Below are 126469 nucleotides of genomic sequence, written 5' to 3' on the forward strand. Positions count from 1 at the left end.
CACCATACCCGGCCTATTTTTAGCTATCTTTATGTAACTGGTTTTTCCATTTATGGAAGGCTTCCCCTAAAAATACACTCATTAAATTTATGGAAGTTTTCCTTTAGAAATATATTTACATTAAAATATGAAGTCAATATAAATAATAGTATTTAAAACATTCAGTATATAATAATGTATGTGGCTGACCTGAAGTTTGGGAAAGTCCCAGTGTCCTATTCAGCACTTTTCAAAACCAGTAATACCATCTAGATTAATAATAAAGTAAAACTTAATAGACCATTCGTTTCCCAACGCCAAGTAAATCCTTAGATGTGTTCTTTTTTTGAGACACAGCTTCACTCTGTCGCCCAGGCTGAAGTGCAGTGGTGCGATTTTGGCTCACTGCAACCTCTGCCTCCTGGTTTCAAGCAATTCTTGTGCCTCAGCCTCCCAAGTAGCTGGGACTACAGATGTGTGCCACCATGCCCAGCTAATTTTTGTTCTTTTAGTAGAGAGGGGGTTTCACTGTGTTGGCCAGGCTGGTCTCGAACTCCTAACTACAAGTGATCTGCTGGCCTCAGCCTCCCAAACTGCTGAGATTATAGGCATAAGTCACTGCACCCAGCCCTTAGATGTGTTCTTTAAAGTATAATCCTTTTTTAAAAACTACTTCCAAGGGAATTTTCAGGGGTTAGATGAGTCCTCATCATAGGTTTGATTCCTTGTCATCAAAAGCCGTCATCCCCACCGGCTCTCCTCACAGCCAAGTATCCTAAACTGGGCAAGCTGAAGTATCTTGGAGTAACTGAGGAAAAACATTGACACTGACACATCTTTTGTATAAATTACTAGTTCCAGGTAGTTCCGTTTCAATATGATATGGCACTACCTTCCCTTTGATGGCATCCTATCTTTGTGAAGCTGGGCTTGGAGCCACTGCTGTGACAAAAAGCACCATGCAAAAATCAATGCAGAAGAAATAAGGACAATGGGGTCCAATCTGATTCCAATTTTGAGAAATTGTACGGAGCCCAAAAGGCACACACATTCCATTAGTAACTGTGATGATTTAAGGATGAGATAAAAATTATCACATCAGGCTGGGCACAGCGGCTCACACCTGTAATCGCAGCACTTTGGGAGGCCAAGGCAGATCACCTGAGGCCAGGAGCTCATTACAGCCAGGGCAACATAGCCAGAGCCCCATCTCTACAAAAAAATTAGGTGGGTGTGGTGGCACATGCCTGAAGGCCCAGCTATGCAGGAGGCAGAGGTGGGAGGCTTGCTTGAGCCCAGGAGTTTGAGGTCACAGTGAGCTACGGCCCTCCAACCTGAGCAACAGAGCCAAGACCCTGTCTCTATTTTTTTAAAAATCATCACATCACTTTTGCTCGTGTATAATTTTTTTTCAAATGGCTACTAAAGTTGATAGAACATAAGTTAATAAACGTAACTGTTAGGTATTTCTTTTGGCCAAGGGACGACCTGAAAAAAATTACTGAGATTCTAACGATGTCAGAAATCAAAAGTCTGAGAATCTCTGGGTCATCTACTTCTAAATATATATATTTTATATATATGTTATGTATATATGTAATATACATATATAAGTATATACATAATAAAAATATATAATATATATACATAAATATATACATAATATTTATTTTTTTTCTTGAGATGGAGTTTCACGCTTGTTGCCCAGGCTGGAGTGCAATGGCGCGATCTCAGCTCACCACAACCTCCACCTCCCAGGTTCAAGCGAATTCTCCTGCCTCAGCCTCCCGAGTTAGCTAAGATTACAGTAAGGCATGCACCACCATGCCCAGCTAATTTTGTAATTTTAGTAGAGACGGGGTTTTTCCATGTTGGTCAGGCTGGTCTTGAACTCTCGACCTCAGGTGATCCACCTGCCTCAGGCTCCCAAAGTGCTGGGATTACAGGCATGAGGCACTGCACCCAGCCTTCCTCGTACAAGTATATACACCCCAAACTTGCCATCATTCTTCAGTGCTTGTGCAAGAGTTCTCTGATTTAAGCAGTATGTAAAAGGATCAGTCACTCACATTAGAGGCCTACCTGTTGATAGGAAATGCCTGTTTTAAGTACCTGCCGTAAGGTAACAAATCAAATAGAAGCAGAGTAGAAACCGGACTATCTTCCTAGTCTGATGAGGAGTTGTATAGTGAGTGGATACACTCCCCCTCTCAGCAACCCAGGATTACTTCATAAACTATGAACATGACAATGAGGCACCAGAACTACTCAACACACATCTGTAGTCTCTGGCCCCTATCTGGGCCAGAGAATTCAACACCATCTACTATCCCCAACCAGGACTTCTGCGGGCAAATCATGCCACTTCTGAGCTCTCCTCAAATTTTCTACCCTAAAAAGGAGCTTCCAATAAATAACTCAGACCCCAGCTAGCAGTTACTGTCCTAAATTATATAGTAGTATAAGGCGGCCACATAAATTCAAGGCATTACACTGTGATCGTTACTGTGTTAAATACGTATTTTTTTGAAGCTGTTCTTTTTAATTATATTTTAAGTTCTGGGGTACATGTGCAGGATGTGCAAAATATGTACTTCTTTAAGATGTTTCCATAGGTACAACAGCAGAACTACATTTAGAATTCACAAATAAAAGACTTTACATTTGTAATCCTTTAATCCCATTCATAGCAATTTGGAAAAGGAATGAAAACAAAGTATTTAGGGTTTCTACTCTTGAAAATGAGACACAAATTAGCCGGGCATGGTGGTGTGTGCCTGTAATCCCAGCTACTTGGGAAGCCAAGGCAAGAGAATCGCTTGAACCTGAGAGGCAGAGGTTGCAGTGATCCGAGATTGCACTATTGCACTCCAGCTTGAGCGACAGAGCAGGACTCTCTCTTAAAAAGAAGATACAAACTAATCAGAATAAATTTAAAAATGTTTAAACCAAATTCATATACACCGTATATATAAATGTATGGCATACTTAACATATATTTAAAAAAGAAAAAAGAACAAGAGGGGATTTGTCCATAATCAAAACTTTATTGAAAAACGGACACCAAAATAGGAGATTACTGTTGTATACCTTACAAAACCAAATGTAATTACATTATCTTGGTAAATTAATTAGAACTATGGAATTTATGATAAGGCTTTCTGTGAGATAACACAAAATTCAGGAAGCTGTTTGAATCATTAGTGTTGCTTTCTTCTAAATGAACACCCTGCAAAAGAATCATGAGAGTATATTAAACAAGTGCATTCTACCTTTGCTATAATTTTAATGACAAAAAGTACTTTTAAAATACTGAAGTTTTAAGAATATTGGATTAATACTCATATACAGATTATTTATCCTCTTATACCAGAAATTTGCTATAATACATCTATCATATCTAAGTTTACTCTGGCATGACTAAGTGTCACTCCTGTTTCTCAAATGCTATGAAGTGTACTTAAGACCATGAGCCTGAATTCAACAGTGAACACTGTTTCAAGTAAGCTGTCAGAAGATACACTCTTAATTTTTAGGAACTATTCTGAATACTTTTTTCAAGAAAATAATTTTGATTAGAGGTATTTTCAGACCTACTAGGAAAACTCTAGAACAGATACAGCCATTAAACCATCTCTCAGCATATGGGCACTAAATTCCAAAATCATGACATGAAATAAAGGTTTCAAAAATCTCACACGTATACCTAGTAATATTACTGTGAAAATATCATGTGCTGACTTCATATTTAGATTTCACCAGGTCACACCAAATAGATGTCCGATTTGCTGCCAATCCACTTGAACTCTTCCAGTGAGAACATGGAACTTACAGCTTCCCAAAATATCACAAGCAAATTTCTAACATCATTATGGAATTGTAAATTTACAAGTATTACTATGGAAACTATATATACAATTTTTTTCTTATTGCACTAAAGTGAAAGAGGAATTAAAATTAGGTTTTTATATTAATCATTGCAGTTGCTCATAAAAATAAAAACTCTGGTATTTTAACTTACACATTAGCTATCTGTTGCTTAGCTGGCAATGATTAAAAAAAAAAAACTATTATATGTACTAAATACAAAATTTTGTAAAAGAAATTTTAAAATTCTATATGGTTTTAAAAATCCGTATGTCCTGGCCGGGGAGGTGGCTCATGCCTGTAATCCCAGCACTTTGGGAGGCCGAGGCGGGCGGACCATGAGGTCAGGAGATCAAGATCATCCTGGCTAACACAGTGAAACCCTGTCTCTACTAAAAATATAAAAAATTAGCCAGGCACGGTGGCGGGCACCTGTAGTCCCAGCTACTCGGGAGGCTGAGGCAGGAGAATCGCTTGAACTCGGGAGGCGGAAGTTGCAGTGAGCCGAGATGGCGCCACTGCACTCCAGCCTGGGTGACAGAGCGAGACTCCTAATCAAAAAAACGAAACAAAACAAAAAAACCGTATGTCCTATAACATGTAGTTGTTCTTTTGCTTCTATTCTGATTTCTTTAATTTATTCCAAGTTAAGCAAACTAAGTGAATAAATATAAAAGAACTGGTGTTCTAAACTAAGAAAAATAAGTCAATGGAGTTCCCTGCAAGGTCAAGAGTATATATATATCCATTTGAACAGGACATTCTTTACTGAAAGCACACAACCAAAGATAAGTTATTTTGGTAATCATTAAGATTTCTTTAAACTTTTCAGTGAAGATGGAGACATTTATACTCGTAAATCTCATCACTGGGTTGGAGAATGCCAAATGATGTACCTTCTGTGAGTCTGGCCTTTCCCCCTGTAGGCTGGCACAACACTGTTGAACAACCTACACAAAGAACCACTGTCTGAGCATGGCTGAAAACCGTGGTGATCTTGTAGCAACCTAAAAAAAAAAAGGCATGTTAAAGTGAAAAGCAGAGGAAAACAGCACCTGTTCATTTCCGGTAATATGTAAAAAAAATTAGGAACTTTAGTGCTATGAAACAGCAAGCCATATGTGTAACATAAACTTTTTTAGCAGCGACACAAAATTTTTAAAAACAGGTAAAATCAATAATATATTTTATTAAACTTAATATTTCCAAAATATCAACAGACTTTTCCTTGTATCATGAAATAGAAAACTCATCATCTGAAGAGCTTAAAGACTAACTCAAATGGCATATCTCCTTTGAATGCCCGTTTTCACTTACCCCGAAATGTTTCTACAATGGTTTCAGTACATTGATTATGAAAATGTCCCTGACATTTCCAATTCTGTAATCCCACGTCTACTCAACAGAGGGTTCTAATGTATCTTACCTATACACATCACACTAGCAATCCCTACAGAAATTTTCCTTAGTAAAGGAATTAAGATTTCAAATTTTACCTGGGCATTTTACATCCATAAAGTAAGAATTTGGACTTTGTACCAGGCGTTTCTTTTTATGTTTTTTCTTTTCCTCTTCCAAGGATGGATGTAGTAAATCTCTAGCCAACTGAACAAAGAAGCATATTATTACTATTAGTTTTAAACCACAATGCTGGCACATTTAACCATACGTAATATATACATGCAAAAACCGGAATAAAGGTCATCCTCGGCAGAAGCAACCCTTCAGATAGTAAAGTTATTTTTCGAAACCTGTTAATAACTTTCATCAATACTTTCCGTAATACTTGTGTTCTCCAAGTCCCTGTGAAAGTGCTTTCGGGCGATCAGGAAACATATGGTAAGGCAAACTCTGTCCTTTACTCAACTGCGTAATGAACTGTCTTCAGGGAAAACTGCGCGAAGTCGTGGTGCTAACAAAAGAAAGTGACCCCGACTGTGGACTCGCTTAGAGTAGAAACTGCTGAAGTAGACCAGATAACGCCAGCGCCCGGGTGATTTTTGCTCCTGGGGCTCAACAGCTGATCTGACAGGAATTCTGGCTGAGCGACCGTCCTTGACGGAATTCATATATAAAGCAACAACGACGACAGCTTTTTTAAAAGGAAAACAAGTAGGAAATCGCTTTCGAAAGAAGGCAGGGGGGAGAGAAACACCAAGCACTAGGAAAGCAAAAAGACCCAAAGATCACAGCCTCAGGGACACCCATCAAAAACCAAGACGGCTCATAAGCTACCCAGAGAGCTGTTCCCCTCCCAGCCACCGCCTCTGAATTGCAGCCCACGCCCCTGCAGGGCCAGCCGCGCCGCGCTGACCGGGCAAGTCACTACATGCCCGCCACGCGCGAAGACGCTGCGCAACCGGAGCCGCCTCGCCACTCTCGGACACTACAGGCCCGGGAAACAGCCGGACTCATCCGTCCCATAGGACCCTCGGTAAAGAAGCCCAAAACAAACCCGGAGCCCGACGTAAACAACTTACAGGCATGTTGATCCTCTCGCAAGCCCAGCCCTCACAGACTTCTCAGCGTACACCGCTGGCAAGCTGCACGCGATCTGCGCTCGGCATCAACTTCCGGGATAGAGGCGGCTGGGAGGAGCAGCGGGGCGGGCCTGTCCGCTCTAGGCCCTCCTCTCGGTGGTAGGCGGGGACCCTCAAGGCGGGTCCACCGGTCCAGGGCGCAGGGAAGACCCGGGGATGGCGCGCGTTCGAGGGTGCCAAGTCCCGTGGGTCCAACGGGTTCGTCGGCGAGGGCCGCGGGCTCTGCGATGCCTGAGGCCAGAATCTGGCGGGGGAGCGGCCTCGGGCTTAGGCCATGGCGAGGGAGCGCTGGTGGCCACCCTGGCCGGCGCCACTCCGGAACCCGGCTGACCCTCAGCGCCGGCCCCGGCCCCCTGGCCCGGCCGCTCTCGCTTGGCTCTGGGGGTGGGCACACGCGGCGATGCCACTATTCTCTTCTTTTGTATATTAAAAAATACAGTATTATTAACCATTAATACGTGCCAGAGAAATTATGAAAGAGGCTCGTATCCTTTTGGCTTCCCTTTCCAAGGCGGAGATTTCGAAGTTTTCTGCGGGGTGTGGCGGTGCCTTAGGTTTGCGGCTGTGCCTTAGGTTTGCTTTGTTCTGAAAATAAGTTTGTATAACAGCACGGATTCGCTGCTGTGCCTCGGTCACTAAGAGACCCACCCCTTTCTGTCTTCTGAGGATTACACGTACTTTGCAGAGTGGACAACTCGGGGGCCTGAGAAAGGCGAATGTCACCGATGACCGAACAGGAGTCTTTATCATTATCATTATTTGAGACAAGGTCTCGGTCTGTTGCCCAGGCTGGAATGCAATGATGCCATCACAGCTCGCTGCAGCCTCGACCTCCTGGGCTCAAGCGATTCTCCCGCCTCAGCCTCCCGAGTAGCTGGGACCACAGGAAGACGCCACTTTGCTTTTTTTTTTTTTTCTTAGAGACAGGGTCCTGCTATATTGCCCAGGCTGGTCTCCAACTCCTAGGCTCAAACAGTCCTCCCACCTCAGCCTCCCAAGTAGCTGGGACCACAGGCGCGTGACAGCATGCTCTATTTTTGAGGAGGAAACTCTATGCTTGAAAGATGGGTGTCATGGGCGACCAAAAGGCAAGAAACCAGAAAGACACTTGACCAGAAAATTGGCCTAACTGGATTTTTTTTTTTTTTTTTTTTTTTTTTTTGGCAGAGTCTTGTTCTGTCGCCCAGGCTGGAGTGCAGTGGCACAATCTTGGCTCACTGCAACCTCCGCCTCCCGGGTTCACGCAGTCCTCCTGCCTCAGCCTCCCAAGTAGTTGAGATTACAGGCGTCTGCCACCATGTCCGGCTACATTTTGTGTTTTTAGTAGAGACGGGGGGGGGGGGGGGGAGGTGGTTTCACTATGTTGGCCAGGCTGGTCTCGAACTCCTGACCTCAAGTGATCCGCCTGCCTTGGCCTCCCAAAGTGTTGGGATTACAGGCGTGAGCCACTGCATCCGGCCCTAACTGGATGTTCTTAATCACCTTATTTGTCTTTGCAAAAAGGATACATGTATAATATACATTTTGGGAAATGCAGAAAAATAGAAGAAAATTTACCATCTGGAGATAAACATTTTTAACTTTTGACCTATATCCTTCCTAATATTTTTTACTCACTTGGATATAGGTTTATTTTGGGTTTTGACTTAACCTAATTGGGATCATCTTGTTCATAATCTTTTGTAGACTTGAGTTTTCCTCCCACGTACTATAAAATGAGCATCACTCCATGTCACTACATTTTTTTTTTTTTAAACAAGATCTCACTGTGTTGCCCAGGCTGGAGTGCAGTGGCATGATCTTGGCTCACTGCAGCCTCGACCTGCCAGGCTCAAGCAATCCTCCCACCTCAGCCTGCTGAGTAGTTGGGACTGCAGGTGCAAGCCATCACGCCTAGCTAATTTTTGTATTTTTCGTAGAGATGGGGTTTTGCCATGTTGCCCAGGCTGGAATATTCTACATTATGCTTCTTAATGGGCATGTGGCATTTGTCCTGTGACTATATATATATTCATTTCAGCCATACACGAAATTGGGCATTAGATTTGGGTTTTTAAATATTTGATACTTAAATATTAATAAAATATTGGTAAATATTAAATATTTCTTGCGGATAAGTATATAGAACAATAGAATTGTATACACAGAATAATGGCCCCCAAAGACATCAGTGTCCTAATCCTCAGAACCTTTAGTTACATGGCAAGTGGAATAAAGTGCTGATTAGCTGATTTAATCCAGAAACATTATCTTGGATTATCTGTGTAGGCCCAGTGGAATCACAAGGGTTCTTGAAAGTGGAAGAGGAAGACAGAAGAGCGAGAAAGAGATGTGGTAATGGAAGAATGTCTGAGAGGTGCTATGTTGATGGCTTGTAGATGGAAGAGGGCCATGAGCCAAGGAATGTGGGCAGCCTCTAGAAGCTGGAGAAGGCAAGGAAATTGACTCCCTCCTGGATCCCCCAAAGAGGGACACAGCCCTGCCAACATCTCAACTTTAGCCCAGTAAGACCTGGCTCAGACTGCTATCCAGAACTGTAAGATAATAAATTTGTCTTGTTGTCTGTAATTTCAGCACTTTGGAAGACCAAGGCGGGCAGATCACCTGAGGTCAGGAGTTCGAGATCAGCCTGGCCAACATGGTGAAACCCCATCTCTACTAAAAATACAAAAATTAGACGTCATGGCACACACCTGTAGCCACCAGCTACTCGGGAGACTGAGGCAGGGGAATTGCTTGAACCTGGGAGGCAGAGGTTGCAGTGAGCGGAGATGGCGCCAATGCACTCCAGCCTGGGCAATAGAGCGAGACTCCGTCTCATTAAATAAATAAATAAATAAATAAATAAATAAATAAATTTGTGTTGTTTTAAGCCATTACATTTATGGTAATTGGTTACAGCAACAATAGAAAACTAATGCAATAATGAAGATGCGTGTACCCACTACCTAGCTCTGTCAAAGCTTAATATTCAATACTCTCCCCCAGCAACTTTTCATTATTAACACTACAATAACATTCTTGGAGATACGTTTTTGTGTTTGTCCTCATTCCCTTAGGATCAATTCCTGGAGGAGGAATTGCTGAGTCATACGTTATGCACATTCTAAGGTTTGTAATATAAACTGCCAAATTACCCTCCAAAAAAGCGAAACCAATTTATATTCCAGATATAAATGTATGTGAATGTCCCTTTCTTTGCACCCTTGACAATACTGGATATTATGTTTTTCCCTATCTCAATCCAGAAGAACTATTGTTTTGAACTAATATTTTGTCATATTTCATTATTGTTGTAATTAATATTTTCCATATGCTTATTGTCCATTAGCATTTTTCTGGGTTTTTTTCTTGTGTTTTTGAAAACAGGGTCTTGCTCTATTGCCCAGGCTGGAGTGCAGGGGTGCAATCATGGCTCCCAGCCTCAAGCAATCCTCCTGCCTCTGCCTCTGCCTCTCAGAATGCTGGGATTACACTGTGACCCACTGTGCCCTGCCTAATTTTATTTTTTGATGATTTGTTTTAATCATGCAGAAGTTTTTAATGTTATATATTCACACACACACACATATTTCAAATCTATTGCTTTTTTCCTTTTTGCTATTGTTTTTAGAGAGGCATTGGTCACTGTAGGATTAACTGAATATTTGCCCTTGCTTTCTTCTAATTCTCTTGTTATGATATTTATTCTTTAACTTTTTAATTAAGTTGGAATTTATTTTGGCACTTCATGTATCATAGGTCTCAGAACAATTTCTGATTATTAGGCCTAGTTATGGCTTCAGTTCTTGTTAACTAATGCCCATTACAGTGTCAAAACCCTCCAGCCTCTGAGACAGTCAGAGGCAGCCTGAGAAATAAAATGTTCAAGGTCCAGAAGACCTGGACTGTAATTACAACTCTGCCTTCTCCTCCTCCAAAGCTCAATTTCTCCTAAAATGTTTTCAGGCCCCTGCACTGATGGCAGATGCAGGGCCCTGGAGTCCCTTTGCCTTGGCAGCCTGCTCTCAGGGATCGTGCACCTGGCTTTCCAAAGAACTGTAAAGCACCAGTCAAAATCCTGTTTACTGTCCTGGGAACTTTCCAGCTATTCTAGCTAGCCAGGTCTAAGTAGGTGCCACTGAAACCTCCCATTTGGCACTGGCTCCCTTCACCTCAGAAGGGTGTGGCCATCTCTACTCCCATCTCCCTTTACCAAATTCTTTTTTTTTTTTTTTTTTTTTTTTTCAGATGGAATTCCAGGCTGTAGTGCAGTGGTCCAATCTCAGCTCACTGCAACATCCACCTCCTGGGTTCAAGTGATTCTCGTGTCTCAGCCTCCCGGGTAGCTGGGACTACAGGTGCATGCCACCATGCCCGGCTAATTTTTGTATTTTCAGTAGAGATGGGGTTTCACCATGTTGGCCAGGCTGGTCTCGAACTCCTGACCTCAGGTGATCCGCCTGCTTTGGCATCCCAAAGGGCTGGGATTACAGGCGTGAGCCACCGTGCCCAGCCTCCCTTCACCAACTTCTAGTGCTGGGAAAACACACAGGTGTTCCGGCAGGCTAAGCCGGTAACCCAATGAGTGCTAAATTTCAGGCCCCAAGTGCTGCTCTAAATAAATCAGATCCCCAGCTTTCTCCTGGACTGAAGTTTTTCATGCCTATGCCCTTTTTCCAGAAAGATGATCAAGGGGTTAGTTTAGTTTTGCTTTTAAGAAATTCAGGCCAGGCGCAGTGGCTCACGCCTATAATCCCAGCACTCTGGAAGGCCAAGGTGGGTGGATGATTTGAGGTCAGGAGTTCAAGACCAGCTTGGCCAATATGGTGAGACCCCGTCTTTACTAAAAATGCAAAAATTAGCCAGACATCAAGGTGTGTGCCTGTAATCCCAGCTACTCAGGAGGCTGAGGTAGAAGAATCATTTGAACCCGGGAGGCAGAGGTTGCAATGAGCTGAGATGGCGCCACTGTACTCCAGTCTGGGCAACAGAATGAGACTCCATCTCAAAAAAAAAGAAAAAAAAAATGAGAGTTTGAGGGAGAGGTCCTAAAGATAACTTTTCTTTTTTTGAGTCAAGGTCTCACTCTGTTGCTCACACTGGAGTGCAGTGGTGTGAAACAGCTCACTGTCGCCTTGACTTCCTGGGCTCAAGCGATTCTACCTCAGCCTTCAGAGTAGCTGGGACCATAGGTGTGTACCACCACACCTGACTAATTTTTTAAAAATTTTGTAGAGACAGGGTTTTGCCATGTTGCCCAGACTGAAGATAACTTTTCTTTTCTTTTTTTTCTTTTTTTTTTTTTAGATGGAGTCTTACTCCGTCATCCAGGCTGGAGTGCAGTGACATGATCTCAGCTCACTGCAACCTCCACCTCTCAGGTTCAAGCAATTCTTCTGCCTCAGCCTTCCCAGTAGCTGGGACTATGGGCATGCGCCACCGCGCCCAAGCTAATTTTTATATTTTTAGTAGAGACGGGGTTTCACCATGTTGGCCTGGCTGGTCTCGAACTCCTGACCTCAGGTGATCCACCTGCCTTGGTCTCCCAAAGTGCTGGGATTACAGGTGTGAGCAACCATGCCCAGCCTAAAGATAACTTTTCATACCCTTTCTAAGTATTTTTGTCAGATACTGCAAGAAACCTGTGTCATCAGGAAACTAAAACAAGACTGCATTCTTTTTTCTCTTCCTTCTATTGTCCACCTGTTGGCAGTTATTCAAGTGCTTGTGGCTCATTCTCAACACACTCCTGAAATCAGCAGCAGCTTCTGCAAGTGTGCATCTTTTCTGCATACCAGTTCTCCAACAGGACCACACCCATGGCCCCCAAAGTGCCAACTGCAGAGTTGCAATCTATCTGTTATTCATGAGGATGCTTCATGAAACTCTCTTCAGTCATCCCTTTTGAGTGGCCATCTGTGATCTGCCAGGACCCTGACACAAGGATCCCCTGTCAGGATGTGGTCCTCTTTTAGCCTAGAAGGCTTTGCAGTTGAGGTCCATCTGCTTCTCGTCATCAATCAAACCAAATCACCGCAGAAACATCCTTTGTCCCTGACTGTGGGACCATTCAGTTTTAACGGGCTGTGGCTCCTCCTGTTCTGTGCTTGAAATGGATATGGGAATCTTAAAGGAGACAGCCTATAGTCCTAGCCATGTAGATCCTTGCCACTTTGTGGACCAGCCACCTACAAACTTTTTGGAAATAGAGACTCTCAGGCTCCGCCCCTGACCTACTGAGTCAGAATCTGCATTTTAACAATGGTGATCCTTGTGCACATCCCTGTGTGAGAAGCACTGGCCTAGATATATCACACTGCCATTCTCTCTGGAGTCTTCCTGCCTCCCTGCTGGGGCTGTCAGGAAGCCAGACCCAGATTTCTGCTACTCCAGGGTAACAAACCAAGGATTTTTCTCTATATTGGAACAGGAAAGCACTCTTCTACTGCTTCTCCAAGATACTCTATTCATTCCAGCAAATCTCACTCTCTCTTACCATATTTAGGAAACTTTTAAGTCAGTGATACCCAAAGTTGGTTGCTTTTTGGAATCACCAAAGGCAGGTGAGGTCAATTAAATTAGAGTATTTAGGGGTGGAACCCAGGCGGCAGTATTTTTAAAACTCCCCAGGTGATTCCATGAACAACCAGGGTTGAACTTCCTGCTATAAGTTGTCTGGAGGGCTTATAATTTGTAGAAGCAAAGCCCAGAAAGTACTATACACTTCTAATGCTTAAAAGGAGAATGAGGGAAACATGCAGGAGAAAAAAATCATTAATATTTCAAAATAGCCATTCAAAATAGCCAAGCTTGGCAGCCAGGTGAGATCTCCCAGCACCTGTCCTGCTTGCCTTGATGATCAGGTCTCTTCATTTCCCCTACCATTGCTTCCTGCAAACCTTCTCACTATCCGCCCGAGGCTCCAGGGAAGAGAGTGACTGAGACGCACGGTGTTCTCTCAAACTTCATTGTAACCCACGGTTCACAGTGTCAAGTTTATGAAGGTGCTGAGGCCAGCATAAATTTATGCAAATAAAATCTTTCCCTTTTCTGAACTCTTATTGCCTACCTTTACCACTTGTCAATAACTACTGCTGTCTTGTATGAACTTCTAAAAAAATGCTCTTATACTGCTATTTCACTTTCCGTGTGTCATGCCTTCTCTTCCCCAAAAGTCCTTTGGCTTTTTTTTTTTTTTTTTTTTCTGAGATGGAGTCTCGCTCTTGTCACCCAGGCCGGAGTACAGTCACACGATCTCAGCTCACTGCAATCTCCACCTCCTGGGTTCAAGCAATTCTCCTGCCTCAGCCTCCTGAGTAGCTGGGATTACAGGCATGCACCACCATGCCCAGCTAATTTTTGTATTTTTAGTAGAGAGGGGGTTTCACCATGTTGGCCAGGCTGGTCTCAAACTCCTGACCTCAGGTGATCTGCCAACCTTGGCCTCCCAAAATGCTGGGATTACAGGCGTGAGCCACTGTGCCTGGCCCATGGGGTTCTTGAAGATCAGGATTTGGTCTCATCTCCCCAAAAGCCTAGCACAGTGCATAATGGGCACTCCAGGAATATGCTGAGTACCATACTCAATAGAGCTGACTTGATAGCCATTCTTTAACAACCCAATTCCAGTTATCTAGAATCCCTTTCTTCTCGTCTTAGTTTTAGTCGATCCTTCTTGATGCACGCCTTTGATCATTCCTCTATCTCACCTTCGTGTTATGAAAAGACCAAAAGACGACTGAATTCTGGCGAAGCCTCAGTTAACTTGTTTCTAAAATTAGGAAAGGCCAGGTGCGCTGGCTTACAACCGTAATCCCTGCACTTTGGGAGACCAAGGTGAAAGGTTTGCTTGAGGCCAGAAGTTCAAGACCAGCCTGGGTAACATAGCCAGATCTCATTTCTACAAAAAAAAGAACATTAGCGTGGTGGCATGTGCCTGTGGTCCCAGCTACTCAGGAGGCTGAGGGGGGAGGATTGCTTGAGCCCAAGAGGGTGAGGCTGCAAAGAGCCATGATTGCACCACTGTACTCCAGCCGGGGCAACATTGAGATCCTGTCTCCAAAAACAAACAAACAAACAAATAAATAAGATAAAATGAGAAGAGTGATTCAAAGTCACTGCAGAATTAATGCGACACTGTAGTAACCTCTGCTTCTTCCCTTGGGAAGTGAGTACAAGCAAAATAAGTGAAAAGCATTCTGGTTTTCCACTAAATAAAAGCTGACTAAAAGGCTAATGAGTTAAAGAGCTCAAAGTATAAAGAAGAATGGTGTTCTATTTATTCACACTGAAAAACGTATTCAACTATTTATGGAATGTCTGGTATATACAAAGCAGTAAGCAATTTGGAAACCCTACTTCCTGGGAGCACAGAAACTTCAATAGCCGCTTAACCTCTCTAAGTTGTGTCTCTATCTCTAAAATGAAAATATTTATACCTATTTCATAAGATTATATGAAGAAAAAATGAGATGAGGCATAGTATACTGCAAGTGTTCAATAAATGCCAACTGTAATTCCTAGTGGTTGTCAGGAAGCCAGAACCCAGATTCCTACTACTCCAGGGTAAGAAATCAAGGATTTTTATCCACAATGGAGCAGGAAAGCACCTCTCTTCCCCTCTTCATTTAGAATGAACAAAAATACTTTGTTCATTCCAGCAACTCTCATTCTTTCTTACCACTTCTAGGAACTCTTTAAGTCAATAAAATCCAAATTTGTTGTACATTAGAATCACCAAAGGAGAAGCTGAAGTCAATTAAATTAGAGTACTTGGGGTAGAACCCAGGTGGCAGTATTTTTTTAAACTCCCAGGAAATTCCATAGCAGCTAGGGTTGAGAACCACTGCTGTATAAGTTCTCCGGGGTGCTTAGAATTTGCAAAAGAAATCAGTTGGCTCTGGGAATCTTGGACTGATGGCATTTCCCTCATAACAACTTGTAAAATGCAATGTCATTACAACAGTTCTGCCTTAAGGAAGATTATGAGAATATGTTCTATCTGCAAAAAATACTTACTGGAATCTCTGAATCAAAAGCTGAGAGATTGTTATTTCAAGATCCAATATTTGGCACAAGGAGCCACTTACACAGGATAAGCGCTGGCCAGCAGAGAACTTTAACTTCCTGTTTCCAGGGGGCCTTCACCTTGGAGATGTCTTCCCAGTCATGTTACATAGTCATTCCATAAGTAGCTATGCATAATAGGCCCCTTCAATATACAGACCATAGTTATTTTGGGTTTTCCTAAAGACAGCAAATATGGCCTACAGGGCAGGTGAGACTAGGAAATCTAGTCTTCCCTACGTATTTCCCCCAATATTTCACTCATCCGAAACTCATTAAGTAAATGAAACCACTTAAATTCCAATTGCCCTCAAACAAACGTGAAATAGCAGCCAGTGATATACTGATACACTTATGATAATCTGAACAGGACAAGTACTAGTTCCCTGTTATTCTCAGCTGGCAGTGTGTTCAGTCATTGGGCCTATTTTAAGAGAGAAATGGGCAAATTGGAGCATGACTAGAGAAATGTGATAAGAGTGATGGGAAACTGTTTATAGGAGCCAATGATACTCATCCTGGAGAAATAAAGCCTTAGAGGAGATGAAATATCATCCTTAATTAGCTCTACAGTTTATTTTTATTTTTATTTTTTTAGAGACAGAATCTCACTCTGTCGCCTAGGCTGGAGTGCAGTGGTGAGATCGTAGCTCACTCATAATCCCAAACTCCTGGGTTCAAGTGATCCTCCCTCCTCACTCTCCTGAGTAGCTGGTACTATAGGCATGTGCCACCATGCCCAGCTAATTTTCTTTTTTTGGTAGAGATAGGGTCTCCCTATGTTGCTCGGGCTGGTCTTGAACTCCTGGCCTCAGGTGATCCTCCCTCCCACCTTGACCTCCCAAAGTGCTGGGATGGTAAGTGTGAGTCACTGTGCCCAGCCTAGACTTGTTTGTAAAATGAATGATATGTATTTCTATGTTCCCTCCCTAGACAGAACTTCGATAGGTGAATTCAAATTAAAAAGCAAGCAGATTTTGATACAATATAAGGAACAATTAGAGCTGTCTAAAATTGGAGTGGATTGTCCCTAATGTGAAGTGATTTTTTTTTCTTTTTTTTTCAGTAGAGATGGTTTCTCACTATGTTGCCCAGCCTGGTCTCGAACTTCTGAGCTCAAGTGATCCTCCTGCCTCGGCCTCCCAAACTGCTAGGATTACAGGCGTGAGCCACCACACCTGGCCTCTAATCTGAAATTCTATCTTTAATATATAACCATACTATTTACAAGTCAGAAAGCCATGTCCCATAGAGCCCTTACTCTGTGCAATGTATTATACCCAGGCAGGTAAAATTATTAAGAAGGTCAACTCTTCTTTATTCAAGGCCAATGTTCCAGTCTGTGGATTAATCTAACAGATCATTCTTTCTTTCTTTTTTCATTTCTGCTCCCTGCTTTCTGATCAGAGGATAGAGAAAAAGAATCCCAAAATGATCAATACAGATATTTTATTAGCAGTTCTGATGATAATGGAAATACTCCAAAAAGACTTAGGCATTACCGATCAGAAGGTTGTGCTCGTCTCTTCCCAACTGTCTGTAAATTGACTTCACCTTAGTAGATTGAAAGTGGTCATAGTGGGAATATTTTCACCATGGAAATTAGCAAACACTACTGATCAGCACACCTACCCCTTCCTCCCCACCTCCAAGCTCATTGACCAGGGCCCTCCTGCTTGAGAGTCTATGCTACCCAATGACTACTGGCCTGGCACTACTAAATGACAATAGCCCTTCTAGTAGATTGTTCAATTATGTGTCTCTGTAAAAATATATTTAAAGCCAATGCTATTTCACTTTTTTTTTTTTGAGATGGAGTTTCACTCTGTCACCCAGGCAGGAGTACAGTGGCGCTATCTCAGCTCACTGCAACCTCCTCCTCCCGGGTTCAAGTGATTCTCCTGCCTCAGCCTCACAAGTAGCTAGGATTACAGGTACCCGCCACCATGCCCAGCTAATTTTTGTATTTTTAGTAGAGACAGGAGATGGGGGGAGGTCTCACCATATTGGTTAGGCTGGTCTCGATCTCTTGACCTCGTGATCTGACTGCCTCGGCCTCCCAAAGTGCTGGCATTACAGGCATGAGCCACCGTGCCCTGCCCTAAAAACCAATGAATTGTATGCTTTAATTGGTGAACTCTATGGTATGTAAATTATATCTCAATAAACCTGTTAAAAAAACTAAGTGCAGGAAAGAAAGACAGTTTTATTTTATTAAATACCTGCTAAATTTTGCCAGGCACATTATCTCATGTGATCTTTTCAGCAATCCCTTTGGATTCTAAAGAAATTAAGAAACTTGTCTTGCTGGACGCGGTGGCTCATGCCTGTAATCCCAGCACTTCTGGGAGGCTGAGGCGGGCGGATCACGAGATCAGGAGTTCCAGACCAGCCTGACCAACATGGCAAAACCCCATCTCTACGAAAAATACAAAAATTAGCCGGGCGTGGTGGCACACGTAGGAGGCTGAGGCAGGAGAATTGCTTGAATCCAGGAGGCCGAGGTTGCAGTGAGCCAAAATCATGCCACTACACTCCAGCCTGGGTGACAAAGCGAGACTGTCTCAAAAAAAAAAAAAAAAAAAAAGCAGGACAAGTCACAGAGTAAACTGTGTCTCCTGAACCACTGAGACAGGGCTTCTTAAAGCCCTCCATCTAGACAGAGGATTTGCATGTGAACCGGGGGCAGGGCCAAAGCTACAGATGAGTATCAAATGTCCCAGCAATGGGACTGACCGATTGTCAGGGGAATTGGCAAGACCAGTGCCAATCCTGTTTCATTCTGGGTATGCCATCTATAATGCCATCTATCCACTTTCCTACGACACAAGAAGGTATATCAGGAAGTGACTAGGAGAAAACATTATTTTAGGGATAAGTGTGAATCTGTTGCATTTAATATTATCATCAGTAAAAATGATCTGTGCATGTCTGATTTAGACGGGCAAGTTGAGTGTGATGGGACTAGCAGGGTAGGTGTGAACAGGCAGACCCTTTCTGTGCAACCAAAATCTCTGGCTAAGCCTCTCTCCCTGCCAGCCATGGACTTAGCCAAGGCTCCTTGGGTTTCCAGTAACAGAGATACCTCACACTTGCCTGAGCTAAAATGCAGAGTGTGCTGGGCATGGGCCAGGGCAGGAAGGGCAGCTGGGCCTCATGGGGTGGGAACAAAGCCCTGAGAGGCCACTGCGAATGGAGACAGCCATACTCTTGCCACCTCCTTTTTTCTCTTGGGGTGACCTGGTTTCTCATCTCTCTTTCTCCCTGACACTGTGTCAGTCTCCTTTCTGCACAGCCCAGTTTTCCTTCCATAGTACATAGTGAAAATGGCCAGGCCAGCCCCCCCATTATAAGCTGTCCTAGTTCCAGGGCCAACTGAGACTGACCAGAGGCCTGTGTCCTAATTCCAGGTGCCCTGGAGAGAGAATCTGGTTGTCTCAGCTTGGGTCAGGAGAGTCTACCCTGGTCATCTGTGGTAGAGCTGCAGGGCCACTTGAGGAGATGGTGACTGCTGGGGCCACGCCTGTGGAAGGAGGCTGGCGGCAACTTTGAGGAAAGGAGGCACAGACCGAACAGAAGACCCTAAAGATGCCCACTCCCTCCACGCGTCTCTGCTGCCTTTGGCACCGCAGCTGGTGGCTCTGCGCCCTCCCCTCCAGGCTGCCTGCCTTCTCCCTCAAACCCCCAGCATTAATGGGACATCGTTTGTTAACTGAAAACATTTTCTCCACAAACTTCAGCAAACTGGTGGTGAATGTCTACAACAAAAACATTTTTTCTTTTCTCTCTCTTTTTTTTTTTTTTTTTTTTTTTGAGACAGAGTTTCGCTCTTGTTGCCCAGGCTGGAGTGCGATGGCGCGATCTCAGCTCACTGCAACCTCCGCCTCCCAGGTTCAAGCGATTCTCCTCCCTCAGCCTCCTGAGTAGCCACCACACGCGGCTAATTTTGTATTTTTAGTAGAGATGGGGTTTCTCCACATTGGTCAGGCTGGTTTCGAACTCCTGACCTCAGGTTGATCTGCCTGCCTCAGCCTCCCAAAGTGCTGGGATTAAAGGCATGAGCCACCGCACCCGGCCAACAAAAACATTTTTCCATATGGAATAATCAAATCTGGGGACCACATGTTGAGGGGAGAAACCATTTAAACTAAAGACATGCCAAGTACATTGGAAGTGAGTCAGTTTACAAGGATCTACGTGTGTCTAACAGTATATTTTACGACCAACAAAATTACTATGCATAATATACAAGTAATTCATTTGCAAAATGCCTTTTTAAACAGCCCTCACATTATGTCTAAATGAGAACTATCTTATTCACACTTCTTCAAGTGGCCAAAGAAGAAAATCTGAAATTAGGGGCAAGAAGCAGAAAATCTAGAGGTTCTTACCTCAGTGGGTTCCTGCTTCTGATTTATCAGGTGCCATTAAGGGAACTATGGGGCACATTGTTAAATCCAAAAGCTATACTGTGAGCCTGGAAGAGCAGCTAAGACTCCTTCCCCCACAATCTCTGATAGTGATTGTGGTGGTGATGATGGCGATGATATCACCTGAGCACCGATTTTGTGCCAGGCACCATGCTAGGCACTCTTCACATGGATTATCTAATTTGATCTTTCCAACATCCCTATGAGGTAGATAGTACTATTATCCCCATTTTACACATGAGGAAACTGAGGCACAGAGCTAGTTAAGTACCACTCCTAAGTTCTCAGAACCAAGCTATAAACCTAAGTCTGGCTGAAGCTGAAGACCTTTAATCCTTATGAATATAATATATCTAGATCTTCCAACAAGATTTTTTTTTTTTTTAATTTTGAAAACAAAGCTCCCTCATGGACATTAGGCTTTCCTATCATTTTCATCACTCATTACGTCTTTTTATTTCCAGTGCATTTGAACAAGTGTCTTTTATGTTTCCTATAAAGAAGTACTGAGGTCAAGGGCAATATAAAAATGCTTAAGACCCTCTTGGGGTTTTCGAGGAGTTCAAGGTCATCTAATATGAGGAAGAGCCTGTATAAGCATAATTATACCACAACACTGAATATGATCTGCCATCCTAGAAACACAGGGCTCTAGGAGATTAAGGGAAGGAGTGGTCATGTCCACTAAGCATATACAAGTTAGGATCTGCTGCAGGTGAATGTTGCTAGATGAATCGTGTGAAAGAGACAGAAATCCCATGTTAGCCACAGTAACCAACAGTTCCCAGGTGTGATCCTCAGTGGGACCACTATGACTTCTGCTAAGTTAGGTAGCCATGTATATCAGTCTGTTCTCACATTGGTATAAAGAACTACCTGAGACTGGGTAATTTATTGAAAAAAAGAGGTTTGACTCACAGTTCCACAGGCTGTACAGGAGGCATGGCTGCGGAGGCCTCAGGCAACTTACAATCATGGTGGAAGGCGAAGGGAAAGCAGGCACGTCGTTTTTGTTTGTTTGTTTGTTTGTTTTTGTTTTTGAGACGGAGGCTCGCACTGTTGCCCAGGCTGGAGTACAGTGGCACGATCTCGGCTCACTGCAACCTCCGCCTCCTAGGTTCAAGCAATTCTCCTGCCTCAGCCTCCCGAGTAGCTGGGACTACAGGCACACGCCACCACGCCCGGCTAATTTTTTGTAGTTTTAGTAGAGATAGGGTTTCACTGTGTTAGCCAGGATGGCCTCAATCTCCTGACATCGTGATCTGCCCGCCTCGGCCTCCCAAAGTGCTAGGATTACAGGCATGAGCCACTGCGCCCGGCCTAGCACGTGTTACATGGCCGGAGCAGGAGGAAGAGAGCGAAGGGGGAGGTGTTACAGACTTTTAAACAACCACATGTCATAGAACTCACTATCATGAGAAGAGCAAGGGGGAAGACTGCCCCCACGATCCAATCACCTCCCATCAGGCCTCTCCTCCAACACTGGGGATTACAATTCACACATGAGATTTCAGCAGGGACACAAATCCAAACCATATCACCATCTCTTTAAGTGAAGTAGGAAAGACACAAGACTTTAAAGGAAGGAATGGATTCTAGACAGGCCTGAGCCTTGTAGCGTGTTCTCGGTAAGCACTGTCCCTGAAGAGGAGACTCCTATCATGAGCTGTCAGCCAGCAAACCCTGGCAGGGATGATAGGAAGACCTGCAGAGGAGATCTTCGGAAAGAGCTCTTCCCTCTGTGTGACACTTTAGATCTCAAGGATCTCTCCAGAACAGTCCCAGGAATAAACGGATATACCTTGTTCTTTGCACTTTGATTGCAAAAACCAGCCCATCATCTGCCACCAGCTGGACCTAGTGAATTTTGGTGCTGCCTGCCATGCAGACATCTGAGACGTGCGTTGATTACATGCTCTGCCCCCCACTGCCATTGCTAAGCCCTGCTTTCTGTTCAGGCAATGTGAGCCGGCTGTGCCTTCCTGCTCCTCTGTTGTCTGCAGCAGTCTGTGATCAGAACGTAGAGGCTTAACCATAGCCATGGAAAGCAGGATGCACTCCAAACTTAGCTGACTTTGGATAAAATGGCTCTAAAGCTCTTTTTCATTTATATACAACTTTACATTACAAAGCCCGTCACAATCAGCATTAATTAAACCTGCCACTCATTGCCCTCTGAGGTAGAGCTGAATTAGTCTGCTCATTTTACAGCTGACAAAACAGACAGAAAGGCTTAAGGATTTGCTGAAGTGAAGTGGGGTTCAATCAAGGAAGCCTGGCATGATTCCCTTTCTAGTTCATTCTTCTTCTCCTGGAGGAGGCCTTCAAAATGCCTCGCTCCTAACTCCGAGCGGCTAAAGGAAGCCAAGTGGGAAGAGGAGCTTGGCAGAGCAGCCGTGGCGATCTAGAACAGAACATCAGTGTGAGGTTTGGACAATGTGAGCACAGCCATGTCATGTTTTCCTGATTTTCAGTAGATATTATACACATGCGCATGCACGCGCGCGCGCACACACACACAGTTTCTCTTGTTGGATCAGGGAGCAGAAGGATGTTGGAACATAGTTGGAATGCTGGTTGACAGCAATGCTCTGATTGACCTGGTGGCAAAGTGGCCCACCCATTACCCACACTCCAACCACTTACTAGAACCTTTATATTAGAATTTTAAACAAACTCAAAATCAAACACATTCCAAGGACAGGCCCGGTTTCCCATTTTGTGGGGCCTGGAGCAAGAATGAAAACGAAAACCAACATATCATATGTCTAAATATTTAAAAATTCTAGCCAAAGCTAACAAACTTGGGTTTCCTACCTTGACAGATACACCTTTATAATGATGCAGATAATTGGTTTGAATTTAGAATATTTCAGCTCCTTAGAGCTCCATACCAAAACGTGGTGGCTCAGGAGAGCAGCCCTGGCCCAGAACACTGCCCTTCCTTCACCCTTCAAATTGGGCCCACATCATGAAGGGCCTCACACACACATGATGTGGATTCCAGCCCATATGTCCAAGTGCTGGCCATATCATCACCCCCTTTTGGTTACCACTCGGGCCTATGGCCCAATTGTACAGTCCACCCTCAGTATAGATCAGGGCCGGGTGCAGTGGCTCACACCTGTAATCCCAGTACTTTGGGAGGTTCACTTGAGGTCAGGAGTTCGAGACCCGCCTGGCCAACATGGTGAAACCCTGTCTTTACTAAAAATACAAAAATTAGCTGAGCATGGTAGTAGACGCCTATAATCCCAACCACTCGAGAGGCTGAGGCAGGAGAATCGCTTGAACCCTGGAGGCAGAGCTTCCAGTGAGCTGAGACTGCACCACTGCACTCCAGCTTAAGCAACAGAGCAAGATTCTGTTTCAAAAAAAAGAGAAAGGGCCAAGCACAGTGGCTCATGCCTGTAATCCTAGCACTTTGGGAGGCCGAGGCGAGTGGATTACCTCAGCTCAGGAATTTGAGACCAGCCTGGGCAACACAGTGAAACCCTGTCTCAACTAAAATACAAAAAATTAGCTGGGCGTGGCCGTGTGTGTCTGTAATCTGTAATCCAAGCTACTTGGGAGGCTGAGGCAGGAGAATTGCTTGAACCCGGGAGGCAGAGGTTGCAGTGAGCCGAGATTACACCACTGCACTCCAGCCTGGGTGACAGAGCGAGACTCCATCTCCAAAAAAAATAAAAAAGAAAGAAAGGAAGGAAGGAGGGAGGGAAGGAAGGAAGGAAAGAAGGAAGGAAGGAAGGAAGGAAGGAAGGAAGGAAGGAAGGAAGGAAGGAAGGAAGGAAGGAAGGATAGATAAGGAGAAGAGGTCCATACCAATCCTGGAAGCAGGGCCATTGGCAGGGAATCCTGAGTTCTGGGTACCTGGAATGTAGCCTAAAAAGATGGCATGGCTCTGGGTGAGTAAATCCACTTTGTCTGTAAACTCCTTGCCCAGTGGAGAGGACTGGCCAGAAGAGAACAAGGGTATCATAGGGCTCTCTACACAGTGGGCCCCAGGGGAGAGGCCCCTCTTGCCAAGACCTAAGAGCAAATCGTATCTGTACAAATGATAAATAAGCCAAAGGTGTGAGTTAATAGAGTCTGCACGAATCTGGGTACCATTATTTCTACCTCAACTATACAGCACAGAGGCATGAGCTGTTTCAATATTTTATCTGCTACCTCCAATAAATAACTTACTTATACTGTGCAGTAGGCATTATCTCCAGTAGGTATGAGAGCCAGAGAATGAATGAATGAGCTCCATAAGTAAATATTTTACTGCTACGGTTGCACTCCCATGTAAAACCAGACATCAAAACTCTAGAGGGTGATCCAAAGGTCAGTGCCACTGCTGCTGCCTCCCCAGAATGGACCAAGGGGGAGGAAGAAGAGAAGCTTGACTCCCTGGACCGCTGGGCATTGCTTTTTGTGGGGGTTGCTTGGGTCAGTCAAGGTTGTGAGGAGCTGTCAGACAACACAGCTTCTGTCCACATCATTTCCTTCAGAATCAGCGTCATGATCACAGTCCTGGCTTTAAGATGCAAAGAAGCCAAAATTATGAGTTTCCTTATTGTTCACCCATATCTCAGTTTTGCATAATAATTTACAATATTTAATATTAAGGGAAAAATGTCCACATGTAAAAAGTATTTTCATCACCAAATTCTCAAGGCAAAAGATGTAAGGAAATGTGTACAATGTTTATTTTGATGCAAATTTGTTGTTGTGTGTTTAAATGCTAACAGCATTGAATTCTGGATTCTCGGTTCAGGCAAGGGTTCCTCCAACTTTCTCCAATAATATTGTTCCTAAAGGAGGTGACTCAATGCTGGTCAGCAAGACTTTGCTGGGATGGTTCACCCAAGAGCATCTCTCTTAGGTGATGCTGATGATTGCTAGTAAAACTCGATGTCACTGATACTGAGTGTTGTAACCTTCCATTTATCAACAATAGTTAGGGAATTAGGTGTTCTAATACACTGGGTAATCCACTTAATTATAGACTAACAGTATCTAAAGAAATATAAACTAGTTTTGAAATAACTATAAGGCTGGGCACAGTGGTTCACGCCTGTAATCCCAGCACTTTGGGAGGCCGAGGTGGGTGGATCACTTGAAGTCAGGAGTTCAAGACCAGCCTGGTCAACATGGTGAAACCTCATCTTCACAAAAAAATTTAAAAATTAGCCAGGCATGGTGGTGTGTGCCTGTAATCCCAGCTACTTGGGAGGTTGAGGCAGAAAAATCGCTTGAACCCAGGAGGCAGAAGTTGGAGTGAGCGGAGGTTGCACCACTGCACTCCAGCCTGGGTGACAGAGTGAGACTCTGTCTCCAAAAAAAAAAAAAAAAAAAAAAAAAAAAAGAACTATAAACTAGCACAACAGTACATTACCAGCATACCATAATTCTACCTAGTATTTTAACTATTTAAGTGTGGGTCCCACCTCCTGTGAAGGCCATAGGTTTCTTATTGAGTGGTCTGTGTCAGTTTCATCTTTATTCCTCTTATGGTATCTAGCAAGTTGATTTATATATTATAGGTGCTGAAAGAGTTTTTGTTGAATGAATGAAACTATAGAACACAAACTGTCATTTACTAACATGACTTAATCCTTCTTTGATGACTCAGAGGGCCCTCCAGGATCACACATTTCTTCAAGGTTGTTATTATGTGCATTATCTATGGGGATGTTTAAGCATAGACCAAGTGGTTGAACAGGGAATTCTTCAGTGACTGGAAGATAGGACTTGATAACTACCAGCTCATTCCAATTCTGTGTGTATGTGTTGAAAAGTCAAATATAGAAATGATCTCACTTATTATCACCTGAAAGAACATGTTTATGAAACCAGGAGATTACAAGTGAAAACTGTTAAATAGCCTCTGTTAATAAGCCTTAACCAGAATTCATGGTCCTTGACCATGATAAGCCAATTAATCTGAAAAGGTAGGATACCATTAGTGCTGTGAGCGTATTATTACCATTATTTAATTTTATTAAAACCTGCTTAGTAGATTATAATTTACTAATTAATGCAAACATATTTGTCACTATGTGGCTAATATATGCCAAGCCTGTGTTAGTCAGTCATTAGGGATACAATGTGAATATAATTCATGCCCTCAAGAAATTTAAATAATTTTTCTGTAAAAACATTTCATTGTGCAGATCATTTTTACAGCACTTTAAATGTCAACGTGGGAAATTAGCCTGGGTGTGATTTGACCTTCTAACCTAGCCTATAATTCGTTCAAAATACAGAACAAGACAAAGCAAAAAATGCCAATGTTAGCTTAATTACTTGACATTAGTCTTTTTCTCAAAAACGCAATATTCAGAATGTTCATTCAGAATTTCGGGTAAATATGCTTCTGCACAGAAGGTGATTTTCATTCCAGGTTAGTACCACATCTGCCAGTGCCCCAGAGCTTGAGGGTGAAGCGGCCTCCCCAGGTGTGGAGGACAGAGAGACGTCACAGCGCCCCACCCTCTTCTCTGATCTTTCTGTGGATCTGATAGTGACAGAGGCGGCAGCAGGGAGCCCTCCCCTGGGACTCAGGAGAAACCTGGGAGGCAGGGACGGGTGTTCTCAGGCCAGTCTGTCAGGAATTCAGGAGATGGATGCTGCCGTCTTTCCTCATAGCTTCCTGTAAACATGCTGATTTTCAACTTGATAGTAGGACTTTGCTATTCAGTGTTTTCATATCTAAAACTAGGGGGGTTATGTTGCGGGAGGTGGCTCAGTCTCTAATCTCAGCACTTTGCGAGCCCGAGTCGGGCAGATCACTTCAGGCAAGGAGTCTGAGACCAGCCTAGGCAACATGGTGAAACCCCATCTCTACCAAAAAATAAAAATAAAAATTAGCTGGGCGTGGTGGTGAGGGCCTGTGGTCCCAGCTGAGGTGGAAGGATACCTTGAGCTGAAGCGGGAGGATGCCTTGAGCTGAGGTGGGAGGATACCTTGAGCCTGGGAGGTAGAGGTTGCAGTGAGCCAAGATCGTGCCACTACACTCCATGCTGGGTGACAGAGAGAGACCCTGTCTCAAAAATAAATAAATAAATAAATAAATAAAAAATAAAAATAAGGGCCGAGTGCGGTGGCTCACGTCTGTAATCCCAGCACTTTAGGAGGCCGAGGCGGGTGGATCACCTGAAGTCAGGAGTTCGAGACCAGCCTGGCCAATATGGTGAAATCTCGTCTCTACTAAAAATACAAAAAATTAGCCAGGCGTGGTGGCGGGCGCCTGTAGTCCCAGCTACTCCGGAGGCTGAGGCAGGAGAATCTCTGGAACCCGTGAGGCTTAGGCTGCAGTGAGCCGAGATCTCACCACTGCACTCCAGCCTGGGCGACAGAGTAAGACTCCGTCTCAAAAAAAAAAAAAAAAAAAAAAAAAGGTTTAGATTAAATCAGTTTCCTACCATACAGTCTGCAGGACATAAGCCCCATAAGATGCACCATCAGACTGGAGTGTGGGGAAAGCCGTGTGCCACACCTTGCCGTGGAGACTCACAGCTGCGCCTCTGCACACTGATGTCAGAGAAGCTGCACCGTCTAAACAACTGATAGCAGCATTTCTCAAAATGCTTAGCCCTGAAATCTTTTCTTCTTGTGTCACCTACTAGCACCTGCTGACTCACTCAGTGTTCTGAGGTACACATTTTGAGAAACCCTGGAATACATCTGTATAGTCATTGGTTTTTTGTTTTGTTTTTTCTCAAGATGGAGTTTCGCCCTGTCACCAGGCTGGAGTGCAGTGGCGCAGTCTCGGCTCATTGCAACCTCCGTCTCTGGGTTCAAGCAATTCTCCTGCCTCAGCCTCCCGAGTAGCTGGGATTACACCACGCCCAGCTAATTTTTGTATTTTTAGTAGAGACGGAGTTTCACCATGTTGGTCAGGATAGTCTCAATCTCCTGAACTCGTGATCCGCCTGCCTTGGCCTCCCAAAGTGCTGGGATTACAGGCGTGAGTCACTGCGCCCGGCAGGTTTTTATGGCCTCTTAAAGCAAGAAGTAATCGTAGAAGTCAGAGGTCCATTGAGGTTAGATAACCTATCAAGGATCTCAGTTAGTCAGCGGGCAGACTAGGTCCCTTTCATCTGTCAATTTCTTACATTCTGTATTCTCATAACCTTGATGAATAAAATTTTACTGTGAGGAAAGCTAGAAAAAGCATCAGCAATTGAAATCCACAGACAATTCCTAAGCCCCAGAGTTTCTACTTTTCGGTGAGCCCTGTTGGTTGAAGTGACTCCTGATTAAGCAAAAGCGATTAGAAATACTATATTTTCTAATGATGACTCTCTACAAGCTAGTGAAGGTGTTATTGAATAGAGACTTATGCACAGTTCGAGAAGCCAGTGAGAAGAGGGAAAGGAGAAACAAACAGTATGGAGTCCAGAGCGCAGGTAATTAGCTCCTGGTGATGAAAAGTAAATTACTTTTTTTGATACTGAGCTCAAGGAGATCCTTTGATTTTTTATTTTTTTTAAAGTACTAAGTATGAGTCAGATTCAGTTGGTGTCAGTCTTGAAAAAGAGAACTGATACTCTACTGACCTTAAAGCCGTGTCTCCTAGATAGGGTCACCTTTTTGCCAGCTCGAAAAAAATCTCACACATCTCTTCACTTGGTCTTTGCCTTGAGTTAAAAGAACGAAAATAATTTTAGGCTTTAATCTCTTTTTATGCAGTTTGCTTGTAAAGAATTATTTAAGTTGGTGGCTGAGTAAACAACGGTATTCTCCCAGCAGTTAATTCCACTGGCTATTCCGCAGTCCCAACTATAGTATAGCCTAGCCCCAAAGTAATTAAAGAAGCAAGCAATTTGCATTCTTTTTCTATAAAACTACTCTTGAGTAGCAGATGGCAAACACAAATGTTTTGCTCTAGAGACATATGGAAACCTCTCTGTTTCATAAAAGCCTCAATAAATATTAAACCCCGAATGATGCCTTTCATTGCAGAAATAAAATGTGATAATCCCCCAAACAGCCTAATTAGACCATATAGCTACTTGAGTTTCAGAAAGCGGTAGGTGGGAAATTACAACGTGATTGGGATTTCATTCTCAGTTTCTCTTAATCTGAATATTCAACCTGGCCCAAAGGAATCACCTATTCAGCCTTATTTATTCAGCATTCTATCAGGTTATCATCATCATTTATCCTTGTAATTTTAAAAGTGAATAATCAAAGAGTCTTGCTTGATTTCATATTAACTCTTCAGTTCTGTCTAAACCAGTGAGAGCAAGGAATTTCACAAAGGGACAGGGTGTTTTATCACAGGTTCTGGAGCAATTCAACGTGTTCTGTGATTAACTCTGTTTATAAGCCCTTGCTATTGTTAAACTAGAAAAAAAAAAAAAAAGTCAGAGCCAGGCACAGTAGTGTGCACCTGTAGTCCTAGCTATTCGGGAGGCCGAGGCAGGAGGATCACTTGAGCTCAGGAGTTTGAGGTTACAGTGAGCTATGATTGTGCCCATGAATAGCCACTGCACTCCAGCCTATGGAACATTGTGAGACCCTGCCTCTAAATATATATATATATAAATAAATAAATATATATATATGTCTATGTTTAAGGTTATTCGGGAAATGATTATGATTATTCATATTAAGTAGCAATTGCAGGCAGAAATCTGATTGGAGTTGGCTCAAAGTACAAAGCAGAATTTCATTTTTCTCTTAACCCAGTAGTTTGGCAACCCAATAAATCACTGTTGCTATCTCAGGACTGAAACTTTGTGCTCCTTGGAAAGAGAGAAGCACTGATAACTGAGTCATAAGGGTGAATCGAATGTTGTTTAGAACAAGGAACTAGGTGTCTTGGGCTCCTTTCCTAGCTGTATACCCTACATGGCCTCAATGGGACTCACAAGGCCTCTGACGTTGCTGATAAATCCCCCGATTCACCAGGGTGTTTGGGTGGCTCAGGAGACTATTGTGTGAAAGACCAGAACTTCCAGGTCTCAGGATATCTGTTATGGAGGCCTGGATTCAAGAGTTCAAAGGATTTTACAGATGGGAATGGATGATTTCAGCTCCTCCCATTTTACAGTTAAGGAAACTGAGGCACAGAAAGGCTGTGCTTGTTTAAGGTCACAGAACTAGTTAGTGGCAGACGGGAAACAGAACTCAGGTCATCTGATGCTGAGTTCAGTCCTTTTTACAATTACAAAGTTCCAGGACAGATTAGTCAGAGCCTGATAGAAAAATCAGAAAGTTGGCTTCAGGAGCCATTTAAGGGTATAAAGCCCATTTTAAACTCTTTGCTGCCAAAATGGGCTTTATACCCTTAGCTGATTCCTGAAGTAGGGCAGAAAAGAGACCAGGTGTCGAAGTGCTTTGGTTAATTCTGGCTTTGGGCTACCCATTCCCTCCTCAAGGAGGCCATATTTCCTTCTTCCCAGTTAAGCATCAACCTATCTGTTTAGAGAATGACAAATTACACTTTTTCTGGATTCATTTCTGTGATTTCTCCAATGTAATCCATCACTTGGTAGTACTTGACACAAATATCCACGTGATGGGCAGGCATGGTGGCTCACACCTGTAACCCCAGCACTTTGGGTGGCCAAGGTGGGCAGATCACCAGAGGTCAGGAGTTTGAGATCAGCTTGACGAATATGGTGAAACTCTGTCTCTACTGAAAGTAAAAAAAATTAGCCAGGTGTGGTGGCGTGTGCCTGAAATTCCAGCTGCTCAGGAGGCTGAGGCACGAGAATTGCTTGAACCCGGGAGACAGAGGTTACAGAGAGCCGAGATCGCGCCACTGCACTCCAGCCTGGGTAATACAATGAGACTCAGTCTCAAAAACAAGCAAACAAATATCCATGTGCATCTGACACACAAACACAGATGGTGCTCATTTGTTGGTTTCCTAGCCTTATCTTCTCCAGTCTTCACTAAGAGAACCCTGTGTTTAGGGTGAGGCTGACTCTACACCCAGTCCCAGTGGCTTAGATCAGTTGACTGAGGCCACTCTCTTGGGACCTGGATAGGTTCAGGGAAGGGCAGTCAAGGCCCATGGAACTCAATTCCTGGGTATTTATTTGAACTCTTGGGGAAAAGGATTCTCTACATTCTGCTCTGTGTGAATATGGAAGCAAGGAGCCCCACCAGTTTCAGGAAGACATTTTGCAACCACCTGGGGCTAGCCTATTGAAATAAGTGCTATTTCGAAGACGTGTTGCTAAGATGCTGACAGAGAGAAACCAGGAACTGGGCATATAATTTGAGCTACTGGATTAAGCCTCACCTGTCACTAGGCCTATATCTGATAATTTTAGTTTAGGGTTAAATATTTTTATGGTTTACTTAAGTATTTTTATTTAGGTCATTTAGTATTCTGTTATTTACTACCATAAGCATCCCAATACCTGTTCTGATGCTGATTGTGAGTTTCAGCATGTCTTGACTTTGCCATTGGATAAGAGTCCATTTTAAAGTTGGCCCCAAGAGACTTAAAAAAAAAAAAAAAACAAAACCAAAAAACTCAAGTTTACAAGAAGCTCTACCCAAAATGCATAGTCCTTATTGCACATCTTACTTTACACAAAATCCCACAAAATAACAATGCCTAGCTTAATGAAATGAATGAATTTTACTAATATTTTATTGTCAGCAACTTTATTATCAGAGAAAGAAATAATATAAGAGGCATTAGAATGAATTCCTTCCAAACCACCTTTGGGTGCAGGAGTCCTCAACTCCTGAGTGGGCCGGTTCCAGTCAGTGGCCTGTTAGGAACTGGGCTACACAGCAGGAGGTGATCAGCAGGTGAGCAAGCATTACCACCTGTGCTCCGCCTCCTGTTTGAACAGAGGTGGCACTACATTCTCAGAGGAGCATGAACCCCATTGTGAACTGTGTGTGCAAGGGATCTAGGCTGCACACTCCTTATGAGAATCGATGCCTAGGCCAGACGCAGTGGCTCACAACTGTAATCCCAGCACTTTGGGAGCCCAAGACAGGCGGATCACCTGAGGTCAGCAGTTTGGGACCAGCTTGGCCAACACGGTGAAACCCCATCTCTACTAAAAACACAAAAATTAGCCAGGTGTGGTGGTGTGTGTCTGTAATCCCAGCTACTCAGGAGGCTGAGGCAGGAGAATCGCTTGAACCTGGGGAGTGGAGGTTCCAGGGAGCCTAGATCATGCCACTGCACTCCAGCCTGGGTGACAGAGTGAGACTCTGTCCCAAAAAGAAAAAAAAAAAAAATCTAATGCTTGATGGTCTGTCATTGTCTCGTATCACCCCTAGACGGGACCATCTAGTTGCAGGAAAACAAGCTCAGGGCTCCCACTGATTCTACATTATGTAGAATGTATATAATGTAGGGGTCTTATCATCTCTCACTTTTATCTAACTTCTGCATTCAGTGGTGGTATGCATAGTATGTAACAATCAGTTTGGCAGGAACACTTGACCGAGCAGATTGGAAGCCTGGCCCATCAGAATGGATGCTCAAATAATCAAAATCAACACCCAACCAATTAGAATGCATGCCCCACTAATCCGAATGAAAAGCCAACCAATCAGAATGGACAACTTATCTTGACCTATCAAGATAAATGCAGTGTGTACAAGCCTCACATTTACCATTGAATTTTTCACTTGTGGTCTCTCCCCTCAATTAGCTGGGAGCAAACTGAGGGCAAGGACCACACGAGACATCTTTTTGCATCCTCCAGGTGGCCTTGCTTAGCTAGTTTCAAACTGTGAACTTAACGAACGTTTGCGTGGACATTTTTCACCCAGTGATTGCTCAGGAAGTATCAGTGAGTGGAAAGGGTACAGTTTGTCCCTCTGATTAGGATAATTGTAGAATTATACACTGGAGTATCACTAAATAGCATTTTCTTTATGACACACAGGTGATATGAAAAATTGGTGTTTTTAAGGGCTTATCATTCAGTGTGATCTTGACAAACCAGAAAAATAATATATAATTATGCTGATTTCTTAAACACAACAATGAATAGTGTACTTACCGAATGAATAACATATAAATACAAGGTAGAGTACAAATAGAAAGGTATTAGTGAGGTCCCAAACACCTATTATAGCAAATCATAAACTAAAGGTGTCCAGATGTTTTAAAATTAGCTAGACTGCTGAGATGCCAGTCAGATCTTTATTCATTTATTCATTGAACACCTTGAGTACCTACTATGTATAAAGCATGCTGGGGATGCAGCAATACCTTAGCAGTCTCTTTCCTCAAAGAGCTCAACTTTTAAGGGAGCAGACAAAGAAGCACACAAACCATTCAATAACAGAGAGAGAACTTATTCAACAGCTGAGTCATCAGTCAGTGAAGATAATCACCATAAAGGACATCTTTGTAGCCCACCGGGACAGCTGTGCTTAACAGATGGCAGAGGGCCAGAACCTAAGAGTGGCTGGGCAGAAGTGTCAACCGAGATGGGTACACACTGATTCCCAGAGGCTGCTTTGCCTTTAATTTTTCAGGACCATGTAAGCTCCTGGATTCTTATAAGATACAATTAAGGAGAGGAAAAGTCCCAATAATAACTGATATTGGGCCGGGCGTGGTGGCTCCTGCCTGTAATCCCAGCACTTTGGGAGGCCAAGGTGGGTGGATCACCTGAGGTCAGGAGTTCGAGATCAACCTGGCCAACATGGTGAAACCCTATCTCTACTAAAAATATAAAAATTAGCGGGGCATGGTGATGGGCATCTGTAATCCCAGCTACTTGGGAGGCTGAGGCAGAGGAATTGCTTGAACCCAGGAGGCAGAGGTTGCAGTGAGTTGAGATTGTGCCATTGCACTCCAGCCTGGGCAACAAGAGTGAAACTCTTTCTCAAAAACAATAAAAACCTGATATTGGTTTTGCCAGCCTTTGATAAGTAGGAGTCTCAGTCAAATTTAATTTCATTAAAGCAATTAAGAAAGGTGACATTTCTTGCTCTCAAGTGTCACGGAGCAACTTAAACCAGTTTAATAATTCTTAAATTATTTTGAAAATTTGCTTAGAGAACACACAGACCCTCAAGACTATGTTTGTAGAATCTTGGGGGTGGACCCCCAAGATGAATACATTACTGTGGAGAGTGAATAATGCCTTTGGCATTGTGCAACATGGCAGTCTTTCTTGCTACCATGAGGAAAGTTAGCCTGAGGACAAAGTAAACGCAGAGGAGAGCAGGAACAAGAGAATACAGGAAAATGAACTAAAACTTTGATCAAAACCAGCCAAAAGCTCACACAGACCTCATACCAGACAGACCTTTCAGCAATAACCCATTTCCTTAAAAATTCACAGGGAAGAACTCGGATTGACGCAGCCTGGGTCATATGCCTACCTCTGTGGCATATGCAGTGAAGTGACATGATTCACAGTCACCATTAGAAAGAGGAGTGGCTTTCCAAAAGCAGAAAGAGTGTTGGTCTGACAAAATTCACAGCAGGTAGACTCCTTGGACATCTAGATTACTGTAGTCAAGCTGTCATGTACAATGTTAACCCTATAGAAGGCTTCAATAAACATTCGCTAAATCAAATTGAATGTGCTGGTCTGCCTAGTGCTCTGCAGTCATGTAGTATTTATAGGGTGGGCTTGGGAAACTGACAGAAAGTATTGATATGGTTCACTCAGAGCATAGTAACTTGGAGTTTAAAACAGGGTCCACTGATAGCTCTGAGAGAAAGAAGGAACAGTGGCAACCAGCAACCTGCTACCTTAGGTAACTGTAGTGCTACAGATATACTTAATGTTCAGTCCTTTGAGCAAAATGCCTTCATTCAAGAGTACTCAGTTACTGTTACCAGACTCTGATATCTAAATAACATTGTTGCACAAAATATGAAAATGAATAATGTGTAAGAGAAAAAAGACTAATTCTTTTTGAAGTAGTATCAATATGTCAAAATGCTTGAATGGTTCAACAGTGGTGTGCAAACTTACCAGCTAGAAAGTCCCAGTATTATATATACTTGGTAGCAGAGAAAAACTGGGGAAGTGAAAATAAGACAACATTATTATTTTTTAAAATTCCCACCAATTAACAAAATTCCCCTAAGAAAATTTAGGGACTTTAAAATTCCTAATGCTAGTTTCTCTTTTGAACTTAAGTTCTTTACCGTATCATTTTTATTCTACATTTTTATTTCTACATTTTGATTCATATAGAAAGAGAATGATAATAGTTGCATACAGACAGTGGGACTAAACATGATTTTAATAAATATACTTTTTTTCTTTTTTTTTGAGAGGGAGTCTCGCTGTGTCGCCCTGTGGCGCGATCTCGGCTCCGCCTCCCGGGTTCACGCCATTCTCCTGCCTCAGCCTCCTGAGTAGCTGGGACTACAGACGCCCGCCACCACACCCGGCTTTTTGTGTTTTTAGTATAGACGGGTTTCACCGTGTTAGCCAGGATGGTCTCGATATCCTGACCTCGTGATCCGCCCACCTCGGCCTCTCAAAGTGCTGGGATTATAGGCATGAGCCACCGTGCCCGGCCATAAATATATATTTTTAAAAAGAAAGAAATTTCACTCGTCTTTGCGGAATTTTTCCCCCTTCTTTTCCAGGAATGAGGAGGAAGGTATAGAACAATCCACACTGTTCAGACCATGGCTGAAGTCACGTTCAGAGGCTTGCTCAAGGACTGGCTTGGGCAAGGAGACTCAGCCTGTGCCAGAGAGCAGAATCCTTCTTCATTAGGGGCAGACACTGTGACTTTGACCTCATTAGAGCTTTGTTCCTATCTAGTGGACTCTAGGAATGAGACATTCCGTAAGCAGCAGCAGCAGCAGCAGCAGCAGCAGCAGCAGCAGCAGCAGCAGCAGCCGCCGCCCTCTGGCTACTGTATGATCAATAAGTTAATGATGATGCATTTCATCTTTTACCCACATAGAAAATGAAGGCCAATTCCAGGGCCAACTAAGTCTTCTGCCATAATGCGACCGAGAATGGATTATCAGTGGTACTGTTCGTAAAGTCACAAGGCACACAGTATGTGTCTGAAAAAGCCTACTGGCTTGTTCAACTAACTGTCCACGTTTTTTTTCTTTTCTTTTCTTATTCCACTAATGGTGGAGTCCACTGGTTCCCTTAATAACCTCTAGCCTTCCAGAAGGTGTTTATATAGCTAAGATAAATGGTAAACGTCTGGACCAGAGGTTCTTAAACATTTTGGTTTCAAGACCCCTTTATCCTCTTAAAAATTATTGAAGACTCCAAGAAGCTTTTGTTTATGTGGGTTTTATCTGTCCGTATTTGACATATTAGAAATTAAAACTTTCAAGGGAGAACAACAGATGAGAGACAGAGAGCCCTGGCAGGGTAGACTCCTGGTCCCACACCTCCTTAGCCTTTTGCTTCCACATTACCTGAACCAGTCAACTCCCTTTTCACAACAGCTAATCCGGTTGGGTTTCTGCCACTAGCAAATGAAAGGGGACTGAACAATACACCCACAAAACAAAGAATTAGCCTAAGACAATAAATAATAAAGGATTAACTTGAGTATAACAGAATACTGTTTCCCCCTATATTCGTCATCAGTTAAGTGAGAGCCTACTGAAGACTAATGAATATTACCATCAATGCTAACAGTGCCTTATGGGTTTCAAAGAACTTCCACATTTAGTATTTAAGTTTCACTAGAACCCTATGAAGTATCTTGTTTCATATCCATTTTACAGATGAGAAAACTGAAAAGTACAGTGTTTGCGTGACTTGTCACAGCGGTTATGCAGCAAACCCAAGACTAAATTGAAATCTTACTCTCTAAATTCCCGTGGCCCGGTTCCCGCCTCACAGGACGCTTGCAGTTTTATGGGGCACAGACCTGTAGCACAAGGTTTCCCAGATTTAAAAATCCATCCTCCTGCGAGGAGAGAGGAGCGATCAGCGTAAAAGATTCTTTGAATACTCATCGTATTTGGCTCTGGTCTGTGTGGCTTGAAGAAGGGGGCACGAGTGAGGTTCGAGTTAGCATGGTAACCATTCTTTCTCAGCTCTGTGACTGAGGGGCTGCCGGAGGGGGGTTATAGTGGTTCTGGGCATGGCCTGGGGGAGAAGCTGGATAATGCACTCTGCAGATAACCCGTAGGCTGCGCCACAGCAGCGCCAAGGAAAGAAAGCATCTCTGCTCCAGGTCTCGGCGGAAGAGATGCGGGAACTACGGGGCTCTGATTCTGAGGTCCTGGATTTGGAAGGCGCCCGCACACAAAGAAATTACAAAGTTAAGTTCCGGTGGCCCTACCAGCAGAGTTCGAAACGGGGCGTCCCTTCCCAGCTCGGGTGGAAACGCCTCCACCCTGTCACCCCGCCCATAGCAGGTCTTTTATCCGCTGGAGCCGCCTGGACAGTCCGCGCGGGGCACGCCCGAGGCTCCCGGGAGGAACTACAAGTCCCATGAAGCCCCGGGGCGCGGGCGGTGATGACGAAGCCCTCGCGGATTGGCCTCACGGGGAGGGGCGCGCAGGCCTTCTCTGAGAGGAGGGGCGGGGCGCGGGGCGGAGCGAGCAGCGGCGGATTGGCGGGCACGCCCCCTCGCCCGCGGCCCCCTCCTCGCTTCTCTCCACTGCCTCCTCTGGCTCCCCGGTCAGAGGGCCGGAGCGAGAAGATGGCGAAGACGTACGATTATCTCTTCAAGCTGCTGCTGATCGGCGACTCGGGGGTGGGCAAGACCTGCCTCCTGTTCCGCTTCTCAGAGGACGCCTTCAACACCACCTTCATCTCCACCATCGGTGAGGGAGGGGCCGCGGCCCGGGACCGGGGAGAGAATTGGGGGGCGGGTACGAGGGGACGGGGAGAGGGCGGAGGGCGCTTGGGAGCCCGGGAGAGGAGATCCCAGGGACTGCAAGGTGGCGGGGGCACTGAGAGGGGCGAGGGTGTTTGAGGGAGAGGGGCGAGCGGGAACGTGAGGCTAGGGCGAAGGGGTAACTTGGGGGCAAAGGAAGGGGAAGGGGAACAGAGGAACAAGGACTAGGGGTATTGGGGGAACGAGAGGGTTTGCAGACTGACAGGGAGGGGTCTTTGAGGGACAAAATGTGTTGGGGGAAGACGCAGGAAATCTCGTGTAGAGAGAGAAGGGGATAGTGGACGTGCAAATGGATTAAAAGACAGGAGAGGAAGGAAATGTGAAGGGTTAAATGAGGGATGGGGCAATGAGAGGGATGTGAAGTAAAGGGACAGAGGACACAAGGGACAGAGAGGTGAGAACCAGGCAACTGGAAGGGAATTCAGGGGAATGAGCGGTCAGGAGGTGAGGAAGAAGGGGACGGCTGGCCACAGGAGGTCTGGACCGAGATGTCGTAGGAGGGGGCAGAAGAAAATTGTAGGTGGAAGAAGAGTTCAAGGGATCAGAGGGCGGAATGAGGATACTTGGTGGAGAAAGTAAAGGAGATCTGGGTGTGAGACAGAAAGGAAAAGAGGAAGCAACATCATAGTAAAGGGAGGTTGAGCAGAGAAGACAGAGGAGATGGAAAAGAGAGGAAATGGAAAGTAGTGGGGCGCAGGACTTGCTCCAGTAACTGATTACCATGTTCTCTTTACTTCCTTTGGATCAAGTGCAGGAGAAAGCAAAATGTGACTAATGATGGAATAATGTCTGTAGAGCGTTAATTTGTTCTGTGAGTGTTAATGGATGTTAAGGGAATTGGTGACTTTTGGAAATGATGTGGTCAGGAAAATATGGTTCACCTCTTTACTATGATCTCCTGAGAAGCAAGACTTCTCAGTATTTTAAATCCTTGGGTTTGAATGTTTAACAACTTCTCAGCCAAGGAATTGATCTTATGTTCTACCTGCCTCCCTGTATATTTTGCTTTGGTTCTAATTATTGTTAAATGAATCACAACATGTGATACACCTCTAAGTTACTTCCAATTGATTCAAGAGTCTTTCTGATCTTGGCTGGGAGCTGTCCTTTCTACTTTTGTACTGGAAGACCCTGTGTTCAGGTAACAAAATCTCTTAACTTACCATAAACTGAAGACCAAGTCAAAGCTGGTTTTAAGCTGTCTTAGAAGTGACCACCTTAACATCATTTCTCCTGTTAAATAGCTGCAGGTTAATTAAGTACCTTAAGAATATCTCAGCTTTTGGTTGTCTTGGTGATGTTTCTGGCCTCTAATAGTGGCTTATTTAGGCATCTTTCATATGGTTCTTAGAGCATATTTCCCCATGAATTTCTGGGTTGGGAAATAATAGAGAGCTAGTGCTTTGGTAATAGGTGTGTTTAAATATTTGTGTATTTTTAAAAATAATTTATCTTTTTTTAAAAAAAGAGTATTTGGTGTAGAACACTCTTTAAGTATTAGAAAAGGCTATGGTTTGTTTGCTCATTCTGGCTTCTTTCATATAGCTTGAATGGTCTAAAATCTCCTGGGTGTTATGATGTCTGGGCTTAAGGAAGTTTGAATTGCAAGTTCTTGGCAGTCAGTCTTGAGTGGGACTTTTTCTTTTCTGAAAAAGCAGATTTTAAATGTCATCTCTAAAGTATATTCCTAAGATTTGGTGGTAGCTGCTGGTACAGCAACTAAAGGGCGTTAATTTTTGACACTGGTATTAATTTCAAAGCCTCAAATAATGACTTTTCATTGTTGAATGCATACTGCAGTACAGATGGTAAAGGATAATTTCTAACAAGTTGAGTGGGTGTCCTTTTGTCCATTCTGTATTTGAGCCTCCCAGAAGTATCTCCTGCCTTGGAAGTAAGTGAATCTCACTGATGCTGTTTTTATTAAGCTTCTTGGATAACTTGCTTGTTTGTGATAGCTTTATTCATTTTCTGTTTTTTCCTTAATTTTTGTCCCATGTTTCCTTTAAGGGTGTCTGCTTCCTTTTAAAATAGTACCTTTTAAAAATTACTTTTCATTTTGAAGGGTTCAAGTCTATCAGTGGATTTCAAAAAATGATGGAAATGAGGTTCTTTGGAGGGTGACAGCTATGAAGGCATGAAAACCAGTGCTCTGAAACAGATTAGAATAGGAAGTGAACATGAAAAGGAGGTGAATCTCATGTGAGATCTTGGTCTTTATATTTTCTGTGAGGTGGATGTGGTAAAAAGAGGCTGTGAGCTGTGTCTTCAGTTGACGTGGAGGAGGGGAAATCCCGTACCTCTTATTTAGCCCCAGAGCTCCAACAGGAAGTGGTAGCACACTGCCTTCAAACAGCAGAATTTATATACCTGAAACCTAATGCTCTGCAGTCAAAATTAAGCTGGGAAAATAAGGTGAATGTTAGCATCATTCTGGTTCCACAGACTCTTCACTGATTACAAGTATAGATTTTGGGTGTTGACATCTCTAGCAGCCACTCCCTGCATGCCCCTCACCTCATTCCCAGGTGATCTGAAGTTATTGAGGTGACAGCCCATCTCCTCCCTAGTCATGAAGTACCTAAGTGTGTAAGTTCCTGTGCTTTTCTGACTGGGTTTTGATGAGGTCTGCCACAGCATTGCTGACAACACTTGATAAGCTCTGTGTCATATGGGAAAGATGCATTTCTTAACGCCTGGGGTTTGTGTGTATGTGTTTTGGTAGATATGTATAGGTGTCTGTTTCTTCCCATGAAGATACATTTGAAGTCTTAGTTTTGCTTTGTCAAAGTTTTAGTAGTTTTAAAAACGGGAATCTGCCATCTTTCGACACTGTTTTGCTAGGGGTTCTGTCATCAAGAAGGGAAGGAGACAATTAGTCATTTTGATTCCAGATACAGTTGTCTCACAGATACTTTCTTCTTCTCACTTCTCTAAGGTCTTGCTATTGCTGGGGTCACACTTGTAACCCCAGCACTTTGGGAGACTGAGGTGGGAGGATCACTTGAAGCCCCAGGTTCAAGACCAACCTAGGAAACATAGCGAGACTCTGTCTCTACAAAAATACAAAAATTCACCAAACGTGGTGGTGTGTGCTTGTAGTCGTAGCTACTTGGGAGGCTGAAGCAGATCACTCGAGGCCAGGAGTTTGACACCAGTCTGGGCAACACAGCAAGACCCCATCTCTACAAAAAGTAAATTAAAAAATTAGCCAGGTGGAGTGGTGCACATCTTTAATACTAGCTACTCAGGAGGCTGAGGCAGGAGGGTAACTTGAGCCCAGGAGTTCAAGGTTATTATAGTAAGCTATGATTGCACCACTGCACTCCAGCCTGGGAGACAGCGAGATTCTGTCTCTAAAAAATAAATAGATAAGTAAATAAAATAAGGTTTTGCTATCTTCTCCGATATCGCAGGTCCCCTCAATTTTCTTTTTGCTCTTTGAGGGGTGGTGGAAGGTAGATTTTATTTTATCTTACTTATTGAAGATCTTCTAGGATATCTGTCAATAATTTAGTTAACTATGAAGAAGGGATGTTTTATCCATTTGAAATTATTGGTCCAGTGCCTAGGACCAACCCGCCTTTCAGTTCAAATGTTTGAAAATTGAATTTTTTTTTATTGGCTCTAAAAAACCCTATGTAATCATAATTAACATTTAATTGGCTAGAGTGGCTCATGCCTGTAATCCTAGCACTTTGGGAAGCCAAGGCAGGCGGATCCCAAGGTCAGGAGATTGATACCATCCTGGCTAACACAGTGAAACACCGTCTCTGCTAAAAAAAATACAAAGAATTAGCCGGACATAGTGGCAGGCACCTATAGTTCCAGCTACTTGGGAGGCTGAGGCAGGAGAATGGTGTGAACCCGGGAGGCAGAGCTTGCAGTGAGCCGAGATCGCGCCACTGCACTCCAGCCTGGGTGACAGAGCAAGACTCTGTCTCAAAAAAACAAAAAACAAACAAACAAACAAAAACACATTTAATTAAATGCCTGTAAAATGTAACATAAAGACAACTAGGAATGATAATACAGTCAGCTATAGATTATATTTCCTATGGGAAATGGATGCATTTTAATATTGATATGAGGGCATACCGACATCTTGAAATGGCTCTACACAGAAAAAGGTGCTGGCTGAACAAAAAGAGATAACCCAGTCCTGTCCTCTTGACAGGACAATCAGAGCTTCTTCCCTTTGCCATCTCTCTCCTGCCCTGCCCCCTTCTTCCTGTTAGGTATTTCCTGAGTGGTTTCACTATTTAGTATAGTCATAGCTTAATAGCAGGAAGAGTCTTAGATATTATCTACTTTATTCCTGTCCCAATTTTATAAATTAAAAAAATGAAGGTTTGACACCCTGAAAATTACACAGCTGATTATAGCAGATCCTGTAGCGAAACCCCAAATTCAAGTCTGTGTCACTTTTCACAACTGAGCTGCTACTATTCCTAATCAGTATGATTATCCGCATTAATTCAAGTCATCACCTTTTCCAGGGAAGAAGTAGAGTTTGCACATACGCCTTTATGTGAGGGAAGTTGAGACATTTCCATTTCGATTAGCCAGGGCTGTTCAGGTGAATAGCAAATGTTACTACAATGACTCTGAGTTCTGTTGGACTTTATACTGGAATAACTCAGTGCATAGTAGTCCTTTGCCCTTTCTTTCTGTGTCTATAATTTCAGATTAGGAGAAGAAAGTGTATCCCATCATTAGAATTTCTTCCATACATAAAGTAACTAATAAAATCATATGAATGGGGGTATGTCGGTAATTGTTGCAGCTTAGTCTCATCAGAGTACTTTTAGACATTTTATTCTGTAACATTGGATATTTTTCTTGGGTTCACTTTCCTTAAAATCTGGGGTTGGCACACTACAGCCCATGGGCCAAGTGTGACCTGCAGTCTGTTTTTGTGCAGATCACAGGCTAAGAATGGTTTTTATATTTGTTTAAAGGTTGTTAAAAAATAAAGCAATATGCACAAGAGACCATATGTATCCCACAAAGCTTAAAAATATTTACTAACTGGTTCTTTGTAGAAAGTTTGCTGATCCTTGCTTAAAATTAAAAACTGTTTTTGGTTGGTAGCATTTCAAAGCTTTTATCAAGACTTATTGACTGAAAAACAAACTTTGTCATATTTACATTTTTATCCAAGATGATATCAACATTTGGCTGAGCATAGTCCAGATATGTAGAGCAAGTTGATTTTCATTTTCATAGTTGTTTTCCTTGGTTTCAGCTTCTCAAACAAAAATATGCAAGGAACATGCAAGTTCAAATTGAACATTTTGTACATAAAGCCTTATTTTAATGTCATTGTGTTCTTTCAAAGCTGCCAGTAGATTTCCCATCTAAGCGATAGCTTTGATAATGACTCTGGTTCAGAAAAAGTTGAATTTAATACTTGATCATAAAGGGTTAAACTCATCTCTTCAATCCATGTTCTAGTGAATGAAAAAAGCCTTCCTACATGTAAAGGATGGACATGGGGAAACTAAGCCTTGGGTACAAATATGGATCGGTCTGAAGAATGTGTACTTTAATGAAGAGCTTCACCAGCTGTTCTGCAGGCAGCAAGTCAGGGAGGAGGTTCTCTTGGCAACAGCAGCGAGATTGTTTGGATCCACTGAGAAAAGCTGGAGGGAAATAGGTTTAGGTATTGTTTTAGAGGTAAATAGTCTGTGAGGACAAAGAAAAATTTAGCAGTATATTTTTGAATTGAATTCCATAACTGAATCTGAAAAGAACCATAGATCCTGAAGTGGATGGGTAGGGAGCTGTCGGCCTCAGGTCGGCTCTAGTCTAGGTCCTCCTGTCTGCGCCCAGCTCTGGACATCAGCTCTCCTGTGTGTGTTAGAACTGTTACTTGAGAATATTTTGCAGGAATAGAGTTTTCATAGCATGAGAAGAGGGTTGGGGAAGTAGATTTTAGGTGGCGAGTAATGTGGGGTATGATATCGCTAAGCTTCGGAAATGCAAGTAGCCATAGAAACATAAAAAGGGAAATTCAAGGTAAGATTGTAGATTCTTACTGCCTAGGTTAGGGGTTGCAAACTCAATTGGGTCTGGTGGGAACTATGAATAAGGGGAGTGGACCAGAATGAGAAGTAGCAGGGTGTGATGTGGACCCTGGATTGTATGTATTCCCCTCTCTGAGGTAGTGGCTGCTTTTTATTTGCAGCTTTACCATTGCCATGCTGGAAAATCATCACGTATTTCAAGATTTGCTGAAAATTTCTCATAAAAATTGAACTTTATGGGCAATTAATAGAAACAAACAAAAAACAATGTGAGAGTCATTACAGTAAGGGCCAAACAGACATGTCTGTGGGCTATATGACGCCTGTGAGCTACCAGCTTGCAAAGCAGGCATGGCCATCAAGGATGTGTGCTGGTTCCAGTACTTTAAAATAGATCCTTTATCAGAGCTGGTATTGACATGAAAAAGCCTTAAGTTATTTTCATTTTACGGGCAGACGAAGTGGACTGGCATGTTTGGCATTATGGAGATAGCATGTTGAATTAAGAGCCACGGGGCATCTGCTTTTCTAGCTTTGTGGGCTTTGGGGAGTCAGTTATCCTTCTAGGGCCTTAGTTTCTTATAACATAGTGTAAGAATACTATGTCTACCTTTCAGAGTTGCTGTGAGCTCCTTAAGGCAAAAATCAAGTCATGTTCACCTTTTAAATCTCCAAGGCCTGTATTAAATGTCTACACACTGGATGAATGAATGGATGAAGGGATGAATTGTGAAAGCCCTATATGAGCTGTAAAGCATAGCTTGAATTTGTTACTCTTCTCTTTCACAATATTGTAGATTATTAGATGATATTTGAGTTAAGATGAAAAGTGTTTAATTTGGACTCTTAACACAGGAATGTTACTTCCCCCAGTATAAAATGCTATATATCTTTCCATAATCAGTTTTAAAGGGTTGTTTTAGATTATCAAAGATATTTCACTTATCTTTCAGTCTCCATAATAAGCTGTTTTAACACCAGCTTCCAACCCCCCACTAACATAAATACCAAATAGAAAATGAGTGAAATCACTGGGTTTGCATTATAAGAGCCATTTCAGCTTTGTCTCTGCCCATTAGCTTCAAACAATGCAACAGATGCCTGTTAACAGTTTCATGCCCATTTTTAATTAGCAGATGGAGCTGTGTTTGTGTCTGTGTTCTGCCCAGCACTCATTTGAGTGACAGGGTAGTGAGTGGATTAGACCTGGACTAGGCGTTTGGGTTGAATAAGGCCAAATTCTATTAAAAAAAAAATTATATAAATATTTTTATATAGACCCCTTGTGTATCTCACTGGAATAGCATATGTCTGTAGTGTTGATGTTTATGGTTATGTTTTATTCTCATCTTACGGGAAAAAATGATCATTAGTCTTGAAACTGTCATGAAGTGGCTTTCTTTTCTTTTTCTTTGCTTTTTTTTTTTTTTTTTTTTTTTTTTTTTTTTTTTTTTTTGAGACAGAGTCTTGTTCTTTTGCCCAGGCTGGAATGTGGTGGGGCAATCTGCAGCCTCCGCCTCCTGGTCTCAAGCAGTTCTCCTGCCTCAGCCTCCGGAGTAGCTGGGATCACAGGTGCACACTATCATGCCTGGTTAATTTTTTTTTTTTTTTTTTTTTTTTTGAGGCGGAGTCTTGCTCTGTCACCCAGGCTGGAGTGCAGTGTCCGGATCTCAGCTCACTGCAAGCTCCGCCTCCCGGGTTCACGCCATTCTCCTGCCTCAGCCTCCCGAGTAGCTGGGACTACAGGCGCCCACAACTTCGCCCGGCTAGTTTTTTGTATTTTTTAGTAGAGACGGGGTTTCACCGTGTTAGCCAGGATGGTCTCCATCTCCTGCCCTCGTGATCCGCCTGTCTCGGCCTCCCAGAGTGCTGGGATTATAGGCTTGAGCCATCGCGCCTGGCCAATTTTTGTATTTTTTATAGAGACGAGGTTTCGCTGTGTTGTCCAGGCTGGTCTCAAACTCCTGAGCTCAAGTGATCTGTCTGCCTCGGCCTCCCAAAGTGTTAGCATTACAGGTGTGAGCCACCGCACCTGGCTGTAGTGGCTTTCTTTAAAGACCCATTTCAATATTTCGGCGTAGTATGTTGAGGAATATGCAAAGCTAGGATGAAAAATATCAATCCTGATGGATTGATAGTGGCTGCCAGGAATGCTGTTTTTTGTTGAGTTCTGAGGTCCCGTCTGAGCTCTGCAAGGCTGAGGGCTGTGATGGATTTCTAATGTCTGCCATGGACAGTAGGGAAAGAGAGGGAGGGTGGCAACTTCCTACACATTTGCTGTGTTCTAAAATGATTAGGTAGCTATTTGCTGTCCAGTATGTTATGGCTAAATTTCAGTATTAGTAATATTAGTAAATAATTATTAGATATAGTATGTCTGGAGAGGTGCCCTTTTCCTATGTTCAGTTTTGTGTTTTGGGATTTTTCTTATTTCGAGTTGAATTAATAAGAACCTGAAAGGAGGTAGGTACATGATTGTCCTTAGAGGAAGAAATAAATCTACTTTTCAAAAAAAGTTACTTAGTTGCTTGGGACTTCCTTTGGGAGGCCACATAAAGTGGTGGAAATAGTTTGGAAACCAGGTTCTCCACAGCAGCTCAATTAGCTGTGATGAAAGTATTTTCTTGCTGTCCTACTTGTGGCATTTAGCGTTAGTTTAACTAGGCACTTTGGTATTTACGTGTTACTGTAACTTTGGACATTTTCCAGGGAGCTCCCATCTTCCTCAGCCCAGAATTTTAATTCTTGGCTCTCAGGGAAAGTGCTAACACTCTGCTTGTTATCATGTTCATCATATTTAGGCTTGCTACCTCTGAGAAAGCCTGGATAATGGTACTACTTGTGGTCTCGTGACAGTATTGCAGGATTTCAAAGCACTTTGCAACAGCTCAGTTGGGTATGGAATCCCACTTCATCATGATAAAAACCATCCACAGAGCTGTTAAGCAACATGTAGTATTGCACGGCCTTCCGCTGGCAGAGCTAGGACTGGCGTGGCTTCCCATATCTCATTATAATTTTGCATATTTTGGCGAAGAACTTGGCGGTAATTATTTTAATAAATCATAGATGTTATTCTGATGTATAAAGTGGAAGGACAGTCTCTGAAGATGTATGGTCAAGTTTTCATGTGAAGTATTGGATGATATATTAGAAGTTGAATTGTAAATGCATTTCTTATGCAATATTTGTTTATCTGGAATGGATATTGCAGCATACTCTAATCTTATACACACATACATACGAATACACAAAATCCATTACAAAAAAAAAGAGTTTGTGTTGTGAGATGTCAGTAACTAACCCTTCTGTAATTTGTCTATTACTTATGAATTTGGATGTGATAGCTGTTTATGGTTTTCAACAAGGAATCATTTACTTTTTCTCTTCTAAATAGCTCTGAGTGAAATCTTGATACAGCATGGAAAACAATTCTTTATTGAAAGTCACCTTTTCCCCTTTTGGAATGACTCCAACCACTTTCTTACTTCGCTGTCCATTAGCACCTCACCCGTACCAAGACTGAGGGAGAGGGGATTGGGTTGGGAAGAGACAAATGAAAACATTTCCCTTCCCCTGTCTGTTTCTTTGGCTACTTGGTTCAGTCTCTTTTTGCTTTTGTTAGCAGCTGGAGTAAACTACTGGGTGAAGAGTTAGAAACGTCTCTGTAAAATAGTTGGAGAATTAATAGTGACCTTTGACTTCCATTTTTCTCTTACATTTAGAACTAGATAATTTTTAAAAATTGGTGCCTGTCTCAGTCATAGCCAGTAGTGAACACAGACCGGGGTTTTGTCCACAAACAAAATAATTTGAGTTGTTCCTTTCGCTATTTTGTCTACATCATTTTGAAAATTTCCAACCTTATAGAAGGATGACAAATTTGTGGAAAAAGTGAAATAATTTCTTTAACATACACAAAATTCCATTATAATTAAGTTGAAAAACATGCATATATAAGTATATATAATATCATCAGAGTTGTGTCTTCATTTTGGCCCTTCAGCCTTCAACTTTGGGTTTTTTGTTTGTTTGTTTGTTTTGAGACTTTGTCATCAGGCTGGAATTAGTGGCCTCTTGTGCACCACCACACCCAACCAATTTTTGTATTTTTTGTAGAAACTCGGCTTCACTATGTTGCCCAGATTGGTCTTGAACTCCTGAGCTCAAGCGATCTGCCCGCCTCGACCTCCCAAAGTGCTAGGATTACAGGTGTGAGCCACTGTCCCCGGCCAGCCTTCAACTTTGATAAGCACTATTACATTTTAAATTTATGTTGTGATCTTATTATATGATTTACCATTTTTTGTTCAAGTTATCTCTTAATTCTTATTTTAAAAAGTACGTAGGCCTGTGACAAAAAATTGGTTTGTGTTTTGAATTATTTATGGCACAAGCCCCTCCTTTAAACATCAGACTAAACTGTTTTCTGATCATGAAGGGTGAGTGCAGGCCTCAATGGTCTTCAGGTCTCTTCTGGCTGCAGCTTTCTGTGAGTCTGTGAAATCAAACAGTGTCTGTAAAAGGGTTTGTCCTTTTCTTTCTTCAGTTAATGATTGTGGATGAGGATTCTTTGCACTGGTAGACGCTAGTGTTTTGATGACATGAAGACAGAAGAAGAAGTAGTATTAGTTAATTCAAATAAGTCTGTATTGATCTTGTAAATTGGCTAAAATCTTTGTTGTACTAAAGAGATTGCTTAATGTTTTTGAATCCTATTCTTTAAAATGCTTTGGTTTGAGTAATAAAGCTAAACATCCCCAGAAAAATAACTTCTTGAAAATTGTAAAACTATTTATTTGAGAAGAAATGTATAAAGCATTTTCAAATAGTCTCATTTTCTTCCTATAAAACATGATGAGGCTAGGTACAGTAGCTCACACATGCAATCCCAGCACTTTGGGAGGCCAAGGAGGGAGGATCCCTTGAACCCAGGAGTTCAAGACCAGCCTGGGCAACATAGTGAGACATGCGTCACCACAAAAAGAAAAAGCAAGACAAGACAAAAAAAAAAAAAAAAAAAAACCTCGTGCTGAGGTAGGTGAAAAATAGTCTAAAATAATAGGAAGCCCTTTGCTGGTGCTAAATTTCCATTTGACAGATGGTGGGCCTGAGGCCTAGAGGCATTGGAGTTGCCCAAGGTCACACAAAGCCTGACATTGAGCATTTGTTTTTTAATTTCAAATCTATTTTCTCTTACACCCCATCTGCCTTCATTTCTCTTGCTATGAAAAGACACTGATGGTCTGGCATACAGTCTGGGCATAGTCAACATTTTGTGGGAGAAAAGGAAGGAATTGGACTAGGAGATCTGGGATGCAAGTACATATTTGGCCCTTGATTAGCCTTTTGCTTTAGGGTTAAAAGGGAGTGGCTGGGGTGGGTGAGATTTTAACTAGATCTCCAAGAACCTCTTTCCTCCTTGCTTATGAAGTTGGGGGTGGGGGTACTCTATTGGTTTGTCAGTCAGCTACTCATGCCAAACATTAGGTCATTATCATTTTCACTAAATTCACTCATTCAACACTTTTTGGTCTGCAAAATTTTGAAAGGGGCAAGAGTTAATGAGTATCCAGGCAATTTTAGCACAATGATGAAAAAGGCTACAAAGGAGTAAATCTACGTGTTATGAAAGCGTGCAGAGGAGAGGTCAGGGAAAGATTCTAGGAGGGAATTACGCCTCAGCTCAGATTGGACCCTGAAGGAGGAGTTAGTTGTGTAGAATGGAAGAGAGAAAGGAAGGGAGGCTCTCCGGGCAGAGCCACTGCTGCCCACCAGAGAGATGGCATAGCCCTTGAAGGAGGAACTTGAAGACATCTTGTTTGATTGAAGCCTCAGGGAAGTGGGGGATTTGACAAGAGATGAAGTTGGGTCATTAGAGGGCAGAAGGGCTTCTAACCTCATTCAAGAGTCTGGACTTTATCCTGGAGCAGTAGGGAGCCACTGTAGGATCATATATGGGGAGGCCAATTAGGACATTAAGAGACAACATCATTTGCCCATTCGCTTCACTTGGACCTTTGCGGTTTACTTTCACTTTCTTTTTTTTTTTTTTTTTTTTTTTTTTTGAGACGGAGTCTCACGCTGTTGCCCAGGCTGGAGTGCAGTGGCGCGATCTCGGCTCACTGCAAGCTCCGCCTCCCGGGTTCCCGCCATTCTCCTGCCTCAGCCTCCTGAGTAGCTGGGACTACAGGCGCCCGCCACCGCGCCCGGCTAATTTTTTGTATTTTTAGTAGAGACGGGGTTTCACCGTGGTCTCGATCTCCTGACCTTGTGATCCGCCCGCCTCGGCCTCCCAAAGTGCTGGGATTACAGGCTTGAGCCACCGCGCCCGGCTACTTTCACTTTCATAAGTACTTTCACTTATGTTATTACTTCATGTAAACTACTCAATAATCGTATAAGGTAGAAGGAGATGGATACCTCCTTGTTGTAGACAAGGAATCTAAAGTTCTGAGAGGGTAATTGACTTGATTAATCAAGTAAGAAGCTGGAGGGGCCAACACATGAGCCTCGCACTTCAGTTCTGGGCTCTACTCTAGCCGCAACAACCTGTTCCTCTCAAAACAGGTGCTGGAGTTTTCCACGGGACTCAGTGTGTTGGGCACTTAGCCATAGGACCAGTCCCTTTCAGTGGTCTGTAAGAACTATTAAAACTGACCAACAAACCCTTGAACGGTATGTTGAGTGGGAAGATGAAATCAACCTCTCTTTGGACAAGCCTGAGTAATAGCTAATGCAAACATGCATCAAGTTCCCTCTTGGCCCCTGGAGGTCAGTGGACTTATGATTTGGGGCTGTCTCCTGGTTTCTAACTCAGGCCCTTAGGAAGCAATCAAATATGTGTACAGCAGAATGGGAACGGGAGGGGACAGAGTTTAATTATGAATCTGACTCTTTTGTGAAAAAGAAGCTAATTATATCAGAAATCTCAGTGTTCTCTGTCCACGTGGGGACTGTTGGTTTGTTATGCTCTATACTGTTGGCCTTAGACTACTAAGTGCTAGGAACAGCTACCTTAATTGTGAGCTTCCTTCCTTTGGCAAGTTAAGTTTAAACTTCATGTCAGCCTGTCCTTTTATTTGAGGGTGAAATTTTATCTACTCTAGCTTTTGTTTGTAAAAACCTTATTTGGCAAAGTTTTCCTCACAGACACAGTAGCACTGTAGACTAGATGAACACCTGATTTGTTTGAGTCTCTGTAATGCCAGTGTGATCCAGAAAGTAGGGAAGCCCGAGCAACTCAACTTTTAATATAAGAGTCCACTTGCTAAAATGCATGAGCTTGCCTCATAGTTAAGTCTCTGAGCCCTCTCTTAGCCTTTATAGTCTTGATTTATGCAGTGGTCATTGGTTTCTCTATGGCCCCAAAGGATTAGGAGCAGGGCTGAGGGCCTCTTGGAGGCAGGCCACCAACATCGGAGAGGAAAAAGTGGCAGTGTGGGACTATGGAAGACATTCATTATATGACTTCAGACAAGTCGACAGTAAACTTCCTGGGCTTTTATTTTTTCATGTGTGAAAAGGAAATGTTGTGCTAGATACACTAGATACAAAGTCTCTGTCCAAACTGTGATCCTAAGTTATAGCCAATGGACTCACTGACAAAATGGAAAAAGTAGATATAAGGACTCAAAATAATGGTGTAGCTAAAAGAACTTGGGCTTTTGAGATAGAAACTCCAAAGTTCAAATTCTGATTCTACGACTTCCTGTTTGAGAGCCTTTGGCAAATTATTCAGCCATTTTCTTTATTATGAGAAGGATAGTAACTCCCTTTTAGGACTTTTATTTTATTTTATTTTTTGAGAATTGAATGCTGTTACTGTGTATGTGATATGTTTGGCACATGGGAAGCACACACAAAAAGTGTGTGTAAATTCATATGAATGAAATCAGCCCCTAGTTCACTGAGGGTAGGTCCAGACAGCTATAAGAACCTTGGTAGTCTTTGGGGGCTTCATTGTTATAGCACTTGATTTTAATAAGAGCTAACATTTATTGAATGCTTACTGTATACCAAATTCTAGACATTAACATTATTTAATGTTATTGACCCATTTAATTCTTTCAACAGCGTCTTAGTTGTGTTCTGTTATCCCCATTTTCCAAATGAGGTAATTGAGGCACAGAATGGTTGAATAAAAAAAAAAAAAAAAATGACATTCTGTGTCATATAGCTAGTAAATGGTAGTCTAGTTCCAGAATCCATTTTTAACTGCCATTCTTTTTTTCTATCCCAACAGTGACTCAGAAGTATTTTTTCTGATTCATAATCTTCAGGGAGGTGGTATGGTGCAGGGTGAACTGTGGGTGCCACTCCTTACCAGCTGGGTGACCTCGATGTGGTTTTTTAACCTGCGTGGTCCCTTAGTTCCTCTTCTCTGCAGAGGATTGTCATGAGGAGGTTGAATGAAGTACTGTGGTAAAGCATTAATGAAGCACAGGGCCTATCACGCGGTCAGGCTCAGTATATGGTGAGAGTTTTTTTTTTTTTTTTAATCCAGGTAACATAAGAAGCACCTGTTAGCATGAGTTCCCTACAAAATATGAGCGGGAGCATTCATTTTGGTTACTTAAAGGAATGTAAGTTTTCTAGAAGATTACTTCTTAATAAAGTTTAGGACTACATGCATTTTACAGAGCTAGAATTAGAAATATTTGTCTTTAAACTCATCCCCAGAGTGATGATAATTATCCCCTACATCAGCGGGTGTAAGGAGGCATTGAAAATCAGCCCGTGACCTCGGGTGCAGCATGTTAGTGTAATATAAGGAGCAAGTTCTTCCAATTGCTGCAGACTCTCAGGGCATCTTGAATTCCTACTTTGGCTGAAAACATAAACAAAAAACAGCGTAGAACACCCTGTCTAGAAGGGACAAATGTTTCCATTTAAATATTCTAGTTCAATACCCTCTGTTAGGGCCCTGAATTTTAAGTACAGTGAGTTTCTGAGTGAAATCTCCTGAATTTTAATGAGTTTGTTTGCATACATGAATTTGAACAATACATTAAATCTTAAAACATGGAAGCTGATTTTAATGGAGTAAATTACCCAACTTGAAAGTTAGTTAATAGGTTTTTCTTTCCCTAATAATCAAGGTGATACTTCCATCTCAAAAAAGTCATTAATCATACTTTTACAGTATCAATACATGCTGTTAGTTTCTTTTTCATCTTTAAACTGTCTCAAGAGATTTAGGAAAATAAATGTGCATAAGTGAACATCAAGTGTGATTTCCTCCCTTTAACACTTTTTCTCATACAAGGATGAGGGCTGGGTACAGTGGCACATGTCTATAATCCCAGCACTTTGGAGGGCCGAGGTGGGAGGCTCGCTTGAGCTTAGGAGTTAGAGACCAGCCTAGGCAACATAGGGAGACCTCATCTCTACAAAAAATAAAAACATTGGCTGGGCACAGTGGCTCATGCCTGTAATCCCAGCACTTTGGGAGGCCGAGGCAGGTGGATCACCTGAGATCAGGAGTTTGAGACCAGCCTGGTCAACATGGTGAAACGCTGTCTCTACAAAAACAATTAGCCGGGCATGATGGTGGGCGCCTGTAATCCCAGCTACTTGGGAGTCTGAGGCGGGAGAATTGCTTGAACCTAGGAGGTAGAGGTTGCAGTGAGCCAAGATCGTGCCATTGCACTCCAGCCTGGGTGACAGAGTGAGAATCCATCTCTAAATAAATAAATAAAAATAAATTAATTAATTAAATTTAAAAATTAGTCAGGTGTGATCATGTGCCTGTAGTCCCAGCTATTTAGGAGGCTGAAGTGAGAAGATTACTTGAGCCCAGGAGGTTGAGGCTACAGTGAGCTATGACGGCACCACTGTACTCCAGCCTGGGCAACAGAGTGAGACCCTGTCTCAAAAAAAAAAAAAAAAATACACACTAGGGACAAGGGCATGAAGGGGGGCGGTGTAAGGAGGACAGATTTTATTCTGACTATAGTTACGTTCAGGGAAGTGACACATTTTATTTTATTTCTTTGCTCTGAAAACATGTCAGGTTCATAAGAAGTGACACATTTGATTTATAATTTTAAAAGCAGTTTTAAGAGAGTTTATTTTGAAGTTTAATGGCACTGAAAACCCATGCCATGAAACTCTCGGGTCCAGTCTGTTCCCTAAAATTTTGATGTACCCAGAAAAGCATATTGTAAAAAATGTTCAGATGGTGAGAGTTTTACTTTCAAATAAAACATACAGATTTGTGATGGGGAGTTTAGTTCATGGGCAGTAAAAGCAGTGAAATGTGCCTTCATGGTGGAAGAGCAGGAGCTTTCAGGGCCTGTCATACCCAATTGGAAGCTCCCGGAGGACAGGAACTATGACTGGCGTCTTCAGAGCTCTTTTATCTGGTGCTTAGGCACACAGTATCTGTTTTTGGAATAAGTGAACTAACACCATGTATTTCCTTCTGAGGAATGACTCTTGGGCTCCTGCAGTAGTGATATATCCTCCATTAGCACATACATGCGCTTCAAAGGATGTGTAATTATCACCTATTATTGCCTACGGTCTTTTTCTAGATGTGAAAGCAATAAAATCAGCCCATTTCTTTTTTTACCCAGAGTATTTATCTATAGTAGCAAATGCCTGCTAACTTCATTTATGCCACACATAAATATGTACAGTTCCTAGTGCAGAGAAGGCCCTCAGTAAATATTTTTTTAATGATTGTGCAGTTGATTGCCCATAGCAATCGCCTTAAGTCCCAGCTGTTGGTGTCTCACTGAAATCATAGCAGAAGACTCCCCTCTCTCCCTCATTTTCCTGAAAAGATCCCCTATTCCCTAACAAGTGCTTCCCCAGCGTCCTTTCTTCCATCTCTGATTTCTGGGTATTTTCACCTTTCCTTGTTTCTTTCGCCCTTCTCTCCAAGGAGCCAGTGCTAACCTGTTGGTTAGTATGCTTGATGTAATAATACCTTCCCACTCTCCTGGGACCTGGCCCTGACAGTCATTCCCCTCCTCTCCTCCATCCTCTGTCTTCTCTGTCTAGTTCTCTGCTTGCCCTTTCTGCTCTGCTTTCAACCCTGTTGAAATCATCCTCATTCTAAATAGGATATCCCGTAAACTCACTGCTTTCTCAAGTCACCCATCTCCCCTTTCTCCTTCCTTGTTCCTTGATTTCTTGAAAGAGTAAGTCTTGTCCCCCATCTCCTCACTCATTAACGCCTCAAAGCCCTGCTCTGCCCCCTTCAAAACTGCACTCAGGTCATCATGACCTGCTTATTAACAACTGTCCAGGGGTCCTTTCTCAGTCTTTGTCATCCTTGGCCTCTCAGCAGCATTTCACACTGTTTATTATTATCTGCTCCTTGAAACTCATTCCTCCCTCGGCTTCCAGGAATTGTCTGCTCCAGCATACTTCCTACTCTTCTAACCACGCCTCCCCTTTCCATGGGTAGTCTCTCATTTTGCCTTTTAATGGAAGTCACTTCCAAGTGTCTGTTCTCTATGTTTTCCTTTTTTTCTCTTTTAGGAATTAGACACTTCAATAAAATTTGTAATTATACCCGTCTGTGTGATTATTGCATTAATGTCCGTCTCTCCTGCCAGATTGTAAACTCTGCGAGTGCACATACCAGATCTATCATGGTTCTCATCATATCCGTAGCTCCTAGTGCAGTGCTGGGCACGTAGAAGTGCTCAAAAGCTCCCACGTGGTGATAGAGCTAAGCTTGCTCCCTTCCATGTATGACTACCCAACTTTCTGTTTCCTCCTCTTCCAGCCTCTCTTAGACCCCTCTGTGTGCATCCCACCCCACAGCTGGTTCATTTCCTCTTTTTATCTAGTACCCTTTCATGAATTGTCATATATTTTTTAACATTTTTTTTTTTTCAGGTATCTAGGCTCAAAACCTGGAAGTCATCTTTGACTCTCCTTTTCTTCAATTTTTTTTAATTTTTTTTTTTTGGAAAGGGAATCTAGCTCTGTCACCAGGCTGGAGTGCAGTGGCGTGATCTTGGCTCACTGCAACCTCTGCCTTCCGGGTTCAAGCGATTCCCCTGCCTCAGCCTCTTGAGTAGCTGGGACTACAGACGCGCGCACCACCACACCCAGCTAATTTTTTTTTTTTTTTCTGGTATTTTAGTAGAGACGGGGTTTCACCATGTTGACCAGTATGGTCTCGATCTCCTGACCTCACGATCTGCGGACCTCAGCCTCCCAAAGTGCTGGGATAACAGGCGTAAGCCACCGCGCCTGGCCCCTTTTCCTCAATTCTTATGTACAATTTGTTGCCAAGTCCTTTCCGTTCTTTCTTCTGCCACCCTAAATTAGGCCCTCAATACCTCTCTCCTGGACTTTGCCGTATCCTCCTAAGTGACCCGAGCACTTCCAGTCTCATTTGAGCAGTGTCCTTCCCCAATTCCATTCTATATACTTCAAGCAAATTAGTTTTAGAGCATAGCTCTGATGATCATATTAATCCCTTATCCCTCCCTTAAAAATCTTATTTTTTACTTTGTCCACTGGAATATATCATCATTGGCCTATCATTCCAAACTCCCTACAGTGTGGCTGCAGCTGTATCTCTCTCTGCTTTTTACAGGAATCCTAAACTCTCATCCAGGGACCCTCAACATCTGTGCTGGGTGGACTGTGGCCACATTTTCACCTGACCAGTATAAGGGTTTTAGAGGCCCTTACATGAGAAGAAATATCATTTTTAAGTCTCTGAGATGATGTGCTTCTTACATTTTTGGAATTAAAATGGTCCTTTACTTATAAAATGCTGGTAGTAATAGATGGTCATTATCTCACTGTCATTTGTGAAAGAAAAAAACTATTGTAATAGAATTCTTGCTATTTTGTTTCTCTAAGGGAGATAAGTTTTCTCCCTAAGCAAACTTTATGGAATAGATAGTGCCTGACTTTCACCTTCTTTTATTCTCCCTGTCACCACCTTTTATTCTCCCCCGCGCATTTTACTAATTCACAAAATTAAGAAGTGTAAGATTAACTGCTGTACTGCTCTGCCCAGAATGGCAGGTTCCAGGAACACACCTCATTTCGGCCTGTTGACATCTGCCTTTCCTGATGTTCCTCATACGTCACTTTCTTTATGAGGCTATCTCAGAATTGTCTCCCTTTACCCCCAACCCAACCACCAAGATGCTTTCTCTTTCCTCAGTGGGACTTTGTACTCTGTAGTACTTTGGTCTCTCATGTGGCACTTAACACGTTGTTCCTGTAAGTAGAACCGTCTTCCTTTGCTTCCCCAACCCTCCACTCCCACGATAATTTTTTTTTTTTTTTTTTTTTTTTTTTTTTTGAGAGGGAGTCTCCCTCTGTTGCCCAAGCTGGAGTGCAGTGGCGGAATCTCGGCTCACTGCAACTTCCACCTCCTGGGTTCAAGCGATTCTCTTGCCTCAGCCTCCCAAGTAGCTGGGATTACAGGTGCCCGCCACCACACCTGGCTAATTTTTTGTATTTTTAGTAGGGACTGGGGTTTCGCCATGTTGCCCAGGCTGGTTTTGAACTCCTGAGCTCACACAATCCACCGGCCTCAGCCTCCCAAAGTGCTGGGAGCCACAATAAATTTCTTTAGGACAGAAACATGTTTTGTCTTTGTGTTCTTTGCATTGCCAAATACTGTACTTGGTATATATGTGGTGCTTGAAAAAATTGTCATTCAACTGAAATTTCAGGATGATATTATGAAATAATTTGATGAGGCCCGGTGCAGTGGCTCACGCCTGTAATCCCAGCACTTTGGGAGGCCGAGGCAGGTGGGTTACCTTAGGTCAGGAGTTTGAGACCAGACTGGCTAACATGGTGAAACCCTGTCTCTACTAAAAGTACAAAATTAGCCGGGCGTAGTGGCAGCCGCCTGTAATCCCAGCTACTGGGGAGGCTGAGGCAGGAGAATCACTTGAACCTGGGAGGCGGAGGTTGCAGTGAGCCAAGATCACCCCACTGCACTCCAGCCTGTGAGACAAAAAGTGAAAAAAAAAAAAAAAAAAAAGAAATAATTTGATGAAATAAAACTGTCATTTTCTGGAGAAGGGAGCCTTTAAAGGTACTAGCTTAGAATTTTTTTTCTGATGATTCTGAAATTAGAATTATAGTTGCTTACTGAAACATGTTAGGAATGATTGCTCGTTTATCTTTTTTTTTTTTTTTTAATTATACTTTAAGTTCTGGGATACATGTGCAGAACATGCAGGTTTGTTACACAGGTATACATGTGTCATGGTGGTTTGCTGCACCCATCAACCCGTCATCTACATTAGGTATTTCTCCTAATTCTCTCCCTCCCCTTGCCCTCCACTCCCCGATAGGCCACAGTGTGTGATGTTCCCCTTTCTGTGTCCATGTGTCTCATCGTTCAACTCCCGCTTATGAGTGAGAACACACAGTGTTTGGTTTTCTGTTCCTGTGTTTGTTTGCTGAGAATGACCATTTATCTTTTAAAGAAAAAATAACCTTAGATTGCAACTCTAGACATCTCAGAGTGGGATTCAGGCCTGCTGTGGTTGTGGTGGTGAAGTGGAGAAGTTGCATGTTTCATTGGCTTTCTTTTGTGAAAAGTTGATTTTTATTTTATTTTGACAGAAGAGGCCCTAAAAATCTTCTTTTTCCCCAGGTAAGAGGCTACAGTTTCTTTGCCTCTGGCCCTCTCTAGAGCTGTCAGTGCCCTGTGAACATTGGCCTGATTTAGACAATGAGGCTTTCTCTGTGTGTTTGAGAAAGCCATCTTTGTGCTGCACACAGCACTGTCACTTTCATTCTTCATTACAAAATGTTTCCTTAATGAATTTGTTTCTTCTTCCTGCTTTGTCTACCTCTACTCTCTCCCCTAAAATCTTTTGTTACTGAGATTGAATTGTGTGAAAGCAAACCTGGGTAAGAGATAGGTAGTGCCACAGCTAGGCCTCCTGCTGTCTGCACAAGGGAACCTTCAGTGCTGTCCAAGTACCTTCCACCTCCAGCTTCCCAACCTTCTGTGGATCATTTTTCAATTTTTTCCCACCAAAGCACTGAGACAGTTTTGGACGTGGGGAATGTGGAGGGTTTCTGACATGGAAGACCCTGAAAGGAGGAGGAGGTGTGTGTCATGGCCTCCCCCTGACTTTTCTATTGAGAAAGGGGTGGGCAAGTAGTGGGTGGTAGCTGCAGCTGTGGGCAAGGCCCATTCTTGGCCTTCTTTTTTTCACTAGGCTGTAGGCTGGTTTTTATTGAGTGGCTGGTATGCAAATAAAAGATGAGAAATGTAATTGTCTTCTGAAGAGAACAAAGAGAAATTTAATTGTCTCCTTAACATCACACCACAGGCATTTTCTAGCAGCATACTCGAGATACTGTGTGGTGTGGTTCTGATTAGCTTTGAAGAGCTGGAGCTCAACTCAACCTGAGGAAACCTCTTTTGCCAGAAGAGACCACTACATAAGGGACCCATCAGAGCTCTTGCAATATCAAAAGATAAACAGCAGGGAAAGAGTTTGGGGGAGGATTCTATGGTTGGTTTGAGATGTGTGTCTTATCTGCAAAAACCCAAATAAAAGTGAAAGACCAGCTCTGCTTTTATTAGCTTAAGTGTTCTGTGTTAAAATCTCTTTTGGCCTAACTTTTCTTTTTTGACAAGAGAACAAATAGTAGAATATCCTTTGTAGATCGGAAGTGTAGAAATTACTGAGAATACTGGGAAATGCTTCACAGATGTTCCTGAAACTACAGCCAGATTGAGTGAATTCTTGTCCCTTTCTGTGTTAGGAGGTTAGGAGATTATTGTCTCACGTCCTGGGATATTGTAACTGTGTTCTACCCCAGATTGTATATGTTCACCATCTCTCTCATTGAGATTCTTGTTTAACCCTTTTATATCCTTAACTTTGATGGCCATTAGAATAGGAAAGAATGTTTAAGGAAGACTTTAGAGAGAGCCGTAGTTTGATATTTCCTTTATAAAGCTTCCTGATACTGTGTTTAGTATTTACTTTCTTTAAATGTATTTTCTTAAAAGTACAGGTAGTGTGATAGTGTTCAAAATTAACTTCCAGTTAAATGTAGTCATAGTTTTGGTGGACTTTTTTGCCAAGCACCACATTTTTTTTAATATTGTCACATATTGACTGACACTAGTCAATTGTGACTAGTGACTGGTCATGATAGATATTGATAGACATCTCATATCTGTCATGGCTGAAGGGGAGTTGCCCCTAGTTGATCATTCATCATCATGAAGAGCCCTGTGTTTTTTTCTTTTTTTTTAGAGACAGGATTTCACTCTGTCGTTTAGGCTGGAGTGCAGTGGCGCAGTCACGGCTCACTGCAGCCTCGACTTCCCAGGCTAAGGTGATTCTCCCACCTCAGCTTCCCAAGTAGCTGGGACTACAGGTGTGTCCCACCATGCCCAGCTCATTTTATTTTATTTTTTAAGAGAGAGAGTCTCTCTGTGTTGCCTGGACTGGTCTTGAACTCCTGGGCTCAAGCAGTCCTCCTGCCTCAGCATCCCAAAGTGCTGGGATTACAGGTGTGAGCCACAGTGCCTGGCCTAAAAGCCCCATCTTCCTGAACAGTGCATTGTAGTCTTTCGTTCTGAGTTGATGTAGAGGCATCCTTGGTGTATAACAAGCAAAGCATGCTGAACTAGTTCACAGCAAAACACAAACAACGAAAACTTGATATCCAGGTTGTTCTTGGATAGGTCACCATGTTTATCATTTTTAAACATCTTGGGTTGTGAGATAAAGTTGTTAAGGGAGGGATTGCACCAGCACATTTTTCTGTTTCAGTTCATGTTCATCTGACTCATGTTTATTCTATTCTAACCTCATTTTGCGTGAAAATTTTTGTACTAGAAAATGTCACTTTCAGTTAGGGGAGGGGAAATTCTGATTGGGGGTCAGAAGAGTCAAGATGTATTAGTGATAATTTGGCATCACTTTTGATTGAAGGTAAAAACACAGGATCCCTAAAAATGTTGTAAAGTACAAAGTGATTCATATAACTAGACAGGGGAAAGGAAATGTCACTGCTGAGCTTTACTGTGGGGAGAGGGGGAGGTGAAGGAAATTATTACAAAATTTTCGTACGTGATGAGGAGACAGCCTCTGGACTTCCCCAAATATTTCCGTATTCCCTAAAACAGCTCTAGTGAATTGCTTCATGATTGGTGTGTGAATAGCAAGACACTAGAACTCTTAAACTCGATCTTGAAAGGCCCATCTTCGTATATAATCATCCACAGATGTCCGTATGTGATTATATATTCCCATAGTGAGGCAATGATAAATGTAAATGAGAACCATGATATAATTTTGCCTTGCTTGCATGCACATTTTCAGAATATAATTAAAAGCACATGCCACTGTCAGTAGTTAACTATGAGGTTTGTCTTAGTTTTTTTAATAAGACTTTGGCAGAGTCCTAAAGCATGTTTTAGTGTCTAAGTCCTCCCTCCCTCCCTCTCTTCCTCCCTTCTTTCCTTCCTTCCCTCCCTCTTTGGAATCAAAAAGGAACTCTCTAGGTTCTGACTATTCTCTTTTCAGAACTAGGGACAATTTTAGCTTGTACACAGATTAATTTTCATTTTTCGGCTTCTCTGCTGGTACCTGAAATTGTAACTAAGTTATTACTAGATGATTCCTTTCTGACTTCTTCCTTCAAATAAAATCCGATGAGGACAAATGTCTTCTAGGTACTATTTCACTACCAAAACCGGGTGGATATGTGTGGAGGGGGACATGGTGCAAAGCAGAGGTTAGGCTAGGGGTGCTGTTACAGTGTAACTTAGGTCAGTTGATTGGTGCTTAGTAAATCATGGTTTTCTGTATGGTGCCAAATGCTCAGAAAATCTGTACTGGATAAGGAATTTCTTGTTCAAGTCTATGTAGTTACTGTACTTATGCCTAAAACTGGAATGTGCGCCTCTTTTAAATTCAGTAGGCTGTGCATTTATGACTATAGATGATACTGCTCTCTTTTTAAAAATAATGATAAAAGCTTAAGTTGTAAATTTAAGTTGTAATATGGACAATTAAAAAAAACCCAAAACAAAACAGTCTTCCTTCTGCTTATGGGGAATTCCTACATGAATTCTTTCCAACTGCTTTTGTTTATATGAGTGTTGAAACTTAAAGTGAGTAAATTCTGTCTTCCAAATAATTTTCTACATTTTCCATTTATTCCCATCTCTTATGTCTGCTCTCAAGAACAAAACAAAAGTAGTTTCCAGGCCAGGCACAGTGGCTCATGCCTGTAATCCCAGCACTTTGGGAGGCCGCAGCGGGCGGATCACGAGGTCAGGAGTTTGAGACCAGCCTGGCCAACATGGTGAAACCCGTCTCTACTAAAAATACAAAAATTAGCTGGGTGTGTTGGCATGTGTCTGTAATCCCAGCTACTTGGGAGGCTGAGGCAGGAGAGTTGCTTGAACCTAGGCGGTGGAGGTTGCGGTGAGCCGAGATTGCACCATTGCACTCCAGCCTGGGTGACAGAGTGAGACTCCGTCTCAGGGGGAAAAAAAAAAGTGGTTTCCTTCTCTATACCAACATGTAAAATGTAGAAATTTCCAGTGTTTAAAAATTCTGATTGGCTCTTCCTTTCAGAGTATTACAGTGTGGGAGGTAAAGGATCTAATGCAGTTATCTAAGAGTTTGATTTCAGTTTGAAAAAGAGTTCACCAATGGTGTTGAATTCCTTGGAAATGGGTATGCTCAGTTTCTTTCTTTCTTTTTTTTTTTTTTTTTGAGACGGAGTCTCACTCTGTCACCCAGGCTGGAGTGCAGGGCCACAATCTTGGCTCACTGCAGCCTCCGCCTCCCGGGTTGCAGCGGTTCTCCTGCCTCAGCCTCCCGGGTAGCTGGGATTACAGGCACACGCCACCACGCCTGGCTAATTTTTGTATTTTTAGTAGAGATGGGGTTTCACCACGTTGGCCAGGCTGCTTTCGAACTCCTAATGTCAGGTGATCCGCCTACCACAGCTTCTTACTTGATCTTAGCCAAAAGGCCCAGAAGCCATCCACCACGGCTTCTCAAAGTGCTGGGATTACAGGCGTGAGCCACCATGCCCAGCCCAGTTTCTAACACTTCACAAAGCTTTTGCATCTGACAGTGGATGTGACCAGGGCGGGTTCTCTTGCTTCTAATTTCAGCAGCAGTTCATTTCTCTTTTTTAATGTAACCCTTGAGCTGTGGGAGTTAAAATCTGCTTCTGAGAATTCATGTTTCTTATCTTTTCCTCCTAAAACTGCATATAGTGGTGTTCTCCCCTGCAAAAAGAAAAAATAAAAATAATTTCCTATGGAACACACATACAGTATTTAATTTTATTTTTCTTGTTTACTAAGGTCTTTAAAATTGAATAGGGCATCTGTTCTCAGACCTTCCACCTCATTCTTATGGAGTCAGGAGTTTGCAGTCTCCACAGGATTCTGAGCTCCTTTCCCATTCTAGACACAAGAGATACCTGCTGTTGCTATTTGTGACCAAATACCATGTTTATCACAAACTACCAACAGGGGCTTTGGGAATCTGAAAGCTGAAGACATCACTCTTGATAATTCAGTCCAAGGGCCTTTGTCCCTCATACCCATCCCTTCTCTACTGGGATTTAGACCTTTGCCTTTCTGCATCTGATCATAGTCTCATCGTGAAATGTGAGTACTTTCATATTAGATATTACTCACTGATGCATTGATTTTATTTTAAAATTCATTTGTATGCTTCTATACTGCTGATTAAAGTGTTCCAAAAATCGTCTTGATATTTTTTACTTAACTGCTGGTTTTTCAAACATATTAGATGAAAAACTGCCTTCTGGTCAATATCAAGTTTGTAAAGAGTAAGTAGTTTTTATGCTTATGTAAAAATTTAACCAATTAACACTGTATCTTTGTCATACTGTATTTCTTTGTAGTCTTTGAAGGAATTGAGAATCCCTGTATGACAGACTTTGCTACTCGTAAATGGACTATCAGAAGGAAAGTTCTTTCTAGTTTATTTTGAAAAATGCCTGAGGTCCTCATAATTTTCATTTTTATTTTAGCCAGTTTTAAAATTGTCAACTCAGTCTTATTTTCACAACCCTTTACTTTTTACTGAAAGTTGAAGTGGGAATTGGCAGAACATACAGAGGAAAGAGGAACTGTATTATATTTGCCCTTAAAATTTTTACCCTATAGACCAGGCACAGCTGCTCATGCCTATAATTCCAGCACTTTGGGGGGCTGAGGCAGGATGATTGCTTGAGCCCAGGTATTTGAGACCAGCCTGGGCAACATGGTGAGACCCCGTATCTGTAAAAAATTTTAAAAATTAGCCAGGCGTGGTGACATGCACCTGTGGTCCCAGCTAGTCTGGCGGCTGAGGTGGGAGGATGACTTGAACCCAGGAGGTTGAGGCTGCAGTAAGCCTTTTTACGTCACTGCACTCCAGTCTGGGCAACAGAATGAGACACTGTCTCAAAAAAAAAAAAGAAAAATAAAAGAAAATTACCCTCTTCAAGAGTCCATAATTAGTATCTTAGTACCATATGATGTGTTTTTCTTCTTTATAATTTTTCATATATATTATCTACTGTGATTTCTCCTCTCTTTGAATGTCCATATAAATGTTTCAATCCAACTTTTACTTTAATTAATTAATTTATTTATTTACTTATTTTCTGAAGACGGAGTCTTGCTGTCTCTCCCCCACTGGAGTACAGTGGCACAATCTCGGCTCACTGCAACCTCCGCCTCCTGGTTTCATGCAATTCTCCTGCCTCAGCCTCCAGAGTAGCTGGGACTACAGGTGCACACCACCACACCTGGCTAATTTTTTTTGTATTTTAGTGGAGATGGGATTCTACCATGTTGTCCATGCTGGTCTCGAATTCGTGAGCTCGAGCAGTCCACCTGCCTCGGCCTGCCAAAGTGCTGGGATTATAGGCATGAGCCACCACCGTGCCTGGCCTCAATCCAGCTTTTAAATGTTCAGTGCCACTGATTTAAAAGTTCTGACTTGTGGTCGGGCGCGGTGGCTCACGCCTGTAATCCCAGCACTTTGGAAGGCCGATGCAGGCAGATCACAAGGCAGGAGTTCAAGACCAGGCTGACCAATATGATGAAACCCCGTCTCTACTAAAAATACAAAATTAGTCGGGCATGGTGGTATGAGCCTGTAGTCCCGGCTACTTGGGAGGCTGAGGCAGGAGAATCACTTGAACCTGGGAGGCAGAGGTTGCAGTGAGCCGAGACTGGGCTACTGCCTTCCAGCCTTGGTGACAGAGTGAGACTCCGTCTCAAAAAAAAAAAAGTTTTAACTTGTAAAGTATTCCTCCTTTTTTAGTCATAAAGTGGTATCAGTGCAGTAGTCTCTGTTGCTCACACACTGGGGGACTTTTGCCAGGGAGAAGTTGGCCTCTGACTAGATGCACATGGGTTGATTACATCTGTGTTTCTCTTAGTTCCACTGAATCTAATTTTCTTTCATTTCATTTCCTTATATCCTCTGAGCTCATGGTAGTTTCCTTCATCTTTAGAAAGAATAATCAGATATCTCATTAGGTAAATCATATATGATTAATGTATGATTAGTCAGATAAAAGGAATTCAAATGTACTTTGAGAGATGGATGAAAAGATGGTACATATGGGGGCCTAATGGTTTGAGGAATAAGCATAATGGCGTTAGGATTGTTCTATATGATTACTTTCTTTTTGTGTAAAAGATGTAAAAATAAATGTCCTTTACATTTAAAAGTATTGAATGGAATATGGGGGTTTTCCATTGGAAGTTTCCAATCTTTTCCAGTATTTATTCCAGCAGCAATTTAGACATTTAAGGAAAATGTTTTTCACTATGTGCCATGTTTTTGGGTCAGTGAGAAAGCCTTAACCAAGAAGACTGTTGGGCGGTACTGTGTATAATAACTCCAGATCCTTGACCAAGTTTGGAGAGTCACTTATGGCCATTTGAAACCAAATGAAGGATCAAAGGACTAATTATTTTGAATACCTCTGAGTGTTTTCCCCAAGCTTGAGAAGAGTTTCATTCAGCTATAAAATGCTCATTGTGCAAATGAGTGGTTTCCATGCTGTATAATTAAAGCATTGCCTTTAATAATATTTTATTACCTTTTCTTTAGCTTGTCTTTTTAATTTGAGGAAAATCTAAACAATTTAAAGTAAAGTAAAGTAAAATGTGGTAAAGGCAATTTTTTAAACTGTCTTTAAATTTAAAGTAAAATGTGATAAAGACAGTTTTTCAGGAGAGAGAAGGGTAGATTGCTATGTTTATTCCACTTAGTATCTGTATCAAATATTTGTATCAAAAGCAGACTCTCACTTTAAAATTATTCTTCTAGTGGCAAGATTCTTTTCCCTGGATTGAGACTACAGAGCTCACATAGTAATAACTGCTGTTAAAATAGACACTTAGAACTATAGAGCTAAAGCTTAGGTTCCAAACTAAGAGAAGCTGCCATTTTCTGAAGTAATGTGTCTTTCTTATTTAAAAGGACCAGTTCCTTTTTGTCTTTTTTCCCCTTCCTCCCTTCCTTCCTATTGCTTCATGTATGTTGTACATGTGGTTATCTGTTCTTTTTTTTTTTTTTTTTTTTTTTTAATGCTTCTACCCTTATGTTGGCAAAAGAAATGTACCAATGGGAGGTGAAGGTTTAAAATATAACAATTGAGTTCATTATCCCAGTTTTATCACTTTCTACAAGTATAGGCAAGTTACTTATCTGGACCTCTGTTTCCTCTTATGTTAAATGGGGATTAAAGCCCTCTTGCAGACTTGTTACGAGAATAGTGATAAGGTATATTCAGTACCTAACCCAGTGCCTGGCCCTAAGTGGGCTCTTGAGAAGTGATAGCTATTTTTATTAATGATAGCCTATCCCATTATATCTGTCAGCATCATTATCTGTTGAGCAGGGATCTCAGGAGAGTATCTTAAAGAATATCATTGGACTCCACTATACGGGGTTATCTAATCTGAAGCTCATTTTGTTTGGCTGCATTTTGTTCTAAAAGTTTGTGCTTTAGCCATTCTGGATTGTTTTAAGCTGGAGTCATTGATTTTGCAGGCAATTATTTCCTCATTTAAAGGGCATAGTCCCACTTCATTCATTTGAAATGAGGTCAGTTACCAAACCGCTGAAGTCTTCTGGCCTTTTGTGATGGGCCTTTCTCTCTTTTGTTTCTTGACCTTAGGCTGATAAATCAAAGTATCTCAGGTGATAGAGGAATTCCTGGCAATGTCATACTCAATATTAGGCATGTTGCTCAGTATTTCCATTATTGGAATTCTCCTTTTTTCCTTTAAATCTTAGCCTCCCTGCTCCCTAATATGTTACTTTACTCACAAAATAGGAAGAAAAAAATACTTTAGAATAGCCTCTTAAGTTTAACAAATATTTTAGGGGCAACTATATACAAGACCCTGAAGTTGTCATTTTCCTTTCTCTCACTAAAAAGTGAAACTAAAATGACCTTTTCTTCCAGCAGTGGATTTGTTTTGTTTTGTTTTGTTTTGAAAGAGAGATCACTGGGCGTGGGGAGGCTGAGGCGGGTGGATCACGAGGTCAGGATATCGAGGCCATCCTGGCCAACATGGTGAAACCCTGTCTCTACTAAAATACAAAAATTTAGCCGGGGGTGGTGGCGTGTGCCTGTAATCCCAGTTACTCAGGAGGCTGTGGCAGGGGAATCGCTTGAACCCGGGAGGCAGAGGTTGTAGTGAGCCGAGATCACGCCACTGCACTCCAGCCTGGCGAAAGAGTGAGACTCTGTCAAAAAAAAAAAAAAAAAAAGAAAGAAAGAGAGAGAGAAAGAGCTTGAGAGAGAGAATGTGACCTTGACTTCCAGAATGTTCTTTAGGTCAATGTTTTCAATAAGTGTTGCAGCCCATTACTGGGTCAGGAAGTCAATTTACTGTGTCCAGACCAACTTTTTTTTTTTTTTTAATGAATTGAAAGAGAACAGACAAGAACATGAGAATAGGTAAGAGAACACAGAGTCCACTGCACATGTAAGAATAACGAGCAGTAAGAGTCAAGTGCTATTTCATAAAACTTTTGTTTCAGTTATGTAAGTATGTATATATGTGGAATGTGTTGTTATAGAAAAATTATTTCTTACCAGCAGGTCAAAAAAGGCAGAAAGCCACTGCTGTAGGGCAGTTTGCCACTGAAGACTTGTCTCATTTTTTAGAAAAACCAATTCTATGGAGGCTGTATTTGATCAGACAGATCCCTTTTTTTCCATGAAAGAAAAGTGGGTCTTTTACTGTTGAGCCTATATTGATAGAAGGCTTCTGCTCCTGGCTTCACTGGCTGTGTTTTTGAGAGGGTCACTTGGGTAATGAGTCTATTGTCTCTCTTCTTTTTTGGTTTTCTGCTTTCTACTCTTTCTGCATGAACTCTGGAAGCCATTCTAGTTGTTGGGAAAATGGTAGAAGTTCCCACACACCATAGAGACATCCGCAACATTTGGTTTTGTGATTGTTGTCCACGTGTTAAGAAAACTATGGTTTCTGAAGAAAGTAAGACTTTCTAACCAACATGAAATATCCAATTATTTCCCTCCACTTCAGTGGTAGCCCTTATATCAGGCCTTTTAATATAATTACAGAATTGGTATTTATTTCAGTGTGTGGAATTTAAAAAAATCATCCGAACGCCTAAACCTGTCTAAATTAAAATGTGATTAGAATTGAGACAATGGTAGCAGAACCTTTCATTCTATTTCATTTCTGTAGAAGAGACTGCATTGTTGCCTTTTCTTCGTTCTAAAATGAAGACATCTACTTTATGTATGCTTAGTACTGTTTTGTCATTTGTACTTTTCTTAATAATTTAAGAAAATTGTTCTAGAATGATCTTTAGGCAGTGTTTTTAATATGGATTACAACCCTTTATTGGGTCATGAAGTCAACTGTGTACAGACCAACTTTTTTTTTTTTAATGGAGTGAAAGACAATAGGACATGAACATGAAAATAGAAGACAGAGTAGTGTTCACTGCAGATATAAGAGTAAGGAGGAGTAAGAGTCAAGTGCTATTTTATGAAACTTTCAGTGGTTTCATATTTTAGTGTTTTTTTGTGTTTCACTTTTTTGTTTTATCTCTTAAAGTTACCCAAATATGTAACTTCGTTTGCCAGCCATTAAGATGCATTCCAGTAGGATCAATTTGGACATATGTAAACCTGATTGTATTCCAAAGTAATTGATCAATGTCAAGAAGTGTTCATTGAGTGCCTATTACTTGCTTGGCAAACAGGAGGGAGGTTCCAAATGAAGTACTGTAAGTAAAAGATGAGGCTCTTGCTTTTTTTTAAAAGGGTTTATCTTTCATTTATCCCTTTAAACATTTATCAGGCACTTACTCAATCAGCTGTATACAGTGCTAGATCCTCTGTTCAAGTGTAATTGGGAAGGTAAAACTTATATGAAACAACAAAAATAATTAAATGCCGCCTGCATAATGATATGCATTCTAAATTCTGTAGGAGTTTAGGGTAGAGAGTGAGCAGAGTTGGCTGGGATAACTGGAGGACAGAGGAGGTAGAGTTTCTGAATCTTGAAGCACTTTCAGGATTTAGATGGAAAGGATGGAGAATGTATCAGACAATGGGGAGATCTTGAAAAATGCTTAGAGGCAGGGAATACCACAGAGCATGAAAGGGGCATTTGTGAGGTTGTTTGCTGAGGAATTGTGAAAAGTAACATTGGATATGTTGGATGGGGCCATTTATTTTAAGATGGGTAATTGTAGAGTTACATAAGCTAAAAAGGTATCCAGTATCCTGTGGTACATACAGTCTACTTTGGGAGAAGGGAGGGATTATAAATAACTAGTGAAGCTATGCTGTGTGTATTATGATGGAAGCTAGTACTGTGCTGGAAGTATTATAAGCAAAAAGCTTGAGTGGCCATATCAGTGGTTACCTTTGAGCTATATTAGTACTGCTCTGGCTTAGGGCTTGGCAACATCGCTGACTCAGTGACAAACTTCCTTTTTGGAAGTCCTGGCTCCTGAGTTGCCAGCATGACACTCCTAGTTCACCGGGTTATCCTGTCCCGAACTGCCCAGTTAATTGTGAAGCTACAAGACAGTCCTGGCCAGGGCTCATCTCCACCGCTAGCTGGGGATCCTACCACATTGCTAGACAGGTTCCTGAATGGACTTCTCCTTCAGGACTGGGGCATGGCTGGGGGTCTGTACATGTGTTTGCCTTCCATCCTGGGCTCACAAATTAGTAGTGGAAATGCCTTCAAAGCAATTATTAAAAGTAATTATTGCTGTGATTTCACTTTTGATTCTCCATTTATTTCACTTCTGTCTGCTTATTTATTTACCTCCTTGATGTTTGTGGAGGTGTGTATCAGTTAGCTTTTGCAGTTATACAACCCCAAAATCTCAGTTGCTTGTAACAGTCACATATTTGATTATTGCAGCTGAGGATTAACTGTAGCCCTCGGTCAGTTTTCTCTAACTTTCATTCTTCCCTCTTTCTCCACCCAGGCTCCTGGGTCAGCTAGCTTCAGACTGGGTTCAGCCAATTAGAGAAACTGGCAGGAAATAGTGTAAGAGGAGAAAGGGAGAAACCAAGATATTTCTCTTTTTCCCTTCCTGCCTTGGGTGGCTTCTGTAGCAGAGACTGTTTCTCTCTGGCCTTAGCTCTCACTGGACAGGACCATCATAGTTCTTGTCAAGTGACTCTAGGTCTTCAGTTCCCGTAACACCATCTCCTCCTTTTGTTTCTCCAGCTAAGGGGTGGTAGTGGCTCCCTGCTGTTGTTAAACCTTTTACCGTCCCCAGTATAGTTTGCAGCAACTTAATGGCTTATCTAGCTGGTTCCCTCTATTAAATTCCTTCTGTTGTAAATACAGTCATGCACCACATAACATTTTGGTAAATGATGGATCATGTATACAATGGTCGTCCCATAAGATGATGATGATGGTGGTGGTGGTGGTGGTGATGATGATGATGATGATGATGGTGGTGGTGGTGGTGATTATTTGAGACCAATTCTCACTCTGTTGCTCAGGCTGGAGTGCAGTGGCACAATCTCGGCTCACTGCAACCTTTGCTTCCTGGGTGCAAGCAATTCTCCTGCCTCAGCCACCCGAGTAACTGGGACTACAGGCATGTGCCACGACACCCAACTAATTTTTTTTGTAATTTCAGTAGAGATGGGGTTTCGCCATGTTGGTCAGGCTGGCCTCGAACTCCTGACCTCAAGTGATCCACCCGCCTTGGCCTCCCAAAGTGCTGGGATTACAGGTGTGAGCCACCATGCCCAGCCCACATAAGATTATAATGGAGCCAAAACATTTCTGTTGCCTAGTGACATCATAACTATTGTAACGTTGTACTACAGTTACCTTATTTTTTAAATATAATTTTGGTATAGCCTAGGTGTATAGTGTTTATAGAGTGTACAGTAGTGTATAGTAATGTCCTAGGCCTTCACATTCACTCACCAGTCACTCATTGATTCATTCAGAGCAACTTCCAGTGCTGCAAGCTCCTTTCATGCTAAGTACCCTATATAGGTATACCATTTTTATTTTACTTTTTTTTTTTTTTTTTTTTGAGACAGAGTCTTGCTCTGTTGCCCAGGCTGGTATGCAGTGGCTTGATCTCGGCTCACTGCAACCTCCGCTTCCTGGGTTCAAGCAATTCTCCTGCCTCAGCCTCCCGAGTAGCTGGGACTACAGGCGCCTGCACCATGCCTGGCTAATTTTTGTGTTTTTAGTAGAGACGGGGTTTCACTATATTGGCCAGGCTGGTCTCGAACTCCTGACCTCAGGTGATCCACCTGCCTCGGCCTCCCAAAGTGCTGGGATTATAGGCATGAGCCACTGGGCCCAGCCACCATTTTTTATCTTTTATGCCATGTTTTTACTGTGCTTTTTCTATGTTTAGATATGTTTAAATACATAAATACCACTGTGTTACAATTGCCTGCAGTATTTGGTACAGTAGCATACTATGTAGGTTTGTAGCCTAGGAGCAATAAATAGGCTATACCACGTAGACTAGATGTGTAGTACATGCTATGATGTTTGCACAAAGATGAAACCACCTAACTGCATTCCCCAGAACGTTCTGGTTGTTAAGTGACACATGACTGTACTTGAAGACACATGACTGTACTTGTACTGATTGTTAAGTGACATGACTGTACTTGAAGACACGTGACTGTACTTGTACTGGTTGTTAAGTGACACATGACTGTACTTGGTGATTAAGTGACACATGACTGTATTTGATTTCTTTTTCCTGACTAGACCCTGACTGATACACTGTTCCAAAAAAGGAGTTTTTCTTTTGTCTTTATATTGTTTTCTTCTATAGTGCGGCCTCAGATAGAGGAATAAAAGCAACCCATTTTATTATCCCACAAAATGTCTCCTAATGAAGCAGTGTGATGTAGTGGACAGAGTATTGGATTTGGAATCACTGTCACTTATAGCACTGTGGTGTTGGGTAAGTCACTCATTCTCTCTGTGTGGAGGTTATGATTCCTGTTATACCCACATCTTCAGGGTTGTTGTCTGTGATGATCAAAACAAGGAAACGCTTATAAACTATCAGGCTTTATTCAAGTGATGCAGGGAGCCTCAATGATGTTGTAGAGCAGTCTGCCAGCTGGCCGTATTTTATTTTTATCATTTGTAGTTGTTTCCAACATAGTTTCTTTCTCATTATAAACTCAGAATTGGAGGATGCTACTATAATTAGATAGAGAAAAGTTATAGAAAGCATTCATTCCATGTTGGAAGATATTTATGTGTGTTTAAAAGGTATGCTTCAAATGGCCAAGTACATTTGACCACTGATAATACCCCAGGTATCCAAACTTTTTTAGTTCTTCCTAGCCATACTGTAGAACCAAGATCATGTTTCCTGGAGCAGCATGAGTGTCACAGTCCCTGTCACATAGGCTGACATGGGATGGATTTCAATCATATGAGTGGAAAATTACCTATTGCCCTATCTCCTTAACATCTCTTATTTTGAACCTTGCCTTGGGAGATAGCTTCATTCTGAATCAAAACAGACCTACATAGATGGGGTCTTCTCTAGTTTGTGAGGATGATCAGATCTATTTCAGATTAATCTAGAAATAAGGATTTCATAATAAAATGGCTATGCTAAGCATACTCAGAGGCTCAAAGAACTAATTCCTAATGTTTAGGTCCACCAGGAATGAACCAATTTTCCTTTTGTGATCTCGACATAATCTGGAGTTAGGTTCAGTTTTAAGGGATGTATTGGAAACAGATTCCTCCCAAATCCTCCATAATCTGAGCTAGTACCACCTCCAGGGTGGACTCTAAAGGTTGATTCTCCTGTTAGAGTCACTTGAGACACAGAATTCTCATCCTTAGCCCAACAAGGGAAAATCAGACGTCAGAGATGGGCAGACATGGGCTGAAACCCCAGCTCTGCCACTTTCTTGTTATTTTGTATAAGTTACTCAACCTCTTAGAGCTGTAGGCTCTTTATCAGTGAAATGAGGGTTAGGGATGGCTATTTCCTATAGTTCTACCTGGCACATAGTAGGTACACAATAAATATAATATCATCTTTAATGTAATATCATCATGCTTATCAAACAAAGGACTTTGGAGTCAGGATTCAAGACTGCAGCTGCACTACCAAAGTTTGCTGAGCCCCTTAGCCTTTGTTAATGTAACTTAACTGTGATGGAGTTTTTAGTATTACCATTCCTTATAAATATGTTTGATAATTTTTATTTTTAGCTAGTCATCAAAGCTCTTACAAGTCAGAATTTCAAACTTGACCAAGACTAGAGTTTATTTACTGGAGTGCTAGGAGAGAATGCAAAAGTGGTGGTGTATTGAGTACTTTTAATTTCTATTGCTGTCATATATTTTAAGCCGAATTTGTTTCTAAACAACATGAAAAGTTACTAATTACACTTTTTGCCATTTGTGACAGACAAATGCCACTTGCTTACTCTCAGCCTTTTGGGTGATAAATATATACTTGCTTCTGGAAATGGCAGAATTAAAGCAGACAGTGTCACATTTTAGGAAATCATGGTTTTGTTAGTTTGTCATCTGTTGTTAATTCCTGCTCCTAAACAGCGAACCTTGGAATATTGTCTTTAACAAAGACACCAGTATGGAGTAGGATTTTCACATGATGAAATTTTAATGACTATTAGCGTAGGAGCTCCTTGAGACTCCTAACTTCATTGTTGAATTCCTCAGTGCCTAGCATAGTGTCAGGCTCGTGGAGGTGCCCACTAATTCTTTTTCTTTTTTCTTGTTTAGCTAATTGACAGGAATAATTTATTATTTTTTTTCCTTCTCTGTTTTTTTGTTTTTGTTTTTGTTGTTGTTTTCTTTTTGAGAGAAGGTCTGGCTCTGTCACCCAGGATGGAGTACAGTGGCATGATCATAGCTCACTGTAGCCTCGACCTCCTGGGCTCAAGCGATCCACCCACCTCAACCCTCTCAGTAGCTGTGACTACAGGCGCTTGCCACCTGCCTGGCTAATTTTTGTATTTTTTGTAGAGACGGGATTTTGCTGTGTTCCCAGGCTGGTGTTGAACTCCTGGGCTCAAGTGATCCTCTCACCTATGCCTCCCGAAGTGCTGGGATTACAGTGTGAGCCACCGTGCCCAGCCACTCATTCTTTGTCAAATTAAATCTTGAAATTTGCCCTTTCATTAGTCAATTTGATTTTTGCTAAATTTGACTTCATTTGACTCAGGTAAACCTTATTGTATCTATCACGTGTGGTTGAGCACTCTTTAGCCATATCTGTTACATAGCTAGAATGAAGCAGCCTCTGTCAGTTTTCAGAACAGAAAACTACAATTTGATCTATGGATTATATATATATGTTTTTATCTACAATTTGATAAATGGATTATACTCACATGTAGGATAAGGAATTGGTTGTAAATCTGATAAGGGGCCAAATCTCCCACTTTTCTGACTTCAGTATCATAGTCTCCAAATACAGACTTCAGCCTTCAACTTTGAGGCCTGCAAAGGTATATTACCTATCCAAAATAGATTAAATATCAATTTTTCAGAATGCACACATTTTTTCCTGCTTTCTTCTCTCACCCTCAGAAATTCATGCAAAGATTTGCCATCTATGGTTGTGATCTGTTCCTAAAATGGCCAGTGACATTTTCCTTCACACTTCTCATTCTGCTGATAGACCATTTGAGGTTAAAAATACATAGTCATTGTGTTTTCACATTTCTTGACTTCTTTGTGTTACAGGAAAGGGATTCTGATCCAGACCCCAAAAGAGGGTTCTTGGATCTTATGCAAGAAAGAATTCAGGGCGAGTCTGCAGTGCAAAGTGAAAGCAAGTTTATTAAGAACGTAAATGAGTAAAAGAATGGCTACTCCATAGACAGAGCAGCCCCTAGGGCTGCTGGTTGCCCATTTTTGTGGTTATTTTTTGATGATATGCTAAACAAAGGGTGGATTATTCATGCCTCCCCTTTTTAGGCCATATAGGGTAACTTCTTGACGTTGCCATGACATTTGTAAACTGTCATGGTGCTGGTGGGAATGTAACAGTGAGGACGACCAGAGGTCACTCGTGGCCATTTTGTTTTTGGTGGGTTTGGGCTGGCTCCTTTAGGGCAACCTGTTTTATCAGCAAGGTCTTCCTGACCTTTATTTTGTGCTGACCTCCTGTCTCATCCTGTGACTTAGAATGCCTTAGCCATCTGGGAATGGAGCCCAGTGGGTTTCAGCCTTATTTTACCCTGCTCTTGTATAAGATGGAGTTGCTCTGATTCACACGCCTCTGACATTTGCATCCATTGTTGTATGTATTTCCTGACCTAATGACAATGAGGACCAAACTGAGAACACCAACACTGTGACCACCAGATGTGGAAATCCTGCCCCAGGCTTGCCTGAGGACATCTTTGAAATGACACTGTGTCTGTAAAGTTATCTGTGAGTGAATAGTTCTGTTTTTGTTTTTCATGTTAGTAACTTAGGGTTACTGTTAGGGTGCTGCAGAAGTACTTTTGAATCAGTCAGAAACTGGGTAAATGAAGTTAACATAGTAAAATACTAACTTTTCAATTGCAGAGGTAAATTTACAACTTGATGTTCAATTTTGTTTTGTTTAGTTTTGGTTGTTTTCCTCAACTGTTCATATATGGAAACATTCTGGCTCTGTTCACCCAGGAACCCAGAATTCTTCACCCTCTGAACCCCTGGATTTATTTTTAAAATAATCTGTACATACCTGCTGTTTTGTTTTGTTCTTAACTTCATTGTATTATGCGGCTTTATAAACAGATAGATGAGTTAAAAATATAACAAATCAAATTGTTCACCAAGGGTGCTTTTGCCCTTTGTGTGGGAATTCACCATGATCCTCAGCTGAGCAGCTTTTAAAATCCAGTGAGCACCCTCTTTTTTCTTTTCTTTTCTTTTCTTTTCTTTCCTTTCCCTTTTCTTTTTTCTTTTCCTTTCCTTTCCTTTCTTTTCCTTTCCTTTCTCTTTCCTTTCCTTTCTCTTTCCTTTCCTTTCTCTTTCCTTTTCTTCCTTTTCTTTCTCTTTCACAGTGTCTTACTTTGTCACCCACACTGGAGTGTAGTCACCCAGGCTGGAGACACAAACATGGCTCACTGCAGCCTCGACCTCCTAGGCTCAAGCAATTCTCCCACCTTAGCCTCCTAAGTAGTTGGGACTACAGGCACACACCACCACACCTGGCTAATTGTTTTATTTTTTTTTGTAGAGATAGAGTCTCCTATGTTTCCCAAGCTGGTCTCAAACTCCTGGGCTCAAGCGATCCTCCTGCTTGGTCTCCCAAAGTGCTGGGATTATAGGTGTGAGCTACAGAACCCTGCCCCAGTGAGCTCACTTTATTAAAACTTGTACTGTTGTCCTCTCCTGTTTTACAGCTGATTAGATTAATTTAATATGGTTAATAAATTATGATATGGCAAACTCAGAATTATCTGTGTTAATTAGGGACAGGGATAGCCTGGAAAAATGAATTCTGCAAATGATGCCTTTCCTCCTGGATTTGTTTCTGCAGATGGTCATAAAACACAGCGCGTGAAAGCAAGTTCACATCTTGATCCCTTTCTTTGTTTCCTGCATGCTGTCTTGCAGGTGACAGCAAATAAACTGGAACTGCAGTATTAGAGAAGGAGGAACAAATTTGTGTGGGCTGTTTGGTAGATAATGATTGCAGTCCCCACTTAACACCAGCTCTTTTGATGGAGTGTGTGAATTAGTTGTTTGGTGCCATTTTTTTGTGCTTTTTTTCCCCATAGAAACAACATTATACTAAATGCTAAGATTTTGCAAGGGCAGCCCCTAAAAGCTTCTTTAATTCAGAATTTGAAGTATACTTATAGCGAGTACTGTTTTCACTATCGTATGTATAATATTTGCTTCAAAACGTATTAATGCAAAATTAATATAAGTGAAAATTTTAGTTTGTAATTTTGAAAATCATCTCACATTAATATACTTAGCCTAACATAGCTACTTAATTGTTTTACACGTTGCTTTCCGTATGTACATGTATTTTCTGCATAGTTGCAGACAGTGCATTTTATATTTTGCCACGTTTATAACATGATAACATAAATATTTTTGAGATCTCTATATAACCTTGGTAACAACCAAGGATCACTTCTAATAGCTTCAAAATATTCCTTCATGGTAAATAAGACACAAAGGCTTCAGTGGCTACCCCAGCATTGGGAAATAAGGGGTGGGGGAGAGGAGGAAAGCTATTTTCCAGGAAGTATTTCTATGCATGCCTAAGAAAAGGCATCTACACTCCCAGGTATTCTGCTATAGAAATAAGGGTCATTGCCCTTCAGGACTCAAGGTCAGGCTCGAGATTTCCAAATGAGTCTTCAGTATCTTACATGTCAGTCATTTGGGGTGACCGCCTGATGATGACCTGTTTGAAAAGCATTTTGTAACTTGGAAAAATATGCCTGAGAAAGATAGGTGCTCACAGACATTCAGTGATCCTTAATGTATTTCTCCAGTATTTGAAAAGAAGGCATGGTGGCTCACACCTGTAATCCCAGCACTTTGGGAGACCAAGGCGGGCAGATTGCCTGAGGTCAGGAGTTCGAGCTATTCTGGCCAACCTGGTGAAACCATGTCTCTACTAATAATACAAAAATTAGCCAGATGTGGTGGCGCGTGCCTGTAATTCCAGCTACTCTGGAGGCTGAGGCACAAGAATCTCTTGGACCCTGGGGGCAGAGGTTGCAGACCCTGGGAGCCGAGATCGCACCACGGCACTCCAGCCTAGGTGACAGAGCAAGACTCTGTCTCAAAAAAAAAAAAAAAAAAAAGAAGCCAAACCAAGGAAGTAATAGAGGACAGAATCCTTTGGCACCCTGTAAAGTTAGAAGAGTGTCTTTATTTTAAGGTGAATGGCTACATATATAGATAAGTGTAATTGGCCATGAAGGTGTTGTCACCTTCAAACTTTTTTATCATAGAGGATTGTGCTTACAAATCAGGAGGATGTAGTCACTGGTAGTTTTTCATTATTGGTTGGCAAAAATACGGCATTTGTACCAAAATGTTAATTTTTTTACTCATCCTCTTACCTGCATTACTCTGTTGGTTATAACTTTACTCATCAGCAATAGCTTATTATAATTATCCTTCCATCACACTGGCTACAGTTAACTGTAAGTGCTGCTTAATTTTCATACACTTTTGTGGCATTGATGTTGGTTTTGATCAAGAAAAGGCTCTTGTTAACTAGATTCAGAACACTGGAAGTTTGCAGTTATGTTTGTTTATTTTATCATCTCTTATCACTTTTTTGTTGTTGTTGTTGCTGCTGAGACAGTCTTGCTCTTGTCACCCATGCTGGAGTGCAGTGGTGTGATCTCGGCTCACTGCAACCTCTGCCTCCTGGGTTCAAGCAATTCTCCTGCCTCAGCTTCCCGAGTAGCTGGGATTACAGGCATGTACCACCATACCCAGCTAATTTTTGTATTTTTAGTAGAGACAGGGTTTCGCCATGTTGGACAGGCTGGTTTCAAACTCCTGACCTCAGGTAATCTGCCTGCCTTGACCTCCCAAAGTGCTGGGCTTACAGGCATGAGCCACCATGCCCGGCCTCTTATCACTTTTTATTTAGAGAAAAGTCAGGGGGATAAGAGGATGAGAGAACGAAGAGGCAGGCCTGCAGGAGAGAATATGATTTTACTAATTATTACATTATTTTAGAGACAGGGCCTTGCTTTGTTTCCCAGGTGGGAGTGCAGTGGCACAGCCATAGCTCACTGTAACCTTGAACTCCTAGGCTCAAATGATCTTCCTGTCTCTGTCTCCCAAGTAGCTAGGTCTATAGGCATGTGCCACCATGCCCAGCTAATTTTTAATTTAATTTGTAGAGATGGGCTCTCACTATGTTGCCCAGGCTGGGAGAGTGTGACTTTAGATTTTTCTCTCCTGCCTCTAGTAATTTGGTGAAGACCCTTCCTCTTCCCCTCTCTGCTAAAATGTTTATTTGTGTTAACTGGGTGGGGAAAATTACCACATTTTACAGTTCATACCAGTATAAGCTGAAATATTTCTAAACAAAGTGACTTGGGAATTTTCCTGGAAAGTAAAAAAAGTATATATAGCTAAAGTTTGTTTTAACCCTGGTTGCTATCTGATATATTACGTGGATAACAATCTTTTTTATTTTTTCTTTTAAGAGTTCATTCTAAAAGGGAAAAGATATATCATTTGTTTTTAGTTAGTTGTACTATGTAGTGTTGTTACTTAGTTCTATTAGTTTTTTTTTTAGCTTTCACTTACCTCTAAATGAATGGAAAATATGATACATGGTCAATACTTGGAAAGAGCTAAATAATCAGTTTCACTGCATTTTTGGTGCAGCATCATTGGAATGTAGCAGTAATTTTTTCCAGTGATAATTCCAGTGATTTGGCAATATGGTCTTCCCTTAGCAATAGTGCCTTAGTGCCTAAAATCAGGGATTTACTTCTTCTTTTTTTTTTTTTTTTTCAACTTCAGTTTTTGAATGTCTTCAGAGTATTCACCTCACCCTTAAAAGAAACAGACCTGACTAAGCTGTCAGAATTCAAACAAGGAAATTCTAGGTTTAGGAAGTAATAGAGATTCATACTAGAGGGGTTTTCCTGCTACAAAGGTACACTTTATTGGAAACGATGGAGCAGGAGAGACACAACTGGTTTTGTTTTGGAGCAGTTTGGTTCTTGAGATAGTGATGAATTAATAATGGGAAAAGAAATGGAAGCTCAGAAGCATTCTGAACTTTTATTCTTTTTTTTTTTTTTTTTTTTTTTTGAGACGGAGTCTCGCTCAGTCGCCCAGGCTGGAGTGCAGTGGCTGGATCTCAGCTCACTGCAAGCTCCGCCTCCCGGGTTTACACCATTCTCCTGCCTCAGCCTCCCGATGAACTTTTATTCTTTAAGAAAGAATAAAAGGAAAGGAGTTGGAGACCAGCCTGGGCAACATAGTGAGACCCCATCTCTAAAAAAAAAAAAAATTAAAAATTAGTTGGGTGTGGTGGCATGTGCCTGTGGTCCTAGCTACTTGGGAGGCTGAAGTGGGAAGATAGCTTGAGGCCAGGAGTTAAAGGCTGTTCACCAGTTAGCCCCTTTGTGAAAAGAGACTTTACTGAAGGTAAAACATCTGTTCACTGAGAATCTCTAAAATCCACATTTTGACATCGTCAAGCTTATTGCTACTTCTAGATTGAGTAACACTTGAAACACATTTCCTTTTCAAAGTGCAAGATTTGCAAAAGAGACTTGTCATAAAGTCTTTTGGCCTGGCTCAAATGGTGAGCTGAATGCTGGGTAATCTCTGCTGGCTCCTTAATCAGATTTAAAATTCTTAGTGTTTCCTAATTGTTTCTGCATACTTTATCTGAATTGTAGCTGTGTTATTACACTTTGTTTACTATTTCTGTCTTTCTTGACTTTTGGTAGTTCTAGCATTATAGAAACCTTTTATTTGTGATTCAACACATATTTTGGTAGTTATCATTTGATATATAATTATTTATTTTGCTCATTTATTTCCCAGAGATATGTTAAGAGTTAATTAGATCATTATATTTTAATCTTACAAATTAAAGCCCTTCAAGACTCAAATAGAGACATTATTTAAAACTATTCTTAATTGTACTATTTGTATATCTGTAATGCATGTTTATGGCTCAAAGAGAAATTAGTAAATTCTTCCTAATTTCTGGAATTAGTTTATGAGTTTGTTATATTTTGTTGGTATGATTAGATCTTATGGGTACAGCTGTCATATGAAGAATGCCAAGAATTGAATTGAATTTAGTAACAAATAGAAAATTCTAAAACAGTGTAAAGCCGTTCAGCTTTTTCAGCAGGAAGTGGTAATGTGTGTCACTGTTGACTTATACATAAATGGCATTTAATCTGCCATTTCCTATTCATAGGATGTAAGAACCAAACACATCAGAAAATTCTAGTCCGTCTTCTTAGTTTGTCAGGTATTTTTTTAAGGGCAAGTTATATTTGCTGACCATTTGTTTGTCCCCCTTAAAATGCCCCCTTTTCCTCTGTTGGGTTGAACAAAGCTAACATAAACATATTTGGCTGCCAGTGATCATTTCACACTGTTGTTAAATGTTTTCTAAACTTACTTTTATTGTGTTTTTCCTCTTAAACTTTAGACTTTCTAATTTTCAAACAACAGTCAATTTTAATATAAATAAACCCAAATTTAAATAGTTCTAAATATATCCAGCAAAATAACTTGTACTTGGTGAAAATAGCTTTATAACTTAATGTGATGTATATTTGTGAAAGAACAATGCCTTGAACTCTTTTGTTTCAATCTAAGTAACGTGTTTTTTTTTTTTTTTTTTTTTTTTTTTGGGAACAGTCTCATGCCATGCCAGGGCTGGGGAGTGGTGGCGCAATGATCATAGCTCACTGTAGCCTTTAACTCCTGGCCTCAAGCTATCTTCCCACTTCAGCCTTCCAAGTAGCTAGGACCACAGGCACGTGCCACAACACCCAGCTAATTTTTATTTTATTTATTTTTTTAGAGATGGGATCTCACTATGTTGCCCAGGCTGGTCTCCAACTCCTGGCCTCAAGTGATCCTCCCACCTCAACCTCCCTAAATGTTGGGATTACAGGCATGAGCCACTGTTCCCAGCCTCGATCTAAGTAACATTCTTAATTTATTTCTACTTGTATATTTTCTCCAAGTCCTTTATTTTGAGAAAAAAAATAGTTTAAAGCTTCAGTTTATAACTCATTTTTTTTATTTCAGTAGTCAATTTTTCTAATTAGAGATTTCAACTAATTATCCTAAAATCAGCTACTCTAAAATTTCATTAATCTAAATTCACACCAAAAAAAGTATAAGCAAAATTTGATTGTCAAAGAAAGTTTCAAAACTGGCAAGAACTGTATCTTTATTGTTAATAAAAATCTTAAGCAAGGAGGTGAATGTAGCATTTCTTTAAAGTAGACTTCAATATTTGGGAAACTATTTTTCTATTTCTGGAAGATCTCTGAAATGTAAATAGACAAACCATGTAACCCATATTCAGATAGCCTGGGATCACACATGTTTCCAAATGTACTTTTGAAACAAAGTCCTTTTTTTTCTCCTTTTTAGTTGTAAAAGCACAGTATTTAACTTCTGCTTCTTAAAGTGGGTCAAAGGGGATAGATAACCTTTGTAGAAAAATGTGCAGTGCTGTGAGTAAACCCAACATTGAAATCTTTCATTGTTATCATTCATTGAAAGGTTGAATGACCCAGAAGTCTGAATTTTTTTTCAAGGTTCTCATGACTGCCGCCAAATTAGTCTTTCAAAAGAAATTCAGTGGGAACCAGGTATAGAAAACCTTAGTTGAAGGTCCCTGATGTTTTTCTACCCCTGATTTTTCTGGACCAGGCAGCAGACTTCCCTAAGATAGTACCCAAAGCAGGAGAGCTGTGTGTGTTCTAAGCTGCACCACCCACCGGCCAAAATTCATCAAGTCACAGCTCATGCTGGAGGTCAGGAGAACTAGCTGGCCCTAGAGAGAGAGTTCCGAAGGCCAAGAAAAGTACTCTTTCCCACACTCCAGCAATGGTATCCTTTCACCCATTCACAAACCCAGGGGCAACCTCCCTATTCTCTTGAAACAGAAAAGATTATGTTATTAACATCTGTTGACTGACTAATTTAACTTTAGTGTAAAAGACTCTTGTCAATCTGTCCCTTTCCCATGTTCAATTATATCTAATTTGTGGAATGAAAAGTGGCCCAGTACTGCTCATTCCAAGTTCCTTTTCCCTGTTAGATCTGTTAACTATGGACTTGGGCCAGTTTGGAAGTTTCCTTCTCTCTGTTTTGCTGGCCAAGCCCTTCCCCTCAGCTGCCTCCAGCGACATCACTGGTTGCTGAGAAATCGCTGATAAGCAGTACTCTGGATAAGTGCTTGCTCCTTACCCCTCACTGGTGCCTCATGGTGAGGTATCTGGGAGCTCTGGTGCCCTGTGGGTTGCCCTGGACAATGCAGAAACCTCAAATACCCCACTGCCTTCTCAGAGGTGCAGGAAAGAGCCTCCTGGCCCAAACCTCCCACCCCAAGGGTGGGGCAATGGCTTGTCTGCCTTCTTCACTTGAATGGAAAATCAGAACTCCTTTGTTCTTCCTGCCAGAGTGCCACTCCCAACAGTGACCCAAATGTTCTTCACTTGTTCTTGGTCCAAGTCAAAACTCCTTTTCCACGAGGTGGAGAAGAAAAGTCCCCAAACCCCCTGCTTGAAATCAGAGTAGCTAGCATTCCTTGCCACCCCAGTTCCCTGCTCTGCCCCTCACTATCTGAACTTGATCCAATCTGAACTTGATCCAGTATTAGTTATCTGGAAATCTGACGTGTGAAGGCATGCATTCATTAATGGTGGTAGAAAAATCAACCAAAATTTCAGAGATAAAATGTGCCCTAGAAGATTTAGTCAGGGAAAGAGCAGGCACTGCCATACCACCCTTGTTCGATACAAAGAAGGGCTGTAAGCCATTGGTGACCAGGGATGGATAGGGTGGGCTACCAAGGGCTCACAGGACCTCTTTATACTGTATTGAATAAGGGCGATAGAGCCTCCTTTTCCCCTGACTAAATCTTGTAAGGTACCCCTCATCTCTAAAATTTGCTTTGGTTTTTAACTGCCATTAATGAACATACCTCCATGTATGTTTTCCAGGTTACTAATATTTGCTTTTTAAAAGAATTTAAAAAACTTTTAGACCTATTAAAGTATAGCTAATATAAAACATTCCCATGTCCATGTACCCACCACTCAATTTTGGAAATAATAAATTATAGAGTCGAAGTCCTCTATGAATCCCTCCTCTTCCATTTCTCTCTAGAGGTAACATTGAGTATTATCCTCAATTTGTTAATAATCATTCCTATCCATGTTTTATTATACATGGATATATATATATAAAACATATATATGAATGATAATACTGTTGTGTTGGTATTTTAAATATTTTTTCAGAAATATACAAATTGGTTTGACTGTATATTTCTGCAACTTGTTCTTTTCACTTACCATCATCTTTTTAGATTCATCTATGTTGATAAATATGGCTTTTGTTCACTGCTCAAGTATTCCTTCTCTTCTTGTGTACCAAGGCATTCTGCAGTTGGTGGACATTTAAGTTGTTGCCTGTGTTCTATACTATGACCCTTAAAAAGGAGGTTTCCCCACCAAGATGTGGACATTCTTGTACGTATCTCTTGTATTCCTCTTAGGGAAGGCCTGATCTTTCAGTGCCAAAACTTGATTTTAACCTAACCTTTTTTTGTTGGTCTTCATGAATCTGGGTAAATTGCTGCGTCTCTCTCGGCCTCAGTTTCCTTAGCTACACAGACAAGACTCAACTAAATGATCTCTAAAGTACTTCTCAAGTCTGTAATTCTGTGATTCTCTTTCATACTTATTTCCCTGTCTCCTTATGTTATAAGCAACCATTTAGCGTAAGAGTCAATTCAGGAAAGCAAAATCCATTAGAGAGAGAGAGAGTTTTTAAATTCAAAATGAAAATGTCTTTGAGTCATTCCCTTGGGAATGTTTTCTTACAATTTATATTTCCTATTGTATTGACTAGATAAATATTAATGAGGAAACTGGGACTACTTTAAAACCATCAAAAAATGAATGTTGAGGCATATTTGAACACATGGAAATACCTTTGGAATCTTGCCTCCTACACTTAGATGTTGGATTGTATTTCCAGCTGGGTGGGCTGCATGCCTCCTGGTGGGTCATGGATTGCTCATGAGTCAGGATGACTCAGGGACGTCATTTTGAACATGAATTATTATATCATGTGCTGCCAAAAAATGATGCTCTCAAAAAGACTTTTGAAATACAAAGAGGCTTTTTAAAAAAATTGTGGGTACATAGTAGATGTATATATTTATGGGTTACATGAGATATTTTGATACAGGCATGCAATGAGTAATAATAATCACATCAGGGCAAATGGAGTATCCATCACTTCAAGCATTTTTATCCTTTGTGTTACAAACAGTCCAATTATACTCGTAGTTATTTTAAAATGTATAATTAAATTATTTTTGATTATAGTCACCCTGTTGTCCTAGCAAATAGTAGGTCTTATTCTTTCTAACTATTTTTTGTACCCATTAACCATTACCACTTTCCCCTACCCCCCACTACCCTTCCCAACCTAACCATTCTTCTACTCTTTACCTCCATGAATTCAATTATTTTGATTTTTAGCTCCCACAAATAAATTAGAACTTGTGAAGTTTGTCTTCCTGTACCTGGCTTATTTCACTTAATATAATGACCTCCAGTTCCATCCATGTTGATGCAAATGACAGGATCTCATTCTCTTTATGGCTGAATAGTACTCCATTGTGTATATGTACCACATTTTCTTTGTCCATTCATCTGTTGATAGATGCTTAGATTGCTTCCAAATCTTGGCTATTGTGAATAGTGCTTCAATAAACATGGGAGTGCAGTTATTTCTTTGACATACTCATTTCCTTTCTTTTGGAGCAGGATTGCTGGGTCATATGATGGCTCTATTTTTAATTTTGTGAGGAACCTTCAAACTGTTCCCCATAGTGGCTGTACTAATTTACATTCCCACGAACAGTGTACAAGGGTTCCCTTTTCTCCACATCTCTGCCAGCGTTTGTTATTGCCTATCTTTTGGATAAAAGCCATTTTAACTGGGGTGAGATGATATCTCATTGTAGTTTTGATTTGCATTTCTCTGATGATCAATGATGTTGAGTACCTTTTCATGTATCTGTTTGCCATTTGTATGTCTTCTTTTGAAAAATGTCTGCTTATGTCTTCTGCTCATTTTAAAATCAGATTATTAGATTTTTTTCCTGTAGAGCTGTTTGAGCTCCTTATATATTCTGATTATTAATAGCTTGTCAGATGGGTAGTTTGCAAATATTTTTTCCCATTCTGTGGGTTGTCTTTTCACTTTGCTGATTGTTTCCTTTGCTGTACAGAAGCTTTTTAACTTGATGTGATCCTGTGTGTTCATTTTTACATTGGTTGGCTGTGCTTGCAGAGTATTACTCTAGAAATATTTGCCCAACCCAACGTCCTGGAGAGTTTCGACAATGTTTTCTTTTAGTAGTTTCATAATTTGAAGTCTTAGATGTAAGTCTTTAATCCATTTTGATTTGATTTTTGTGTATGGTGGGGGTTGGGGTCTAGTTTCATTCTTCTGCATACAGATATCCAGTTCTCCCAGCACCATTTATCCCCCAGTGTATGTTCTTGGCACCTTTGTCAAAATGAGTTCACTGTAGATGTATAGATTTATCTCTGGGTTCTCTATTCTGTTCCACTGATGTATGTGTCTGTTTTTATGCTAGTACCATGCCATTTTGGTTACTATAGCTCTGTAGTATAATTTAAACAAAGGGCTTTTTGACCTTAGGGATAATGCCCTTCAATAACTATGTTTTTTGAGATTGTATAGTTCTTTTAAATTAAAAAAATAAATAAATAAAGTTGCTCCCTTACTGCCAGGATAACCTCTGGTTCTTGCTGCTGTTGGTGTGATAGCCCCCTCCTTCTTTCCAGTCTCCAGTCATCTGGGGCTAGGGGATAAGCCATGTCTTTGGAGTTGTGAACTCAAGGACTCTTCTAGCAGCTGTGGTCACAGTTCAGCACAGAGATGTTGTGGCAGCTACTTGGGCTTCTCATTGTCCCCTTTTTCTTTCTTATTTTCTAGTTCTTAGCCAAACACTACATGAAATTGCCTTCAGAGAAGTACTACAGTTTCTCATTAAATGTAATAGCATTCATGACAGGGTAGTAGTGCAGCTCTTTCATATAGATATGAATATAAAATTTGTCCTTTCATATAGCTATGAATATAAAATTTTATTAATGAGATAGGTTTGAGTATTATATAGAGGATATATAATATGTATATAATATAGAGATACTATGATTTTTCTCAATAGCCTTTCCATTCTATTTTCAGCAGCCTGTGGATTCTAGGAGTGACCCAGGTCCAGGGATAGGCCTTGATTAATCTAAATTTAGAGAATGGATTTAGATTAATCCAATCTTGGTAATTCTCCGTGGCAGTGATTAGTTCAGAATTCAGCCTCAGCCTGCCAGAACATGACATTCCCATGGTTATAAGTCCAGAAATGAGACATGAAGGAAAACTCACTGGAGGCTTTGGGGAAACGCTTTCTCACTTTTGAGAGGCAGAGGAAAATAATCTATTTTCATCTGGTATTGCTGTTGTGGTCAGGAACTGCTGTCAGTCAAGAGTGTGAAATTGATACTCCCTGGACGGCAGAGCCCAGGGAGGTGCAGAGAAGGGAGCTGGAGCCCTAGATTGAGCCATCTCTGAACCCCAGCTCACCACTGAGCTTGTTGTGAATGAGTCAACAAATTACCTTAAGCTAGTTTGATTTGGGGTTTCGTATTTGCAGTTGAAAGCATCCTAATTATATTATCATTTTACAGCTAATTATTCTTTTAATCCCTGGAGTAGCATCAGGAAATTATCTTTGCTTTAAATTTTAACATGAATGTTAATTCACTACTGATATTATTGTCAAGCTAATTGTATTGTGTCTTTATTTTCTTATTGAAATAAGATTTCTCAGCATCCTTACTATTGTAACTATAATATATTAAGAAATTTCCAAAGTTTTTTTTTTTTTTTAAGACAGAGTCTCACTCTGTTGCCTGGGCTGGAGTGTGGTGGTGCAACCTCACCTCACTGCAACCTCCACCTCCTGGGTTCAAGTGATTCATTCTCCTGCCTCAGCCTCCCTGCTATCTGGGATTACAGGCACCCGCCACCACGCCCAGCTAATTTTTATATTTTTAGTAGAGTAGGGGTTTCACCATGTTGGCCAGGCTGACCAACTCCTGACCTCAGGTGATCCGCCCGCCTTGGCCTCCCAAAGTGCTGGGATTACAGGCATGAGCTACCGCACCTGGCCAAATTTCCAAAGTTTTTAAAGCCATCTTCACCCTTAGTAGTATATAATGTTTAATTAAATATGTAAGAGTACTTACCCTTTAATTTAGTTACTGTACACATGTTTCTGTGCATAACTTAACGGGCAAAGAGAGGATAGAGTCTTTGCATGATCTGAGAGCAATTGCAGGGCACTATGTTAATAAAACCCAATGACACAGGATTAAATCACTGTGCAAAAGCCAGGTCTTGAGGTAGGAATGGGCATGGCTGAGTGAAGAGCTGAGGAGAGAAGAGAGAGAATTACATGGGTGGAATGGCATCCTCAGAGAAGGCTGCAAAGTGAGGTGGTCATGCAGGAGTGGAGGAAAGGAGGTATGGGGCCCACTGAAAGAAGCAAAAGGCCTCGTGTGGAGAAACTCTGAGGTTTGCAGTGTCAGGAGAATGGTGCATCTGGTGGGAAAGGCTGTATCACCAGGCTGAAGAAGTTGGCTCCGTGGCTTCTTAAATAGTACAGCGACGTTACCACAGGGATTGTTGCAAGTTATTCTAGAAGTGGCATATAGGGGAATTAGACCAGGGAGAGATGTTGGCACAGTATCCTGGAAAACTATTACAAATAATCCATGCATGAAGTGACAAGAGCTGTCGGGTTATAGACTCTCAATGTGTAATCTCTTAGGTTTATATGGAATTTCAGAGATCCCAGAGCACGTTCACATAAATCATCTAATTTATCTAATTAGATGCTGTCAACCCTTTTTTATGGATGAGGATATGTAGATTCAGAGCAGTCAAGCAGCCTGTTCACAAGTTTTTAGTGACAGAACCTAACCTACAGTTCAGTGCTTTTCAATGAATTTTTACCACTTTTAGTGAAATTCTTACTTTCTAAAACTATTGCCTATTTTAGGTCCCCACTTACTTTTTTTTTCCATGTTGTGCTAATTTGAATTTGTTCTACAGCACTTGTCTGTCAATTGGCCCTTGACAGCAGCATAAGCAAAAGCTAAATACCATAGTTCACAGCTCTTACAAACATCGAAAACCTTTGAGCAGTGAAAAGATGGCTAAGTATCACCATCTTGTAGAACTTCTCACATAACTGAAAGATAATGTTCCTAACAAATACCAAAAAAAAAAAAAAAAAAAAAAAAAAAAAGCCTCTGTCAGTAGAAAGTTTTTGAAGTGTTTTAGATGAATGGAGAGTGAGACTTTAAGGAGCCTCAAATTGGCGTTGTTGAGTAAAGGTGGTAAAGTTGCCCATGACTTCCAATTATAGGCAAAATCAACCTTAAAAGAACAGGAGTTACTATCTTTTAAGGAAAGTATTAATCTGAACAAATATTCTGGTATATGATGTCTTTTATTTAAAATGTGAATGAAGGTCGGGCAGGCTAGCTCATGCCTGTAATCCCAGCACTTTGGGAGGCTAAGGCAGGTGGATCACATGAGGCCAGGAATTCGAGACCAGTCTGGTCAACATGGTGAAACCCCGTCTCTACTGAAAATACCAAAGTTAGCTGGGTGTGGTGGAGCACACCTGTAATCCCAGCTAGTCGGGAGGCTGAGGCAGGAGGCAGGAGAATCTCTTGAACCCAAGAAGCAGAGGTTGCAGTGAGCCAAGATCACGCCACTGCACTCCAGCCTGCACGACAGAAGGAGACCCGTCTCAAAAAAATAAATAAATAAAATAAGTGAATGAACTCTTCAGTGGTGAAATGTTGAACATTAGCCTTCTAATTAATTTATTCAAGTATACAGCAGGCATTTTGAAAGTCATTATTTTTTATTTTGGTAAAAAACATAATATGTAAGTTGCAATCTTAACCATTTTTAAGTGTACAGTTCAGTAGTTTTACACATGTTCACACTGTTGTGCAAATGATCTCTGGAACTATTTCATCTAGCAAATCTGAAACTCCAAACCTATTAAACAACTATTCCTTTCCCCCTCCCTCCAGATCCTGGTAACTACCATTGTACTACTATTCTGTTTCTATGGATTTGGAAAGTCATGAATTGTTTTAAAATGTTAATCTGAAGAAACATGTATTGAGTACATACCAGGTGCTGGGCATTCTTCTTGATGCCAGGCCCAGAGAGAGGTAAAGGTTGGAGGAGGATTCCTAGAGGGTCTTTGTTACACTGGATTTGGTGGCATGTAAAACGTAAATCAAAATAAAAATCAATGTCTATTAAATCTTACATGAGTGATGGAAACAGGACATTTTGTCAGATGCTAGCAGTAATATTTATGCTGAGTTGCTGAGTTTTGTGTCACCTTTCCAGACCCTGAAATGCTGAGGGAGGTACCTTAACGGAGAAAATGTGAGCCAGATAACTTGGGAATATTGGTTATCAGATTGTATTAGGTTGCCATTAAAAAGAATGGCAAAAACCACAATTACTTATGCACCAACCTAATACTTACTAATAATTTATGATTGTTAGTGAGGGGAAATAATTATTGAGAAGGTGTTCTGCTAAATTAGCTTGGGTGTGATTGTTGCCTATTTCAAGACTCACAAGAGTATCTAAAAAGGCTCCCTGGGGGAAAAGTACCACACAGAGAAAAAGGGGGGACATTCAGTTGGTTTATGTCTATGCATTGTATAAAGCTGGAGCTAGGAAGCAGCCTTTTGGGGTGCTTTCATTGTTTATATGAAGAAACATTGTAGTAACTTAGCAATTGAATGCTCCCCACCTAAAAAAACTGGAGTTGGCTGGGCACAGTGGCTCACACCTGTAATCCTAGCACTTTGGGAGGCCGAGGTGGGCGGATCACAAGGTCAGGAGAATGAGACCATCCTGGCCAACATGGTGAAACCCCATCTCTACTAAAAATACAAAAAGTTAGCTGGGCACGGTGGTGCATGCCTGTAGTCCCAGCTACTCGGGAGGCTGAGGCAGGAGAATCACTTGAACCTGGGAGGCGGAGGTTGTAGTGAGCCGAGATCGCCCCACTGCACTCCCGCCTGGCAACAGAGTGAGACTCCGTCTCAAAAAACAAAACAAACAAAACTGGAGTTAATGTTTGAGTCAATTTAGAGGATACGTAATTTACATGTTTTCCTGAAATTTCTTGGAAACCACTTTAAGGGGTTCTGTATAGCAGTGGTCCCCAACCTTTTTGGCACCAGGGACTGATTTCATAGAAGACAGTTTTTCCTCCAGTGACTGGAGGTGGTAGTGGGGGTGGTTTAGGAATGATTCAAGCGCATTACTTGATTATTATTATGCACTTATATTATATTTTTATTACGTTGTAATATATAGTGAAATAATTATACAACTCACCAAGGTAGAATCAGCTGGAGCCGTGAGCTTGTTTTCCTGCAACAAGATGGTCCTATCTGGGGGTGATAGAAGACAGTGACAGATCATCAGGCATTAGATTCTCATAGGAGTGTACAACCTAGATCCCCCGCATGTGCAGTTCACAATAGGGTTTGCGCACCTATGAGAATCGAATGCCACCGCTGATCTGACAGGAGGCTGAGCTTAGGCGGCAATGCAAGTAATGGGGAGCAGCTGTAAATACAGATGAAGCTTCTGTCACTTGCCTGCCACTCACCTCCTGCTGTGCAGCCCAGTACTGGTCCGTGGCCCAGGGGTTGAGAACCCCTGCTGGATATAATGCAAAATAATAGAAAAATCTAAACAAAGCTGAGTAGCCAGATGATGAGGATTTGGCAAATTGCAACTAAGTTGTATTCACTAACTGGTCTCCTCAGAAAGCTTATTCCTAATATATGATAGAGCTTGCTGATATTTGTCAAGGGCTTTGTGGTTCCTTGTCGTTGACAGTGATAAATAAGTTTTGAACTACTATAGTGGGGGAAAATATGTGAGGGAAGGGTTGAACTTTTGAAGTGCCAGAGCCCTTCAAAAGGCATAGCCCTTCGAAAGCCAAAACTCTTGGCTTCAGGTTAGAATCATCTGGGAAACTTAAAAATTACCAGTGCCCAGGTCCCACCCTTGACTAATTAAGTCACAATCTCAGAATTTGGGGAAGGGGGTGGGCCTAATCATGAATTTTTGTGTGTGTGTGTTTTTTTTAATATTTCTCAGTCATCTTAGTCCATTTTCTGCTGCTATGACAGAATACCTGAAACTGCATAGTTTATAATGAACAGAAATTTATTTAGCTTATAGTTCTGGAGGCTGGGAACTCCAAGGGTATGGCATCAGCATCTGTTGAGGACCTTCATGCTTCATTATCTCATGCTGGAAGACTGGAAAGGGAAGTACGCTCGTGCAGAAAAGAATGTAGGAGGAGCAGGACTCACTTTTATAAAAACCCACTCTCAAGATAACTCACTCCTGTGATAAGGACAATCCATTCTTACAGGCTCCACATGAATCAGCTCTGAAAGGTCCCACCTCTTAGTACTTAGTATCTCTAAGGTCCCACAATGGCAATCTAATTTCAACGTGAGTTTTGGAGAGGACATTCAGATCATAGTACCAGGCAATTCTAGAGTACAGTCAGGGCTAAAGTCTATTCTGCCTGTTTTCAGCTCTAGCAAGTAATCTGTGGGGAACATTTATTAAAATGTGTATAAAATACTTGCTAACTGTTTAAAATAGATATGCAGGCTTTCCCTCCCGTACTGTCAAATATGCAGATTTTTTTCCATAGTCAATTGCAAAATCTGAATAAAAAAATGGAAGAGGATGGAGGAATATTCTTTAAAGAGGTCCCATAGCCTTCTTTAGGGAAGGATTGGGGTTGAGGAGTAGATAGGAAGCATTGTTTACATGTACTTCAGGAAGTTGGAAATATGGCATGTTCTCAATCTATCTAAATTATATAACTTTGCAGGATGTGATCCATTTGTGTCAGAATAATGAGGCATATAATACGTTGCATTTAACATGTGTGGGAATTCTTTGCTGAGTAATTAGCATTCCTTTCTCCAGCCTGTATTCAGAGGAAACATACCATTCACACCCTCTCTGTGTTCACATTTTCCAGTGCGTTGGAGAGCTTTTTTTCAATAGAAATCTTTGTCCTCTTCCTAATGAGACTTGGATTACATCTGAAGAAACTTAACATATCTTTCTTTGTTTTTCTGGCAGGAATTGATTTTAAAATCAGAACGATAGAACTAGATGGAAAGAAAATTAAGCTTCAGATATGGTAAGTAAACACACACACAGAGTTTCTGCTTTAATTAGGAATTGAAAGTAGGAATTAAATGTGAATTGTAATAAGTTAGAGTCATCTTGTGAGAGCTAAAACATCTTTTCTTTATCAGAAGCAAGGGGAAATAAGTAAGTATTGGGAATCCTTCAAAGGTATCTCCACCAAGAGCTGGGAAGGTGAGAAAGGGTACTAACTGTTGGAGCCAGAAGAGATCCCATAGCTCATCTTTCCGAAACTACAATTTTTGAGGGGAGGAAACTAAATTCTAAGGAATGCAGATTACTTCTTCGTCACAGTTGTTGTAGCTTTGAAATCTGGTAAGACAAAGTAATCACGTCGTAGGAACCTTTGGCAGGAAGTACAGATCTAGGTTCTAGCCATGATGCCTCCACATTGACGGCTTTGGGCCCGTTATTTCCCTTCTCGGTCTCACCTTTTCCTCACTTGTAAATTGGTTGGATTGATGACACTGGAGGTTCCCCTCCAGCTATGATATTTTATGATTTATTTGCATATTTCTTATTAAGTAGAAAAATGAAGACTGAGAAAAAAAAGAAAAAAATTATGTCATAGTTCAGGCTGCTCTGTAAGATATTTTTAAACACACTTTTTTTCTCATACATAGCACAGTACTTCTGACACCAGATGTCAGGGGGTTTCCCCTACCAACACCAGGTAATTCTCCAGCCGATGCCAATTGGGTGTCCTATACTTTTTAATCTTCTTTTTCTTTCTGAGTTGTCCTATAATTTAAGTCAATTCTGATACTGTCTACCTGGAGATAGCGTCAGATCCCACAGGTTGAGGGCTGGGTCCCGCAGTGTCCCCACTTCAGCTGCCAGTTGCAAGTACAGGTTAAGTATCCCTTATCCAAAATGCTTGGGAACAGAAGTGTTTCCGATTTTGGATTTTCTTGGATTTTGGAATATTTGCATATACATAATGAGATATCTTGGGGATGGGACTCAAGTCTAAACACGAAATTCATTTATGTTTCATATACAGCTGATACACATGAAGCTGAACATAACTTTATACAATATTTTAATTTTTTTTTTTTGAGATGGAGTTTCGCTCTTGTTGCCCAAGCTGGGGTGCAATGGCATGATCTCAGCTCACTGCAATGTCCACCTCCCGGATTCAAGTGATTCTCCTGCCTCAGCCTCCTGAGTGGCTGGGATTACAGGCATGCGCCACCATGCCCTGCTATTTTTTTGTATTTTTAGTAGAAACGGGGTTTCTACATGGTAGCCAGATGGTCTTGAACTCCTGACCTCAGGTAATCCGCTCGCCTTGGCCTCCCAAAGTGCTGGGATTACAGGTGTGAGCCACTGCGCCTGGCCAATGAAATTTTTTGAATAAACTGTGTTGTATGCCTACATTTTGACTGTGTCCCATCACATGAGCTCAGGTGTGGAATATTCCACTGTGGCATCATGTCAGCACTCAAAAAGTTTTGGATTTGGGAGCATTTTAGATTTTGGATTTTCAGATAAGGGATACTCAGTTGTAGTAGGTTGTCACCTCTACTTCTGACTGACTGGCTATAAATTGGGATTCTGATGATCCCTCCTCTGATTCCTTTAATTTACTAGAGCAGCTTACAGAACTCAGGGAAACACTTTATTTGTGTTTACCCGTTTATTATTGCAAGGAATACAGATGAACAGCCAGATGGAAGAGATGCACAGGGCAAGGCCTGTGGGAAGGGGTGAGGAACTTCCACACTTCCTTCCTTGTGGGAGGGGGCATCTACCTTCCAAGCACATCCAGCACCTCCACGTGTCTCACTATCCTGAAACTCTCCAAACCCAGTCCTTTTGGATTTTTATGGAAGCTTCCTTATGTAGCCGTGCTTGATTACATCGTGGGCCATTGGTGATTAAGTCAACCTTTAGCCCCTCTCTCTTCTCCAGAGGTTGGGTGGTAGGACTGAAGTTCCAGCCCACCTATTAGTTGGTTGGTTCTCCTGGCAACCAGCCTCCTATCCTGGGGCTGGACAGGAGCCCCAGCCACCAGTTATTTCATTAGCACACAAAAAGAACTTAAACACTTTGTTGGAGAGTCCAAGAATTTTACTATCTGTGTGCCAAGAATCAGGAGCAGAGACCAAATATGTTTCTTATTGTATGTGTTTCTTACTGTATCACACTATCACAGCTACTATAACAAAAATACCATAGATGGGTGTCTTAAACAATAAACATTTATTTCTCACAGTTCTGGAGGCTGGGAAATCCAAGATCAGGGTGCCAGTAGATCCAGCGTCTAGTGAAGGCTTGCTTCCTGATTTGTAGACAGCTATCTCACTTGTATCCTCACATGGCCCAGAGAGAGATCATCTCTCTGGTGTCTCTTAGAAGAGCACTAATCCCTTTCACAAGGGCTCCACCCTCATGACCTAATTACCTCCCAAAGTTCCCCTATCTAAATACCATCACATTGAGGATTAGGCTTCAACATATAAATGTTGGAGGAACACAAACTATCAGTCCTTAGGATGTTTCCCAACTCTAATGTTGCAATATACAAGGCAAAGATCTTATGATTACCCAACTCTGGTTCATAAACTCCTGAAGAATCTGTCCAACTACAATGAATAAATATGGTTCCTCCAGATTGCTAGATTGAATATTTTTGACATGAACTCAGAAGCTCTTCTTAGATTTTTTTTTTAACCTCCTAGAAGCTGGTTTAATTTCTTTCAGTTCAGTGCCTTGCATGGAGCCATATAGATTTGGAGCTTTGGGGAGGTTTTTGGTGATGTTTGCAGATCTAATGTGTAATGATGACAGCAGTAGACAAAACGTAGAATTCAGAGCAGCACTGACTAAGAATGAGGCAGGGCTGAAGAGTAAAGTTATACATATTAGCTTTTGCCTTAGGCTCTATTTCTTTTTTGAATCTCAGAACTGGGATAGAAGAAGAATATCCCCCAGCCCTTCTTTTATAGAGAAGGAAACAGGGACTGAGAGTGATTAGGTCCACCTGAGGGCATATGTGATGAAGCTGGGACAACTACTCAACTGCCCTGTAACATAGTGATTAGCTTCCTAGTGGTTTCCAGTGTACTTCATTGGAAAATGTTATGAAGGTTACTATAGGCTGCCCTTTCCATCCATTGGTATTGAACAAGATGCCAAATATTTTACAGATTTAAAAAATTACATCTTTTCTCATGATCCCCTCCTTGGGTTTCTCAGAGAATTTCTGACTCTGTGCTGTGTAGTCCTGATCATAAGTGTTTCTAGGAGCCTGTGTGTGATCAGCTAATTATAACTTAATAGAGAGTAGCCACAACATCATGGCACAATCTCTCATTACTCTCAGCAACAAAATTGTCTCCATTCAGTCCTCACAACTTACATTTAGAGTGGTAATGTTTTTCTTCCATCCTCACTGCAAAGCGGGTTCTAGGTCAGCAGTGTGTTCAAATCAAGAAAATATCGTTAGTCTACCCAAAAGTGCTTGGCTTCCATTTCCCCATGATTTGTTAGCTGTGCATCAAACAAGTGCCCCATGTATCTAATGCTGATCAAAGAGAATGACAAGATAAGATAGCTTTTGTGTGAGGCCTGACCCAGAGCTGAACAGCTGAGACCTAAGATGCTTGTCTCCTTCAAGAGTTTGAGCTGGGCTGGGCGCGGTGGCTCACACCTGTAATCCCAGCACCTTGGGAGACCGAGGCGGGTAGATCACAAGGTCAGGAGTTGGAGACCATCCTGGCCAATATGGTGAAACCCCATCTCTACTAAAAATACAAAAATTAGCTGGGTGTGGTGGCAGGCGCCTGTAGTCCCAGCTACTCGGGAGACTGAGGCAGGAGAATTGCTTGAACCCGGGAGGCAGAGGTTGCAGTGAGCCAAGATCGTGCCACTGCACTCCAGCCTGGGCAACAGAGCGAGACTCCGTCTCAAAAACAAACAAATAAATAAACAAATAGTATGAGCTCTTTAGTGGCAGAGCTCGGGCCATAGTTCCTCTGAGCTTGTTTTCTCATCTGCAGAACTTGGATACTGGTAATACCCCCACCCAGTAGCCCACCCTACTGGGCTGTGGTAGACATCACGTGAGTGCAGTGTGAAAGTATTTTGTAAGGTATATGTCTACGTTGAGGTATTTATTGCTTTTTAACTTATGATATTCCCCTGGGCCTTCATATTTTATTAGGATTTGATATATACTAGATTTCTAGTCTATTTCCACAAATGCTGCTTTCTGTCCTGCAATTAAATTGTCTTAGTAGCACAGGGAATGAATTAGCTCTGGCTGGAAGTGGAAAATTTGAGAATATTGATTTTCTCAAGTATCAAGGAAATTTAACTTCCTTTATAGGATTGCTTCTATAAATGAAATCAGAAACTCTTGTATTTTTCAGAATGCATTTTAATGGTATGCCATCAGCTAAAAAGCAAAAATATGTGAAAGTTTATAGAGTTTTGACATGTTGTTTATGTTTAAAAGTCTGAAAACATTGTCAAAATTTATGTGTTGAACTCCAGGTCCCCATGAAATCATGGGCTCCATAGCTGAACGAGTTCTTAAGGAGATCTATTTTATTGTGCTCTGCAGAGCAGAATGTACACAGTAATAAGTCCAGCTCAACTGCTTGCTTTATACAGAAATCAGACATTCAGGCAAGAAAGCAAAGTGCTTTAATCATTAAGCACTTACAAAAAGGATTATAACTACCTCCGGGAGTCCAAGAATTTAGAATTATTCTCTATTCCCTCCCACGTGTGTTCGACTAATATAACACGCCAGTTCCTAGGAGGATTTTTCTGTCTATTTTTCTGTTGCTGTTTTTATCAAGGTCTGGGTTTTTCACCCAGGTCATTGTGAGCTCTTGACAGGCTCCTGTGGCTACCACCGCCTCCAGCTTGCAGATGTGCAGAGGGCTCCCTTTGTGTCTCATTCTCCTTTCCCCTGTGACCACTGCACCCTAAGCAGACCAGAATTACATCTCCTACAGCAGGGTTTCTCCTCAGTGATGCTGGTGATGACTTTAAAAACCACTCTCCTTTGTTTCATATTTTAGGGACACAGCGGGTCAGGAAAGATTCCGAACAATCACGACAGCGTACTACAGAGGAGCCATGGTGAGTGTGTTGTAGGGTTTTGTAACTCTTCAGGTAGAAGTAAAGCATGAATGTTTGTTTGCCAAGATTATAGGATTCAAGCTGGAGTCTAGTACAATGGAGAAAAATACAATTTATGATGGGGAAACAAGACATTTAAAGGGTTTTTTGGTTGTGTTTAGCAACTGTATACTTTGCCAGTGGTCTTCATCACAATAATCAGGTGATTAACTTATAGATGTTCTAGAACTCCTCCACACATTCTGATATGATTCTATATTTTCATTATTTTTCCTTTTATTAATACCTTATGGCAATCTTAGCAAACCACAAGCCCTATGACTAAGTATTCCTTTCTTATACTCTCTTGTCATTCAGCCCTGCCACCATTATCTCTTACCTCACCACCTCCACAACATCCACTGCTGTGGCTCATGTCTCTGTCATCCCCCTGACCACATTCTGCCAGCTGGCCGGAAAGAATCTGGTGAATCTTGACTACCAAGTTCTTTGCTGAATCCAGGCATTTTTCCTTGCTGTCATAACTTTGTCACTTGTTATGTTCTATCCTAAGATGTTTCATCTATTCAGTGCACTTTTATTGCTTTTTGGCTCTGGGCAGTGTGATGCTAGGAGTACAGTGGTGAGTAAGGCAGCTTGAAAGCCGCCTTACTTCCATGAGCTGTGCTTAACCATGCCTAGAATGTCAGGTTCAGACCACGGCTTTATCTCTGGTGTTTAGGCCTAAGCCAAGCACAAGTTGGAGTCTTGAACTATGATGAAATCCAGTATGCTCAGAGAGTCTGACGGTTGAACAACTGAGATCGTGAACCCCAACTGGTAGATTGTAGGGTACCAGCTGCCATCATTCCCAACTCATTGCTTAAAAGATTCTTGTATTCCTGGAGTGGTGCTAGGGTGACAGAGCTGAAGGGGTGATAGCTGTCCCCACGCCTCCAGGAAGATGTGGTCTGAACCCACAGATCCCCTCACTGACATGCTGCCCTTCGTCCTCCACCACCACTCACTCTCCAGTGTTGGAGTAGCATCATAACTCATCCCCACAAGAAGAGTAGGGATTTCTTTTTAAAGCGGAAGTGTACCACTAACCATTTTATGTGTATTTGTTCCGCACACTCCACCCTATAATACTTTTAAGATTGTAAAGGGTCATCGTTTTAATAAAAATAGCTGCCAGCCACTCTCTATTTTGCTTAGACTGGAATCAAAGGGAAGGGGCTTATTATATGTGCCAGGAAGACATTTGTTTGTCGTTTGTTTGTTTCCCCCAGGAAGGAATTTTAGGGATAAAAAGAACATCATAACAGGGATGATTTGGAATAGTTTACAGGTAATTCTGATTAGAGGCATCTTAGACACACATGCCTTTCTGTTGAGTAGTTTTTTGCATGCTAGGAATGATGTGCTGACACCATTTGCATGCTCATTTTCACTGGAGGGTGGGCAGGGGCACTTAGAATATGAGAGTAAATGTTTTGCTTGAATGTCTGGCTGTAGTCCATTGTATGAAGAAAGAGGGCATGGAAATATATTAAATAATATATTTAGATTTGAGGATTGTCTTTTAATTTATTTACTGCCTAGTCTTTCCTCACATTACTTCAGATAATTAGAAATTGTTGCTATTCTAAAGAGTATTATTTTCCACATTTTGAAGGTAGAGATTTCTGTCTTTGTTCTCCTGTATACAATGCCAGTATCTGACATGTAGTAGAGGCTCAATAAATGCTTGCTAAAGGGGTGAATCGGTGGGATATTTTAGATCTAGAAACCATCTTAGATAAATCTTCAGGAAATCCTGCTGTGCCTGAGTCTTGGATCTCTCAAGTCATCTGTTCCAGTGGGTTGCGGGGCCCCCATTTTCAGCAAGTAGTGGTTATGGCAGGTTTAGTTTGGTTGATTCAGGTATGTGGCATGTTGACAAGCACTATACTGGAGTCTGTCACCATGTCACTTCAAACACATCAGCAGCATTCATAGGCATAGCAGTGATCCTGATGGACATTTGGGCTTTGGGGAAAAACAGGACCATATCATTACATTATTAACATTTCTCATAGACCAACACCATCTTCTGAATTCTTAGGAAGCTGTTCTTCTTGTAGATATATACTAGATACATAAAGTTTTAACTGACACACTTGAATTTGTATTTCTAACTGATTCATAATCTTATTAGCTTAAAAACATAAGAAATAGGTGAATGATTTCTGCTATTGAAACTAAAGATATAAATTAATGATAACTGCCATTTGTTGAGTCCAAGCTATGTCCCAGACTCTAGGTGAAGTAGTTTACACATATCTCAGTAGATCCTCAAAACGATCTAGCGTGGAAGAAGTATTGTCCTCATTCTGTAAATGAGGTCATGGAGACTGAGAGGAATAAAATAATGTCTACAGGATCTCCCAGTTAATATGTGCTGGAGTCTGAGTTAGGAGCCTCAGACTCTAGAGCTTGTGTTCGTAACACCACACCATGTTCACACTTTCTGTGCTAACCAGTGAAATGAAACTTCATGATGAAATGGCACGTATGATCTGGGTTGTTCACACAGTCCAAAGAATGGTAGAGCTAGGGCAATAATTTGGGTAATTTTAATATTGTAGGCAGCCAAACACATTGCATCAGGAATTATGCAGAATCCACTTTGATTTATTTTTATTGTGGTAAAATATACATAATAGAACATTTACCATTTTGACAATTTTAAAATGTATAGTTCTCTACTTTGACCTTTTTTTTTTTTTTTTTTTTTTTTTTTTTTTTTTTTTTGAGACAGAGTTTCACTCTTGTTGCCCAGGCTGGAGTGCAGTGGCACGATCTCGGCTCACTGCAACCTCCACCTCCCAGGTTCAAGTGATTCTCCTGCCTCAGCCTCCCAAGTAGCTGAGATTACAGGCATGCACCACCACGCTCAGCTAATTTTGTATTTTTAATAGAGACAGGGTTTCACCATGTTGGCCAGGCTGGTCTCGAACTCCCGACCTCAGGTGATCCACCTGCCTTGGCCTCCCAAAGTGCTGGGGATTATAGGCGTGAGCCATCACGCCCAGGCTGACCTTTATAAATAAAATTATTTACATTGAGACAATTGTAAAATCGCCTTTCCAGCATGTAACCGAAGTGAAGCATTTGTATTTGAGGCTAGAGGAAGGGAGGATAGAGGAGTTGTTTGTCATTTAAACAATAATGTATGTTTTTCTGGTTGCAAAAAGGATACATATACTATAGGAAACTTTGAAAATCCCAAGAAATCATCTAAAATCCCACTACTCTGAGAGATATATTCTGTTAACATTTAATTTCCTGTATTCTTTGTCTATATGTATGTGTGTGTTTTATATGATATATATTTATTTATGTTTATATTTTATATTTACTTACAAAGTTGGAAGCCAGACCTGGAAGGACTTCCCCCTACCATACTAAGGAATTTTAATTTAAATTTGAGTGTAATGGAGAGGTGCTAAAGAGATTTGATCAATGAAGTGATAGCTCTAGTGCCCTTATGGAAAGTGGATTAGAGGAGGCTAAGAATGAAAGCAGGGAAGCTGGATGTGGTTGCTCATGCCCAGAATCTCAGCAGCTCAGGAGGCGGAGGTGGGAGGACTGCTTGAGTTCAGAAGTTTGAGGCCAGCCTGGGCAACATAGCGAGACCTCGTCTCTTAAAAAAAAACAAGAAAGAAAAAAAAAGAATGAAATTCATCAGGGAAATCAATTAAAGATGATGGGAATCCAGGTAAAGACTAATTTGTGAGAATCTGAATAAGGCTGTGTGTGTGATAGGTAAGATTCTGGAATATTTAGGACATTGGGTCTCCAGGACTTAGTGACTGATTGGCTATAGCGAAGAAGACAGCTCCCACATGTGTGCTTGGACTGGCTGACTGGGTTGTATTACTTTCACCAAAATGGTAATACAGGGACAAATAGAAGATTCAAAGGAGACAAGACAACCTCATGTTTTACTTTGTTGAGTTTGCCGTGATCACAGGGGGTATCTATTGGCCAATGTCCAGACAGTGGTCTCTCGAGTACCCCAGCCTAGCCCTTCAGCCTCAGCTTGTGCCCTCCACCCATTAGATCTGTGCAGCCTTGCAGAGCTGACTTTCTTTCACTCAATCCAGTGGTCTCTGGTTCAACATCAGTAAGAGATTTACAATGTTTCTGCCATTTGCCAGGTACCTGGGCTTCCCCTCTTCACCCTAGCTCCTAGTTCTTTGCCTAGTTTATGTCTACTAAGATCCCCGGCTTTGGCTTTAATGTCATTTCCTCAGGGAAGCCTCCCCTGCCCACTCCAGCCCCTCAACCAGATTCAATTACATCCCTAGCATATGAGCTCCCCGTGCATCTTCATAGCAATTGTCAAAATTATGATTAGTTGTATAGATATTGGTTCATTGTCTGTTGTCTTTGCTAGCCATCTACAAGAGGAAGAGACCTTTTCTATCTTGTTCATTGCTAGTAGCATCTGGTATAGTATCAGGCACACAGTAAGTGCTCACTAAATATTTGTGTAGTAGATGGACAGGTGAGTAGTTCTAGCACTTAGTACAGAAGTGTGGTCTGGGGATATAGATTTTGCAATAGCATACCGGTGTTAGTTTCAACATTTGGAAGGTAAACCTTTTGGAGATACCAGACATGGACCGGGCGCAGTGGCTCACGCCTGTAATCCCAGCACTTTGGGAGACTGAGGTGGGCGGATCACAAGGTCAGGAGATCGAGACTATCCTGGCTAATATGGTGAAACCCCGTCTCTACTAAAAATACAAAAACTTAGCCGGGCGTGGTGGCGGGCACCTGTAGTCCCAGCTACTCGGGAGGCTGAGGCAGGAGAATGGTGTGAACCTGGGAGGCAGAGCTTGCAGAGAGCGGAGATCGTGCCCCTGCACTCCAGCCTGGGTGACAGAGGGAGACTGTCTCAAAAGAAAAAAGAAAGAAAGAAAGATATATCAGACATGGAGTCTTTAAAAATATGACGAGAATGCCTTTCATTAAACCAGTATAACAAATACATTGGATTTTAAGTGTCTGTGATGTACTTAGATAAATAGTGACAACCTATTTTTTGATCAACATATATAAAAAATAATTTTAAATCAGTGTAGCCTCAATCTTAGTAGAACAGTAGGAAGCAAGATAGTTTCTACTTGGAATAAACAAGTGCACAATGGAAGTGACAAACTCTTACTCCCAGTGTTATCTGTGTTTTGACTGAACACTCAGCCCAGTTGGTGCTGATTGTTTTCATGTTAGGCCAGGTGGAAAGGGTGTCTCACCTTTACCACAATCACCAGTTCATTAAAGGTTAACAGTGAAAATGTTAACAGGGTTTTTATTTACATGGTGAGACCAGTGGAATAATGTATTTATTGATTTTTGTTTCTCTGTACTTTTCAAATTTATTATGAATCCTTTTGTAAAGGGAAAAATGGACAAACAAAAGGTTTCTGGAGGGTAGGAGTACATTGACATTATATACTATAACTTTAAATATATAAAGTACTAAATAAAGGTCTTTTTCCCCATTACAGGGCATTATGCTGGTCTATGACATCACAAATGAAAAATCCTTTGACAATATTAAAAATTGGATCAGAAACATTGAAGAGGTATGTGCGGAAAGAGAATGGTGACATTGGAGAAGAGTCCTGCTGGGTGCTTTTAAAAGGCTCCTCTGTCTCTGCAAGGCAGCTGAGCTGCTTAGAAGCAGGGCATGGGCAGGTTGGGCCTTCTCTCTCTGAAGAGCTCCATAAATCTCTGGTGCTGCCAGTCTGACTACTGGGGCATAGGGGAACAGAGAAATAATGTCACAAGATTTTAAGTTTGGGCCACATATGGGAAATAATTTAATCCTAGATCACATTTTACACATGAATAACAGACCAGAAAGAAATGATTTGCCTGTGCTCATACAGCCTTTAAAAAGAAGAGCCAGGATTAAAACATCTGGTTCCCAACTTCTATCCCACCATGCTGTTTGGCTAGCAACAGTATCTCTTTACCCTGGCAACTTTTTACCCTTCTGACATTTTCTCTATCTTAGATATTTGAAGATTGTTTTAATCCCAGGATAATTGGTATTAAGATTTTTTAATGTCTTTGTCACTTAAGAAAGAAATCTGACTGATACAATTTTGTACACGTTTCTATTAACTTAGATGAATTTCTTTTTAAAATAGTTCAGAATCCAGAATGCCTTCTCCACTGGTTCACTCAGTACCAAGTTTTTGTCCTTCTTTGACCCAAATATTTGGAAATTTTGTCATTAGATCACCGTAAGCTTTATTTGTGTGTGTTCCACCTTCTTTCCAAACCTCAGGAAGAAGGTTTGCACAGGCTCTGTGAGGGCTCTTGTGCTGTAGCTTTGCCCCTCCTCCCATCTTTAAACTTTTCTCTGAATTACGCCTTGTGTGAGTGAAAGATTGTTTGTCTTATTAAATTCATGTGTTTCTGACAAGTTGGATTTGTCTAGTAAGTAATGGGTTTTTCTCAGGCTGTTTTTATAGCATGCTATTTTCTCCCTGCAGCATGCCTCTTCCGATGTTGAAAGAATGATCCTGGGTAACAAATGTGATATGAATGACAAAAGACAAGTGTCAAAAGAAAGAGGGGAGAAGGTAAATGTGAATGGAATGAATAAAGGTTGGATTCTACTCACATTAAGCATTTCTTTTCTTCATATTGTTTAATTATTGATTTAAGTTTTTTTTTTAATCTGTGTTTTAATCCTTTTAAATTGGATATCAACAACAAAGAGATGTAATCCATACTTGAATGGTGTGAATTAGTATTCGAGATCCAGCTCCCTATACTGTGTGGTCATGACTCATTCCTAAAGAATTTGCTAATGTTTTCTGGGAGATACAAATTGGTCCTTTCTCAGATTCCTGCAGCTTAGAGTTCAGGCTGTTTCTTCCAGATCTGTGTGAAAATGCCCAGTTTTGAAGCTAAAGTAATTCATTCTTTTTTTAAAAAAAGTTACAGGGTAGGTGAAGTTTCAACAGGAATCATTTTCCAATTCATTTTTTCCCCTAAGAATATTTTACTATACATTAGCTTTAGGTTTTATGGATAAATTCCTTGTAATTGATCAAGCTATGGATGTCATTTATATGTTGTTTATGGGCATTTCTCTCTTTTGTGTCCTCCTGTAAAGCAAAAGGATATTTTGTGCACATATTTACTTCTGTGGCAGATTCTAAATTGACTTAGAAGCTTCACTTTTTAAGTCTTGGAATTTTGCTTTAGCCTTTAAAAAAATTATATATGCAAATTGAATTTTCTTTTTTCTTTTTTTTTTTTTTTTTTTTTGGTTTTTTTTTTTTGAGACAGAGTCTTGCTCTGTCTCCCAGGCTGGAGTGCAGTGGTGTATTCTCAGTTCACTGCAACCTCTGCCTCCTGGGTTCAAGCAATTCTTATGCCTCAGCCTCCAAGAAGCTGGGATTATAGGCATGTGCCACCACACCCGGCTAGTTTTTGTATTTTTAGTAGAAACGGGGTTTTGCCATGCTGGCCAGGCTCGTCTTGAACTCCCGGCCTCAAGCAGTCCACCTGCCTCGGCCTCCCAAAGTGCTGGGGTTACAGGTGTGAGCCACCATGCCTGGCCACATTTTGTTTTTCAATTTGACTGTGAACTTTTGCTAAAGACTTTTTTCCCCTAAAAACATTTACTTAATTTTAGCATTGTAAATAAACTAAGAACTTTTTGAGGAATATATGAGAGTTCAATTTGTCTTAATAGAAATCAAAGCTTGAATACTTTAGTATTTAAATTTTTGTTCAGTTCTGGACTCATTTATTAAAAGTAATTAAGGCCTGGCACGATGGCTCACACCTGTAATCCCAGCACTTTGAGAGGCCAAGGTGGGCGGATCACGAGGTCAGGAGTTCAAAACCAGCCTGACCAACATGGTGAAACCCTGTCTCTACTAAAAATACAAAAATTAGCTGGGCATGGTGGCACACACCTGTAATCCCCGCTACTCAGGAGGCTGAGGCAGAAGAATCGCTTGAACCCGGGAGGCGGAGGTTGCAGTGAGCTGAGAGAGTGCCACTGCACTCCAGCCTGGGCAACAGAGTGACACTCTGTCTCAAAAAAAAAAAAACAAGGGTAATTAAAAGTCAGTATAAGTTTTTGTTTTTTATTTGAGACGGAGTTTCACTCTTGTCATCCAGGCTGGAATGCAATTGCACGATCTGGGCCCACTACAACCTCCAGCTCCCTGGTTCAAGCGATTCTCTTGTCTCAGCCTCCCAAGTAGCTGGGATTATAGACGCCTGCCGCCACACCTGGCTAATTTTTGTATTTTTAGTAGAGACCGGGTTTCGCCATGTGCCATCCTGGTCTCTACCTCCTGACCTCAGGTGATCCGCCCGCCTCGACCTCCCAAAGTGCTGGGATTACTGGCGCGAGCCACTGCGCCCGGTCAGTATAGTAAAGTTGGAGAATTATACTTTGGGAGCAGATAAAAGGAGTGAATGAATCCCAGGCTAATGGTAGTTTTACCAGTGGAGGATCTTGACTACAAAGTCATCCAGGTTCTTGGCATTTTGAGCAAAGAACTGGACAAAACGCACAAACAAAACAATGAAAGAATGAAGACAAAAAAAGCACAGAATTATCGAAATGAAAGTATACTCCACAGAGTGGGAGTGGGCTTGAGCAAGCAGCTTGAGCACTGGTTACAGAATTTTCTGAGGTTTAAATACCCTCTAGAAATTTCCCATGGGTTACTTCGTTCACACCCTACATAAATGAAGTAGTGGCCCATGACCAGTCTGATTGGTTGCAGAAGGTGACCAATCAGAGGATGAAATGAAGTTACAAAGTTATGCCCTGCGCAGACGTCTGATTGGTTGTGGGAGAGAACCAATCAGAGGTACTTTCCATTTTTAATCTGTGAGTCAGAAAACGGGAGGAGGTTGCAAAGGGAATAACCCCTGTACTTGTGTTACTTGGGCGTGGAAGACTGGGGTTTTTCTTTTGATTTAGTTATAGGAAGTCAGTATGAATTGGTTTTAGGTTCCCTGCCAACAGACCCTATTCTCCTACCTCAGGAGATATTTATCCTATATTAGAGAACTAAAAGTACAAAAAAAGAAAAAAAGAGAAGTACTTAAATTATTATTATTATTTTATTTTATTTATTTATTTATTTTGAGACAGAGTCTTGCTCTGTCACCCGGGCTGGAGTGCAGTGACGTGATCTCCACTCGCTCCAACCTCCGCCTCCTGGATTCAAGCAATTCTCCTGCCTCAGCCTCCCGAGTAGCTGGGACTACAGGCGCGTGCCACCACGCCTGTCTAATTTTTTATGTTTTCAGTAGAGACGGGGTTTCATCGTGTTAGCCAGGAGGGTCTCGATCTCTTGACCTCGTGATCCACCTGCCTCGGCCTCCCAAAGTGCGTGAGCCACCACGCCCGGCCTTAAATTATGTTTTAAATGGAAGTTGTGCCATCTTTCTTATGATGATTAAGTTAAATTATTAAATTCCGAATACAGTAGAAGAAAACAAAGAAATTTGAGAACCACAGGAGTTCTGAAATAGATACCCTACCTTTGAGACTTTGAAAAACCTAAGAAATATAAATGCATTATATGTTCGAGCATCTTTTGCTAAATTTAAATATTTCTGTTTGCCTTTCAGCTAGCAATTGACTATGGGATTAAATTCTTGGAGACAAGCGCAAAATCCAGTGCAAATGTAGAAGAGGTAAGAAGGAAACGTTTGGTGACTTGTTACAGAGCAGCACAGGTGCTTAGGGGCCTGTGTTCAAGCAGCTCTCAAAGCTTTGGTATTTTCTGACCTAGTGAATGCCTTTTGTTGACCCAACTCCACTTTGTAGGCTTTTGTGCTTCTAATTTTTTTTTTTTTTTTTTTTTTGAGATGGTGTCTCGCTCTGTTGCCAGGCTGCAATGCAGTGGCATGATCTCAGCTCACTGCAACCTCTGCCTCCCAGGTTCAAGCGATTCTCCTGTGTCAGCCTCCTGAGTAGCTGGTACTACAGGTGTGCACCACCACACCCAGCTAATTTTTGTATTTTTAGTAGAAACAGGGTTTCATCATGTTGGCCAGGATGGTCTCGATCTCTTGACCTCGTGATCCACTCGCCTTGGCCTCCCAAAGTGCTGGGATTACAGGCGTGAGCCACCACAACTGGCTGCTTCTGATTTTTACGCAGATACTGGTTGTTGAATTTCTAGCATGTAGCCTCCACGTGGGTTAATTAGATTGCACAGTTAAGATTCACAGAATAGAATGTGGAAGTTCAGTTTTACCCTTTGTTTGGGCAGCTGGAAATCCTTGACTAGAAGACCAACCAGTGTCCTGTGCTCATTCATGTCATTCTGTATGCCTGCAGCAGAAGAGTTAAATCACTTTCAAGGCTGTACTCTCTCAAGGGAAAATTAAGCTGTTAGTTTATAGGACACATTTCTTTAGGGTACACATTTGAGGTAGATTAAGCACAATAAATTGTAACAGTGGCATTTAGTAGAAATAAGAAAGTGTGTTTATCAGGGAGTAGCGTTAATAAATTTTCATTAAGATAGCTGTTAAGGAAAACCAAACCATCTAAAGTCTTAGGAGAATACGTTTTCTTCAATACCTAACGTAGATGACCAGTTGATGGGTGCAGCAAACCACCATGGCACGTGTATACCTATGTAACAAACCTGCACATTCTGCACATGTATACCAGAACTTAAAGGGTAAAAAAAAAAAAAAAAAAATATAGGTTTTCTTCACCAAGAGAACTGTTGATATTTTCTTTTTTAAAAAACATTTTTTCAACTGATCATAAAAATAATACATGTAATTTACTGTAATTTACATGTGATATGTATTAATACATGTAATTAATCATACTGATAGTCTCATAAACATTTAATTTCCTAGGTTACTCATTGTTCATCATAACATGATGGTTAAAAATCGAGACCTACATGACTTTATTAGCCAGTGGACACTGATCAGAACTTTTTCTTTGTTTTAAATAATATAACAGTTATTTGTTTAGGTTGGCCGATGGGTGTTAGGAAACAGGAAGCCTCTACTGATTTATTTACACAAGCTTAGATAAGCAGAAAAATGCTTCCCTCTGCTTGCTACAAAAGAATTTCCTGCCATCAGAAATAATCCAAGTTAAAAATGGGCAAAAGATCTGAATAGACATTTCTCAAAAGAGGACAAACAAATGGCCAACAGGTATATGAAAAAATGGCGACATCACTAGTCACCGGGGCAATGCATATCAAAACTACAGTGAGCTATCATCTCACCCCAATTAAAATGGCTTTTATCAAAGAGATAGGCAATAACAAATGCTGGAAAGGATGTAGAGAAAGGGGAACCCTCATATATTGTGGGTAGGAATGTAAATTAGTACAGCCACTATGGAGAACAATCAAAAAACTAAAAATAGAACTGCCATATGATCTAGCAGTCTCACTACTGGATATTTACCCAAAAGACAGAAATCAGTATATCAACCTAAGTGTCCATCAGTGGATGAACGGATAAAGAAAATGTGGTATGGGCCAGGCACGGTGGCTCACGCCTTTAATCCCAGCACCTTGGGAGGCCGAGGTGGGCAGATCACGAGGTCGGGAGATCGAGACCATCCTGGCTAACATGGTGAAACCCCGTCTCTACTAAAAATACAAAAAATTAGCCGGGCATGGTGGTGGGCACCTGTAGTCCAAGCTACTCGGGAGGCTGAGGCAGGAGAATGGTGTGAACCCGGGAGGCGGAGCTTGCCGTGAGCGGAGATTGTGCCACTGCACCCAGCCTGGGCAACAGAGCGAGACTCCGTCTAAAAAATAAATAAATAAATAATAATGTGGTATGTATATGCAATGGAATACTATTCAGCAATAAAAAGGAATGAAATCCTATAATTTGCAACAGTATGGATAGAGCTCCCTGAACTGGGAGTTGCCTGAGCTGCTTATTCTAGCCAGGCATACAGATGGTAACAAATTTTACCAGAGCTTTAAATCAGTGTAGTTAGACTCATAGGTGACGAGTTTGACAGTGAGACACTGACAATGAGTAATAATAGTAGTTGTCATATTTATTTGATTAGATTGGAAATAATCCTTGTCGTGAACAGTTTTTGGGGATCAGTAGTGTTGGGAACAGAGGCTGATTTAACAGTGGGTTTAGCATGGGGACAAATGGAGAATCTTTAATAGTTCTTGGCTTCATAGAAAAAGAGATGATGGGTTTAAAAAATGCTTGGTTTGTATCAAGAGACATTATGGATAAATTAATCACTAAGATTAATCAGATTTGCCCTGCTTCTATTTGAACTGACTTCCACAGTGGGGAGTTTAGCCGAGAGCTCCAGCAACTGTTGGGATTTTGAAGTGTTAAGACACGGAAAATTATACATATTCAGCTATAACAGTGAGAGCAATTTGAAAGAAAAGGTCAGAAATAAAAAGTGGAGTTTTTTGTGAAGACATATTTTAGAGCTATAGGGTAATACATAATGATTCACTCATTAAACTAGATATTTAGCATCTCCTAGATCAGCACTGTGCCCTGCTCTAGGGAAGTTAGGTAGCTTAGACAGAGCTTCTGGCCTGTTTTTGGTGTACTGAGGAAGTTACTCGTGATTCAACAAGGGTGTTATTGTGAGAGATATTATGTCACATGAAGAAAATGTTTGATGAATGAATGATAGTTTGATAACATTAGAAAATGTTTATGATACAATCTCAAAAGAGTAAACACATGCATACTATGATTACAATTGTTACTTTCTTAATGTTAAAACTTTAAAGTGGTATATTTATAGTGAAATAATGAAAAATTCTGTATTTCTGTTTTAAAATAAGTCAGGCATCGTGGCTCACACCTGCAGTCCTAGCTACTCAGGAGAGACTAAGGTGGGAGGATTGCTTGAGCCCAGGAGTTCCAATCCAGCCAGGGCAACATAGCAAGACCCCATCTCTGAGGTGGGGGGAATATGTGTGTGTGTATATATATATATATATATATATATATATATATATATAGTGAATATATAATAATGAAAATGTTTTGTTTTACCTATAGGCATTTTTTACACTTGCACGAGATATAATGACAAAACTCAACAGAAAAATGGTTTGTATCACTTATAATTTTTATTTCCATTATGCTCTCTATTTGGCATTTGATGAAAAGGATAGGTCTAATTATAAGATATTCACATTAAACTCATTTTTTTCCCTGACTCAGATACTCATTTGGTTGAACTCTGATTCTTAGTTCTATTTGTTTAGGATTCTTATTTCTGAACTGCAGCTGTTTCATATCTTTCATCTGGCTGTTTAAGTGATCTTGAAATTGAGTTTTGACCAGAATAATAAAAACAGTAATGGCACAAATTCGATTTTTGCCATAAAATTATCCAGTTCAGTTTTCATGTGACAGATATTTATATCTATGTAGCTATGCTTTTGAAGTTGCTAAAGTGTGCTTAAATTTGAAATCATTAAGACAACCTTGAAAGTTTGTTTTATGCTGAGTCCTGAGTATAATTGCATACCTTATACTACTAGCTCTTCTTACCTCTAACAGAATTGCCTATGCCAGTATCTTAACATTGTTTCCATCATTACCTTTGAAACTTTGCACTCTATTGGAACTGGAAATAGAAGCTTCCTATCTAATACATTATTGATATAAAAGCTGCTGTTTTAAGGGCATTTTCCTCCTTTTAATTCACCATTTCCAAATAAAAAGACAACATTGGTGCTTAACTAGTTCCCGTTCTAATAAAATACTCTAGTGAATACACATGTCACTAGAATACACATTTCACATGGTGTGGTTAGTTATTTTTATTTTTTAGGTAACTGAGGTCAAACCATGAAACTTTTATTTCCTTGGTAACTTTATCTTCTATTTTTTAGAATGACAGCAATTCAGCAGGAGCAGGTGGACCAGTGAAAATAACAGAAAACCGATCAAAGAAGACCAGTTTCTTTCGTTGCTCGCTACTTTGATGAACTCTTTCTGAGAGACTGCAGCACACCTAGAGGGCCCTTTCCTGCTTCTCTGAAAGCACAGGTCACCCAGCCTCAGAATCACACCTCCCGGCTGCTGCTGAGAGCACCACTGAACTTAGACCTCTCAACACAGAATGCCAAGTGGATTCCAGCCTCATGGCCTAGCAAAAGAACAGGCTGCTTTTTTCAAACATGGAAGCAATGAAGTGGAGACACATGCAGGACCTAACTCGTTTTTTTCCTTGTTTTAGTACCTGTTACAGAAGTTATCTTTCTTTTTTACTTTGCACATCAGTGTTAGCCTTTCCCTATTTCAGCACAATCTTAGACTCATGTTTGCACACTTTTGTGTCGTGAAGTTCTAGACAAAATTGTACGTGTGGCAATGTTAAAAGCAGAGCATTTACGGCAGAGGTTAATATACTAAAAGGGTATTTGGTCTGGTTCATATGGTCAAATATTACTGCCTTGGTAGCATTTATTTAAGGGCTTTTTCTTAAATAATCATTAAAGTCATTAAAAAATTTTACTGAAATGCCCATCTAGTCATCAAAGGCCACAGTTTCTTTATTTCTTCAGATTGTTAAGAGCTTTGCTCCTTCCTGACCTGTTTGCCAGAGTCTGGGTAGCTGAATGAATCACTTTTTAAAATGATTACCTCTGCCTAATCTATAGAAACTGCATTTGGAAATCACCATAATCTCATTTTTCCCTGGGGTTTGTATTTGCTATTCTTTTCCATGTTTGACTTACTGTAATCACTCAGTTACCTAAAACTAATAACACATTCGAACATTATTATCTGTTTCTATTTGTGAACTTGTTGAGCTGAAATTTTACGTGGGCTGAGAGATAGACCATTTAGGGTTTTAGTCCAGCGTCTAACTGTGATTCTGTCAATAAGGATATGTAATAGATTTTTTCTTAGGTTCACTCCTTAGCTGGCTGGTTTAGTTGTAATACCAAATTCCTGCCATAACCCCTGTCTACAAAAGTTAGGTTTAGATTTTAGTTTGTGGAAAGCTTACCTATATAAAGACAGATTAACTTGTTGATATAAATTTAATAGAGCTAGCTCTTGGTAATGGTGAAAATAATGACTTTTGGTTGGTTTTATTTGGGAGGTATTTTTAGAAATAAAAGTACTTAGATCTAGTGTAGCCTCTAGGAAAAGTCTTGCCTTTTCATTAGAGAAAACAGGACCAAGGTTTCAGTTTTCAAACAGCTGTTGTTGAATGTGTAGAACCCAGTTCCATCTGTTTTGGTTCATTGTTATAGAACTTAGTCTAGTCATCTGGGCTAAAGCCGACCAAAAGCTTAGTTGCCTTTCTCAGCAAACACTGGTACTGGTATACTTGTGTAGATAAAACCATCATAAGGTATTTAGTGTTAACTTATGTGCCAAATTCAGATCACTATGTCATTGCTGTTACTCTAGCCTTCAGTGTCATAACGCAGAGGGGGGATAATACCGAGGGGATGAGGGAAATGAATTCTGTTAATAATTATTCTTCCTGGTATGCCTGTTTTGCTTCACAAAGGCTACTATCATGCTGGATAGTTAAGAACAGGAGATGGCAGTGGAAAGGGATTGCTTGTTACCACAGAGAATTCTCTTCAAATTAAGATATGTCTTTAGAATGCTTGGACCAGTCGATCTTTCGTACTTACTTGAAAATAAAGGAACAATTTAGCAGCTGCAAATATGCCCAAGCTATTTTTGATACACTAAACTTATTGTTGACAAATTTCAGCCTCCGTAATTTTTTTTTGTAATTACCTATAGGCTTAAAAGTCATTCATTGCTCTTCTAGTATAATTAGTAGTTCCGTGATTGAAAGTTTATTGTAATTCTACTATCTTCAAATTAGATACATTTTCAAAAGGAAAAAATAATTTTTTAGAAACATCTTATATTGACTATTTCCTGAAAAAAATTCCAAGCAGTTAAGCTTTCTGGATGGTAACAAAGTACCTTCTAAAAGATAAGTGCTATGACACCATGTATGAATGTAATTCTCTTAGTAATTTACCTCTGACTATTTGGTGTCTTAATGCTTTGGTTTATATAATCTCAGGGGTTGTCTGCAAACCAAAACTGACATATTCTGTGGTTAGCTTTTATCACTTTTTTTTTTTTTTTAACAGAATGCTTTGCTTTGGTTCTATTTCTTCTTTCTTCTTTTGTCTTATGTGGAATAACTAGTCTCCATGAACTTCACTTGAAAGAGCCTGTGAAAGTTAGATGAGTCTAAAAGTGCTCTTTGAAGTAGCAGCAAACTGGGAGTATATGCTCTGTTATATAGAAATAAATTGTCCTTGCTATTTTCTTACATTTAGCTTTGCTAAATTGTATATACATTGAGCTAAGACCTTAGGTAATTCACTTTCTGCATGATAAAATGACCCAATAAATATTCCACTTTGCTTAATAATGTACATACAGTGCATTATTTTTTCTATTTGTAGATGAATTCAATGACAGATAATTGTCTGTTCCCTGCTGAAACGGAAGAAATCTAGTTTTTTGTGGACATTTTTGCGGTCTTACAGATAAGGTACATGAAGAGTTTTGCAGCAGTATTAGTGGTTCCGTGGCTGCACTCTATTATCATGTGTAAATTTTTGACAATGATTGGACTAGACCTTTTCAAATAGAGTCTGAGCCTGTCAGACAGTGGAAATGTGCTGTAACTAAGTAGCATGTAAATCAGTTGATTGTAAAATGTTTCACTGGGAACTTATTTTAGCTATATTTTACTTGGAGAGACTATGATACAATAATCTACCTGTGCATCAGTTAGTGGGTGCTGCAGGGTTTCTTACTATTTACATAAACATTTTGTGCAGTCTTTGTTACAAATTTTCAGAAGACTATACTCTTTACTTTGAAGGACTATTTTTTAATTATACCTCATTTAGCTAACTAGTATTCTAATACCTGGTAGAAAAACAGTGAGCCAGCTTTTAAGCATCTAACAAAATTTAGACTCTATGTTTTGTTTTGAACTGAAGACATCATTGGGAAAGGTAGGAAATATTAGTTTAGAATAGAGCATACATGTCATATCCAGTAGCATAAAAAAAGTATTATCTCCCTGTCTCCATTAATAAATTTAGCTGTGCAATATAGGTGCGTTTTTGCAGAAGTTTCTAAGTAAGAGATTATAACTCCATTTTACAGGTTCTGAATGCTGAGAGTCTATATTAAGGCTTATAAAGTTTTTCCTGTGGTCAGTAAGTGATACATTTAAGCAGACATTCTTTTCAAGTTCATGACTTAGATTCCTTTACAAATGTAGTTCTCAGTCTTTAAAGATGAGCTTCTAAGCTGAAGATTTGAAAACCACATTTCATTATGTTGGTTTACTTATCGTAAATTTTAAGCACTCATTTCTGCAATCAGGTTTCTTATAATTTTTTTTTTTTTTTTTAAACAGAAGAGACATTCTTTTTTCCTTGTTACATCCAAAGGGCGCACAGGAGTGGTTGGAAAGGAATGTCTAAAAATGAAATCCCTTGATACAGAGGGACCCAGATGGACAGGACATGCTAAAAGAATTTCAAATTCTAGCACGACTTTAGAGTAGAATCAGTCATTTTTTTAGACTAATAAAATTAATGACTATCATGTTCACTCTGGAAAAATCTAAATGAAATGTACAGAAATAAAACTTAGCAAACAATTATTCTAGGGATATTTTCAGATTTTACTTCATTTCTTGAAATGCGTGTGCCATATGCAATTGCATTTCTTGTGCCAAGAAACTAATAGAACTTATTTCACTTTCTTACCTTTTCTTAAAATGTGAATTTAGTTATTATAGTTCAATTTTATGACCTTACAGATGGGTTTTATTTTGTTTGCAGCTGACACTGCAGTTCTTTTCATGCAAAATACCATAAACTGTTTGATGAAAATCATGCCCCTAATGGAAACTCTCTAGTTTTTCCATATAATTATCCTACTGTACATGTTTAAACATATTTTATTTTTACTCCAATGGCTTAATGTGAAAAGCTCCTGCAGATAAGTGGACCTGTCATGTGGTTAATCTTGTTTAAGCCAGTTCATTAACTGTGTACTGATACTGATGCTGTGTTTTTTTTAAATGGATTTTATTCCAGGTGAACTTTTTTTTTATAATAATGTTCGTCTAAAATAAAAACTACGTAATGAAAATGAAAATGCTAATGGCTCTCTGAAATGGACTGCACATTTTAAAAATGTTTCTGCAAATTTGGACCAGACGCAGTGGCTCACGCCTGTGGTCCCAGCACTTTGGGAGGCTGGGGTGGGTGGATCACTTGAGGTCGGGAATTCAAAACTAACCTGGCCAGCATGGTGAGACACCGATCTCTACTACAAAATTACAAAATACAAAAATTAGCCGAGCATGGCAGGACACACCTGTGGTCCCGGCTGCTCAGGAGGCTGAGGTGGAAGAATTGCTTGGACTTGGGAGGTGGAGGTTGCCATGAGCTGGGATTGGGCCATTGCACTCCAGCCTACACAGTGGAGTGAGACCTGTTTCACAAAAATAAATAAATAAATAAATAAAATTTAAAATGTTTCTGCAAATTTGATAGGTATATGACTCAAACCATGGCAGACTTAAGATATTTTAGCAAACTTTATATCTGACCCAGAATTGTTTAAAGATCTAGAAAAATAGCCAGCTCCCCTGTTCCTGTTCATCATACTTAGCTCAGCATACACTAAGGTTATTCTGTTGTAGAACCTGTAGCTTTAAATTGATCACCCTTCCTTTCTTAGACCTTGCAAATTTAGTTTCTGTTGTTGTGTTTTCACTTGAAAATAATTTGTTTTGTGGTGCTTTTTTTTTTTTTTTTTTTTTAAATTATATGGAGCCCCACTCTGTTGCCCAGGCTGGAGTGTAGTGGCACAATCCCGACTCACTGCAACCTCTGCCTCCCAGGTTCAAGCAATTCTCTTGCCTCAGCCTCCCAAGTAGCTGAGATTATAGGCACACACCACCATGCCCAGCTAATTTTGTATTTTTAGTAGAGATGGGGTTTTGCCATTTTGGCTAGGCTGGTCTTGAACTCCTGACCTCAGGTGATCGGCCCGCCTTGGTCTCCCAAAGTGCTGGGATTACAGGCGTGAGCCACCATGCCCAGCCTTATGGTGTTTTTGAGACAAGGTCTACTCTGTTACCCAGGCTGGAGTGCAGTGGTGTGATCATGGCTCACTGTGGCCTCTACTTCCCAGGTTCAGGTGATCCTCCCACCTCAGCCTCCTGAGTAGCTGGGACTACAGGCACTACCTAACTCAGCTAATTTTTTTTTTTTTTTTTTTTTTTTTTTTTGGTAGAGACAGGGTTTCACTATGTTGCCCAGCCTGATCTCCAACTCCTGGGCTCAAGTGATGCTCTCACCACGGCCTCCCAAAGTACTGGGATTACAGGCATGAGCCACCACGCCCAGACGGAAAGAACCAATTTGATGGCACCAGCATTGTCGATACTCTCCTACTTTGTTTGCACATGTTCCAAGTCTCAGCCTTTCCCATTCATCCCACAGCCATTTCAGACCTTCACTGTTCTTCTCAAGCTTCCTACCTTTTCCCTGTCCCTCTTCACGGACTGATCTTTCACCTCCCTCCTTCCAGAGGAAAGCATCAGTCAGGAAACACGTTAGCCTCCTCTCCCTCCCTAACCTACAGGCCACCTTCATCCTCACCTCCTTCCTCTTGGTCTCAGAGGCATTCTTACCCCAGGCTCTTCTCTCTGCCCCTTCTCTGAATTCATCCTCCCACTACTATCCTGCCTTTCAGGGAACTCACAGCTCTTTCTCTTGTACCTTCAAACCCTTATCCTTTCTTAGCCCTTTCCTTCAGCCTCTGAGCATCCTCAACCCTCCTACCCTGTGGCTTGTGGACCTTTCTCACCTACTGTTCTTTTTCCTCTTCTTTATGTTATGCTTAAAGGCATCTGTTTTCAAAGAGGTGCCTATAGTTACTATCCTCGCTTTTTCTTTTTCCATTTATTCCTTAACCTACTCCGGTTTGTCTTCTACCCACCCAGCACTTCGCTGACATTGTGCTTACGACAGCCTAGCTGCTAAAGTAGTAGACAGTTTTCAGTTCTGTTCCTAGCTAACTTCTTGGCAGCATTTCACCGTATATTTCTCCCCCACCCGAGAAATGTTCTTTCCTTGGCTTCTCTGACAGTATTCCCATGATTCCCACTTGTGCACAATAATTTCACCCTTTTTCGTGGCTCTTTAAATGCTCATAACTTCTGTGGTAAGGCTGAATAATGCCCCTACCCCCCTTCCCCTACCCCCTCAAGGACGGTCATGTCTTAATCCCTGGAACCTCCAAATGTTACTTTGTATGGCAAAAAGGAGTTTGCAGAGGGGATAGAGTTAAGATAAGGATCATGAAATGGGAGATTATCTTGATCCAAGTGGACCCAGTGTAATCCTAGGGGTCCTTCTCATGAGAGGAGAGGAAGAGTCAGAATTAGAAGAAAGCCACGTGATGATGGATGCAGAGGGAGAAAAGGTGCTGCGATGCTGTGCAGAGCCGTGAGCCAAGGAATGTGAGCAGCCTGCAGGATCTGGAAAAGGATTCTCCCCTACAGCCTCCAGAAGGAGCCAGCCTGCTCCAACACCTTGATTTTAGCCCAGGTCAGACCCATTTTGTACTTACGACCTCCAGAACTGTAAGTCTAAATTTGTGCTGCTTTATGTCACTGAGTTTGTGGTAATTTAGTACAGCAGCAATAGAAAGCTAAAACATTTTTCAAACGTGTATCTCTAGCCCCAGCCACTTTCCAGAGGGCCAGACCTCAAAGTTACCTGCCTACCGGACATCCACCCTTGGATCTACTACAGGTACATCACACACAACATGTCTAAAACTCAGACTCAACTCTGTCTTTTCCCCTTCCCCAAGCAAACCCCACTTCTGGGGGCAGGGGCAGCCTGTCCTTTTTCCATCATAATACGTAGCACCATCATCTGTGTAGATCCTTAGTCAACCTCCAGATTTTGTGGGTCCTACCCCTATCTACTTGTCCATTATTACTGCCACTGTCTTTGTTGAGGCCCCCTTAGCTTCTGCCTAGATCACTGTAATCTCTCCAAATCAGTCTCCCCACCTCTAATTTTATTTTCCTCCAATCCGGTTTTCACAGTGCTGAGTTTTCCAGGTGGCATCTTATCCTGTCCCTGCCACATATAATGCTTTAGTGCTACTGCCTAACCTTGGGAATAAAAACTCCTTTGCATGGCAAACAAAGTCCTTTGCCATCCCCACCTCTTTCTCCCCAGCCTTAAATCTTGTCACGCCTTAACTCATACTCTTCCTTTGAACCTCATGAGTAAATGCAGTTCCCCCACACATCATATCATTTTATTTCTTGGCTTACATTGCTCCTTCTGCCGACTTCCTCCTCCTTTACCTGGTTGGCCTCCACTTACTTTCAAGACTCACTGAGGGGCCGGGCGCAGTGGCTCACACCTGTAATCCCAGCACTTTGGGAGGCCGAGGCAGGCAGATCACTTGAGATCAGGAGTTCAAGACCAGCCTGGCCAACATGGTGAAACCCCGTCTCTACTAAAAATACAAAAATAGCCGGGCGTGGTGGTGGGCACCTGTAGTCCTAGTTACTGGGGAGGCTGAGGCAGGAGAATCACTTGAACTCGGGAGGTGGAGTTTCCAGTGAGCCAAGATCATGCCACTGCACTCCAGCCTGGGCAACAGAGCGACACTCTTGTCTCAGGGGGGGAAAAAAAAAGACTCACTGACGGTTTCTCTGGCAAGATTTTAGCTACAACCCACCCCTGCTTAGAAGCCTCCTGTGTATGCCCAAAGTGTCACTCACCACATGGATCTGAGTTGTCTATTTGCTTTCCTTCTCTACTAGATAGACTCTAAGCTCCTGAAGGGTGGGAGTTGTGTCTTTAGTTTTTGTATCTACCATACCCAGTAAGGGGTCTGGCACATGGTAGATGTCTAATAAATGAAAGAATCACCTGGCGCAGTGGCTCACGCCTGTAATCCCAACACTCTGGGAGGCTGAGGCAGGTGGATCACTTGAGCTCAGGAGTTGGAGACCAGCCTAGGCAATGTGGGGAAACCCTGTCTCTACAAAAAAAAAATAGAAAAATTATCCAGGCATGGTGGCACGCGCCTGTAGTCCCAGCTACTCTGGAGGCTGAAGAGGGAGGATCGCTTGTGCCCAGGAGGTTAGGCTGCAATGAGCTGTGATAGTGCCACCACACTCCAGCCTGGGCGACAGAAGTGAGATCCTGTGTCAAAATAATCATACATAAATGAAAGAATCAGTACTTCAGTCATCATCAAAATTCACACGCCCATGAAGTAAGTGAAGTGTAATTTGCGAGCTAAGTGTAATTTAGAAGTTTTGTTCTCCATTTACTTTTCTTTGAGACAGTTTCACTGTCATCCAGGCTGAAGCGCAGTGGTGCAATCTTAACTCACTGCAGCCTCGACCTCCTGGGTTCAAGCAATTCTCCCACCACAGCATCCTGAGCATTTGGGACTATAGGCATGGACCATCATGCCTGGCTTTTTTTTTTTTTTTTTTTTTTTTTTTGAGACAGAGTTTTGCTCTGTCATCCAGGCTGGAGTGCAGTGGCGCGATCTCGGCTCACTGCAACCTCCGCCTCCCAGGTTCAAGGGATTCTCCTGCCTCAGCCTCCTGAGTAGCTGGGATTACAAGCATGCGCCACCATGCCCGGCTAATTTTTTGTTTCGTTGTTTTGCTTTTGGATTTTGTTTTTGAGGTGGAGTCTCACTCTGTTGCCCAGGCTGGAGTGCAGTGGCATGATCTCGGCTCACTGTAAGCGCCACCTCCCGGGTTCAAGCGATTCTCCTCCTCAGCCTTCCCAGTAGCTGGGACTATAGGCGCCTTCCACCATGCCCAGCTAATTTTTTTATTTTAGTAGAGACGTAGTTTCACCATGTTGTGCAGGCTGGTTGCGAACTCCTGAGCTCAGGCAGTCCGCTCACCTCAGCCTCCCCAAGTGCTGGGATTACAGGTGTGAACCACTGTGTCCAGTCAATGTTTGTATTTTTAGTAGAGATGCGTTTTCCTCATGTTGGCCAGGCTGGTCTCAAACTCCTGACCTCAGGTGATCTGTCCACCTTGGCCTCCCAAAGTGTTGGGATTACAGGTGTGAGTCACTGCACCCAGCCTAATTTTTGTGGGTTTTTTTTGGTAGAAACAGGGTTTCACCATGTTGCCTAGGCTTGTCTTAAAGTCCTGGGCTCAAGCAATCCGACCTTGGCCTTATATGATCTTTATTCTGGTTCTTTTAATCTTTGTTAAATACCTTACGGGGTCCCCAGTTCTGGGAACATGGATAGGTACTGGTCTGTGGCTTGTTAGGAACTGGGCCACACAGCAGGTGAGTGGCAGGCCAGGGAGCATTACTGCCTGAACTCTGCCTCCTGCCACATCAACAGCAGCATTAGATTCTCATAGGAGTGTGAACCTTGTGGTGAACTGTGCATGTGAGGGATCTAGGTTTTGTGCTCCTTATGAGAATCTAATGCCTGATGATCTGAGGTGGAAGAGTTTCATCCTGAAACCATCCCCCTCACCCCAACCCACAGTCCATGGAAAAACTGTCTTCCAGGAAGCTAGTTCCTGATACCAAAAAGGTTGGGGACCACTGCCTTATACTATCTTAATCTGTGTCAAATATCTTACACTATATTAATCTTTATTAAGTATAGATGGATTTGCTTTTAAAGAGATCACCCAGAATGTTGTTTAGGTATTGATAAATTGAGGAAACCCTCTCTCCCACTTCATGATTCCAACCCTCAAGATTGGTGTTCCAATATTAGTTCCAGGGATATATGAGAATGCACCATAGAAAATAAAATAAATAATAAATTAAAATAAATAAATATACATTTGCCTAAGGCAAAAGTAGTTGGGTGATGAAAGAAAAATGGAAATTGCTGTGGTTAAGAATAGTGACTGCTGGCCGGGCACGGTGGCTCATGCATGTAATCCCAGCACTTTGGGAAGCCGAGGCGGGCAGATCACGAGGTCAAGAGATCGAGACCATCCTAGCCAACGTGGTGAAGCCCTGTCTCTACTAAAACTACAAAAATTAGCCGGGAGTGGTGGCATGCGCCTGTAGTCCCAGCTACTTGGGAAGCTGAGGCAGGAGAATTCCTTGAACCCAGGAGGCAGAGGTTGCAGTGAGCCGAGATCGTACCACTGCACTCCAGCCTGGCGACAGAGCAAGACTCCATTTCAAAAAAAAAAAAAAAAAAGAGCAACTGTTAAATACATGAAATGAGTTTTTGTTCCTTATGAGTAAATATTGCAATGAAATTTTAGGGAAATATTTCATATAGGTAGTCACATTAGTCAATAAATTATCAAAAGTGTGTCAGACTTCAGTTGAGGCAGTTGGATCTAGCAAAAAGAGGCCTGAACTAGAAATCAAGACTTCCAGGTTCCAAGCGGGTTCTGCTGCTCATTAATGGAGCATTTTCTAGGCTTGTTGTATCCTCTGTTTGCTTTAAAAAAAAAAAATTTATTGGATAACCTCTATGTCCTTTCTCAGCTCTAAAATTCTAAGAAACACTGGTAACTTCTCTAATACAGATCATGTGATACTCTACCATCATTGCAATTTTCTCTCTGATGTCTCAAGGAAGGTATTTCGTTTTATGGTTTCTAAATTTGGAATATAAATTAAACATAATATAAATTAAATCAACTTGGCATTATAAACATGGATACTTAGTATAAACTAGGTAGTAATTCTTTATCTGATTTCTTATGAACAATATTTGCCCTCCTTGTTTTTGTTTCTTAAGGTTTCTTCCTCTTGCATTGCCTTTATTTATTTATTTACTTATTTACTTTTGAGTTGGAGTCTCACTCTATCACCCAGGCTGGAATGCAGTGGCATGATCTTGGCTCACTGCAACCTCTGCCTCCCGGGTTCAAGCAATTCTCGTGCCTCAGCCTCCTGAGTAGCTGGGACTACAGGTGTGTGCCACCACGCCCAGTTAATTTTTGTATTTTTAGTAGAGATGGGGTTTTACCGTATTGGCTAGACCGGTCTCGAACTCCTGATCTCAAGTGATCCACCCGCCTCAGCCTCCCAAAGTGCTGGGATTACAGGTGTGAGCCACTGTGCCCAGCCACTTCCTTTTGCATTGCCTTAAAAAAAATGTACTTGTGAATATTGTTTGCAAGCTGAAGTTGAAAAAAACTCTAAGAGAATGTAGTTAAGACTCTCATCCTGTACCATCAACAAAACCAGTGCTGCATGAAATCTGGGTCCTAGGGTTGACTCCTATAGGGCCGGTAACTTCATTCTGACCTTCAGGATCACAGCAGGATCAAAATTGCATCACTTGTTACCAAGGAAACTGGGTGAAATGTTCTGAAGATCCCTCCATTTCCTGTCTTCAGCTGGTGTCCTGTCTCCTCTCTTCCAAAGCTAAATTTCTCCATTTTCTCCTCTTTCCTTTTTTTCTTACCATAGATTCATGTAAGAATATTTTACAGACTGCCTTTTACCCCTGTGTCTGGGAGGGTCACTGATGACCTCTGTATGGCCAAATCCAGTGGACATAATTCACTGGTAGCTTGGGTTTTTTTGGTTTTTGTTTGTTTGTTTTGAGACAGAGAAGTCTCACTCTGTGGCCCAGGCTGGAGTGCAGTGGCGCAATCTTGGCTCACTGCAACCTCTGCCTCCCAGGTTCAAGTGATTCTTCTGTCTCATCCTCCTGAGTAGCTGGGATTACAGGTGCCTGCCACCACGCCCGGCTAATTTTTGTATTTTTAGTAGAGACAGGGTTTCACCACGTTGGCCAGGCTGATCTCAAACTCCTGACCTCAAGTGATCCGCCTGCCTCGGCCTCCCAAAGTGCTGGGATTACATGCATAAGCCACTGTGCCTGGCCACTTGATTAACCATTCGACTGCCCTTCTTTCTGAAGTGTTTTACCCTTGGCTTCCACAGCACCACATTCCCCCAGTTTTCTTGTTACCCTCTTGGCCACTCCTTTTCAGTTTCTTATGAAGCTCCTCTTCTCCTCATACCTTTAATGTTGGTGTTCTGGCATAGGCCTTGTTCTGGCTTTACTAGCTATCTAGGAGATTCTATGTACTCTCACGGCTTCAGGTATTCTGGTCTCAGCTCTGATGTTCAGTCCATTTCTCTCCTGATTCTGTTTATGTAGTTGCCTACTGAACACCTCCATTTGGAGTGCTACAAGTATCTCAATCTTAAGGCATCCAAAATGAAGGCCGGGCACGATGGCTTACACCTGTAATCCCAGCACTTTGGGAGGCTGAGGTGGGCAGATCACTTGAGGTCAGGAGTTTGAGACTGGCCTGGCCAACATTGTGAAACCCTGTCTCTACTAAAATATAAAAATAACCCAGGCATGGTGGCATGTGCCTATAGTCCCAGCTACTTGGGAGGCTGAGGCAGGAGAACTGCTTGAACCTGGGGGGCAGAGGTTGCAGTGAGCTGAGATCACGCCACTGCACTCTAGCTTGGGCGACGGCGACAGAGTTAGACTCCGTCTCCAAAACAACAACAACAAAATAACAAAATGGTACCCATTATCTGTCTACTTTGCCATATTCTCTCCTCCTATCTCCACAGCATCCACTTAAGCCCGAAATCTCTAGAAGCCCTCATCCTTGACTCTTCCCCCATCTCACTCTGTGTAGCTCATTAGTCACTAAATTCTGTTTGTACAATTCCTAAACTTCTATTAAATTTGTCTGCTTCCCTCCAGAGTCCTGCTAATTCCCTGATTCAGGCCATTACCATTTCATGCCTGCGTTATGCTGAGGACCTCCCGTCTGGAATCTCATTTTCCGTATCTTTACAAAGCAGATCTATCACTCTGAACTGTTGCCTCAGCCTGAGTTTTGATAGGTGTGCTGGGATCCGACCATTCAAAATACAGTCACTGGAATCTGAAGAAGTATTCTGTGGGAGTGAATGGAAATATATATGACTTTTAAACGGGCAAAGGTAATGTTTTTCTGTAAGAATTAAATACCTGCAGTTGTATTATTTTAAGGACCATTTTGAGAGGTGAGCTGCAAAACACCGGTCAGGTCCCAACATCTGTCTGCTGGTGTTTTTTAAAATGTGGATTGCCAAAATCTTTATTCATGATGGGCATTACGTAGGAGTGGTTAACACTTACACAGCACTTACCTGTGTCAGGCACATTGATCAAAACAACCGATGAAGCATTATTCTTATTCAACATAAAAGAAAAATCTAACTTGGATGTAAATGATCAGAGAACTTACGTTTTAATTTTTAAACCTTTCAGAAATTAATACAGGTGTTTATAACTTCCACTTTTTAAATTATTTCACTTACTGAACAGATATTAGTGAACTTCTAGGTGCTGAGGAAGCAACAAAGAGCAAAGCAAACTCCCTGTCCCCCAGGAGTTCGCATTTTAACGGGGAAGAAAAATAAGCAAGTGAAATGAACGACAGTGAGAAGACGGAGCAGGGAGATGTTACTATTGCTTGTAGGGTGGTCACAGAATGCCTGAAAAAACAACTTTTTTGAAGATTTGAGAAAAAAATAAAAACCATTTGGCCAAAACAGCCCTGAGGAGGGCAGCTTCTTCCACCACTCTTTCATCATTTTACCATCTGTGGGTTATCGCCGGGGTCACTGCCATCCCAGCCTAGGTTTTATACAGGATGGAGTACGAAGTTCCCGCAACTATCCAAACGTGCTAAACAAACAAACACACACTATTTAAAAAGGAATCCTGCTTGTGCCTGCGCTACGTTTTTCTTTAGTCTCTTTAGTTGACTTGGAATCTCGGCCTGTTCTCGGTGCATGCGGCTCGAAGGTGGGCTGGGGAGCTCCCTTTCTCTTAGCCACCTCGCGGCCGGCACTGGAACCCGATCGGGGTGTATCTGCGGGGGTGCGGCGATGGTTCGGGCCCTAACGTCGCCAAGGACGCCCGCTTCGGCAGCAGGAGCTGCGGCGTGCCCTGGCGCTACTGAACACCCGGTAGGACGGAGGGCCCAACGGGGGGGGTCCGCACTCA

General features: G+C 41.4%; 2 protein-coding genes and 2 long non-coding RNA genes across 5 annotated transcripts; 2 read left to right on the forward strand and 2 right to left on the reverse strand.

Annotated features, from left to right (window-relative positions):
* Positions 1–3006: 3006 nt before the first annotated feature.
* On the reverse strand, positions 3007–6426 carry RPS27L (ribosomal protein S27 like). Its single transcript, XM_005559736.4, has 4 exons — positions 6327–6426; positions 5343–5451; positions 4743–4853; positions 3007–3208 (listed from the first exon to the last, which is right to left on the reverse strand). Exons 1-4 carry the CDS (start codon positions 6330–6332, stop codon positions 3180–3182), a joined length of 255 nt encoding a protein of 84 aa, XP_005559793.1. The 5' UTR covers positions 6333–6426; the 3' UTR covers positions 3007–3179.
* Positions 6427–9393: 2967 nt separating this feature from the next.
* LOC135971819 (uncharacterized) lies at positions 9394–13420 on the forward strand. Its single transcript, XR_010588095.2, has 2 exons — positions 9394–9497; positions 12082–13420. It is a non-coding gene; the product is annotated as an uncharacterized lncRNA (long non-coding RNA).
* Positions 13421–23931: 10511 nt separating this feature from the next.
* LOC135971818 (uncharacterized) lies at positions 23932–37235 on the reverse strand. The gene is made up of 4 exons (XR_010588094.1): positions 37091–37235; positions 34786–34831; positions 28414–28494; positions 23932–24386 (listed from the first exon to the last, which is right to left on the reverse strand). It is a non-coding gene; the product is annotated as an uncharacterized lncRNA (long non-coding RNA).
* A 199-nt stretch (positions 37236–37434) lies between these two features.
* RAB8B (RAB8B, member RAS oncogene family) lies at positions 37435–116584 on the forward strand. Of its 2 annotated transcripts, XM_073995965.1 has the most exons (9): positions 37435–37577; positions 71997–72128; positions 93218–93278; positions 98323–98383; positions 103924–104001; positions 104920–105009; positions 108041–108106; positions 111458–111508; positions 112300–116584. In XM_073995965.1, exons 4-9 carry the CDS (start codon positions 98381–98383, stop codon positions 112390–112392), a joined length of 381 nt encoding a protein of 126 aa, XP_073852066.1. In that variant the 5' UTR covers positions 37435–37577; positions 71997–72128; positions 93218–93278; positions 98323–98380; the 3' UTR covers positions 112393–116584. The 2 variants fall into 2 exon arrangements, with proteins under 2 accessions (XP_073852066.1, XP_005559794.1); XM_005559737.4 differs by lacking the exon at positions 71997–72128.
* The last annotated feature ends 9885 nt before the right edge of the window (positions 116585–126469 follow it).

This window comes from Macaca fascicularis, chromosome 7, assembly GCF_037993035.2.
Source record: "Macaca fascicularis isolate 582-1 chromosome 7, T2T-MFA8v1.1".
Taxonomy (NCBI): Eukaryota; Metazoa; Chordata; class Mammalia; order Primates; family Cercopithecidae; genus Macaca; species Macaca fascicularis.

Bases quoted from the DNA above. Each gene is read 5' to 3' on its own strand.
- RPS27L (XM_005559736.4), bottom strand. The intron at 4,854-5,342 runs GTAAAATTTGAA...TTTTTTTTTTAG, and splicing joins TATGGATGTAAAATGCCCAG to GTTGCTACAAGATCACCACG. The intron at 3,209-4,742 runs GTACATCATTTG...ATTCTTTTGCAG, and splicing joins AAAGGCCAGACTCACAGAAG to GGTGTTCATTTAGAAGAAAG.
- RAB8B (XM_005559737.4), top strand. From the start codon at position 37,454: ATGGCGAAGACGTACGATTATCTCTTCAAGCTGCTGCTGATCGGCGAC. The intron at 37,578-93,217 runs GTGAGGGAGGGG...TTTTTCTGGCAG, and splicing joins CACCTTCATCTCCACCATCG to GAATTGATTTTAAAATCAGA. The intron at 104,002-104,919 runs GTATGTGCGGAA...TTCTCCCTGCAG, and splicing joins GGATCAGAAACATTGAAGAG to CATGCCTCTTCCGATGTTGA.